The sequence below is a fragment of the Passer domesticus genome, chromosome 4, assembly GCF_036417665.1.
Source record: "Passer domesticus isolate bPasDom1 chromosome 4, bPasDom1.hap1, whole genome shotgun sequence".
NCBI lineage: Eukaryota > Metazoa > Chordata > Aves > Passeriformes > Passeridae > Passer > Passer domesticus.
In genome coordinates, this window is record NC_087477.1 from 78,352,208 (window position 1) to 78,487,909 (window position 135,702).

Sequence of the window (135,702 nt, forward strand, 5' to 3'; positions counted from 1 at the left end):
TTATTGGAGCAGCAGAGGGGCTTTGGCAGGGCCAGGGAAGCTTTGCCAACAGCCTGGTGAGTCAGGGCCCCCCTCCACTGCTGCCACCTGATCTGCCCTCACTGTGCCACGGCCTTGCCTCAGCCAGGCTCTCCTGTGACCATTCAGAGCTGGAACAGACTGAAAACTTCTCTTTAAGGATGCACTGAAGGCCCTAAACCTGCTAAAGAAAGGTGTTACAAAATTAAAGGGACGTGTTAAGAGGGGGGTATTGTTTGTGAAAGAGACCAAAGTGATGGAAACTAAACTGCTGCCATGGCAGTGACTGTTAGAAGCAGCTTTAATAAATTTTGTATTGATTCAGGAAAACACAGATCTGACAGTGCTGGAGGTTTTTGGTAGCAGATTAAACCAAAGTGCCTGTTAGAGATAAATGCTGCTTGAAGATGAGAATATATTTCTGGACTTTATCTCTAAAAATACATAACATTACACCACCCTTGCCATGTCACCACAGGAAACATGGGCTGAACAGAAAACTGGAAGAGACTGCACTCCCCAAGAAGTATATTACAGTAGTGTCTTGGAGGAAAAAATCCTCAGGAAGAAAAAAAAAATATATATATATTACATAAGTGAGAATACATTAAGTTTTGCATTTTGAAGGTAGGACAGAATAAAATAAAGCCAACTGTACACATCCATCCTGGCCCTAGCTCCTCAGGGTGGCCAACCGTGACTGCATGGCCTCGATGTCCTCCTCCTCATCCACGGCAGCAGCAGCTGCTCCCATGGGCTCGGGCTCTGGCAGGGCATCTGTGACTTTACTGGGTGCTTTACCCAAGGCCCCTGCAACAACAAACAGGCTCATTAGTGACTGGCAAGTCTTCATTTAATAATTAGTGGCTTTTGGGGACATCTGAAATAACCCAACCAGTCATTTCCCATGGAGGTCACACCCCTGAGCTGGGACAGGGCCAGCCCGGGGGTGACAGTGCTGCCCAGCAGCACTGCCCTGCCAGCTCTGAGCCTCTGTTCCTTCCCTTCTGAGAGGAGGCTCCCAGCTCCCCACAAGCCCTGCTGCTTGCCTGGGAGCTCCCCCTGCCTGCTCGGGAGGAGGGGAGCTGCTCCAGCCCGGAAAACAGGATGGAAAAAGCAAATTGGGATGTGAGAAAGAACAGGGCACTGTGCCAGGCTCTGAGCACAAGGTGCCAGCAGGGTGGGCCCTGCACTTGCAGCGTGGTACAGCTGAATGCAGCCCTGGTGCTTGTTTTTGTCACACCACATCACAGGCAATCCAGGTGAAAGGAGCATTCTAAGCATTCTCCAAGTCAAACAACTGAACCAGTAAATCATTACTTCATCAGAAGTTGTGGTTTTGGCTTTAAGTGGGTTTTTGTGTTTGTTTGGGGTTTTTCCCCCAAACAAGACACAGCATGTTACTGCCAGGACTCACAACACAGCCTGTGACTCCAGGCAGTGCAGCAGAATTTATTTCTTGGTTTAATTAACAACAATACCCAGTCAATCATGTAAGTTTCACCTTGCTAGGAGGATTCACTGCACAGCCAAACACAGATCTGTTAGAGCCTCAATTACATAACTGCACAGACAGCAGCTGATGGATATTAGTTCTGCCCTGCTGAGCCCCACTGGCCTTCTCAGCCCTGAGAAACCAGCTTGTCAGAGCTCTCTGCCCTCCACCAAAGGAAGAGATGCCACTGGGAGAGCACAGAATAAATGAAGATTCCAGTTGCTGCATCTTACTGAACAGAGCAGGGACCTGGCCCTCAGCAGCACCCACAAACTCACCAGCTGTAATTTCAAAAAGGATTTTGTCAATTTCTGCCTCAGCTTCCTCCTCCATCTCCTCCTGATCCTCCAGGCCTTCAAAGGTGTCCTCCAGCATTTCCTCTATAATTCCAGCCTAGCAGAAAAAAACAAGGCAGAGTGTGATGCCCTTGGAAACAGCAGACTAAGAAAACACATTTCTACTTGGGAGATGAGGTTATGCCTACCCAGGCATGTAACATGAGCACACATCTCTACAGCTGCAGAGGAAAAGCAGGAAGAAAACTGAGGATTAAAGGCACATGTTCTCACTTTGAAAACCTCAAGTTATTTAAACTAAAAGAGGAGAGATTTAAATTAGGTATTAGGAAGAAATTCTTCCCTGTGAGCTGGAGCAGGTTCCCCAGAGAAGCTGTGGATGCCCAATCCCTGGAAGTGTTCCCAGCCAGGTTAGATGGGGCTCTGAGCAATCTGGTCTAGTGGCAGATGTCCCTGTCCATGGCAGGGGGGCTGGAATTACATGATCTTTAAGACCCTTTCCAACCCAGACCATTCAATGATTCCGTGGTTATTTATTGCTGTTGCACGTCTAAACCAAGAACCCAGCCTGCTCCAAGCAGGTGAAATACAAGTGTAAGTTTCAGTCATGCAGCACGAATTTAGTGTAGCACACTGTAAAACTGCTCTTTGACACAGCTTGGTTTTTTTTATCTGCATTTGGAAACATTCCTTTGCAGGCCCTGCAACCTAGATATGGTCAAACCATGCTGGTGCACAATGTTAAAATTATTTAGAAATAAACTTATTTGAACTAAACAGTCTAGAGTGGTAAGAAGGGAAAAAGCAAAACAACTTTGGTAGCTGAAAATTAAGTTATAACAGAGGCTTAGTATGCTTTCAAATCAGAGCACTCCTGTCACATGGAGACACTGAGCTAGATGCTTTAAACCAGTGACAGTGAGTTTTATCTGTGAGTCTTGTGTTTCTTTAAAAAATTGTAATAATTAGTTAAGGACTGTTTGACTGTGTTATTTTGGTATAGGTTTAGATCTGTATTGGATGTCTGTAGAAAACCCTGAGAAATTACCTCACTGCACCTGCAGAAAGGAACTCTATGGACCCATACCCCTTAGAGAATCTATAGCTGAAGAACAAAATTCAATAAATAACTGTTTAATGGTTATCATATAACTAGAGATTAATTAGATGTCATAGAACAAGAATGGTATCTTGAGAGAGTTAGGAGTGAAAGGCCTATACCTCCCAGAAAACTTGATTAAGGCATTGCAGGTGTAGTAAGGGAGCCACTCCATAGGCTTGTACTCCCCAGAAAATTTAATCAATAGTAATTGTCTAAGCAGGACAGCAAATTTAATAAAGCACTGTTAGCTGGACAAAACTAGGGTTATTCATTAAAAAAAGACAGATGAGATGTTCTGCTAGTAATTAAAAGAAACAAAACACCTCCACCATGATGCAAAAAATTGGGCAGATTTTTAGGAGTGTGTAGTAAAAAAATCTTGGCTGTTAGTGTAAATAAATGCCTGAAAATTGTTGTTTCTTTGAACATGTCTTTGGTGAATAAATTCCTGATATGTTCCAAATTTTGACTCAAAATTGTTATTAGGAATGTTGGTCTAACAACTTTTTGCTGCTAAATTTAAAACTCTTTGTGTCACCAGCATCAGACAGGCCATGGAGTCAGAGTGTCCTGAGCTCACACCAGCCCTGTGACAAAGGGGCCACCCAAGTGACTGCACAGCTCAGTAACAGCCACATCGTGTTCACCCAAGTCTGATTTATGTGCCAGACCTTACCTTCATCATCTCTTTGGACAAGTCCCTCATTGTTGCTTGGATTTCTGGGATTTTTACTAGATTTTGCATAGCTTTCATGACTTCTGTGCTCTTCTGCAATGAACCTGCTACTCTGAGGACAGCTGTGAAGGAGAGGCACAGAACAGTTTGAACATGCACTGCTGAAAGCAGAGAAATTATATACTCCCTATGTGGAAATTTGTTTACATTTAGGCAAATCAATTTTAAAAATAAACAGGCACTGCACTTCTTCACTCTTGATTAAATTCCTGAAAAGCCCAACTTATACCCACATTGGAAAAGTCACATTTATAGCAAAGCTACTGGTCCTGTACAATGAGGAGAGAGATTTCAACCCACCTGCACCCAGCTCACCAAAGACAGGGAGAAAGTTGCTCCTGCCCAGCCCCTCAGCAGCCAGAGGTGTTGCTGAGGGTCTCAGCAGCAGAGCTGCAGTGACTGCTGAACCAGGGATCTCCTGCCTGACACCAGGTACTGCAAAATAACCCTGGCAGAAGCTCTGCTGTAACAGTTCCACAGCAAAGAGTAAGCTACAACATTAATACTGAGGCAGACAAGCCAAAAATAAGCTTGTTTAAACTTTAACAATACTAAGAGGCTATTCTAACTTATAAACTCTCCTCATATGTATTGATATACCAAGATCAAAAAGCAGCAATTAAGGGTACTTTGGAGATGTTTGAATTCTGCCATCTAGCTCTGCAGCTTTCTGGACATGGAGAACTTACCTGTTTGTACATAAAATGGTCACTCCTTAACGAAGCAAAATGAAGGTACAGCATATATTATTTTTCATTTTAGTAATTTCTTTTAAGAGCCCTACACTTGTAACAAACTAACAGTAACCTTGCCTTGAGTGGTTATTTCTCAAGTTACTACGAACCCCAGAGTTTCTAGATTCCTCCCTATTTCCTAAGTGTATCAGAACATTGCCAGGAAGGTGAAGATGCTGGCAGTGGTAATAAGGAGGAGGCTGTTTTGAGTTTTTCCCTTTTAATGGATACCTTAAGGTGAAAGGATGGTCCTGCTTTCCTTTCCTGAGTGAGATGCACGGGGAGCCACATTTGAACCATCATAAAATAACACTTAAGGTTCACAGTGTGACTTCCTGTTTTATCACTCATCCAATGTTAAAATCGACTGGGATGATGCTGGGTGGGGGAAATGCTTTGACATTTCAGCAGCATGCTGATCTCCACCAAGTTTTCTCCTGTCTTTACAGCTTTCTGCTCTGCTTCTTACAGGCTGGACTGTTTCCAGCTATGGAAAACTCTGCAGGGAGTGTATTACAACAGATTTCTGATGTGGATAAGGAACGAGCTAGAGGAACACAAAGGGCCAAGGAGGGTTTACAGAACATGGGTGTTAAGCCAAGGGGCAAAAGGATTGATCCACACTAAGAAATCAAACACTCCTCCATCCCCATGGAGGCATTGGTAAATGCCCCCAGACTCTTGCTAGGGAAGCAACCATCTACAAGATGAAGAGAATTCTACTCCTGTGCCAGGTCCTGTCAAAATCAGTGACACAGGCTCACCAGGACACAGGGCTATTAGGACTGCATTCAAACTGTTTAGAAATGCACACTAAGAATGTGCTCCAAACTGCTGTGAGCTCAGTTTCAGAGCATGTGATTCTCACACCACTGGAACCCTCAGGCTCTGAGGAGAGGTGTTACATCATCTGCTGAGCAGCTCCTCACAGGAAACAGGGAACCAGCAAGGATGTGAGGAACAATGAGGGGCAGGAACCCCAAGAAACAAAACTGGGAGCTCCCTGACTACTTCAGAGTCCAGGGTGGGACACCCATCCAGGCAGGGCACTGCAGAAACAGCCTCAGAACATCCTGCAGACTGAGGGGGATTATTGCCTACAGGGATGCAGGACTCCTTACAGGGATGTAGGGGAAAAGGATGTTTGGACACAGGGAAAACTTACAATAGATCTTTTAAGGGGATTACAGGAACATAACTGAATCTTAGGGGAATGACCAAAGGTAGTCTGGAGAAGGATTGAAGTGGATCAGGGAACACAAAACCCTCAGGGGCCTGCAGGACCAGGCACCAGCAGTTCAGGCAGAGAAGGAGATGTGGGGCAGGTACCAGATATCTGGCCAGCTTGGACAGAGCATCCAAGAGCAGCTCCTGGAACTGATCTGTTGTGTGTGTGTTCTACTGGTGGACCTGAGTCTTCATGAGCTGAAGAGGAAGAGCAGGGTGGAGCTATCCACAGTGGGTGAAAACTGTGTGTGTTTATGAGGTGATGGCAAAGGCTCTGCTCTGACAGCATGGGTGCATGTTCCTGCTGGGATTAGGAGGCAGAACTTTAGCAACTTCACAGCTCTGGGCCTGCTATGGAAGGATCTTCCCAGCCCCTGAAGCCCACTGGAATCAGCTGCTTTTCACAGGAGCACCGCTGCTCCCACATTCAAGCTCTGCCTGCATTTGATTTTGGTTCTGGACAAGGAAACCTCAGAGCTCACTTCTACTGTCAGAGCAGTCATTGTGCTTGGGCCCAGAATTTGCTCTTACCAAGCTGGTTCTTCATGCCCATGAGAACTGAGTTCATGTGAGCTTTGGATGCATAGAGTTTGCTCACGGCCCTCCGAGAGCGGACCAGCTCCTTGGCCAAGATCACACACACATCCCTCTGGTTCTTTTTGGCAGCATCCTTTATTGACCTCTTCACCTTTTCCTCTTCCCTCTGGATATCTGGAGTACAGAAAAACACAGCAAACAGTGACCAACTCTTAAGCACATAGAAGAGAAATCAGTCATTTTTTGAGGTGTGTTTCCAATGCAAAGAATTGTTTCTGCTTGTTTCAGATTCCCTCTGTTACTCAAAGACCTTGTTCTAGGCTGATTTTCATGTCAGCTGATTAATTCAGCTAAATCTTAATAGGAAAATTCTCATTACTGAACATCCAGCTCTGTAATTTCCTTTGCAGTCAAGGACTGTCTGAGAATATTAGTCCATGATGCTGAGCTGACTAAGAGCTTACAAAGCAAAAGAAAAGGTCCTGTAAGAACACAGCACTCTGAGAGGATGACTTGACTCACAACTTCAAAATAACTTCCTGACTATTAAACTGATACAAATATATATACACAAAATATAGATCTAACTTGAAACATCCTGTTCAAACTCTCCTGGCATCCAGCTTTGTTCAACAGCTTTTTTTAAGAGTGTGCTTAAGTGGGAATACTGAACGAAGCATGAGCAAAGAGTTGATTGGACTAGTAAACACTAAAAAGGCCTTCTTAAATATCATTGGTTTCTCCAGCAAATCTGAAGTGACTGTTCACAGTTCTGCCCTGCCAGGTAACACTGGCTGTGAACAGCAGGAGCCAGGCACTCCAAAAAGCCCAGAGTAAAAAATGCAAGAGTAAGCAGGGACAATGTCAACCTCCTTTCTTTTCCAGACTCGGCAATAAATTAGCCACAGATGAAACGTGGATTTCAGGGTCCATAAGAAAAATTATCCTAAAGTAAATAAAGAATTCAGATAGTAAGGGTTCCTCACCTTCCTGCAAAGAGTTGATTGAAATGACCACACAAACAATTTTTTCAAAGAAAGCCTCTGTTCAGATTTAGCTTTGAGTCTTCTTGATTCATGCCAGACAAAAGTTATACATTGGAAGAATCAGAAGCTGCCCTTTTCTCAAAACAAAGGTGTCAACACACACTTTCTGGCACAGGCTAACTTGGAGACTTCAACACAGCTTGAACTCAGGTAGGGGTTAATGAACCCTGTACTCAAGACCAGCAATTCCCTCAGTATCATTCACTGAGGTGTTCACCTTAAAGGACTGGCAGAATGTAGGATTATAATCAGAAAAACACACCTTTGCTGCTTTCCCACTATTATTTTCAGAAATACCACAGACTTGAAGACATTTATATATCAGACATGGGACTGAGCCAAGTCCCAGCATATCAGAGCAGGTAGGAAAGAACTGAAGTGCTCCATCAGCAAACAGAAAGCACCAGAAGAACCCCAGCAGCACTGAGGAATTACAACATCCACTCTGTCAGGCTGAAAACAACCACAAGTATTGTGTTGCTGCACCCAGGCTAGTGCAGAGCAGTCTGCACTCCAGTGAATGCTCTCACTGGCATGAACTGCTGAGTGTGAGATCAGTGGCACAAGTTTGCAGGAACAGTCAACTCCATCTTTAAGGTCAGTGCCAGCTACACTTCCCCAGTGCCTCTGCAGCACTGTCGAGCACGAGGCACAAAGCAGCTCAAAGCACCTGTGAGAGGGACTCACAAGCTCAGCAAAATACAAAGTTACTGTATTACTCCTACTCTATCAACTCAAAAAATTCAATTCAGAAGTAACAAGGATACCTTTAATTTCTCCAAACCTCCCAAGCCCTGAAAAACAACCTACCCCAAAGAGAAATCACAACAACAGCAGGAGTCCAACAACAGATGGTTTCAAAGAGTGTGTTGCTATTTTGGTAACTCTGCTGACTGGGAGAGCCAAGTGCTCAAGTGATCCAAGCCCACTCAGTTCATCCCAGGTGGATCTGGTGCTGGCTTGTTCAAAGACATCCAGCACAGCCTGCCCCAAGGAAACTAAGAGAGATTCCAGCTTAGCATCCCTACTGAAAGATTGTAGTGATTTCCTGTGTAAGGCTCAGGTGAAACAAGACAGAATGGCAGAATCCAGCTACAGTGGGTAACTTCAGTGGCACTTGGCTGCCATCCTTCAGGAGCAGCCTGCTAGCCTGGGAAGTGTCCAGCAGAACCATGTACTTCCATAGGTGACCCCTGCTAAAATGTGAAATCCTGGCACAAAGATATTATGTACTTTATTTTAAGGGCAGTTATCAGTGTAGCAGATGGTTGGTGGTTAGTACTGAACTGTATTTCTTTGAAACACAGACAGGTTTAGAGCTGCTAAAATAATTAATTTGCTTCTACATCAAAATATCACACTACCGTGTAACCTAATATCTATGCAGGCCATTAAAAGCATTATGACATGCAAAAAGTTAAGAGAAACCCAAAATTTCAAGAAATATCAGTAGTGAATACATGGGTACTTTGCTTCTGTGGAAGATGCAGCCTCTAAATGTAATTTGCTAGTAAGAACAGAGCTGCAGTTCCTCTGTGCCTGATACAGCCACACAAAAAGTGCCCTGGAGAAAGTAAAAGAATTCACATCCCTGTACATCAGTCTTCCTGGGAAAGACACAAACTCTGTTCCTCATATTGGAGACAAGGACAAAGACAGACTTTGTATTGTACAAGCAACCTTCTCCAACCAACTCCTCCAAGTCTACAAGACACAAACCCTGCCAGGTCACTCCATAGGCACAGGAAGGGGAATGCAGGATGTATTCCTCAAGGGGTCACTCCAAACAGGCAGCCAGATGCTGACACAAAATATCCTTCACCAGCACCTCCCATGGACAAATCCCAGGGACAGGGCAGAAGACAAAGAAGGAGAAAACAAAACCTAAGCCCAAACCTATTTTCAGGTTCAGGGAAGGCAGGTAGAACAAATTCTGAACTAACAGCAGTGCAATATTAAACAACTCCTCTGCTTTTCAAGACACATTCAGCAGTGTAATGCTCATTATTTAATAGCAAAACACCCACCCACTGAGAAAATACTTTTGTTTTCTTTCCTCTCTTCTGTTTTCAATTTTTCCAAGCTGACAGAAAACAACTTTTGCTTGGCATGTGCACTTTCACACTGGTACATGCCAGTGGAACTGTCTATATGTGCAATTATATACCACACTGATACTACTCATTAAATCAACGTGGGTGAAATTCTGGATAATAAGTCTAATACATGTTATCCAAAGGGATTTAAGAGCATTATGTCTTACTGGGACCATGAAATATTCATGTTTTTTTGAAAATTTTACTAGGATAACTTCACAGCAACATCACTTTGTAACACAGACTAAGTCTGGCCCCAGGATCACATTTATCTTCCTTTACTCCAGACATGATAGACTACCCCCAGTTATTAAATTTCACAGCCTGCCTCAATTAAAGTAAAAAAAACCCCTTGAAGACATACAAGGAGTGTAAAAACAAAAAATGAGACACAAGTACAAACCTCTGATCTGTCTATCAATCACTCTCATTTCTTTCCTTATCTTCAAGGACCATTCATTGACCTTAAAAAGAGAAAGTGAGAGTTACTTGAAATTCCAACTTCAAAACTATGCTTTTATACTTTCATGTAACTTAAACATCCAGTATCAAAAGCAGCACTTCAAATTGCATGAGCTGCAAGTTATGAGTGATGTTAAAATACTTCATTATTCAAATAATAAAACCCCCAAACATTGCAGAGATACCATCAATCACTGCACTGCTCTTAATGTTCAGACAAGAAGTTAAGGAGGACCTTTATAGTTCCTTTCCAACCAAAACTCTTCAGTGATTCCATGATGTGGTTTGTGAGTCAGATGCTCAGTGCCTGGCTGACTTCCCACATCACAGCCCTGTCACTGTACAGAGGGAACTTGCCACAGGGGATTTCAGCAGAAGGGACAGATGACACAGGATGACAGCCCCAAGAGTGCTACTGCCCATTTCAGTCAGGAGGATCTCCAGGAGGTCTCCCAGCCAACCCCTACTCAAAGCAGGATCAAGTTCAGAATTCAGACAGGTTGTTCAGGGTCTCATCCATTGACTTTTGATACTGTTTGAGGGCAGAGACTTCACAGCCACTCTGAGCAAATGCACTTAAATTACTCCTGTGTGGCGAAGACTTTTCCTCATAGAATCCTGGAATGGTTTGGGTTGGAAGGGACCTCAAAGACAATCTATTTCCAGTGCCCTGCAGTTGGTAGGACCACCTTCCACTAGAGCTCCATCCAGCCTGGCCTTTCAGGTTCAATTCAAAACTCTCCTGTGGCCAGCTGTGGCTGCAGCCCCCTCCTGTCACTGGGCACACCTCAGAAGGACCTGTCTGTGTCTTGCCTACAACCCCACCAGAGGCAGTGAGAGGCTTTAGATGCCTTCACCTTCTCTTCCCCAAGCCAAAGCGAGCCCAGCTCCCACAGCCACTCCTCCTGCCTCACAGGCTCCAGCCCTCCTCCATCCTGAGGGCTCTCTGCCACACTTCCCCAGCGTGCTGAGATCCCTCCTGAGCTGGGTGCCCACACTGGCACACTTCTGCAGGTGTGGCCTCTTTACTGCTGAGCAGCACAGTGACTGAACACAGCACTGTGACCACAGCTTCCCAAGACAGCCCTGTTTGCCCTCATTGCTGCAAAGGTGCACTGGGAACTCCTTTGTTATCCATGGGAAACCAGATCCTTTCCTGCAGAGCTGGTGCCCAGCCAGCCCCGGGCTGCACATCCCTGTGTGCAGGGATGGTCGGCCCAGTCTTGCATTGCTCAGCTTTGTGAGGTTCCTGCTGGGTTCCTCCCTCTTGCTCAGGTCTCTCTGCCCTCCAGCTTCCCTCCCCCTGCCTTTGGTGGTGATCAAACACAGCCACTCCTTCAACAGCTCCTGGCACTTGCCAAGATCTCTCTGTTCCAGGTTCTCTGGCTCACCCAGCAGGTGGGGAGCTCCACTTGCCCTGATCATCCTTCCAGGGAAGCAGAGTGAAGAGAACTTGTGCAATGAAAACTTGTAAAACAAGTTCTCTTTGGTGCACAACCCCAGCAGAACAGCAGATTTAGACTTTCACCATTCTAAAAGTATTTTCTCTTGGTCATGGTGACCAAGACTATCTTTTGACTGCAGACAAAAGCCACCACTTGAGGTGCCCAAGCACAAAATCAGCTTAAAAACCCCCACATACAACCCAAAGCCCTGCATAGGCACAGAAGTTTCTATCAGGCTTCAAAAAGCTCCTGTACCTTTGTTAAACTCTGGGTTTACAGGCAAAAAAACCCCAAACCCAGAACTGACTGCAACCTCTCCTCTTGTTCTTCAGAGCAGAGAAAATGTCCTGGAGAGTCATTCCTCACCATGACAGAAAGGCAAGGTCCCTCTTAGAGTATGGACTACATGAGAGGAAAAAAGCAGGGGGAAGAGACTGAGAGAAACATGACAGAGCTCTGGCTGGCCAAGTGTCCTGTCTCAAATGTAACACCTGCCTGAGATTTGCTCTACAACTTGTATTCTAGAACAAACCAGCACACAGCAAGCCTTCATGTACAAGCACAATCAGCAACTATCAAATGAACCACAGCAGGATTTGCAGCTTCTGTCCCCGGGGTGCACAGCCCAGCACAAAGACACCATTAAATCAGGACTGGTTGTGTGTTGTCATCAATCCCTGACAGCAGAAAACTCTTTCACAGCTCACCCCTAGCACTGCCAGGGGTTTAACACGGCTGTCCCACAGGCACAGCTGGGTGCTTACGCCTTCCCTGGTGCTCCCAACACATCTCCTGCTTTGTGTAAGAGGAGGAGGAAATCCCAGACTCTTGTCCAGGCTAGTCCATGCTCCCAGCTACGTGAGACAGAAATTTGTTGAGCTGTAAAGAAGCCACACCTCCCATCTCACACAGGGACAGGGATACAGACCATGGCACGAGGCAGCAATGCTGGAACAGGAGTCTGTGGTCCAGCTGAGCAGAGGTAATTACCCCAAGCACAACCCCAGGCTGATGAAGCAATTCTGCTCCACTCCTGATCTAAACAAAAACCTCACTCTCACAGCACTGCATCAAGCCAGAGTCAGCCAGCAAAGCACTCAAGCTGAAAAGAGCCAACTCAGACCACACTGGAGGAAAACCCACTTTTTAAGTGAAAACAAGCCAGACATGGCATTAAAAGTATAATAAATCCTCAGCTTTAGACAGGCTGAAATGTATCACCAGCTCTTCACAAAGGCTGAAGATATTTGCCTTGTATTGATCACAAATAAATTACCTCACATCAACAGAGTGGGCAGACAAAAGAGGGCACATCACTGCCATCACAAAAATCTCAACCCATCACCATCCACCTCCTTCAGCTCTTGGATGGATCCCTCTAGCCCTGAATCCTGAGCACAGCTGCTGGCAGACCCAGCTGAGCTGTGCTGTTTCCCCCTCAGCTAGGACACAGGAACAGCTACTGCTTTTTTTCCTTCTAAAGCTGCACTTAGGTACAGGAGGAAAGGAATTTTTCACCACTAATGGGTGTCTCAGTATCAGTGTAAGGCCTGTGAGGTCACCATGCCAGCCTGCACCCCAGGGGAGGGCTCATGGCAGCAGGAGGACTCTTGTCACCTGTCCCTGCTGCCTCTGCAGGGTTTTCTGCAAAGAACCACAGAATCATTGGCTCAGGAAGGGATCTCTGGAGACCACCCAGCCCAAAGCCCTGCCAAGGCAGGGGCACCCAGAGCAGGAGACACAGGAACGTGTCCAGGTGTGTTTGGAATGGCTCCAGAGAAGGAGCTCCCTGGGCAGCTGCTCCAGAAGCTTTTCCTCATGTAAAGGTGGGAGTTATTGTGGTTTAGTTTATGGCCACTGCTCCTTGTCCTGGTGCACAAAAGAAGGTTCAAGGTGGCTGTCACCATCCTCCAAGGGCCCCAAGGTGCCCCACAGACTCTGTGCCACTGGAAAACATGGCAAGTTCACCAGTTAGGGAAGGCAAAAGAGAAGAGTGGCCCTCAGGCCTTGAGGTGTGAACTCCTGAGTGCAGCACACGTGTGGGCTCCAGAGCTGTCAGATGTGTCACCCACCCCTGGGAGCAGCAGCCCCCAGCCCCAGCTCTCCCTGTACCACACTCAGACACTCAGCACACTGACCCAGCCCACACAGTGCTGACACAGGCAGAGGAGGAAGGGAAGGACACTCCCCAGGGCACGTTCGTCATCTGATTCTCTCACCCCACAAGCAACAACCACAGCCTGCTCCCCTGGGACTCAGCTGGGAGCACCAGGGAACATCTGTGACACTGCAGCTTGTCTAAACCTCCAGCTTGTGTGCCTGTCACTCTTCTCCCTGCTGCTCTTCCAGTACCTCCAATGCATTTGATCTCCCTCTCAGCAAACAGCAGATTTTTAAACACATTCGTAGCTACTTATGAAAGGCCACAGTGAAATCCACCAGAGTCTCGATTATTTCATTGCACTGTGAGAGCAGAAAGCTGTAGAGACACAGTTTGTCTACAGACTCATCTTCCCCCCACAGGAGCCAACATTTCAGCTACTGTTTCCTAATTTCAAGGCTGTGTCTGCAAGAGGGGCTAGGATCACAGAATGGTAGGGGGTTGGAAGGAGCCTTACAGACCACAATAGTTCCAACCTCCTGCTGTGGACAGGGACACCCTCCACTAAACCAGGTTGCTGAAGGCCGTATCCAGCTTGGCTTTGAACATTTCCAGGGATGGAGCAGCCACAGCTTCCATGGGCAGCCCGCTCCAGTGTCTCACAGGGAAGAATTTCTTAGTATCTAACCTAAATTTCCCCTCTATCAACTTGTACCCATTCCCCCTTGTCCCACCTCTCCGTTTCCCCACAAAGAGCCCCTCTCCGCTCCCTGAGGGCCCCTTCAGGCACCGGAGGGTTCTGAGGGGTCTCACGGGCCCGGTCTCGGTGCACCCCGCGCCAGGCCGAGCCCGGCCCCTCCGAGTGCCCGCCCGACGCCATAGCAACGCCACACGGCCCTGCCGCCGCTCCCCCCTGACGCTGCCGGCCCCGCAGCCCCCAGGGCCCGCCCGGCGGCTCGGGCCCCTCACCAGCTCCTTGGGCGGCTTCTCGGGGGTCTTCCCGAACAGCCCCATGGCGGCACCCCGCCACTTCCGGGTTCCCGCTCCGCGCCGCCCGGGCAGCGCACTGCGCCTGCGCCGCCGCGCGCCCCGCCCTCCCCGCGCGGGGGTGGGGCTAGAACGGTCTCGCGGCGCTGCGCACGGCCCCGCCCCGCGCGGGGGGCGGGAGGCGCTGAGGGGAGCGGCGGGAGCGCTCGGCCCCCTCACACCGAGCCTGTTTGTAACCCCTTCAAGGGCCAGTCAGGGTGGGAAAGACTTCTGAGATTATCGAGTCCATCCACGAACGAACACCGCTACGGCACTGGGTGCAACGTCCAAGTCTTTTCTGAAACACCTCCAGAGACAGTGACTCCACCACCGCCTTGGGCAGCCCATTCCAATGTCCAATCACCCTGGGAAGAAATTCCTCCTAATGCGCAACCTAAACTCCACTGGTTCAGCTTCAGACTGCGCCCCTCGCCCTGTCGCTGGTTTCCTGGGATCACACCCTGATCCCCACCCTGGCAGGGAGCTGTACAGAGCAATAGGTTGTCCCCTGAGCCTCGGCCAGGCTGAGCCCCTCAGCTGCTCACACCTGCGCTGCAGAGCCTTCCCCAGCTCCCCTCCCTTCTCTGGATCTCCAGCATCTCGATAATTTATTGGTGCAAGGGCTGACTCCCACTCCGGCCTTTCCCCTGGTTCCGCAGGGCACACCAGGGCAGAGCTCATTCGAGCCGATGGCCACCCCGCCCTCAGCTGCCTGAGATCTTCCAGAGAAATCCGAAAAGATTTCCGCTCCTGCTAGCCAGGCCTGGCTCATCTTCACCTTGCTCTCCGCAGGGTCACCTGGCTGAAATGAAAGGACAGCTTGGAGCTGCTCTGCTGGAGCTCCAGCGAGTCAGTCCATCTCTTCACACCTCGGTGCACAATCTGAGACTGAGAGCATTAGAAATAAATCAGTGATGCACAGAGTGCAAAAGCTTAGGAAGAAAAAGGTGCTATTAACTTAATCTAACTCTTTAGTACATTATGATTATACTTATACTCATTGTTTAATTACTGGAGACAGACTTTTTAATGAGTTACAAAAATGTAGTTTCACCTTGGCCATCTTTCCCTCCAGAATCTAATGCAGAAAAAAAAAATCTAAACGAGCTTTGGAAAAGAGAGCTCTCATTTTGGACCGAGCACCAGCAGTGGGAAAGCCAGTGCTACTAAAGCAGTAATTGAGGAAATTGAGAGTGACAAAGAGCTTTAGAGATTATTTAAATCCACCCTTTGTAATAGCAGCACCAAACATCCATTGCCTTTATTAAACCTAACAAACAAGTGAATACCCTCACCTCAGTGGTCTGACATTTGATGTTTACAATTGGTCTCCAGCTTCCAGGCACGAGACATCAGAGAATAAAAGAACGCTTTAGGAATGTTTAGCATCTCAGTTAAGGCACTTCACAGGCACTAGCACAACCCAGCGCTGCGAGGCAAAACATGTGAGCAGAGAAAACTGCTGACCTTGTTACAGGCACAGTCTTTGCTCCTCTGCTCCCTTCTCCCGATGTTCAACTGCCAGCACGTCAGGGAAGGGCTGTCTGAGATCCTGCACGGGGTAGAAAACAATGTTACTTGGATGCTTCTGCTGCTACTGACACGAGCATTTCATAAAATAAACACATCCCACTGCTTTTTCTGTCCTGCTGGGACTCTCAATACACTACGCCAGCTGCTCAAGATTCTGTAACAGATGCGTTGCCGTGAACTGCATCACAACAATTTATATAACCCAGACACGAGGGGACTAAACCTCCCTCCACAGCTACCCACTGGTCATAATTACCTGCTCCTGTGGATGTGCCCTCAGTGGCTCTCCTGCTAATTAAACAGCAGCCTGGGTCATCCATCAAAAGAACAGGATGAGTAGAGCAACCGAGGCCATTAAAACAAGGCTTCAGCTGAAACAGGTGTGCACAAAGGTTTGCAAACGAGGCTGAGCCAGTGCACAGGAGCAGAGCTGTGTGTGAGGGTGAGGAGGTCAGCCTTCACTCCACGAGCACTCAGTGCCCCAAGGACACAGCATTGCTCCAGCTTAGCACTCACAGCATTTGGCAAACTGCTGGGGTACCAGCGAAAGGCTGCAGCAGGCTGCGATACAGCACCTCACTTGTGTGTGTCAGCACCTCAGCTACAGCCTTATTTATACTCACAAAACTTCTCCCTTCCCTTGGCAAGGCCTCAGTTCAGTGCAGGTTTCAAAACAGTCCTGAAACAATGTGGATTTCAGCTACTTGTGACAAGCACATACGCCTTGCTGCTGCACAAATTGGAAGCAGAAGTGATCTTTGCCCTCATTATGCCTCTCTGCTGCTCTGCTGAGGCTGTAATGACAGAGACAGGACATGTACTGGCAGGTCTCAACTGGAATAAAAATTACTTTCTGGACCACGGGAGAGTTGCTGATATTGTGCCCCTTGTACCTCTCTGCTTCAGTACTGCCCTGGGAAAAAGGAAATGAGAGAGAAAAAAGGACTCAGTAAATTAAAAACAGCTCTTTTGCTAATTACATGAATGTCCTCTTGGGAACACACCTGGTGACAGAGCCCTGAAACATTTGTTAATAAAAAAGAGCATGCCCAAGTACTCTGGACAGATGAAACAATGCCAGCAGCCCTGTGAGCACCAGCCTCCCAACTCTATAAAACTGGGAGATGGATTGTAACTGCAATGGGGAGCTGTGTTTGAATTTCCTATTATCATCATCTTTATGTCATTATCGTCCTTTCATATCACATAGGCAAGATTTAGGAAAGAAGTAAGACAATTGAAAATATCTTTCTAGTTTAGCCTTTTCCTCTGTTCATATAATCTCCTGCTCTTCCCCCCACCCCCCTTTTTTCTTTCCAACCAACAATTCCTCTCTATTTTCAGCCAAATTATTTCTGAAAGGTACAACCAAAAAATCAGAGTTTCATATGGAAATATAAAGAAAACAACAGACTCATTTTTATGTCTCCAAAGAACTATCAAAGAAACCAGAAATCACTTCAGAATACCAGCACAGTTGGAAGCTGGCAATTTGTACCTTTAGAAGCCACTTTTGTCACTGCATGACAATATTCTGCTCCTTCTCAACAGTTTACTTTGAGGCTGTAGAGGGAGCTACCCTAAAGCCTTCCTAGATGTCTGCAGATGAGGATACTGGAGAGACAGCTGCTAGAAGAGGGTGTCCATCTGGAAAAGCAGCTTGTAATCAACTGGAAAACCACATCCAGCAGAGAAGCACCTCAACACAGCAGACTTATGAAGGAAACAGCTCCCAGTGAAACACCACTGCCTTCTCCTATGCCAGTGGCTCAGAGCACTGAATTGCTGCATCCCTAGGAGATGATTTATTAGTCACAAGAGTTGTGTTATATTTTTATTGTCTTCACAGATAAATCAGGCCAGCAAGACATCCGTAGCCATACACACAAAATATTTATCAAAACAATTAACATTACAAATCTCCTTTTAAAATAATTTATTTCACCGATTTCTTTTTAAATGGTACTGTCTTACAACATACATTATTCAACAAAGATGTGCAGAACAGACTCTAAAATAAGAAACACTTAAATTAAGCAATTGTCTCCGATTAGAATTTCAATTTCACCCACATCCCAACTTGTAAATGTTTGCTGGAATACGCTTCTCTTGTAGGCTTGATTTTTGTGCTTACAAAAACAGCATCAAGTTTCCAGATGTTGAAGAGAACAAATTATTTGTAAGGTAAGTTTGCATTCAGTTCAACATACAAGGCAACCAAATGATTCTGTCATTAACGTTAGCATCATGTATATTTTAGTTCACTGCACTAACATTTAAACTAAAACTTCAAACCACGTAATCTTTTAAGTGACTAACATTTAAAAGGCAAGCAGTAATATCCTGAAAGCTTACAAAAGACAGGGGCACACAGCTAAGACGGGGGCTCACTCGGCAAAGGCTGCGGGTGTGTGTATGGCTGCTTTTTTTTGTAGGACGCCCACCTGCAGACGGGACAGCAGTGCCGCCCGCCCGCCAGCCACTTCATGATGCAATTCTGGTGGAACACGTGGCCGCAGGGCAAGCCCATCAGCAGGCAGCCCTTCGCAAAATTTTCTAGACACACCACACATTCCGTACAGTGCAACATGTCGGGGGGCCAGGCTGACCAGTCTGGCTCCAGGTCACCCGCGGAGCCGTACGAGCTGCAGGACCTGGCTCTGCGTTCACATGGCTCGTGGTGACAATAGTGACTGGCACACGGACAGGCATCGACACCTCCTTCACTGCACCTGTGACACGTGCCCAGCTCATCGTCCTCCGAGGCGTCTCTGTTCTCACTCTCAGAGTCACTTTCGCTGTCTGGAAAGGTTTCCAGCGTTTCCTCGTCAGAATGGGCGCTGAGGCATTGAAACCTCCACATGGGTAAGTTTTTAATATAATCAGTTGGTATCAGAGGGTGAAGCCAGAGATCGGGGAAGGCCAACCGCTCCAAGAACAAATCTGGATCTTCATCCCAATCTGAGTCAAAAGGGAAGTGTTGAAAAGAAGCAATGGGATGAAACAGGTAGCTGGTGTACCAGTCCCACAGGCTCGACAGCCACTCCAGGTTATTGGCATTTACTTCATCCGTGTTGTTATTGCGCCTTCGCTTCTTCTCAAAGTAATCAATTAGTAAACCATGGCCAAGGTATGTGCTGAGGAACAGGGCTGGATGAGAAGAGTAGAACATCCAGTCTGCCCTCACCCAAGAAGCCAAAGTGGTTGTGTTTGAGTACCTGAAGAGTTTTAAACTGTACTCATAAAAGCTGTCTAAGTAGGGTAGTTGCAAAAAACCTAACACTGGTAGCCAGGAAATAATTAATAGTGAATTATACGTCCCTAAAGTGCTTATAAGAACCACAAAACGCTTTATAGTGGCGCCTTGTGTAATAAACAGGTCCATCCAAGCCATCAGATTAACCAAAACTAAACTTAAGACAAATAAATCGTTAACTTCTGGTTGCAACGAGCGCAAAAAGGAATCCATGGCACGTAGTGATATAAATTCACCAGTGTTATTTCCATACCTGTAAATCCCCTCAGGAGTCCTCAGTATGTACGATGGTGTCTTGTAGATACCAATTTCTGCCATGTAACTTTTATTGTCCCAGTTTTCCACGTTGACAAAAATAAACTCTACTCTTCCAGTAAACTTTACACTTAGTGCAGAGAAGAACGCCGGGGGCTGGTCGAGGTTGGCAAACAGGTATATTTTCACCCGGTACTGGTCACTTTTGTTCCATTCTTCTTTCAAATGCTCAGAGTTGTAGATGGTTTTGATCCGAGAGGCAGCGTGGGCTGTGATCCATTTGAAGATGTGCTCCACTTCAATCCTGCGCCCGCTGTATTCCTTAAGCATGACTTTTCCCTTGGAGGTGCTGGTTTGTGGAACCGACATAATGAGGGTGGATTTCAGCCAACCCCTCCTCTTGCAGTATCTACAAAGAAAACAGTAGGTTAAATTCCAGTTTCATAACCCCAGGTCTGAGTCCTTACATTTCTATTCTAAGCCCAAAAATGAGACATGCTGAGCACCTGGGAACCCTTATACTATAATAGCAGGAAGTAAGGGTACCCAATATTCTCTGCCAAAGCATATTTATTCTTACAATATCTTTATACCTTACAGGAATATTGCAAAGAGATATGCATTCATAAAACAGGAAGAGGAATAGTGTTAATTTTCACAGGTCATTAAAGTAAACAAGGCCATGCAGTCATTGATGCTTTGTAATTGGATTTGAATAATACACAAGCTGACTCTTTGCTTTAAAGCTTTAGTATTAAAAGCTACTTTTCCTTGGCCTTCCAGGCAAGAAGAAAACCACTCCAGTGCAACTCAATATCCCACAGCTTCCATCCTGGTTTTGCCAGACAGCTGTGGGGTGAAGTTGAGCAGACACTGGTCTGTTTGCAGTTGCTTTGATGAAGCTGACAAGTGTCCACTTCCTACTGGGACCATTTTGTCACGATGCAGACAGGCTAAGGGGTGAGGTGAGAGAGCTGGCCACAAAACCAGTGGAGCAGGAAGCACACACATGGTGCTGGATGATTTGGGCTAAAAAAATACCCACGCTGTCTGGCAGGCAGATAGGATGAACCCCAAATCCATAACTAAAAGAAGAGGCTCTTCATGGCTGAACCCTGAGTCATGGTCCAGAGCACAGTAACTCTCACAAGATCCCTTCTTTCTGCATCCTTCCTACCAATATCACTCCACCCAATTATCTAGTCCTCCGTTAAGGAAATATCTGGCAAGCTTCAACAATCAAACTATGACAGAGCCAACAGGCCTGCAGTGTCTGAGAACCCTGCACACTGGGACCACCAGCCTCATTCCCAGCCATCTTACCTAGCTCCTCTCTGTGGTTTTGCACTGTCAATGTATTCAGACAATTACAACTCCCCTTCCCAGGAATCTGAATGCAGCATTTTTAGAAAGAGCCATAAGATATTACCCTACTAATACAGGTATCCTGATTACTGCAAGTAGTATTCTTCTGAATTTCAGCTGCAACTTGATGAAAACTATTCACAAGAGTTTACTCGTTAAAACATTTCTTGTATTAAAAAAAAAGAATTAATTTAAAACATGGTATTTGATCAGAACATTAAGGCTACTTAGGAGACATGCAAAGAGAAACACTGCCAAATTTTTAAGATGTTCAAACACAAGATTATTTTGCATAAGCACTACAAAGCCTAAGTATTTCCTCTTATGATTAACACTGAGATTTCTGCAAACATCTAGGACTTAAGCTGCATAAGATGTGCGTATCCATACGTGCCACTGGAATTCTAGACAAAGTCTCCTGTCATGTAAAGCAAACGCCTCCAACAAAATGCTTAAAAAAACCCTCTTTTTACAGCAGCAGAGAATTATTAATAGCTTCTTTGGCTCTGCTCTTCTTCCTGGTTAGAAATCATATGCAAACACAGTGACTCTAGCACAGCACACTGTGTGTTGTCCAAGGGTGTGTGCCAGTTTATATATAAACATACATTTGTCAGGGAACAGGATTTGTCAGTAATTCTGAGAGGCAGCCTCTCTATGCAAGGTTCATGCTAACCTGTGCTCTCCCCTTCCAGATGGTGATATAACGACTCTAAAACTGATCTATTCAGCTTTGTCCTAAGCAAGCACAGTTCCTTTCCCTGAATGCCTAAACTGGAAGGCCAAACTCTTCTGTTCATTCCTCTCCACTGCTGTATTATGCTCTCCACAGTCTAATCATGCATTTCCCACACGACACTTTAGGAAGCTGCAGAGCTGATAAATAATGTAATGGAGCATTCTGAGCAGACTTTAGGAGAGATAAAAACATGAATAAAGCCACCTTCTGTCACAGTTACTTTTACAACACAGCAAGCCCTGCTGCTAGAACACAGCTGAGCCTTAAGATACTCTTGGGATTTAGATAATCCTTTAAGGATATACCTGGGGTCACTGGAGCAGTTGAAAGTGCCAGTACGTATGCCAAATCTTGAGACTTTCTTCACCATTTTCTCCCAGTGGACTTTACCCACCAGTGGGCTTCTGTCGTTTGCTATGACCTATTGCCAAGAGGAAATACTAGTTTAGTATCACAGGCAGTTTGGTTCCTGAAATAAAGAGCAAGTTTCAAGAAAACAGAGTGCCAGTCACGCTTGACAGTCCTTCCCCTTCTTTTAGGACATGAAGTATGAATGTACAACTGGGAGTTGTGGTAAATGTCTTTGGAGAGTGAAGCACTGAGACAGAAATGTGGTTCTGCAGAGAGAAAGAAGTGCATCATCATGATACGTACATGTTAACTACCACTGATTTTAGTATCTTAACAAAAATGTTGGTAAAATAACAAAACTAACATTAACCAGTTCATAGTGGGGGAGAAAGGAGAGGGGTGCAGCAGGTTCCTCTTCTTTGCAATTAAAAAAACCACCATAGTTTTATTACAATTCTCCTTCAGAACTTACAACATAGCAGAGACGCCTTGTCTCAGAGCAAGCAGAATGAGTGGGAATGCATGTACCTGGTACCAGATTAAACTGCCAACAGCCACTCCTGAGCAGTGGAAAATATGATTGAACTCCCAGATAATGCCTAAGGATCTTTGCCTTTGACTCACTCTGCAACTTGATGTGACTGTTCCACCAACTCCAGTGTCCCATCTGCCATTTCAGGACCATCACTTGCTGTGATATATCCCAAGGTTTAATTTCTTCTAACCCAGTACATTAAAGCTGTACTTCAGATTACCTCACTGTAAGCTTCTACTGACACAGATTACAAAGAAGCAGCATTCATCCTCTAACTTATAACTGTACAGGAAGGGGTAAAAAAAAACCACAAGGAGAAGAAAACTCTGCCTGCCACCAGCTGACAGGTAATTTTGAATGACATGACTGATCATGCACTATTCCACGAGCCATTGCATTTTCTATTTTAGAAACAACTCACATGCTTCTGCAGGCTTACTGGCAGCCACTTAAAATATATTTTTTAATTAAATGTTGAAACTTCCATTTGTTAGATATTTGTTTACCCACCATTAAACTTATCCCAATCGTTTTCTGACTTAATAACCTCAAATGTCAGCTTGCCCCTGGAAGTTGGGCTGTCACCATGATTAACAGTTCTCTGAGGACATGCTGAGATTCAACCTAGAAAGCGTGTCCAGCCTTTGAGACTCATAAATGTTATCTGCTTTGTGGTAAGCAGCAGCTTCTCAGAATCTTAAAATAGAAGAATTTACCAAGCACAATGTTCTACATAGGGAAACAAACTGAAGTCACAGATTACATTCCTATTCCACTAAACCCAAAATGTTTAAATAACACTGGAGGTGAAAATCTAGGTAAGAAACCTTCAAGTTATTCTTAAAACACACACATCATATAGAAAAGCCTTTTTGATTAGATAAATGTAACCATCATGAACTGAGACAACCAGCTGGGAAATCTACTGTATTACATCACCCAATGACTGAAGCTTTGGCTATCTTAAATTTCTTCATTTCATGCACTTCAATCAAGGGAGACCAAATTCCTAAAGCCATATAATATCCTTAAAATATCCTCAGAGCTACTATGGCATGATAAGTGCATCCAACGTGGCAAGGAACCACTATGTTTTATTAGTAAGCACAGAAGTAAAACTTTGCTGACTGGATTACTCTTTGGCACAACTACTCAGAGACTGGCTTCTTCTAAAACTCTGTGTGCATGTCGTGAAACAGCGATGAGAGAATGTTAATGTGTGCAGGAGGACAGATCCTGCTCACTGTTTCTTCTGCCTGGCACCACAACATTTACTTTAAGTGTCAAGACAAAAATTTGTTGCAAATACAGTCACCATTTTATTTTACTGTCACCTGCCTATACTGGTGGGATTTTCAACATCAGCTTAATTCATTTCCTATGAAAAAGTCTTTCCTCCTGGAGAAAGTTATTTATACAGAAGAACAATGACCTAAGTAGCAGTCTGTATTTTGCAACTACATAGAGGAACTGCTATGGTTTTGCACACTGAAGCTTCATAAAATATTTTGGGCTCGTGCTTTTTTATGTCATTATGGAAAAAAAGTCCAAATAAACATGTCCATTGCAGCTGCTCCTTGCAGACAACACCCACTTAGAGCACTGGGAGTTCACCATGCCAAGGCAAGGCTTTGTATTTTGGAAAGCAGTCACCACCTCTGTGCATGAGGGAGTCCAAGAAAATACTGCAGGTTAAGCAATCAAAATGTACTTCAGTTTAAATTAAAAATAACCTGCAAACACTTGTAACAGATTTTATTTTAAAAGTGTGAATTTTGATAAGTTAAGAAATTTAGCTTAAAAACCTGTGACTGAGGAGACTGGGAATTTGAATGTGGAAGAGGCCTGGAAGTTCTTCAAGCCCATGGTGTTAAAGCTATCAGGATTTTATATTTCAAGTAAGAAAAAAAAAGGTTGCCAAGTCCTGCACTTCTTCCTAGCAATCACTTCCAAAGAGAGGTTAGAAATAGTTTGACAATCTACAAGGATTCAAATAAAGGTCAAAAGGAAGAGCTATCAAAGAAAGATATGCATGGGGAAAAAAAAAAAGTAAGGAAAAATGAGCTATTCAAGTTAGGCCATACAAAGACTATTACAAGTTGTACCAAAAGGTTTTTCAGTCATATGAATAAGAATAGAAGAGGGGGAGAAGCAGCAGGATCACCAAACAATGAGGATAGGAGAGAAATGTAAGATAATTTTCTTTTTATAGTTAAATTAATACCATGACTCAGTTTTCAGTGAAGGGGAGAGGTGGCTGGCCATGGACCAGTTAGCAAATTTGTGGGCAGAAACTACATCACCTGAAGGTGAAAGCAGAACTCAAATAACTTAATGCACTTAAATCAGAGTCAGCAGGATATCTCCATCCCAGAATTGTAGCACAAGCACACAGGATCACAGGTGAACCTGTGAAAATTTCTTGCAAACCCCAGTCAGACCAATTCACATTTTGACAGGACAGAAACAAGTTTGTAGCTATATTTAAGAGCAAATGAAAAAAAAAATCCCACCAGTTTGATTTCAATAGGATGCAAAACGGTAGAAGTTGTTTTAGAGTTGCAGAGACAGTTGCATCTTCCACCTCTTTCCAGCACGCAACTACTAAAGATGTACCATTCCTGATTGAGAGAAACTTTCCCTGAAGGAAAAGAACTGAGTTTCAAAAGAAAAAGGGAGTGTAGTACCCTGTTTGGCAGTGTATCATGTATTATGCCACATGTAAAAATTACATGAGAGCTACAGACAGGCTTTTATAGTGAGTGAAAAAGAAAGTTAGTTTTAAAATGAGCAAGAAATTGGCTACAGCAAAAAGACATCAAAATGCCAGAAAGGTGCTAACAGACTTCTTAATAGATTTACCTTAGAGCTCAGTTCAGCATATATTCTCATTAATGCCGTTCCTGTGGGAACTTAAAGTCTCCCAAAGCCATTTGTAGAAGACATAAAACTGGGAAGCACATCTATGTGGGAAAGAGGATTACAAGGCCACGCAGGAAGAGCTGCACAAATCTTGTAATGCAGAGTGTCACACATGAAATTGAATTCAGTAATGAACAGGACACTTGGGGAGTTCATCAGTTAGAAACTGCAATGGAGGAAACGCTTGGGGCTATCAGCTGCTCCACAAGAAAACACCAGCCATCAATATGAACTGGCTGCAAAACAAGCAAAGCCCAGGGTATATCAAACCTGACAAAACAAACTGGTTGATTGACCTCACTTACTGGGAGGAGTGTGGTTGACATCAGGACTCTGTGAAACTAAAGGGCAATGCCAATTTATGCCCAATAGGAACAAATTAGCCCTGAGCACACCCAAGCCAGAAGTCAGGCACACATTTCCAAGAAGAAAACAGTCAACAGGAGTATTTGAACAACTTACAGTGCAAGAGACAGCAAAATATTTTCTAAACACATATTCTACAGTCTAGCAGAAAGCTGAACTAGCTCATCAGAAAGGTCCCTTTCAATCATACACTCTATTTAATGGTACAGAAATAAAGCCCAAGCTCATGGGAGAAGGTATCTTTTAGGAGATCAGCTAATACAGATGGGAAACAAACACCACGTCTGGAGAAGCACAAACCCTCTCAGCTTTGCTTACTATTAGCTATGTTCACAATCTGTGACATATCACATGTCAGAGTGACAAGTAAGACAATGAGGGTAACTCAATTAATCCATTAATCATCTTAATGGGCTAAGGGAATCCTATAGGACCACAGCAACCCTGCTATTTAACAAGTTCACACCACAGAATGGATCTGCTCCCTAACCCACACCCAACCCAGGCTGACTGCAGGGGCTGAATTACCATCTCTGTAAATGCTGAGATTCTGATTATTTCAAAAGACAGTTGAATAGGGAGCTTTTGCATTGGAAGAGTTCTCATGACACTGAATTACACAGAATTACCCCCAAAGAGTTCAATCAAGAAGGTAATTAGAAAAGTAGAGTTGTTTTGATCTATATATTAAAGTAGTTATAGTTATGACATTAAAGAACTGACTTTAAGAGCAAATATCCAAGAGCAAGAAAGATACAAACACTTGGAAAAAGAGAACTAAGTCAGCAAGGCACTTTGCCTCTCTTGCCTAATCCAAGCCCAAAATGTATTGGGCAGGTGCATCAATATTGCAATAGCTACTTTAAAACCATCATGGATCCAGCTGCTCCTTAATTTCCAAGTACCGTTATGCATTTTAAAAGATTATTTTATGAAACATAGATTCTTAAAATACAAGTAAAAATACGACTGAAACTGAAGAAGCTTGAGAAAGCACAGCTGATGTTAGAGTTTGCTGTAGCAATGCAATATGCAAAGACAGACTCCTTTTCTGCTACCCCTGAAGTACTTGAGCATGACATGGTAACGACCTCACTTGAGCATTATCCTGTTTTCCGTGCATTTAAATCAGATTTTGTTCAATTTCTACCAGACAGGTACACAGAGATCTCAAAGCAGGTCACAGGAACAAGATTTGTTCTCAGGAAGTTTTGAAGCTCGCTCACAACCAAAAGTGTTCGAATATCACAAGGCATGACAATGAGTCAGAGAGGGGCAAAAGCAGAACAAACACCTCATGTGCTCCAGCTCTCATTATTTGAACCAATTCTAGCTGGGACAGCAAGTGTCAGGCACCTGCTCACACCAACAGCACACAATTTCAAATACACAGTAATAGTCACGACTTGGTTTTACAGCTCAGCCACAAAGACAATGACTCCAAGTGCTCCTCAGCTCTGGGCACAAGGGCACTGTGACACACTTCGCATCATCAGGAAGAACAAAACCCATTAAGTAATGTGGGAACTCAGCACATCACTCCGGATGTCCAGAGCTACCAAGACAACCCTTGGGGGGCTCGGAAGTCCTGGAATGTTGCCAAAAGTGTCTGGTGGCTTGACTTTGACCCTTCTAAAGAAGTGTCACCTGAGTGTGAGGAGATGAGAGAATTTCAAGTTTGAATGGTGAGGGGATGATATTCACTGGGTGAAACATAGATTTTAATGCACTGTACAGGGGGGTTTTGAGTGTTGTACAGGGGGGTTGGAATCCTGTACATGGGAGTCAGGAGTCCCAAGATGGAGGGATTTGGGCGTGCCCTGTCCTTCTTCTTTCTTCTCCCTGGCATCCATGTTCAGGATGATGTTGGCACGTGTGGATTGGTTCATGGTGAAGGTACACTTGTTAACAAGGGTGAAAAGTATTGAAAATAGAAGGTAAATATCTAATACATAGTTTTCACTATAAAAGACACAGCCGCCCCGTGGGTGGGAGAGAGTGCTTTTGGCTGCCTTGCTGATCAGACCTCGGCTGGGCAGACAGAAAAACTTTGTAGATAAGAAATAATAAACACAACCAAAGACCGAAAACTCCAGAGTCCAGACTCCTTCTTCAAAGCGCGGCCTGCCCAGAACCACCTTTTCCTGTGCTGGGGCAGAGACAAGCGACAGCCGACCCCGACAAAGTAAGAGACACCATTCCCTGCTGCACACTCACACATCCAGCTGGTTCTCTCATGAGCAGTCAGTCTCACCCAGCCTCAGAAAGTCACTCTCCACATAAAGAATACAGGCATTTGAATTGGAAAAAGCCTGTGTAGTTTTGCCAAAGACAAAACTGATTTCTAACTCATTTAATGAACTGGTAAGGTTGTATGAACATGAGAAATGTCTGTCTGGTTCAGTGGTACCACTCTGAGGCACCCATGAACTCCTGCACAGTGCCTGCAGAGAGTAAATGAGCAGAGGAAACTCAATATTACTGTAAAGATTCCATGCATGACCTGGAAGATTTTTAGGGGTCCACAAAGACAAAAAGGTTGAAAAACTCTAGTCATAGAAGCCTTTTTCATCAACAGCTATTCTGCAAACTCTGCTTCTATATTTAAAACACAGTAAAAATACAATTAATTATAAATTGACTGGTAATTTACTTATTAGAAGCTTGGAAAAAAGCTCACTCATTCCAGATAATGTCAGTAAGTTTCTACATGAATGTCTACACTTCTATTAATTCTGAGACATCTCACTTTCTGTTTATTATTTGACAATGTGTTAATGGAACTGAATTTCCACTTAGACTCTTTCCTAAGAATTCACAACTCATTCAGAATCCACCCATACGGACTGCAGATATCTGGAGACTTTTTGCCTTTCTTTTCTGAGAAAGAGATTGTGAGAAATCACATCCAAACAGGCAAGGACTACATCCATCACAGCAGGCAAAAATTAACCACCTCAAAATTACATGCAGTTTCTCCAGGGAGGTGAGGTGACCTATGCACTGATCTGGACAGTCAGTTATGCTGTCAGTTAAGTCAGAGATTGAGAATAAATGAGCTTCTGCAATGAGTTAACACAGACACACAGGCACTACAAGGACTATTGCATTCCAGCTGATGGTATTCTGCACCCTTGACTGGATATGAAGCCTCTCAAGGAGAAAACTGAAACTTAAAATCAGGTATCCTGTGGTAAATGATCCTGAAGGGCTATTGGAAAAGACACAAATACTGAATGATGTATTTTGAAAGAACTGAGTGTTTCTGTCTTGTTTCTTTTTAGCAAGAAGAGCTGATCACCTGGCAAAATTCAGAATGCAAATAAATATGAAAATCACTCATCCTACATGCAAGCAAAAAGAAGAACAAACAAACCATCACCACCAAAATGCTACAGGCACATCCCTTGTCCTGTGACTACACCACTTGAACTAGAAACTGAGATGCAGAATAGACTGCAGAATTTTATAACCATAATAATGGCCTTTGCAGCTCTACCAGACACAACCAAAATGTCTGTCCTTGTACTTCAATGCCAAGAAGAAAGTTTCCTTTATTTCTCTCTGCCACTATGTTGTAGTAGAGACTTTTAAAATAAAGATATAAATTCATTTAGATTTTAACTTCAATCAGAGAGGATTTTTTCTGTAAGTAATTTTCAAAAGCCATAACGACTACAATACTGTTGGATGTGACAGGCTTCTAGAGACTAACCAGAGCCTGGAAAAGTAAGAACATTACATATAATTCCCCTAACCAACAAGAGAAGCAGCTCCAGAAACTAAAAGTCACCCTCCTTGCCAGCCGAAGAAGTGCACAACAGCAGCTGGCAAGCAAGAAGAACAGCATAAAAGGAAAGGTGATGAGCTCATGAGCTAATAGGAGAAAGAACATGCTGCTGTCTGTGGCTCTCTGGAAGTGCCACACAGGAGCTGTGAACAGCTACACTGGTAAACAAATTACCACTGGACCAGGATGCTTTGCATGTGGATTTCCAGAAAATAAAGAAACAAAGCCACAAAACACTGATTTCTTGTGTACTGACTTTGACTGTCTTGAAGGAACTCATCTTCCTGACTCTAAATTATAAACTCACACCTAAATTTTTTGTCAAACATATCAAGAAATAGTAATTGTTTCCTCTTTTTTCCTCTGATTCTCTGCAGACAGTGATGGCTATCACACTCCCAGCCTGTGCCAGATCAGAAATTTAATCTACATGCACTGGAAAATAAAAATAATCTTCAAGTCTCAGTCCTCTCATACACCATCACAAAGTGTTCAAACCAACTCAAGCAACAGCCACTGTGCCAGCTGAGGCAGAACTGCTCCTCTCCCTCTGCTCCTTTCCAGCAGCCCCCAGAGAACAGGGATTCAGGGCTCAGGATCTCCAGATCCTTTTCAGTATCCTTTCTGCTTCCCAGGCAGCAGCAACAGAGCAGGGGAACCTCTGACCCTGCCCACTGTCACCAAACCCACCCACGAGGCATCCTCGCTCCCCTGCACGAGCATCGAGCTGATTAATTAGCTGGAAAGTTTCCACAGGATTTCTAACAGCAAAGGAGGATGAGCAAGGGAGGGGATCAAGAGTTAGAACTAGGAAATGATGCTAAAAACCAGCTCTGCAGGGAGGAGGTCTAAGAAAAGTGTGGGAAAACCTGTGAAAGGACATGAAAAATCCAGCACAGGAGTTACCCGGACAGGAGTTGTGGTGGAGAATGGAGCAAATGAAAACTCTAAGTGGTGAAAACTCAAAAAGCAAGAATGAAAAATAGAAATTCAACATCTCTTGTGGTTTTTATTGTAGAGAAACAGACAAATAGTGCTCAGCAAGTAAATTATTCTGTAAATTCCACTAATTTTCTTTTTCCACAGCTATTGTGACCAACTGAATAGCTGTGCAAGTATTCCCAGAATGATGACAACATTCATCACACTGGAGATACCAAAACACAGCCTATCTGACCCGCCATTAGGATGCTAGTGGAAAATACATTACAAGTGAAATTCTGCAAGCAAGAGACAACAGAGAACTATCATATTTCACCCTTTTGAGCTGCACAGGGAGGAGGGAAGGTTTTTCACAGCATATTCGTGCTTGCATTTGTCAGCTAGCTTGGGGGCATGTAAACTGCCTTTCAACACTCTCTCTCTGCTCGAAGAATACCCTCCTGTATGATTTAAACCTCAAACTTGCATTCAATGAACTCCAAATATATCTTTCCACATAAATGCAACTCTGAGTCTGAAGGTAATCTGTCCTCTTGTCTATTTTGGAATGAGATCTGATGTGATGATAGTGCAGGTCTAATAAATAGATTATGAAGATTTAATGACTTCCTATTAAATAGAAAACATGAAGTGAGACCAGACAAACCAAGTAGGAGCTGTCAACAGAACCATTAATTGTCTGGTGGAGAATTCACCTGATGTGGTTGTTGGGAGGAAACTTATGCCTTAAAAAAAACCCTCTTATCTACAGAGAAGTTGACACAGAAAAAAAAAAATTTCTACATTTTGGTCTAGGTTACTTATGTTCTCAGGAATGATGATTAATTGTTTCAGAAGCCAATTGGAAAAAGTCTGTCTTTATTTTCCTAAATGATCTCTTGTTCTCATGCAGCCCTTGGAAAACAGACTGTAAAACTGCTGGGCACAAAAGGCTTGGGAGAAAGTTAACTTCAAGCCACTGGAATATGTTGCAGAAGCAGCCTGCTAGCCTGGGAAGTTGGCAGACTGAGATCCTTCCTGCCTTTGTGGAGAGCCAGCAGAGATTGTACAAGTGCTCTAAGCCCCTTAGACAAGCAGAAACTCAAACTGGGTGGGTCTGAGCATGTAATGCAACCAAAAGGAAGAGCAGCACCAGGAGCCTGTGCCAGCTGGGAGGATCTGTACTAATGCACCTACTTCACACATTACAAACATCACAAACCCAGGGCCAAGGGCTTGCATACTCTGTGTACTTCAGTGTGTGCTGCTCTGCTTGTTTTCTGGTTCTAAAATGCAAACCAAAGAATAACAAGCTTTTTTTTTTTTTTCTTGCTGTCTGTATAGGAACTCTGGCACTTCCAGCCTTTCTTTTTATTTCTCTATTCCTCATCTCCTGGATGAAGTTTATCTTTGTCACCATTTCCCTGTTACACGTTTTTACAACTAGTTAACTACCCTCATAAACTCCTCCTTTGAAACACATTTCGGGTGTGATCAATATATATTAAAACAAAAGGTCAAATTTATATACCTGTACCAGCCAGATCCCATCTTTTGTGTCTTCTACAAGCTCATAGAAGTGCATTTCACCACTGAAGTTTGTACTGGAAACCGATTCAGAGGCCTCTTCCTCCTTGAGAGCTGAATAAAGCTCTCCTTCCATGAGGTCTCCTGAAAAAGAGACAATTGGAGAAATTAAATTAAAACATCACTGGGGAAAGATTACTTCATGAATTCTAGTAACAGTTTAACTGACTATATTTGCATGGTTGCTCAGAGAACCTTTTCAGTACAAAGGTAGCTAAACCTTAAGTTGTTACTAGAATTTTATCTCTGGTGACGTGACTGTGACCAGTCTGACTTCAGTCAGGCCACAGAGGATACGAATGCTCTGCTTCTGATTACACAGATGCACCACACATGCACGAGCACACAAAGGAATAAAAGAACATCTTCTAAGGCTCAGTCTCTGCAAATAACAACATTCAATGGCTCAGAGCAGTTTTAGTCAATACATCTTTGCTTTCTTTTCACAGGATTGCGATTTTGCAGTAAGCAATTTCTTAACACTGATAATTCAAACAGACTTCCAGAATTTCAATCATTAATTCTGGACCAAAATGCAGTGTTTGTGGTCCTGCTGCTAGTAAAAATCTCAGACAAAATAATTTAGCTGCTGGCTTTTGTTTGTACAGTTGGGAAAAGTTCCCATGAACTCCAAATGCAGCAACATAAAGAGCTCACGGTAAAATCATCTGATTATGTTCCTTCGTAATCTCATTTCCTTCTCGTGTTTTGTTTCACAATCATTACAAACACTGTTAATGACAACCTGCATTCTAGTAACTAATCTACTAAGCTTTAAGAAATGAAGTCTTGTCCAAAGCCAGTTTCCTTAAATATATAAAAATAAGTGCAACAGCTGAAACCCTTTAGGGGTTTGTAAAAATATTCATAAAATTTAGAGGGGAAAAAAAAAACAAAATGCAACCACAGAAAAATGCTGCAAAGCCTGTTGGTATGAGAAGTGTTTCCATGACATTTGAAGAAGTTGGTTAATACAGTTTGTTTTGAGTTAAACACTTCCCTGCAACACATGCAACCCAAACATCATGACATCATGAAAGTACCTGACAGCCAAGGAGTGAAAGTGATTGGAAACAAAAGTGAAAGTGCCTAATGCTTTTTGCCGTTGGAGCAGCAAAGCCAATAAACAACATAAAAACATAAATAAACAATGAACAGTAACAGCAAGTTAGATTTAAATGCCCAGGATTAATATCAATTATTTAAAGCAGCATTTTTAAGGTTATATGGCAGGCACTACATCCATACCAATCCTTCTCCCTCTCTGTCCAGACATTAGAGACCCTCACTGCCTGTCCAGACTGCTGGGATTTCTCTCTCTCCTGGGTCACCAGCCCTTCCATCATTGATTTAAAAGCAACTACTCACATTTTCCTGCTTGGCTGGCACTACAGCTATTACATCAGCCCCATCTCCCAGTCCTTGGGGCCAGCTCCCTCCGACTGCTCCAGGCAGCATCCTTACTGTCAGGATACTTCTGCCATTCTTGCAGCTCCACTGCTCTTCATCAGCCTCGAGAAGTCCATCTCCTGGTTCTCCTTACTTCTGAAATGCTCTCTGCCTTTTTCTGAGCTGATTTTTTGTATGCTAGTTCTGCTCCCCTTGTATAAAACCATCTCAACCCTGGGTACCCATCCCTTGTGCTCCTCAGCTATGAAATCATCGCTTTCCTTGGGGCCCATCTTGATAACCGTACCTGTAACAAACCCAGCGAACGGCTGGGAACGCACGGGAACGAGCTGGCCCCGGCTGTAAAGAGCAGCCGACTGCAGCTATCTGGAATCTCTCCTCGTTTTTCACGGCAGACGACATTGGGTCGCATCTGTGCCACCCGCACTGACCCGACCGCCCGCAGCGGAACTCCCGGGAAGGGGAGGGAAAGGCCGGGAATGGCCGGGAAGGGAAGGGAATGGCCGGGAAGGGAAGGGAAGGGAATGGCCGGGAAGGGAAGGGCCGCTGCTGGTGCCCCGTCCAGCGCAGGCCTTTCACTCGGCGCAGCCCCTCGGGCTCACAACGCCGCCGGGCTCTGACCGTCACCCCCCGAGCTCCCCGGGCTCCCTCCACGGACCCCCTTGCTGGGGGGAGCCAGCTCGCTCCCCGAACCCGCCCTGCCAGGGCAAGCAGCGCCCGCGTCTCCATCCAAGGGCGGCCGGAGCCCAGGCGGGGGTGGCCGGGCACCGACCTCCGTCCGTCCCCCGGGGTCACGGGGGGAGCTCGGCGTACCTGACTTCTCCACCAGCTCCCGCACATCCTTCTTCTCGGGCAGCCCCGAGTGCCCCAGCCCGCGGCACTCCAGGATGGTCCGCAGCTTCCTGAAGCTCAGCGCCACCGGGTCCACCAGCTGCGTGGCGAGGAAGCCGCTCTCGTACCACGCCACGGCCTCGAACACCCGGGCCAGCACGAAGAGCGCCAGGAAGTAGAGCAGCAAACAGCACAGCTTCACCCACATCTTCCCGGGAGCGCCGAGCCGGAGGCCGGCCTGGGGAGGGAGGGAGGGGAGCGGGGGCTGTCAGGGGAGCGGGGCCGCGGCCCCCCCGCCTCCCGCCCGCCGCTGCCGCTGTCCCCGCCCCGGCGGAGCCGCGGAGACATAACAGTGACGTGAGCAGCCGGCACCGCCCCCTGCCCCTTTTTCCCCTTTTCCCCCTTCCCCTTTTCCCCCTTCTCCTTCCCCTTCCCCCCCGCCGTGATTCAGCACTGCGGCCCGACCCCGCACCACCGGGCTCCGGGGGCGGCCGCGTCCCTGTCCCCGGCTGCAACTTTGGACCCTGCGGCTGCGCTGGCTGCGAGAAAAATAATATATAAATACCTCGGCTGTCGGGGAGGGAGAGGGCAGGATCCGACTCGGCCGACGCTTTTCATTAAAAGAAAAATATTTACAGAGCCAGAAGTGGGGGCCGATATTTGCAGGGCCGATCTGTTCGGGCAGTTTTAGGGCAGCTGAGCGGACAGAGTTTATTTGGATTCGGGCTGCCGGGTGTAGGGATGATCCCTCCGCGCCTCATGCCCGCACGCCAGCCCCGCTCCCGGCCCTTGGCTGGCGCGAAAGCAAATTCCACAGCGGGATTCATCTGCGCGGCTCGGAGCTCGGGCTCTGCGGCTTTGCCTCAAGCTGCGAGCCTGTGCCAAAGCGACAGCCAAAGGAGAGCGTGGGCTGCACCCCGACTTCGGACAAGGCTTTGAGGTGGGTCTGTGCTCACGTTGGAAGCATTTTGGAGCGCAGCATGGATCCCCGCTGAACTGGGTCCTTGAAGAACCGTGCCAGGCTGTACAAGAAGTGTTGGCCTGCTACAAAAACCTACTAAAATCAAGCTACTGCGTTGAGATGAAGGCTCTCCTCTGAAAGAAACTCAACAGTGCTTCTGTATATTCAGTTATTTTAAGAAGCCATAATTTGCATGAAAATTGGCAGCTCGTACAGATGAGCACAAAAATAGCACAGCTTAAATTTAAAAACACTGAGAACCCCCAGAGCGTACATGCTGTAATTCTGTACTATCCATTTTCAAAAAGGCACACTAATATTGATCTGGAAAAAAGCATTTAAATCACTGTACTCCTCAGAGCCTTTAAAACACATTTAAAGGTTTCTCAGTGTGTTGATATGATTTTAAAAGGAAAAAACTCAACAATCCAGGTTCAGCTCATTCTGTGACATGGCCAACATAGCTTCTTCCAGAAGAAAATTCATGACAGTGTTCTTCAGTAATGGGCTCCTTTTGGCTCTTGAAAGTGGAAGAGTGGAGGGATTGCAGATGTAGACACTCATAAAGCTCTTAGGGGTAAATGTTGTGCCCTTCCAATGGGAGTCATATACAACTTTATTCTTCAACATTTTTATCTGGAAAAGATAAAAGTGGACTGCGGACCTTGTATCTGCTGGTGCTACTCTGTTGAACACACAGGGATTTCGGCAGCTCCAGGTGGGACAGAAGGTCCCAGAGGCACAGCCCGGTGGAGGGGCCAGAGCCAGGTGCTGCTCTGTCCTTCCCAGCCACCGCAGCCTGGCCAGGGCCCATCTCCCTAATGAGCAGGTGGCAAAGCATCAGGAAGATGAATCCTTTGCCCTTGGCAAAAGCCAAGGGAGTGGCTTTGTCCCTGCAGGTGGTGGAGCCAGGGGACCGTCAATAAAACATTTCCCATCACCTGTCAGAGGCCTCAGGCAGGCTCTGCAGTGCCCCAGGAACAGGGTTCTTTTCCAGAAGCTTTGGGAAGACCCCGTTTCTTTTGTCACACATACAAGAAGTTTTCTTGTATTTCTCCACCTTTTGTTTCAAGTGAGTGTGAAGTAACTCCCACCCTTGTGAAGTGACGGGTGGGAGTTTGAAGAAGGATTTTGTATATTTAACTTTAGCTAGAAAACATTGTTCGGTTGTGGTGGGTTTTTTTATTTGGTTTGTTGTGGGCTCTGTTTGATTTGGTTTCTTTGTTTTACATGAGCACCTCAGACCCTACTCCAGTAGTTTCCTTTGCTTCTCCCCTGTAATTTCTTCGGGGTGCCCTGGCTTCCCCGGCAGGAAGGCACCTCACAACAATTACTGTCTACGCTCACAGCTGAACTATTTGCAACACCAACTGCTGGGGAGGCTGTCACCAGCGTGTCATTTCCGAGTGCTCATGGGCTGAGCTAAATGAGGCCCCTGCAGAGACAAAGCCAATCATCTGCCAGAACTCAAAGCCCTGGAGTCGTTTCAGGAAAGTACGAATGCTATTTCGAGCCAATACTCAAAACCCCCTAAAACAACCCAAAACAAAGCAGCTGCCAACACTGAAGCACCCGGATGAGGTGCAAGAACTGCAGTGAGGAGTTAACCAAGGTCTGGCAGAGCAAACCTAAATGGATCCAGTGCCTCCCCAGGCTCTCTGGTCCTTTCTTCCCTCCCCACCTCTGCATCCCTGATGCACTAAGCTGACCCCAGCAGAAAATGTTCCATTTCCTAGATGTAGCTGTCATTTGGTTTCCAGTTGCAGCTCAGAATGTCTTTGACGTGTCACCTGCAAAGAATCTTTCAGGGAGTTTTAATTATCTGGAAAATCTAAATATCTTAAGAGTGAATTGAAATTCATTGGGGCTGAACACAAAGATGACACACGCTGGCATTTTTAAAGACCCCAGGGTTAACACTACTTAATTAACATCATTAAACAGTCATCAGTCAGTCAGTCCTATGCTCACAGAGCAAATATTACAAATGTGAAGAGAATGGAGAATATAAATTCCACCTTTAAACAAAAGCTCAAAGCAAGGATCTGCTTTTAAATAATTTTGGCAGCAAAAAAAAAAAATTTGCTATAATTTAGGAGCTAATGAGCTGAAATCCTGAGAACTGGGACAGCCACCTTTCCTTGTCAGACATCCAAACCTGCAGTCTTTTTATCTGCTGCCCCTTGGTAAATGGCAAGGATTCCCTCTCCTCCCCCATCCTCTCCTACGGGCAGTTGCTGACTGTGCAGCCTGGGAATACAGACAATAATCCACTTTCCAGACTTCTGGGGGGAACATAGGAAAAGTATTGTCATTTTGAAATCAGTAAAACAAAGGATTAACCATAAAACAGAGGATTATAAGTCTTAATTAAATCCTGTACCATGTTAACATCACACCATTTTTTAATGAGTTTATCAAGATAACAGTTCAGCAAACTAACTAACAACCTGAAAGACAGCTTTCCCGAGAGCCAACTCTGCAAATACCATTTACTTTGATGACAGGAACTGGACCTTGATGATCTTGTGGGTCTCTTGCAACTCAGGATATTCTACAATTCTCTGAATTTCTGGGGACTCACTAACACAGAAATTCTTGATGTGCTTCTTTATCAACATGGGTGCATCTCAACATGTTTTAGGTGTGATAGGAAACTCTGCCTCCTTGAAATTGATATTAAATAAATAACAGAAGCTTCTATGAGGGTCTCAAAGCAAGACTGCAGCAGCCCAGACATTATTGTGCTGCGGGCAGAGGAATTTTGAATCAGATGTTTCCTGCTTTGTAGGAGTGGCCAAGGGGAAGCAGATTTTGCAGAGGTGTGACCACTCCTGACAGCTCGGCTGAACCCCGGCTGTTTAACCTGGAACCCTGGCGTGGCTCGGCTTGGGAGGGACCTTAAAGAGCATCCCTGCCACTGGGGTGAGGCAGTCCCGGCGGTGATTCACGCAGGAATTCGGGTGGAGCGAGGCTCTGGAGCCCGGCCCCCTGCTCAGGGACAGCTGTGACACCCGGGCAGGTGATCAGGGCTTTCTGCAGCCACAGCAGGAGCCGATGGTCACCCCCTGCTTCAAATAAAGCCACTTTTTTCCTAGGCAGTTTGCATTTTCTCTTTTTGTACCAGTGAAAAAACTATTTGTTGCACCCTTGGAGAAGACCAGCTCTGTTTAATTTCCAAAATAAATAAATAACTAATGAGTCCTTGCTTGAGTGTGCTGAGATGGTCAAGTTCACAGCAGTGAACTTCAAATTAAACCCCTGTGCTGATGACCTAAGAAACCAGTGCTTGTGTTTAAGCATAATTTGTGACTAAATGAAGAGCAAAAACATAGAAAAGCATGAGTTTGGGCCAAAATGTGACCAGTTACTGACACTGCACATCACACAAGTCCTGTGATCTTGTGACAACACTGAACTCTTGATTTTCCTGTCCTGCCCAGCACTGTGGACTCAGATGAAGCAACACTACTCCAGGCTCAGACCAAACACTGCTTTTCCAGTTAACTTTGTCCAAATTTATCAGGAGCTTTGTTTGTACTGTGCTACACAAAACAGAGTCCTGTGTGTCCTGGGCTACAGCCTCCAAACTCAAAAGCTCACAGAGCCATCATCACAAAATCCCTCAATGGTTTGGGTTGGAAGAGACCTTGAAGACCATTCAGTCCCAAGTCCCTGCCGTGTGCAGGGACACTTTTCACTAGCCCAGAGCCCCATCCAGCCTGGCCTGGAACACTTCCAGGGATGGGGCATCCACAGCTTCCCTGGGCAGCCTGTGCCACGGCCTCCCCACCGCCACAGTTAAGAATTTTTTCCCAATATTCAATCTAAACCTTCTTTCTCTTTGTAGCCATTCCCCTTTATCCTTGTCACTACATGCCCTTGTCAAGTCTTGCCCCATCTTTTCTGTAGGTTCCCTTCAGCTACTGGAAGGCCACAGTTGGGCCGGCTGGGGGAGAACCCCCTGGGCCGCGGGTACCACCGGGGGTCACCCAGCGGTGACACCACACCCACCCCACGGCCCCAAACCGCTCCCGGGACCGAGGGACCAAGACCCGGAGGGACCAGGATCCCGAGAGGCCAGGATCCCCAGGGGCCAGGATCCCGAGGGGCCAGGATCCCGAGGGGACAGGATCCGGAGAGACGAGGATTCCCAGGGGCCGGGATCCAGAGGGGCTGGGATCCCGAGGGGCCAGGATCCGGTGGGGCGAGGACCCCTAGGGGACAGGATCCCGAGGGACCTGGATCCCCAGGAGCCGGGATCCCAAGAGACCAAGATCCGGTGGGACCAGGATCCTGAGAGACCGGGATCCCGAGAGGCCAAGATCCCGAGGGACCAGGACCCGGAGGAGCCGTCCCGACCCCCGAGGCCTCCCGGGCCCGGCGCCCCTCAGGCCTCGGCGTCGCCATGGCAACAGCGCCCCTCAGGCCCCCGCGCTGAGCTGCCCATCTCCCTGCCTGACCCGCAGCACCCCCGCGATACCCGTTCCCCAACTTGACCCCTACGCGCCACCTGACCGGGAATCTCTTCCCGATCCCACCGGGAACACCGGAATAAACGACCCGCCCCCCCCCCGCCGGCGGCGCGCCGGAGCTGCCCGCCGCGCCGCCTGACCGAAAAATCCCCGCTCCGCCCCGCATTGCGCCAAGGCCCCTCTGTGAGGCGTCCGCGGCGCTGCCTGCGCGGAAGTGCGGCGGCCCGGGGCGACGGTGCCGCGCGGGAGCGGGGCCGGGGCCGGCCGGGGGCCGGGGCTGGCGGCGGGCCCGGGCGGCCCGGCCGCGGGGCAGCAGGACGGGCAGGACGACGACGAGGAGGAGCAGCAGCAGCAGCGGGAGCAGCGCGGCCCGGGCGCGATGGACCAGTGCGTGACGGTGGAGCGGGAGCTGGAGAAGGTGCTGCAGAAGTTCTCGGGATACGGGCAGCTCTGCGAGCGCAGCCTGGAGGAGCTGATCCAGTACGCGGGAGGGCTGCGCAGGGAGATCCTGCAGACCGAGAGTACGTGGAGACCCCCCCTGTGCCCCCTTCTGCCGAGGGGACGCGGCCCCGCTCCGCCCTCCGGGGAGGGGAAACCCGAAATTTGGGGCGTTGTGGGCTGGACACCCCGGAAAACTTCGGGAACCCCCCTAAGGAGAGCCCGTGCTCCAGGGACCCCCCATCCCGAGGGTTCTGTGCTGGGAGACTTCCCCCGCGGCCCCCGGAGCTTCGGGGCGTTGTTGACAGGGAGTATTTAAAAGGTGGGAGCAGGGAGGTTGGATATCAGGAAAAGGTTCTTCCCCCAGAGGGTGGCTGGGCACTGAGCAGGCTCCCCAGGGCAGTGCTCACAGCACAGCCTGGCAGAGCTCAGGAGTGCTTGGACAATGCTCTGGGGATTGTTGGGGCTGTGCTGTGCCGGGCCAGGAGCTGGACTCATGATCCTTGGGGGTCCCTCCCAGCTCAGCATATTCCGTGATTCTGGGATCAGTCTCGGCCCTCCCTGGGTGCTGCTGGAGAGGTTTGTTTGTTCCTGGTCAGCGCCTTCACGGCCCTTTGTGCTGAGTTACAAACGATATCCCGGGGGAAACACAGAGGAAACACGGCAGGGCTGACCTGTGTGCTTTCCCCCCTCCACTCCCCGCCCCGTTTTTTTTTCCTTTTTTTGTCTTTTCTTTTTTCTGTCTCTCTTTCCCCGCGTCCCCGAGCTGTGCTGCTCTGCTGCGGCCGGGTTTGGCGGTGCAGCCGCGTTCGCAGGAGGTAAACAAGCCCTGGCTGTGTCACGGCTGGTGCTGGGCACTTGCGAGAGCTGTAAACACGGGGCGTTTGGGGCTTGCGAAATCCCGGAGATGGAGGTAGTGCCCTGTTTGTGGGAGTGGGAGGGAGTGGAGAGGCAGCTGAAGTGATTTACCCAAGGCCGTGCAGGAAGCGAGTGATGGCTCAGGGATTAAAAATAGGAACTTGCAGGCTCCAGAGACCAAACTTGGGAGCAACTGTGCTGCTGCTCTGCTTTTGTTTTTTTGTTTGGTTGGGGGAGAACGTGTTTGCCGTGGTCCTGTGTGAATGCAGGTGCAGAGCTCACTCAGGAGTGTGGATAATTCCAGGAACACGAGTGTGCTGGAGCTGCTCTGTGTGTACCCAGAAGTTTCTGTAGAGACAGAGCGTGGAATTCTGATTGTGAGGTGTTTATTTGGGATGAAATAAACCTTGCCCTTTTTGGCATTGTTTTGAACTGTTTCAGTAACTGTTATTTGTGCTGTTTGGAACAGCCTGGGCTTGGACATTGAGGACAGTCACTAAAATATGTGTCTTCACAAACTGAGCTGCTGACACTGCTGGAGAGCTGTGTGTGACCCTCACTTTTATGGTTTTCTTTATTGTAAAGGTTCGGCTGTGACATTCCTGTTGCAGCCCCAGAGCTTTTTCACTCTTTGTAATGAATTTAGAAGGTTCCAGTGTGTGATTCCTTCAGGGTCCTCATTGAGTTTTCCATCCAAGTTTGGATTAGCAGTTTTTGACACTGTCCAGTGAAGGCCTTGGACACAACTTCAGCACTTACCAAGTGATGCTGTCCCAGAGACCACATCCCAAATTGAGCTTTCTTTTATTAAGGGCTCTAGAATAAAGCCAGTATGTTGGTAGTGCACCCTCAGACATCTAGGGACTACAATTTTGGCATCTGAGGATGAGCTGGATTCATAGGGGCAAAAATTCATACTATTTTCTTTTTTTCTTTAACATGTTATTTGTAACTAAGAACAGGTATTTTCAGCTTTTACACACTGTCTTGAGGATTTTTTAAAATGTATGGAATTGAAAGCAGCCAGACACCTTAATGTGGAAGTCTAATTCAGGGCTATGAACTGCAGAAATAGGCTCCTGGATGTAATTTCAAAGGAAAAAAGAGAAATGAAAGCTCTCACTGCTGAAGAAGAGGTTAGGACAAGATCTGAGAGCAAAGATATATGAAAAGGCCTTAAATAGGCACTGGATGAAAAAGGAAGTGGGTGGAGAAAAAGAAACTCTTAGAAATTGCCTTAACCTCTAAACTGGTTTCCTTCTCTCCCCCTCACACAGTGTATTAAAAATGTCTTGAGCTGATTTCATGTTAAAGCCTAAGGCAGACCAGCCCTATGCTCAGGCCTGTGAATGGGAAGGCAAATTTGTTTTTCTTCTCTGTTCTCTTAATAAATCTGTCTTCCTGGGGTAGCCAAGGATTGCATATTCTTGGATGGTATAAGTGTGGCTGGCTGAGTGAACTTGGCATTGCACTCAGTATTTGTGGGCCAATATATTTAATTTTTTTTAAATTGTGACTGTGCACACACATCACAGAGAGAAGCTGTCTCTCTGTCCTGTGAGCCCTGAATTACCAGGAGGGATGGCTGCAGATTTCTCCTGCTGGTGTAGTGCAAGTAGCTCATACTTGGATTGGAGCTGATAGAGGGGGGTGCAGAGGGGAAACCTTCTGCAGCTCTGGTGACTTTTCCTCTGTAGACATTTTCTTTGCTTTGCTGGAGTTGGATTTCTGCTACAATGTCAGGGGCCAATAATTCACTTCTTTTCTTGGGGTAAAAGCAGGCACTCATGTGGGTTGTTTGAGTTTTAGCTTAATGGCTTTCAGAAAGTGCATTTTAGTCTTTCTGTTTGTTGGGGAATGAGTGTTTCCATTTTGCTTGTTGCATAATCTCTGGCTGGTCATTTTGCCATGGCAAAATTCATGAGACAGTTGAAGATCCTTCACGTTATTTTAAGTGTTTGTCATAAAAATTAAATAGCAACTAAGAAATAATGATTATTCTTGAAATAATTTTGGGAGATGAACTTTTTGGAATAATTGAGTGGAATTTTCAGTTTTAATTTGGGATGCACAGAAATGACTGTTTCAGTCCTATTTCTCCTTACTTATCTGCTAGAAAGAAAAAAAAAAAACACTAAAAAAGAGCCCCATTAGCCTTTTGCCCAGGAGATGATCCTTGGCTTCATGGGAGTGGAGGGAGAAAAAAGCATGGTAAAGGTTAATTTTGTTCTTAGAAGCCATGGCTGTTGGAAAAATGCTGTGGAAACTTGCCCAGTGGGGCTTGGGCTGGGCAGGAGCTGCTGCTGGTCAGAGTAGGGTGGCTCAGGGTGTGACAGGAGCTTTCAGAGGGTGCAAGAAGGAAAGTCCCTAGAAAAATGGCTGTGAAATTATCTATTTCTTATGAGTGCAGTTTTTTTTCTGGATTCTCTTTGCTCTCTTCAGAAACTGGGCTCTTAACAGGCTGCTGAAAGCAAAGATGTGTTAAAATATGAAATCAGAAAGGAACAAACTCAAAAAGCGAACGCCTTTTCCATAAAATCCTTTTTCTAAAGAGATATTTGGGTGATTTTGTTTTTTCACATGAAGGCTTTGGGTCTGGAATATTGGGGAGACATTTCTGAGCTCCTCTCCCACTTAAATTAGCCTTCCCATGCAGTGGAAGGCTGCTAAGTCTGTGTCCCTAAAGAAAAAATACTTCATGTACAATGAACTTTGAGAAAGGAGAAACCTTCAGAGGTAAGACTGGAAGGGAGATTTTTCTTGTATTTTTAAATCAAAAGCAGGAAGAAAGAACTGAAGTAAAGCACCAAAAAAATGTAATTTCTTTTCTGACTCAGGCGTCTGAGTGATGTTTGAATCAAGGCACAAAGGGTGTGAGCTGTGATGTGGTCAGGGGCCTGTAAGCCTGTCCAGTTTATTATTTTCTTCACAGAGTGGGTCATACAGCAGTGAACCTGTTGGACATTAGCTAAGAAATGTCACAGTTTCTAGAGAATGAATCTCCTAACAAGGTCCACGGGTCCTCTGTGGACTGCTCCTCATCCACTGAGGGGAGTTGGAGACTGTTCAGAGCTACTGCCACGAGTCAGGGAGCAGAAGTTTCACACAGCTCAAGCACAAGAGTCCAATAGCAGTGGGTGGCTTGTGGGGCAAGAATTAATTGGGCCATCATTAATCCACATTTGCTTGCACCCTCATTTTGCTTACACCCTGTGGAAGTTAAACATGATGTTCTGATGTACCTTTAGGGGCTGTCTAAAAGAAAACTCATCCTGCAGTGGCTTCAGTGTCCTGTTATGTCCTTAGAGATTTGTGAACTGTTACTTTGAGATGTTTATTCATCTGCTGTGACTGAGACACATGAGACCTTTACATTAAATTTTTAAACTGTTGCACTTGTTCAGTGTTACTGTGCACCCAACTGGATTCCTAATTCTTTCATCCAGGTGAATTCCTGTACATCTGCCTTCAGTTAAGCTGATCTTGCTTTGCAAATACTCTCTAGATGGCATTTCTTTAATACCACTTTTTGTCTGTTGATGTTGTTGCATGTTAAGAGATTTAATATTAAAATTTGTCTGTAACAAAGTTGGTGATTTTCCTCTCTTTTGCCTAGATCAAGATGGGGACTTGTCGGGGACGATTTCACTTGTTATGACACAGTGTTGTAAGAGGATAAAAGACACAGTCCAAAAACTGGCCTCGGACCACAAAGACATTCACAGCAGTGTATCCCGAGTTGGAAAAGCCATTGATAAGGTATTTGTTTTGTGCTTTGACTGCATGATCACATTACAGCACAAAATTTAGATTTTTGCTACAATTAATCTGAGCTAAATATTCTGTCAGCTGCAGAAGCAAAGGCAAGCCAGTGGGCAGCACAGTACTTGCTTTCAGAACTCACTGCAGACAGCCTATTCCTTCTGGGACAGCTCAGATCTCCTGATTTCTTACAGAACATACCCTATAGATACTACAGGATGTAGAAATACATGGTGTTTTATCAGTTTAGCAAAATGTTTTCTTCACTGTCTGTGTCAGTAAGAAATACTATTAGTTTTTATATATGTATGTATATATATTTCTAGCAAATTGTCATCAGCAGGTAACTCTAAAGTGCCATTTTGCTTGTAAGTGACTGCCCCATCCCTGGAAGTGTTCAGAGCAACTCTGAGCAATCTGATCCAGTGAGAAAACCCTGCCCATGGCAGGAGGTTGAACAAGATATCTTTAAGGTCCAACCTAAAACCTTATTTATATCAAATTCTGTGATCCTGTAAGACTAGAGGATTTTTTAAGAAAAGCATTTTGTACCTCTTTCAGGGATGTTACTGGCTTTGGGAGCTTAATTTTCTGGCAGTGCTCTTAATGAGCAATAGAAGAGATTCAGCATCTCACATTGTCTAAATAATAAGATAGGGCAGCTTATCTTTGGTGCTTTACATGTGAGACATCTGAATTCCAGGTTCAACAATAACTGGGATAGGAATATTACTATACTTGTTTTTGTAGGTAAATATTAACAATTCTTTGAAATTATACTGAAATGGTGCTACAGGTATACTTTCAGGCCGTGCTTTTTTCCCCTCTGTTTTCTTATATAAAAGTAATATATAAATATATAAAAGTAGTTCTGTGTGCAGGGAGTCTGATGCTTGGTGTTATGGACATTTTGTGATAGCTTCACATCAAGACATGGCTCTGACAAGGTCTAGACATTTGTTCAGTACACAGCACTGATTTATCCTTTGGGAATCTCATTTCAACTTTGGTAGTAATGATAATCTGCTAAAGCATGATGTAACAATTATGAGATGAAGAAACAAAGTATATAATGCTGCATTATTAGGCAGAATGTCCATGAAACTTATGTTTTTTGTTTATATCTGACTGACCATCGTGGAGAGTTCAAACTTTGTATTAAAAGCTTTAATCCACACGTCACTGTTATCCAAAGCTTAAGGATGCATCTGTCTCAAATCCTTGCTGCTGTATCTAAACCAATTAAGTAGAGTAAAATTCCATCCTTATTACCAGCTTGAAGCCTGAAATAAATCTATGTAATCTTGTCCTAAGTTTTTAAACTTTCCAATTCTGCTTTAGCAAGTGATCTGTGTACAAATAAACTTCCAGGTTTAGCCATGCTTTCTTCATTTGAATCCTCTGAGGTAGAACAGCCCCAGGTTGTATGGAGAGGGTGTAAGTGTTCAGTGGAAATTAGTGATGGTATTTCTTACAGGCCAAAAAAGATGCTTACAACCATAATGAAGCTTAGGCTTGAGTCTCATCTCCAAATTGCTGTTTCAGTTGTCATGGGAGTAGTTTTTCCAGTGTTCTGTCCTGCTGTTTTAAGTTTATGTAGTGTTTCTATTTAAAAAATAATAGATGTAAATAAAAGCATTTTTTAAAATTTTCAAATATGTTGCTTGGTAAAATAGTAGAAAGGATCCCATTAATCTGCTCTGTTCCTGTTGAGTGTCAGAAAGGCTTTTTCAGTGAGGTCTTCAAAAATGAGCTCAGCTGGCTGTGTGCAGTGTGCTTGTTCCTCTGGATTTTCAATCTCACTTATTGTCTGTGGTGTTTGCATTAAAAAATTAAAAGCAGTGGGAGCTGCACAAGCCCCCAGTTCTGCTTGTAACAAAGGATGTCATTCTGTGAAGTTCAGAGCACAGTGTAGGATTGTCTCCTTTAATTTGTCCTTGGTGGAATTTTTTTTTATTAGTTTTCCCCAACTGTAGTATCTTAAAGGGCTTACGTTTAAAATATGCCCTATAGTCTAGGTCTTTTTGTCAGGTGAATATGTGTAATGTTTAAATCCAGCTGAAATTCAGCATTTCCCAGAACTGTAACATTTGAAGCAAATCTTCCATATGTACCTGATGCAATTTCTCTGTGCTGCTGGAAAATACACTTGGAACCTGCCAGCAAAGTCTTTGGTGGCACCAGAGTCCCAAACTGGAATTGCCTTCCCCCACCCCTTCACCATAATATATTTAAGCTTAAACTAGTAAAAATAATTAAGTGTAATTGACGTAGTGAATTGTTTCAGAACATGTTCTGGTCAAAACCCTGCTGCTTCCAAACTAGAACAGTCATTAGAATTTAAGGAAACACAGCCCTTGCCTTGATTCATGAGACTGGAGTTCTGTTTCTGTCACATGTAAGTCCTCACTTATTTTACAGACAGATTAACATCTCCAAAGCACTGCTCATGGTCTTGCTAACCGTGCATGCTCAGGCACAGATAAATGGCCTGGTTTGAGATTGGGAAATGTGCTAATACTGGTACCCATTTCATGTGACACAGCCAAGTGGTAGCTGCTGTTGCATGTAGGATCAATAGACTTCCTATTTAGCAAGCCTGGACTGTGAAAGAACTTGCTGTCATTGGCACTATTATCTGCCAGTGGCAATTTCAGTTTAAATTTCTTTTTTCCCTGTATTGGGGCAGGGTTATACCTACATAAAAAGTTTCATCTGGTCAGTTTTTAAATTATTGTAGTTGTTGCTTGTGAACTTGGATGGGCCCTAGACTTGTCTGCCTGCAGAGTTCACTCTGAGAACAGAAGCCCTTAGAGCAAGGTGAAGTTCAAATTTGGCATAAAATACATTAAAATCTGAAATGCCAGAGATTTGTGGGTTGTTTGGAAAGTTTATCTAACAAGCTGAACCTCTCTTCATGGCAGTCCTATGTGGATTGCATGCTTCTGATCCACAAAAGGCTACCCTGTCTTCCAAAGAGCATTTTTTCCTTTGAAAGGAAACGTTTGCATCCAGTTTTTTCTGTATTGTACTGGCAATTGCTCTGCTTCCAGAACTCATCATGTCACGGTTGTTCAGCAAGTTGTTATCAGGTAGCTCATTCATCAGTGTCCTTGTAAATCAGTCACTCTTTGGAATGATTTGAATTGGTTTCAAAGCATGTTTGATAGGCTGGTAAACGTTTTCTCTCTAGGAGTAAGCTGAGTAGTGGTTAAATGCCTTCCTTTAGCAAAGTAAGTGGAGTAAAGGGTAGTTCCTTCCATTTTGCCACTGAATTTTTTATCTCTTGTAAGGCAAACATTTTAATCCAGTCTTTGTTTTGGGACAGCAATCTTTGGCCTAAGGTAGTGTTCATTTCATGTACAAATGAGTATATGAACACACTAAAAACCTTTACTGAACATCATTTAATTGTGTTGCTGTGAAGAATAGGGCTACATAAACAGAGTCTTTGCAAGTTGAGCTTTCTATTATGTGTAAACAGATTGAAAAGAGAAGATAAAAATGTTTTATTTGTATTTTGGGTAAGAATTCAAAAGGGAGGAACTCAGAAAGTAATCTCAACTGAGTAACTGAAGAGTAAAACTATCCTTAATCATCATCCTTCTTCATATCCTGTTATGAGTAACATGGAGGGTTGATTGTTGGTTGAAAAGGTCCATCTTGTGTTTGTGAGATGACGTTCTTCCAGTTACTGGTAATGTGCTGTACATTGTATCGTCGGTGTATTTAGCACATAATACTGTACATTTTGGCCCCAGCCTTGCAAATTAAGCTTTTATAAAAGATGTGTTCCTCAGGAATACTAACTGACACATAGCTTAAAACCCAAAAAACACAAAATAACCTTTCTGGAGTTTTTAACTTGCAGAAATGCTTTTAACTGTTGAAATCTTATTAAACCCCACGTGCTGTCAGTTAGCATACTGTTAGCATTTACAAAACAAAACTGAGGGTTGTAGTCACCAGCAGAGCCTTCATGCCTGACAGTTGTGAAATATATAAGCCAAAGGCAAGTGATAATTTTTTCTGACATGTGGCAGTCACTCACAGTAATCTGTACAGTCAGTTCCTGAAGCTCCTTGGGACCCAGAGGAGGCAGAGCTGTAGAAGCCCACATTTAATACAGACCTCGGAATTGTTTAAAACAAACTAAAAAAAGATGGTTGGAATGAGATCCTGATCAAGACTGGGTTAGTCAGAGTGACTGAGGTCCTCAGGTTGAATGGTGGGACTTGATAACTTCTTTTATGTGACTTGAAAAGATGGAATGGTGGGGTTTTGTAAGGGCTGGTAGATTTGCTGTTTCTAAAGAAAATGAGCATTTTGTGAGAGCATTGAGATAATTAGTTTCACCATCTCTGCCCAGAGCAGTGAGAATAATGTGATGATGTTTGAGGAATAGGTGCAGCTTCACTGGTTGGTAACTGTCCAGAAGGATACAGTTTCTGCTTAGGGGGTTCTGTCATTGCTAGGACTTGGAATTGCATGAAGAATAACTTACAGTCAATTATTTTTAGATTAATGATGATCTCCACCCTGGAAGCTGGGTAACAAATGCAAGCTTGTGCATTCTGTCTTATATCCTTTAGTGCTTTGTTAATGGATTTTTTAATGGATTTGTGTTGCCTGCTGGTGGTGGTTGGACACTGAGAGCAGAGTCAGCAATGCTGGTGAACCTTTAAGGATTCAAATGGTTGGCACAAATAAAAACAGTATTACTCAGTCTTCAAGATGCTTAAGTTTTTCAAGATACAGCTTAGAGGTGAACAACATGACAAGGAGCTTACAGGTTAAGACACCCAAGTGAAAATGTTATTAAATGTGTGACATGAATCAATAGCAATAATTTAAATGCTCACCTCACTCCACCATCTCAGAAAGGTGGAAAAGTCAGTTTGCCAGACTAAGGTTAATGTTTTACTGAAAGTTTGCTGAGAGCCCTGAAGGAAGCAGTGGCTTTGGAGCTGTGTGGGCAGGGATGAAAAGGCTGTCCCTTTTTCATGATGACACACAGCAGCATCCAAGGGGACGTAGAGGCGCTGATGAAGGAAATTAGTAAGTGGTGAGTAACAGGAAGGTGCAGTGTGAAGTTGAGCTGTGCATGGGAAGATAGCTGGTGCCAGCTGGGTGTTATCTGCCCTGCCTGCTGTGACAGAAGCCTGTGTTTGTGTGAGGCTGGTGTTCCCATGTTGTGCAGGGCTGTGGATCCTCACAGAGCCACAGCTCTTCTGAAGTTCCTTCTTGGGAGAGAGCTGTAGTCATCAGATCAAGCAGCAAGCAATGCACTGGCTTCCAGACTCTTTATTTTGCAAGAGATTTGTTTTAAGCACTGTCTGAGGATTTTTATTAAAATTAACCTGCTTGCCCTGATCATAAAACATGTTAGCAGTTAAAAATCCTGGTTTGTATCTTGGATTAGAATAAATGTTGCTCTCCTGCTGCCGAGAGGCAAAGTGCCAAGCAGTGCCAAGTGTTACTGAGGAGTCAGCGTGACAGTCTCTTTAGTTATTCCTGGAATATGTCCGTAGGCCACTGGCCTAAAAATACGTGGCATTGGGATCATCTGGATAGTTCTAAAAAATATCTCTTGGATCTTCAAAGCTCATCCTGTTGTTGGGATGTTGGGGTCATCAGAGATTTGAATTTCCTTGTTTGAGTGTGGGGAGAAGTGACTTTTTCAGCATTGGTTAGTCCCCAGATGGGTAAAAAATCCTTAAGTTAAAGCATTACTTGCAGTTTGGTGTGCTGTACTGACAGAGATACATTGATGACTCTCTCTTGATTCTAATGTAGGTGATTTTGTGTCTGTTCTCTAAATGTTTTCAGTTTTCACTTATGGAAAGAGCCATTTCTGCAGATACTTCCTTCAGAAATCCATCATGGACTGGAAACCCCTTTATTAGCTAACTAGATTTCTAACTTTCTAGTTAAACTTGAAATTTATTGGTGTAATTCTTTGTAGTGAATAATACTCAGACTTGAAAGGAGCAAGCTAAAAGATTTCTTCTTCTTCCTACACAGGAGGTAATGAAGGAAGCTGACATGTATTTATTTCACTTAGGAGATAATTGAGGGCCAACTGAGTAATAGGCAGAAGGCATCAGGGTGGAGACACAGGTGTCCTGCATGATTAAAGAGAAATGATGTGGGGTGCTTTGTTCCAGCCTATTAACTGTTAATTTGTGTGTTTCAGAATTTTGACTCGGACATCAGCAGCGTGGGGATAGATGGGTGCTGGCAGGCTGACAGCCAGAGGATCCTCAATGAGGTGATGGTGGAGCACTTCTTCAGGCAGGGAATGCTGGATGTAGCTGAGGAGCTTTGTCAGGTAACAACAAGTGTGGATTTTGAAGGTTATCCACTGAGGAAAATGAAGCTTTGTCTTAGCTTTCTCATTTGAGTGTTTCAGATGAATATTTAAACTGTCACATAACCCATTGTTTTTCATGCTTTAACTAAGAAGTGCCCTTTTTTATTTTTCTTTTCAGGAATCTGGTCTATCAATAGATCAAAGTCAAAAAGAACCATTTGTGGAGTTAAATCGAATATTGGAAGCATTAAAAGTTAGAGTTTTGAGACCTGCACTAGAGTGAGTCTACTTATTTGTTTTCCTCACTTTTTAAAAAAATGGTTTTAACAACCCTTTAGTTTTTCACTTTCAATATTCTCTTGAGTATATTCTGATGTGTCCCTGCTTGTCCTTTGAGAGGGGTGGTTACGGAATGGATCTTTCCTTTTCCATCCACTCTGTGTCACTTCCCATGGGAAGTGATTAATTAAGGGTCTCTTTCTTAGATTAAGGGTTCACTTTAATCACTTGTGGTACTGCTTTAAGGAAGAAACATCACTTGGAGGAAAAGTTGTTGGCCAGTGATGGTGCTTGACCTTCTGTTGGATCATTAGTGAGCCTTATTTTAAGAGGTCCTGTTGTGAAGGATACCAGGACTAATTATTAAAGATGTTGGTACCATGAAGCCTTTGGAGTGAGCAGAGCTTGACTTGGGATCAAAGTTCTCACTTGTCCTTTTCCAGAGGGTGGGAAGAGCCTGGGGCTGCCAGTGGCACTTGTTAATGATATTCCTTCTGAAAAAAGCAGTAAGAAACCCCCTGAAACCCCCTCATCCTGTTTTGTTTGTTTTTTTTTAACTATTCTAAGCTTAGGTTGGTCTCAAAAGTAAGAAAAAAAATCAAAACACACAAAAACCCCAACAAAACAACCTGACTGTATTTAAAGTGTCCTTTTAAAAATAAAAATGGTGAAACCAAAACAAATTCAAAATTTTCTTTCATTCCAGAGGATAAATCATATACTTGACATAGAATTTTTTGCATTATTCAGTTAAATACATTTTCATATGAACAACATTTTCCCTTTTATATGAACCAACATAGGTGTGTCAGTTGAGCATTTACTGGCATCTAAACGAAGTGCAGGGACACTCTGATATTCAAACCCTGGTGTTCATTGACTAAATCCTGGGTAATGCCTCTGGGTCATGCAAAGTTTGGCCTAAATAGTTGGTCTTTGAATCTAGTTACACAGGTGAACAGCTGGGGTGGTTTATTGCTGTTGAATTGGCTACTTGAAAGGAAGCAATGCTGATATTACAACTGAAACAAGATTTACTGTCAGCTACACCACATACATCTTGTAGTTCAAATAATAGCAGAGTTGTGAAGGATAATCCCTGAGGAGCAGTAACTTGCTGTTATGACTGTTCCCTTGAAATCTCTAAATTCATTTCAGCTCCAGTTTGCAGTGCTTTAGGCCTTACTCATTGCTGCAGAGTTGTGTCGTGTAGTTTCTGCAATGTGTTAAATATTTTTCAAACAAAGGAGAAGGCATGGTCGTCCCTCAAAGGAATTTTTATTTTCCAGCTAAATGGGCAGACAATGGGGTGTATTGTCAGCACAGTTTGTGTGTTGGTCTACCCCTCCCCATCTTCTTTCTGTGTATAATGTTTATTCTGTTTAAACTGGCCAGTGCAGAAGCTGTCTGCCTCTCTTGGCTGCTGCTGGGCACAGAGGGGCCTTATTTATAGTGGTGCTGCTGATGTAAAACCATGGCTCCTGGGGAGGATGACCAACATGTGACAAAATGTTGGGGTTTGAGCTCTCTGGCTGAGGAGGTAACCAGTGCATTAACTGCCCACAGAGCTGCTGATGCTTGTGAAGGTATTTCCCTTTTATTTCCTGGCAGACACAAGTGTTCAGGAGGAGGGATAGAAACCAGTGCTGTGTGAATGGCCTCCATATGAGAGAGAAAGTGGCACTGTGCTCCTTGGGCTAAAATTGGCAGCAGTGAATAAAGCTTCAGCATGAAACAGCCCCAGACTGGCCCATTGCAGGGTCAGGCTGCTGACAGTGGTGTTGAAGCAAAGTGTCACACAAGGATGATTAATTACAGTCTCCTGAACCAGGAAGTGGAGTATAGCAGGTTTTATCCATGCAAAATTGTGAAAAGCTGGGATTAAAAGGCAACCAGTTTCTCTGGCTCTGCCAGCACTCTGTGCTTGTGCTCAACTTTACTCAGAGCTGGAAACAAAACAAACACAGGTGGCTCCTGGTCACTGCCGTGGGAGGGGAGTTGTCAGATTAATGACTTTTCAAAAAGACTTGCAAAGCCCTGCTGAGGTGATGGAAATTAGTATTTGTGTCTCAAAAAAAAAACCAACCCAACTGTATTTGTTGTCCAGGTTTTCTTTCTAATACACATTTCAACACTTAAAAATATGACATTTCAGATTCAAGTAGAATGTGACTGGCCAGAACTTTTTTGTTTTCTCTTGTGGGGTGTAGAAGTTGACTTCTGTGGAGGCCTAGTCTGGCCTTGCACCCTGAGCTGTGTAATCTCTGTATGCCTGCAAGATCCCATTAACTTCAGTGACTTTTCTCACAGTAGTTTGGTGATGGGAAAAGAAATCCAGTTATTTTTCAGGGTGTATTCAGAGCCCAGGTTGGACCTCTGTGTGAGGTCCTGGTGGAAATGACTTGCAGATTCAAAGATTTGGCTGTAATTTGGAAAGAGATGCTCTCTTCTCTTCTGCCTGTAAACAGCAAGTTGCACAGGTCCTGGTATTTTCTGGGTCCTTGGGGTGTGATTTAAACTTAATTTAATCTTTAGTAGGCTTTGTTAAATTCCTTTAAACATCTAAATCCCATGTGGGAGCTGAAGGGAGTTCTGTGTACCTGTGGTTTGCAAAGTACAGTATAAACTTAAAAAAAATTCAGATGGATTTGAGTCTTAGAGGTGAAAACACTGAGTGTCATTTTGAGAAGAGGTAGGAATACAGGTGATGTGATTACTAATAAATTTGGGCAGTTGTAGAGAATATGTAGATTGAGTGTTTTAAACCTCCCTTGAAGGTTTTTTGTTTTTCTGTTGGAAATAGGAACAGCATGTCCCAGACCCAGCACCTGAGGCCTTGCCTCTGTGGTTGCTTTCTTCTGATACAAATTTGTGCTGCCACTCAAAGACCTAAAAATGGAAAGCCTGCCTAAAAGCTAATTTGGAAAAATAGACTCGACCTCAGCAAGATGAAGTTCTCTGTCATGTAGGTGCAAATATTGGCAGGGAGAGGATGGAGGCTCTTTTGATGCAATAGAGATTAATATCTCATTGGTAGCACTGTGGGCTAGTCTTAGTGTTTATTTATAATAGTTTTTTGTCCTTCATCTGCTTATTAGTCTATGGTTGTTAACCTCAGGCTCTTGTTTTTGTAGCTGGGATTGTACTTCATTGCCATAGTATCCTGTTTAAACTGTGCACACTGATCATACAAATACAATTATACCCCCCCCAAATTATGAAACCACCCAAAACCCACTCACCACCCGTAGTTAGTGAGTGTGCCCTTCCTGGTGGAGATTCAGGAAAATCTGAAACTGCCTGAACCTGGGGACAGTAGGGCTTGTTTTTAGTTCAAAGGCTCCATTTTTCACTGTTCCTACTGAAAGGTTACTGTGTCTTTACAAAGCCTTGCCAGTGAAGTCAGACTCCTGATACTTCCACCACAACAAATAGAAAGTGGATACTTGCTCATTAATGCTACATCCTAATGCAGAAGGCTGACTTGCTTTGAAAGCCTTCCCAATACAGTAAGAATGCTTAATTTTCTCATTTTAGTATTGATTGAAAAGAAGCCTCACATACTCTGTTTTTTTTAAGGAACACAGACTTCCTCACTTCCTTGCTAAAAAGTGAAAAGCTTTTTGCTTAATAGGGCCCCCACAGTGAAAATAGTAGAACTAATTAGCACTAATGAGAAACAGATGTACTGGAGAACATTGAAACTTGAGGTTCTTAAGAGAAAGATTGGATTGATTTAGGCCTGACTAAAGGGAATCAAGGAAAAAAAAACCCAGCACCAAAAAAAAACCTTCCAAAAAACCCAAGAAAGGGATGGATAAATTCTAAATAATAAAGAAAAACTTGTATAAAATGCTTTGAAAATTTCAGTTCATTTTACTCTCTGTATGTTTAAGAATTCTTTCATGCTATTTAGGAGCCAAACATTAGTGTTGTCATGGTGAAAGAGGCACAGAAAATGAGAAATATTTTTATTATCCAAGTTGAAAATAACAGAGAAAGCAAAGTTTAAGCTGGGTGTAAAGTATGATATTTAAGCTGATGTCCCTTCTTCCGCTGAGATCTTGATAATATCTGTCTTTGAGGTCCCATAGATGCAGTTCCCCTCTCCAGGGCAACAGATGCACACACACAAACACAGTGGCTTGGACAACATGTTTGGTGTATGAGGATGTTGGAAAATGTTCTTGGTCAAACTTCTTGACATACAGCTGAAGAACTGTCAGTAATTGTTAAGATTCAGAGTGCTATTAATTGAAATACAATAGACTTGAGCTATTTCTGCCTTATATTGTGCCTAATTTAGTCCTGTCTTTCAGCCAGTGAATGTTGAATTTTGCAGTGCTTAACCTCTACAGCAGCACCAGAATTAACATCGTCCACATTTTGTGCACCCTGTGTAGCTCCATTACAAGTAAAGGGCCTTGCCATTTTCTGTGCTCTGTAGAGGCTCTCAGAAGTTCAGGGAACAGCCACACTTTCCTTGAAATGGATGGCAGATAATAGATAATTGCAATGATTTCATGTGGTGTGGGCTGACACTTAATTACTCTCGTGTCACGTCCCATTGTACCTCCTCGTTTTTCCAGGTGGGCGGTATCCAACAGAGAGATGCTCATGGCACAGAACAGCTCGCTGGAATTTAAACTGCACAGATTGTATTTCATTAGTTTATTGATGGGTGGAACAGCAAATCAAAGAGAAGCACTTCAGTATGCGAAAAACTTCCAGCCCTTCGCCCTAAATCATCAGAAAGGTACATTTTTGGTCACATTAAGGGGATTTAAAGCACTGGGGTATGGCACCTTGGGGTAAAACATGTATCACGTTCCAAATATGTATTACTCCATTATTTTCAGTTTGCTAAAGGCTGCTTCTTTTTGGATTTATCATGTATAACCCAAATCCTTACAATTAGAATTATCTTCTTTTTTAAGAGGGGTCAAAAATAATACCTGAATGACTGCACATTTGCTTAAATGTAGGGTTTTTGACTCTTTAAATAAAATGTAGATTGCATCTAGAATAGGCCTGCTGCCAGAGTAAAGTGCTAAAAATGCAGAGGAATGTTCTTGGAATAGTCATCTGCTATTTTCTGCTGAGTGGGGTAATACAAAGAGAAATTAAACTCTTGAAAAATGGAGAGCATGTGAGTTAAATGAGCCATCTCAAGCTGAATCCAACAAAGCCTGTTTTTTTAGGGTACTGTGTGTGTCAGAAAGATTACAAAAAAAAGTAAACCTGCTAGAAGCAAATTCCCAGGCAGCACACCCTGGCAACTTCTCAGCCAAAAAAGTAGCAGGAGTGGAGCTCTCGTGGCTGTCATGGCTGTAATTGCTTGTGTGTATCTGCCTGTTTTCCACGTGAAAGCTCCAGCTGGAGACACAATCTCTTGTTTGTTGTACAAACTCTGCTGTTCCTGGTCCCTCCCAGATATCCAGGTTCTGATGGGCAGCCTGGTGTACCTGCGGCAAGGCATCGAGAACTCGCCCTACGTTCACCTCCTGGATGCCAACCAGTGGGCTGACATCTGTGACATCTTCACAAGGGACGCCTGTGCTCTCCTGGGCCTCTCAGTTGAATCCCCTCTCAGTGTTAGGTATGCTGCTTTTCTCTTGCTTTTGATATCAGGTACTTTGTGGTTTGGTTCCTGTTTCTTGTTGAAGATAAAAGAAATTACTTTTGACTAGCTTGCTTTAAATGCAGGGTATAGTTACAATTAACAAAGGTTAAAATCCAGAGGTTCCTGTGTGCTGGGCTTTACCCTGCACCACTGCAGCTCAAGAGGAAGCATTCCTGGATGGAATTTATCTTCCATAGTTTAGACATATCTGCTAAAATGAGGATGGCAAGCAGCCACTTATTCCCACAGCAAATGTGTGACAGCTGTCCCTGCTGTTCAACTGAAAAATAACCCTGAAAATGCAGCCGTGATTCCATCAGCATTTGATCATTTTGTTTGGTTTGTTTTTTTCCCCACACATTACTAGTCATCTTCTTAAAAGAATACTTAACAGTTATGTTGTGGTTTCAGCTGCTAAAATTTTCAAATTGTCTGCTGGGCCTTTTTTGCAAAGAAGAAAGAGTGACTTTTAAGATCAGTAGTAATCTGACAAAATGCAAATCTGTAGGAGGCTGTTGGAAATATGAAGAAAACCCAACCTAATCTCCTTCTAGCTTCTTTGAAGATAAAACAGATTAGCTGCTATTTAGCCTTTGCATGTCAATTACCCCAGTACACTCCCCTGATGGTCTCATTTTCATTTAAAATGTTAAACAGAAAATAAATTGCATGTATCTTTCTAGACTGGATTTGGTACTTTGCAGAAGCTTCACTGCTTGTCTTTTTTTGTTTGTTTTGGCTTTATTTTTTCTTTTTACTGTTTCCATTCACTATTGTTAGACTTCTGTGCTTGGTTCAGAGCTCTGACATTGTTAAGCCTTTTTGCTTTTCCTGTTTGTATCTCAGTCACAAAATACAACAGAAACAACAAAGGGAGCACTTCAGACTAATTGTTTTTCTACAATAAACTTTCAAGTTTCAGTTTGAGTGTTTTATAGGTATTTAGAGCTTAAATTTTTTTTTCATTTTCCTCTTGTTTCATGCAAATAACCAGCAGTCCTGTAGATTTTCATTGCTCATGCACTGATGCTGCAATGCAGTTTTCAGAGCAAATGGCCAAGAGATTTTTAGTGATGTGGAAAATCCCTGTCCCTGATGTTTGGAGTGGTGGGACATTTGCTCTACTCCTGGTGTGGAATTGATTATGCTGAAATGTATTTAGTGTCTAGGTGCTATTGATGCTCTTGTCATAAACAAGACTGTTCTCAGCTGGTGTGACCTTGGAGTGCTGCAGATCCTTTAGGAATTAAACAAGCTTTAAGTGAAATCCCTGCTGTAAAATATTTTACTTTATTGCACATGAGTAGTGGGCACTTTGTTAATGCTGATTGGCTTCTCCAATATTTATCTAATCCTGTACAGACCTCATGGTCTGAGTTATTATGTGGAGACAGCAGAAAAACTCCTGTGTTATGGAGGTTGTAGTTCAGGGTCTTGAAGGACTACAGGAATTTGAATTTACTATTGACCTGAGTTTTTATGTTCTGAAAGGGCTCTTCAGAGATGTTTTCACACAAATACCATTTGTTAGACTTCTCAGAGGGTTAACACAAGTTACACTCAGGGCTGAATTAACAGAAAAGCAAAGTGTAAGGGCTAAAATGGCCAGTTGGAGGTGAGAGGTATAATTTATTTTTATATATATTTTTTAGGTTAGGCAAGAGATCCACAGGTTTCATGTAGAGGAAAGGCATGACTTATGCAGACCATAAAATTTGCACAAATACTTAAATAATCTGTCAAACAAACAGAGCAGGTTGATAGCAAGGTCAAATCCTGTTTCTGTTGCTGGTGATTTCCAGTACTGCCATTAGACTTAAATCCATCAACTCATTTGTTAATTTGTGGAAAACTCTGTCATACTTTCTTTTGTAAAATACGGAAATATTTCCAAATAATGTGCTAAGTTCTGATAGTGGGTAAATCCCAGAGGAGGCTGAAGTGTTTGTTGGGACACAGACTTTGGGCAGTTTTGTACTGCTGTTCTTGTCACAGGCCCTGCTTTCCTCCCTTTCCTTACCTACCTGCTTTTCCTACATTTCTTCTCTTGGTTTAAGGTGAAGGTGGAAAGACACGTTTCTTAACATGATAATTATATATAATTAAAGGATTATGGGGTGTGTGTGTGTGTGGGTTACATGGAAACTCTTAGGCTGCACATACTCCACCATAGCTGAGAGCAACCTCCTGTATAAACTAACGTGATGTCTTCCTCCTGTACAGCTCCAAATCAAAGTAGGTGGTAGAAGAAATCAATTCATTATGAATCTCAGAGGAGGGATTAACTGTTGTTTTCTGTCCAGAATGTAGTAGCTGAGGGCCCCAGCCTAAAATACATGGATAATGGTAACCTGCCCCAAAACTCTTGCTTGTCTGTACTTCTAAGCTCCCTCCAGGTATAATAACAAGATGTAAATGAAAAAAAATACAAAAACCTTGTCTCCCAGTTAACCTTTAAAATAGAAATGTGAAGTGTTGCTTTCCTAACATGCACCTCATATTAACATGTCCTTTTTCTGCAGTTTTTCAGCAGGTTGTGTAGCATTACCAGCTCTAATCAACATCAAGGCAGTAATTGAGCAAAGGCAGTGCACAGGGGTTTGGAACCAGAAGGATGAACTCCCGGTGAGTGGGGGCTGAGCTACCCTGGGGCAGATTTCTAATGGCAAATGCTGTTCTCAGGTTTCTTTTGTGCTGCATGTTACAGGATGTTTTACATGGCCAGCACCTCCAGCAGCTCTGGGGCTTGGGGCTCTCTGCTGCACAGGGCCTGGGGCTCACAGACAGCCCCAGACACTGACCCAGCCAGCCACACAGGCTGCCCCAGACACAGCACTGCCCCCAGCAGCTCCCACACAGGACTCACCTGAAACAAAAGTACAGACAGCCAAGAGTACAGACACTTCCTTCTCAGTGGCTGGAAATGATTGCCATTCACCAGTGAAAGCACAAACTCCAGATTCACAGACAAACACGTGCTCATGGATCCTCAGTTACAGCATGGCCCTTCTAGCCCCTTTGACACCCTTTTCCAGCTGTTCCTCCTCAGTTTTCTTCCCCTGCACTTTCCTCCAACAGTTTATGTAGTTCTGCTGACCCCCTCTCCTCAGAGACCCTGAGGTTTAGATTTGTGCCTGTTGCAAAGTCCAGATTTGGTTGCAGTTTCTTGATGACCTGTCAAGGTTGTTTCTTGTTATCGCCATTATTTTTGTTTGTCAGGTTTGTACCTCTCAGTTTTGTTTGTTGCCCCCCACTTTCACTTGTTATCCCCTTTCACATTGGAAAGGTCTTTGATAAATGACCTTAAAGAAACTGGTGCTCTCACCTCCACTTACCCAGAGATGTTTCTGTATAACAAAATAAAATGGATCCTACAGAGACACATTCACTTCCCCTAGCTAGGCTTGAGCTCAGGGCTTGCTTTGCACTGGCTCTTTATCAGGCAGACAGGAGATGAAAGAATCAGTGCTGCATCTGGGGACACAGGAGTTGGGATCCAGTGCATTATGCTTTCAGTACATCTCATTTAGATCAGTTGAAATGAAGTTCAGTTGTTATGAAACCCCAGTTTCCCTTTATAGCTCTTGCCAAGCGTGTGCAGCTCTCCAGTGACCTGCTCCTGATTTGGAAAGGAAACTTATTTAGTGGAAACTGGGCATGAACTGAGTTAGCCCCTTCCACTGTAGCTGGAAGAGAATCATTTATAGAGTAAGAAGGAGTGCTGAGTTTTCTCCCAGCTGTGTTCTGTAATGCTGAGAGTGTAACCTCTGAGTGTGACAGATTCCTGCCTTGCTGTCCAGCCAGGAATGAATAGCTAGGGAGCATTTAGAAAAAGACTCCTGTCTGATGCAAATCAGTTAATAATACATGTGTGTCTCCTTGCATTTTGTAAACTGAAGGGTCTGTAGTCTCTTCTGCTGAGGCAGTTTGGGGATGGAAAACCTTATTTTCCTTGTGCAAAGACAGATTAAGTAGCATGAAAAGGTCACATTTTCAGGTTTTGTTGAAGGTTAAACCTTTGAACAGAGGACTGCTCAGAGCCAGGTGAGCTCTGGTGTGATTTTTGCAGTTCTCAGTTAATTACTGAAGTCACAGACCTGTTCTTCTCTGTTATATGTCCCTTTTTGAAATAATTTTGTACTCATGGCAAGAGTTGTGCTGCACGAGTATCTTCTGTGTTGGTACTGAAAATTAGTGATTGTGATATACTTCATTATTCACGTGGCAGGAAGGTGTTGGCAGAGCCTTTCAAGAAGCTGTAGAACATGAATATAGTCAATCCAAGGGTTTTTCTCTTTTTTAATTTCTCCCTAAAATGAAATCTATAAACTGCTTTTTATTTCCTAGCCGGTGATTTCCATAAAGTCTTGATGGGTGACCAGCTCAGTTTTCCTGCCAGAGCATAGATCTGCAACAGAATTTGTACTTGTCCCTTGGCAGAATATGCTGTTTTGTTGTTACTCTGCATCCCCAACATAAATCACCATTTAAAGATCACAATTAAGTATTTTTGGCTGGGAAATTGTCAGGCATCCACACAATGGATTTTGTTGCTTTCACAGCTGAATTGTGAAATCTGTTAAGTAACTGCTGTGACCTAAAGGGATTTTATATGGAAATGTAATTTCCCAAGGTAATGTTTTATGTTAATTTCTTTCACAGATTGAAGTGGACCTGGGTAAAAAGTGCTGGTATCATTCAATATTTGCCTGTCCCATTCTTCGTCAGCAAACAACAGATAACAATCCGCCTATGAAATTAGTCTGTGGTCATATTATATCCAGAGATGCTTTGAATAAAATGTTTAATGGCAGCAAGTAAGTACCATTCTTGTATTTCAAACAAAATACAGACAAGGACACATCTTAAGATTAGAATACTGTGTTTTGGGAAAACTGAGTCCATGGTTATGTGAGTGGTGGAAGCTTGTTAATCTTGGAGAATGGTTTGAAAGCTGCATAAGCTGGGTTGATGCACTGGAGAAAAGCATAATAAACCCTCTGATGTTGTTGAAAGTGAGCTTGCGTGAAGGAATGCAGGGAGCAGAGTAATTTTTCACATTGTTGCCACCATTGTGTTGTCTTAAATTCAAACTGGAAGGCTTTACACACACAATTTTTCCTTGGGAGCAAGGGTAGTAATGCATGAAAAATCTTTTGAAAAATAAAATTAAACCTCTGGGGGAAATATGGCTTAGTAATTGAGCAAAGAGGGGAATGATAACTGTGGAAATACTCCTCCTTAGATACACATGGGGTGCTTCAGTCTTTTGAAGAGCAGGAAATGGGAGAGAGAAATATCTACAGATTTTCTTGAGGAACAGGGGTTACTTAGATTGAATATATACAGCTTCTGTGAAGGCTGTCAGCTTAATTTAGAGCTCTTTTTAAGTCATTCTGGGAAATCCAGTGTGAAAATAAGTGAGGCTGTGAATGAAAATGTCAAGTGATGTTTGCATTCTGTGCCCTGTTAGAAAAACCTTAAGGGATGCCTTTGTGGGTGACTTTGGGTGACTTTAGCCATTTTAAGCTGTAAACTTGCTGCTACATCATTCCTGTCCCTGATCATTCCTTCATGATCAGTTTTACTGACAGCATTGATCAGTTTTACTGACAGCACAGCTCTGACAATATTAACTCTGGAGGGGTGGGTGGAGGGAGAAGGTAAAATGCCCAAATGTAGGAGATGGGGGACAAAATGGATCAATGCTTCAAAATAGAATCAATTTCTTGAAAAAGAAGAAATATTGTAAATAGGTGGGAATATTGTAAGTTGTGGTTGAAAGGTGGGAGACTGTAACTAGAAGGAAAAGCATGGTAAGTTCTCTCTCAGCTAAAGGTGATTATTCATGGAGCCAAGTAAAGTGTTGTGGCTTAAGAGTGCATTTGTTTCCTGCTACAGGGGGAGAGCTCATTGCCTTTAATGCTCTGTTGTCACACAATTCTAACACATTGTCTTTGTCCCCAGATTAAAATGCCCCTATTGTCCCATGGAACAGAGCCCTGGAGATGCCAAACAGATATTTTTCTGAAGAAAAGTTACATTATGCAGTTTGTAAGTGACACTCTGGATTTCAGGTGCATTTCAGGAGGAGTAAAACACTCTTGTTCCCTTTTATGCAGCAGACTGAGGACTCCTATGTTTGTATAAGCTAATGCTACAGAAACTTTGCCAACATTTAGTATATACATACCAAGTGGAAATGCTACAGAAATATTATTACCATAGGGCTCTATTATACTCTTGGTCTCCATACCTGATCAAGTTACTACACCAGCAGTTGTCATTCAATGCAGGTTTTTGTACTTAATTATATGGTGACTTTTTACTTTTTAAAAGCAGAAACTGATCCACCCCCATTTGTTTAATATTCTTCCTGCTATTATTCTATCATTTTATTGATAACTGTCATCTTAGAGAATGTTTGTGGACAAAGTTTTATTTCCTGTAATGTGTACATAATTAAAGGTAAATACTTCAGAAAAAAAGTTTGATAAATCGAATAGTCGTTATAAAACTAATTTGTATTTTTTTCGCTGAAAATGCTGTGATATATTCTGAGTTTTTCTTTCAAACATTTTTTCAACTTTTACATAGAATACAAAGTAAATGTGCATATATATAAAGTATATAAAATATATAGCCCCAAGGGGCTACCTGTTGAAATCCATCACTAATTTATAAGGGTGATGTGTGGCTAACTACTACTGGGGCAGAGAGGGAATAGGAAATCCTGTTCCTCTGGTTTCACAATGGAGAAGCGTTTGTGTAAGAGAACATTCAATAAATTCTGAAGTGGAAATGCTTTTAGTTGATGCCATTTGCTCTCTGGCCTTTGTAGTCATGTTCTTTGAACTTTGTATTCAGGATTAGGCTATAAATGTCATGTTGCTGTATAGTTTAATAGTCATTATAGTGTGCTATTTATAAACAGTTATCAAAACCAAATAAATTGTAGAAGTATTCATTGTTAAATGGGGGGGAAAGCATGTTCTGATGCAATCTACTGATCACGACTCTGCACTTGGCAGAACTGGGCCCTACATCATATATTAGGAGTTAGCAAGTTTTCTGTAGCTTGAGAACACTTTGCTTCTAGCCTTGTTTTTGTAGTATAGAATATTACTGCCATTGCCACTTTCTCTGCTAAATTTGTCATATTGTTGACTAGGTAAATTTGTACTCATAAAGGAGACGTAGATCACGGCAGTTAAATCTTTTTTAGTGTGCATATATTTGTATTTATTGCACTGTCCTATAGTAGGGCAAGCAGCCATAAGGCATGCAAAGCTACATGTAAAATTATATTTCTGTATTGTGTAGTTAAAAAAACAGCAACCAACCAACCCCAAGCTTGTCTGGTTGAACACTGACACACTGGTTGAATGCACTAGCACAATGCACTACAGAGAAGACCGTCTTTGGGAAATCTACACCTTTTGAATTTGTCTGTCACCTGACTGGAGAGACTGAGTCGGACATCTGTGGGATCAGTGACAATGGACACACCTACAGAGACATTATAAAGTGAGGAGCGAGTCAAGGCACACAAATTTTAAACTTCAGATGTGTTTGATACATGTGAAAAAATACAGGTGTGTGATTTTCTGCAAAACTTACATTGTATTCACACTGAGTTCCAAACAGCCGCGTTACCAAGTGGTAAAATCAACAATAAATGGGTGAGGATATTATTTTCCATGTAGGTTTCCTAGTCTTGCTGCAATTGCTTTTAATATTTTCTTTTGACTGGAATTGCTTAATGCTTTGGATCCATATGAAATGGCATATGAAGTAATTAAAAACCCAACAAACCCAACAATAACAAACCCCCACACAACCAGCCTGAGGTATGAGTGCTGAATCTTTCTGTTACACTGATGGTATTTTAGCACTGGTGTGAACACCAGTAAATGTTGATAGCTTAGAGCCAAGTATGGAACAGTTATTAAATGGAAGTAGGGTACAGATTCACCTTGGTTATTGAATATCACCTTAACTATTGCGTGTTATGGATCCGTAGCTAATTCAAAAACTGTTTTCACCAGATCATTGCCATTCTTTCCCTGTCTGACTTAAAAATGCTTGCCTGCAGTTGTGCTGCTCCACCAACAGATGATGCTCACGGTTCAGTGCTGAGAGCGTGCGTGCTCACCCTAACAGGAGGCTGTGCTGGGCGTTTGGGAAGCAGTTCTGCAGTTTGGTTGGCACAAATAATCCACTTTGCCCTGTGAAGTCATGTGGGTTCTCTCCTGCTGTGCTTCTGGTAACTGGAGAGCAGGCTTGCAGGGGAAAAGTGAATAAAACTCTGTGGTTTCCATACTTAAAAGTTGGCATCTGGTAGGTGTGCATTGTCCCTAGTGGGATGGGACTATCCACAGTAAAAAAAGTATTTGATTTTAAGGCTACGGTGGTACCTGTGATGTGTCTCCATTTCATTTTTGGACCAGATTGTGAAGCCTAGGACTAGTCCCTGAAGTAGCCCTGTGTGTCCCAGGTGCCTTTCAGTGCTGCAGGATGGGAGTGAAGACACTCAGAGTGTTTGGATCTGTATCCAGATCAGCCTGGCACCCCTTGGGCTGTGCTGGGCTGGCAGCTGGTGCTCCTCCCCTTTGCAAGCTGTCAGAGCAGCAGCCCTGAGCGAGTGCACCCGTTAGCATGTGGATGGGCATCAAGTCAAGAATTTTTTGACCATGCTTATATAAAGTTTAGCTTATGGGTGCTTTGAAAGTAATGGATGTTTATAAACTTGATTTTTATAGCAGCAGCTTGTTTGTAGTGTCAGTTCAGTGTCTGTTAATAGACTTGGATTTTAATTTTTGCAAATGCCTTAAATAGGAAATGTATTGTGATGTGTTCTTGTGGTGTTTCAGGCCTGACTTGTGTTATAAAGAATTATCAAAACTTCAAAAGAGTAGGAAAGGAAAGTGGCACATAGCCTTTTTCAACTTCACAGGTATTGTTCATTTTTGGTTGTCATTTACACAAAGTTCATGTTCTCACCTCCTGTTAGTACTCTGGATGTTCGTCTGCTCTCTGAAGTATTTTTTAATTAAGTCTTTTCCTGCTGTGACCTCAGCACTGCACATTGCAACTAGGCATGGATGAACTAACAATCCTCCCTCCTAAAAGCAGTGTTCCTCTATGGAAACATTGATTTCAGTCTCCTCCTGTGGGGAAGCTGAAGTGGAAGCTGTGTGTTCCCAGTAATGAGTCAGAGCTTCTGATCTCTGTTAGCTTAGACCTGTCTCCATCCTGTTGCTTTGAATCTTTGTTCTTGACACTTTACAGGATGGCTACTGCTAAAATTCAAGGTTGAAGTTACCTATCACTCAGAGCCAGCTTGCCAAGGTAAAGGCAGTAAGTTTGGGTTAGATTTTCCTTGCAAGGTTTGTTTGCCTGCTGCAAGGTACAGTTTTTCTTTCTGTGCTTATCACTTCAGAGGTTGATGTGTCTCTTGGGCAGGGAGGGATAACGTGGTCCTTAATCCATTCCAACCCTTGCTCCTTTCCTTTTGTGAGTAAGAGACTGAAGTGTAGGGAAAAAAGCTTTTGAAATGAAGTCTAAAAAAAAAGAGTCTGGCAGCAATGATTTGCAGTGAGTAAAGCTGTAATGTGGTGTTACATCCCTACTCTGAATTTAATTCAAGCCTTAATATGTAAAAAGGAGGAGTGGTTTACAAAAATGTACATAGATGAGAGTGACTTAATCTCTCTTCATGACTTCAAGTTTGCATTAGCAGTCCTGTAGAGGAATACAGGACTGGAGCTGTTCACAGCCTCCTGTAAGCTCTTACTGAGTCCTGCTGGGTCTGTTTGCAGGAACAGGGGTTTCAGATCACACTAACCTGTACTAATTTTTATAGGACAGCTGTATCTGTGTATTCAAATGCAAAAGCCCTGAAGTGTTGTCCAGTTCCTGTTCCACCTCAGAACTTTTCACTTTCTGGAGGGTGTTTTAAAAGAGCAGTGCAGACTGGAACAAAGACTGGTGGGTGCTGTCACCTGGGCTGCAGTGAGCAAACCTTCCCTGAGTTTGACCTTTGAAAGGAGATCCCCTTTTCTCCTGCATTTCCTCTGCCTGGTGTTTATTTTCTGACCTGGTCACACTGCTGTTGGTTTCTTTCTTCTTACTAAGTGTCAGGTTATGGCTAGGACTTTTCCTTTGGCTGGAGAAAAAGGGATGGGGAAAGTGCAAATAATGTTTCAGTTCAAGTCTTGAGCATCATCCATGAGACATTTGCCTGTGGGGAGAGGAAAGAAATACATGCATGTAGCTATTTTGAATGACCATTCTTTCCCCTCAGAACTGACAGCAAATCCACTATTTTCCAAGGTTTCTAAGTTATGTGGGAGGTTTCCAGGAATGTGGAACACAAACAGATGTGGTTGATCTCCCATGACAAAAATCTACATGTATTCAATTTATTCAGCACAGCTCAGGATGGGAATCTGATGATGGATAGATTGTGCTGACCCTGCATGTTTTGATGTCAGATGAATCAGAAGGAAGAAACCTACTTACAGGAAGGTTGTGTTTCACTGCCTATTTACTGTTCCAGAGATTTCTGTACTTTTTCCCCTGCCTTAATTTGCTTTTCTGTGTTGAATGCTGCAGAAGCAGCAGCAAGGGCATGGTTTTGGTGGTGGCTTCCAAGCACTTGCACAAAAAGCACCACAAAATTAGTCTGAGGAGTCTGGGAGGAGCTTAGGTTACTTCCCTGTGACAGGTTATCTGTAAATACTTGCACAGACAAAGCTTTTGGACTTCAACTGACCAGTCCAGTTACTGGCTCTGGTGGGGTAATCTTGGCTGTATTATATATCTGGAATTTATTTATCAGAATCCTTTCTCACTCAGAAAAGTTCACTGAATAAGTGAAGCTCTGTATGCTGTAAAAGCAGGGGTCTGTCAACAAATTCTGGATGCTCTGTGTTTTGGGGGCATCTGATGCCTTCCTCATCTTCGCAGGCTTTTTCAGCAACCATTTTGTACTCTTTTTTTTCCTTTATTAGTTGGTTATGCTTAAATTGTGTAACAGCTCTTGCTCTCCCCACCATGAAGTGTTAACTCCTGGCTTGTTTGTCTTTAGCCCATCAGATCCTGAGTTATGAGCTACTCCCTTATTAGTTTGGAGCAAGTGTGCAATTAGGTAGCCTTGACCTCTGAACAAATGCATTCCTTCTGCTCCTCTTTGAATGTCATTCTCCATGCCAGACTCCAGTTTGCCTTGTGTCAGCCTTTGACAGCTTCCAGCCTGCACCCTGCTCAGCCAGCTTACTGGAACTGGAGCCTCTTCCATGTGCTGGATCAGTCAGATCTGCAGGGCCTGTCCAACAGCAGCTCCCTGCATGTACAAACAAGCAGCACCCTTGAGCTGCACCTCTGCACTCCAGCTCAGCCTGTCCTCCTCTTTGTATTAGTGCAAGCAGCAGTCCAGGCTGCTTGCCAGACACTGCCACTCAACCACAAACCTGCCACTTTGCCCTGAACTTGCATGATTTGCTAGAGGTGTGTGCATGCAGGGCTGGAGTTGCTCTTGGAACTTTCCCTTCTCACTGCTGCACTGATATTTGCAATTGCTTCTTAGCGTTCTAGTGCAAAAGATGTTTTGGTTTTGCCTTCTACTGAGATACCTTTTTAGTAGGGGTGCAAAGTCTTCTAAAGAAAATCCAGATTGTAAGTGGATTATAGTGAATATTGCTCCTCAGCTCTACCTGTTGGTGGAAAACTTTACAGGCTCTTTTAAATGCAGGCTGCAGTGCTGGGTGCAGCTGAGCTGGAACTGATCAAGGGACTGTGTGGGAGGAAGAGCTGGCAAAGGAAAGTCAGTGTTGCTTTGGAGAGCTGTGCTGGGTCACTGCCTCTGCTGGAGGCTTCTGTGGTAAAGTCGGTCATTTTTGGGGGATTCAGTGAGAATTTGGGGCAGTGACTACAAAAGGGTTTGTTTTGGTGCTCACCCCAAGCTGTTCTGCTCCTCTCAGCTGCAGAGAGGATTGTGCTGCTTTTGCAGCCAAGGTGGAGTCAGAGCAGTTCAGTGCAGTGTATTGGGTGTATTTGTAAAACATACTAAAATTTAAGGGTCTCAGTGATAGAAAATCTTGTGTAAGAGACAGAAGGACAAGTTTTACCCCCTGGGTATTTTGGGATGGACAACAGTCCACAAACATGTAGGACCTCACTGAAAATCCACAGGTGGAGAGCTGGATTTGCTTTTCAACTCCCTTCCCTGACAGGCTTATGCTAACTCATGATATCTGTTACAGTGCTACTGGAGGTCAAAAATGAGAAGATTTCACTGTGCAGTGGATTTGGAGCTGTGTTCAGGGGGTAATTACCACTGTCAGCATTGTAATTTTTTATTAGAGGTTGATTTCCTGTGCAAATGCAAGACTGCAGAAAAAGCACCAACAAGCAAACCTGACGAAATGACAAAAAAACCCAAACCCAAAGATTTCCTACTCCCAGTTCTTCACTGCATCAATCTTGCCTGGATCAATATTGCTTCAGGACTGGGGTCTTGGTGCAGCACTGCATGGTGGAGCATTGCTATTAGTAATGTCAGGTATTAATGCCCAAATATATATTTTTTATTGCTTGGGGTTTTATTTTTCTCTGTTTATCCTATGTTAGCATTCCGTGCAGTAGCAAGGACATTGTTGTACATGTGTTTGTCTTACTGAAATGCTTTTTTGAATTTAAATACTCATGTCCTGTTTCTCCCTGCAGGACTGTCCCCTGTAGGCTCCCAAGCAGTAGAACAGACAATAAATAATTAATCTCTGGGTCAGGACGTAGCAATTTAATTTGGAAGACTAACAAAGTTTACAGGGATTGCAATGCAGAAGAATGCTTTTGCTCAGTTTTCTGAACAGCTTTCTGTTCAATGTTCATACATTTAATTTTGGTGTGTGTCACATGTCACATTCGATTACATTGAATAGAGAAAAATATTTTCAAGGCAATGCTTCCCATGCAAAACACATGGCCTTTTGTTGGGAAAGAACCCCTGATGCTGCAATCAGATCATTGCACCTCCTCTGTACAAAATCATCGGAAAGACTTGGAGTGGGATGGGACAGGCACTCAGGAAGTGTCAGGATGATTTGTTGGAAGATGTCCAGGCAGTGACTGAAACAGGGATCCTTCTCCTGCCCTGTGTCCTGGTTTTCCCATGCCTCCCAAAGCAGCCAGCACATTCTCAGGGGCAGGGCTGTGGTTTCAGGCCAGGGGTGCACCTAGAGGGGGCGAGATGCAACCTTAAGTTGACGCAGCACGATGGTGGTGGCCAGGAGCTGGAGGAGCAGGAGACAGAGGCCTGCCAAGGGGAGCCAGAGGAAGACAAGACAGAAGGAATCCAGGTCTTTGTGCACTCTGCTGTCTGCAGGAATAGAGAAGAGGGAAGGTCCACAGGTGCTCACTGCTGGTGTTACAGCCAGCTCTGGTGGAGCCAAGGGGGCTGCCCAGGGCCCTGCTGGGTGTGCCTGAGGCACAGAGCTTCCCCTGGCACTGCTGGGTATCCCTGTGGCACAGAGCTTCCCCTGGCACTGCTGGGTGTGCCTGAGGCACAGAGCTTCCCCTGGCACTGCCCAGTGTGCCTGAGGCACAGAGCTTCCCCTGGCAGTGCTGGGTGTCCCTGAGGCACAGAGCTTCCCCTGGCAGTGCTGGGTGTCCCTGAGGCACAGAGCTTCCCCTGGCACTGCCCAGTGTGCCTGAGGCACAGAGCTTCCCCTGGCACTGCTGGGTGTGCCTGTGGCACAGAGCTTCCCCTGGCAGTGCTGGGTGTGCCTGAGGCACAGAGCTTCCCCTGGTCTGCCTCAGGCACAGAGCTTCCCCTGGCACTGCTGGGTGTGCCTGAGGCACAGAGCTTCCCCTGGCACTGCTGGGTGTGCCTGAGGCACAGAGCTTCCCCTGGCCCTGCTGGGTGTGCCTGAGGCACAGAGCTTCCCCTGGCACTGCTGGGTGTGCCTGTGGCACAGAGCTTCCCCTGGCAGTGCTGGGTGTGCCTGAGGCACAGAGCTTCCCCTGGTCTGCCTCAGGCACAGAGCTTCCCCTGGCACTGCTGGGTATCCCTGAGGCACAGAGCTTCCCCTGGTGTGCCCTATGCACAGAGCTTCCCCAGGCCTGCAGTGATGTTCTACTGCTGTCAGCATTTCCCTGGGGATACATGGCTAAAAGTTTTCATGTGTTCTTTGATGAGATTAAAAGCAGACCTGGGCCCTGAGGCCCAGTCTTTTCCCTCCCCCAGTTCCTGGTGTCCCCAGGCATGGGATATGCTCATGCTTTTTACATCTTATTTAGCCTTTCCTATGAGGGATGAAATGATGGAATTTAATCCTTCCAACTCTGCTAAAGCTGTATGGATTTTCACTCTCCCCCCATCCTAAAATATCTGTAGGATCCCTCTTGGTATCAGTGGACAAGGGTCTCCTCCCCTCTCCCTCCCTGCATCCAGGCTACCTGGATCTGGTGTCTTCAGGTCGGAGTCCATTTCAGTGGTGTCACACTGGATGGTGGGTCCTGGTGTGCTGGGTGCCACTATGGTGGTGGCTATAAGTGAAAAGGATGAATTGAGCACGTAGGGAAATACAATAAAAGACATCTCTCCTGCCTTTCTGCTCTCCTGCCTGGGCACGGCTGATCCTGGGCACAGCAAAGGCCTCAGCTCTGGGGGAGCTTCATAGACCCCATTTTGGATGGAGTCTCCCCAAGGAGGGTGTCCCAAGAGCCAAGAGGGAGCTGCAGCCTGCTTGTTTCTCACTTTCTGACACCATCCTCACAAAGCCTGAGCCCCCTGAGCTTGGGGGTATTTTGGAAGCTGTGTGTGCTGAGGAAGGAGGAGGTGGTGGTGGACTTTGCTTGAATCCTCTCGCTTCAGAGGCATTGGTGGGGAAATGGGGATGGGAGATGATGCCCAAGCATGTTTGCCTTTGGGCAGGAGCAGTGCCAGGAGGAGAGGTGGGAAGCAGGGAGGCTGTGGCAGGAGGAACAGTGGGTTGGTTGCAGGATGCCTTGGTCAAGCAAGCAGGGAAATGGGGTTTGTGGGAGGGATGGCTGGTTCCAAAGGGCACAAGGGCAGGAGGTGCTGGGCATTTTGGCAGGGCTGGGTGAGGCTGGGTGAAGGTATTGCTGACCTGGAAGGAAGGCACGCAGGCCAGAGCTGAAGTGCAGCATTTGGTTGAAATTCATCACGCAGAAATAGCTCCCCTCGTCCTGTGGTGTGAAAGATTTCACTGCCAACCGATAGATTGTGCTGCCTTTGCTCGCCTCAAAGCGTGGTGATGTTCTCCGATTCTCCCCAAATGTGGCCCGGGACAAGGCATTGATGAAGACAATGAAGTGAAGGGTCCCACTCCTGTCCTGGTGGATCCAGGATGCCCCATGGCTCTTGTCAGTGTGACACTCCAGCTCCAGCTTCTGTCCCACGCGGAGCTGGGTGATGTCCTTGGGATACCTGAGCTTTATCTGCAGTGACTGGCCATAAATCCCAGGGCAGCCTGCAGGAGAGAAATCCTTGCTGGGACCACTTGGGTGGAGTCAAAGGGTTCTCTGAGGAAACCTCCCTCCCTCCCTTTCTATGGTGTGGTAGTAGAAATGGAAAGGGAAGTCCTCACTGTCTGGATGCTGTGAAGGTTTTGTTGGAGTCCTTGCTGGGATGGTGCATGGAGGGTGCTCAGCAATCAGCCAGCTGAGCTTGAATGATGGGTGCTGCCCTTCCAGCACCTTCTCCGGGATGTTACACCTTCCCAGCTTCTCTGAAGTAATAACCAGTATAAGCTCCCTGTAAACACTAACTTTTAAACATCTTTTTTTCCACCCTTCCGCCCCTCTGAAACCACTCATTGGATCAATCTCCCTTCCCAGCTCAGGTGGTGCTGCAGCCACCTCTCCAGCTGCCCTTTGCTGGCTGAGGTGGTTCTGCCTCTCCCCCCACAATTACTGAGCACACCTCAAGGTCAACAGTTTTGGTCTGATTTTTTCCTTCCTTTAACTAGTTAATCCTATGTCTTGGATTCAGTGGAAGGGTTTTCCTTGCCCCTCCCAGTGAAGGGGCTGCACAGCCCCGTGTCCATACTCACAGAATCCCAGAGTGAGCAGCAGGAGCAGGGCAGGAGCCGTGTCCATCTTCTCCTGGCGTGTCTGTGCTCAGGGCTGGTGCAGGGCAACTGAGATGGTTTTTCTCACTTGGCTTGGGAGGCTGTGTCACTCTTTTGGGAGGATGTGATGTCATCAGGACCCTAACACCAGGATGAATTCAGTTCAAGTTCCGAATCTGGGTCCCTTTATCCTCATCGTTTCTTAGAAGATTTTTTCTGGATGACTTTGCTAGAGATCCAGAGTGATGCTCATGGCTGAGGTGGGATCAGCCACCACAGCCTGCTGTTCCCTTCCCACAGCTTCTGTGCAGGAGACAGAACAGCCCCATGCTTTGGTGCAGACCCTAGAATGCTTTTCCTGGGGATCCTGCCTCCTCTTGAGCACATTCATGCAGCCCCGTGTGCATGGCAGAGCCCACAGTGACACAGGTGTTCCTGGTGTAGATCCATGTGTGTTGTCTATCTCCAAGCACAGATTTCTGGCACACAGATGGGTACTGCTCTATTGTTGTCATTGCACGTTGTTCAGTTCTTCTTTGCTATTGCTCAGCAAAAGCCTTTTCATGAAAGGTAGTTGGTTTAGGAACTGGAACCTGTTGAGACTGCCCCTCGCACTAGGGAGTGTTTTTCCTTTTCTTTGTTTTTAAAACTCGTGGTTCTCTTCTTTAACCACAGGGTCTTATGCTCTTCAAAACCCTTTTATGGTTCACCAGAGAGGGCTCTTGCTGCTGCCACCAGGTGACCACTTGCACATGGGGATGGGTGATGCTTCCTGGCCCTTTGCATGCATAGAAAGAATCATTTCAGCCAAGTGCAAGGGGGTGGGCTGGTGTTTGATTGAGTTCTTTCTTCTGGACTTTCTTGTTAATTGCTTTTCTGTGTGAGTTTGGTTTTTTTTTTAATTACACCTCTGCAAAGAAGCTCTGTTTTTCCTTGTCTGTCAGAAGCCAGGTGCTGCTGAGTTTGATGCAGTTGCTGTTGGGGCTGCTACTCAGAGCATGAGATGACCCAGCCATCTTCTCTTGGAGTGTCTGTCCTTGGGGACAGTGCAGCACAGCTGAGATGATCTTTGTCACTTGGCTTGGGAGGCTGTGCCACTCTTTGGGGGGGATGTGATGTCATCAGGACCCTCTTGGGTAAAGTGACAATGCTTGGCCTCTGTGACAAAACGTTGAGGAAAAAAGGATTTCTGAAGAAATTAGTTTATAGTCCAGAATTTGTGATGTGCTTCTTCTTTTGTTTTATCTGCTTGTGGTTCTTTTGTCTCACCATGGCTTCCTTCCGTCCTGCCCCAAGCCCACTGTGTGCTCAAGTGGCTCTTGCTGCTGCCTCTGGGTCACCACTGGTACTGGCTGATATTTCCTGGAGCTTTGCACACACAGGCTTTCCTGTTGATTATCTTTCTCTGTTGGATTTTTTTGTTTAATTTCTTCCCTTTTTTACTAACCCTTTGCCAAGAAGCCTCTTGATTCCTGGCTCTGTCAGAACACAGGTTCTGCTGTTTGTGCTGCTACCGACAGCTGAGTTATGGAAAGTGGTTTAGGAACTGTGTTTATATCACTGGGCATCAAAATGTGTTGGTGTGGGGAAAGCTGCTGCTGGGGTGTGTGAGGGTCACTGGTGCTGTGTGAGCTGTGCCCTGCAGAGTGTGGGATGCAGGATCAGTGTGCAGATGTGTTGAGGGAGGCAGGAGCCATCCCAGAGCCTCCCGTGTTTGGCACTGGGCTTAGAAGTGATCAGGTGTGTTCTGAAATAACAAACAACCCCTCTGAAACAAATAAAAATTCCCAGAGCAAACAGATCCTGCTTGTATTTCTTCATCTGTTGGAAGAGGCTGTGGGTGTGGGGTCAGTACCAGAGCAGGAGCTCAGTGCCCTTCTGCCTGGGCTGCAGGAGCACGGTGTGATGTGTAATGTGAAAAAGTGGATATGAGAAAATGAGCCAAGACCTAGAGCTTTTTGGCAGAAACACTTTGAGTTATAGCTTTTTAAGTGAAAATTTTTAGCTCACACTAATTCAATAAGAAATTAAGTTGATCTCACAGCCTCAATGTTGGGGCTTTTCTGTTGTTTTTATCTTCATAGTGTGTGTAGTTCTGTGGAGTTGCCATTCAGTATTTGCTTGCTATTGTTTAGATACGCTTATCTAGTCCTGAATTTTTTCTTTTTATTTTTTTTTTAATTCTTACAAACATGTCAGTTTGGAAGAACTTTGTTTTTCTTTTATTTTCTCTCCTTCCCATCTTGTTTACAGAGCAGGAGACTATCAAAGGGCTTCTTCCACTCTTTTTTTGGCCAGGTTTTTATCAGCCCTGTGACAAGATTGCAGAGTACCCGCAGACTCTTTATCTCAGGCACCTTCTCGGCAGTTTCTGGGATGTGGGAGTGTTACTGGGCCCATCAGCAAATCCCTGGGAAGATACCTTTAGATGATTTTAGGCTGCGGTAAGCTGGAAGCTGAAGTCTGCACCCTAATGCTCAGGATTATGTATTAATCACAGGCTTTTCCCTTTCCCAAGACTTTTTCAACCCCTTGTTTATTATCTTCCTGAAGGATTTTAGCTTTTCTGAGACTAGGAACCAAAGAAAAAAAGAAATAATGATCATGAATATGATTAGAATAATTTTATTTTATATCTCAGTTCTTAAATTGCAAGTATACTAAGGAAATATTTACATGAAATACAGATCTGAAAAAACAGAACTTACAGTAGTCCATAACATGTCCCCAGAATATCAACATGTTAAACATCCCGCTTAACAAAAACAATTTTTTTTTTAATTACTCAGGCATTTCCCTCAGAAAAAAAGCAAATCCCACTTTCTTTACTTAGGCCAAACTCCTGCAGAAATAGGTAGATCAGGGGTAGCAGCAGAACAAGGATAGTGTGAGTGGAGCAGTGAACCTTAGCCCCCAGGACTGTAAAAACCTCAAAAGTAAGACAATTAATCCATATTCAGCTTCTCAATGCAGTCTTGTATTCCATTACAAGAAACAATAAAAGCCCTAGGAGAGAGGCACCACAAGAAGATGTGTTGAGTGAGGATAATTATTTCTAAGGCTTTGTGTAGCAAATTCCACCTCTGGCTGCATTTTGGGAGGAAATCACTCAGAGCCTTGAGCAAAGGTCCAGCTCATGTCCTCATTTCTCACCAGCATCTCACGGAGGTGTGTCAGCATCAGCACTGGCCTGGCTCTAGTGCCTGAGCCCTGTCCCTGGGAGCAGAGGTGGCCTTTGAGAGGAGCTCAGGGTTTGGAAGGAGCTGTGCTTTACCCTGCAGCTCCCAGGGAACTGCTGCTCCCTGTCCGTGTGTCTGTGCTCCCTCTCGTCTCCTCAAACCCGTCAGGGCAGAGTGGCTGAGGTGCACTGGCCTTGTGGATAATGCAGGAGATGGATTTCTGTGCTGACAGCTCCCAGGAGAAGATCCAGAAGCCAGGAGGAGCAGATGCTGATCTGTGTTAGTTTGGTGTCCTGGGTTTCGTGGGGGGCTTCCCGTTTGCAGGTCTGCAGAGAGAAGAGGGTTTGGTTTACTCACATGGGAGAGGAGCAAGAAGGCAATTAAGGCTCTTTGAGCCTTGAGCTGCAGCCAGGGACCTCCAAGAGGAGGCTGCAAATTGTTCCTAAATCCTCTTTGTGCAAGTGAAAGTTCTGTCTCCATTTCAAGCAGTGAGAGATAACAGAAGGATATTCTCAAGATACACAATTCTTATAATAATTTAAAAATAAAGTGTTTTTTTTTTTACTTCTGCACACTCACATCCTCTCGTTTAGCCTTTCTCTACATTCAGAAAAGAATGAAGAAGGAAGACCTAAGGGTTTGTAGGGGTTTTTTTGAGTTAAACAGGGTGTTATAATTTCAGAGATATTTTTTTCTTTTTGGAACATGTTGCCTGCAGAGACATTTGAAAGGAGGCTTTCCAAATAGCCAATGTGCACCTAACATTACAGAAATGACTGCTCTCCATCAACTGAGAGTTTTATGCTGATCTAATGAGTTGGGGATTTGGCACCCCTTTTCAGGGAAGATTAATTGGTGGTGGAAAATGAATCCTTCTGCTGCCAGCAAGGATGGCAGGCCAGATCCTGGGGTGCTTTGTAAGGGAGTGAATTGCACTGTTAACTTCCACAGAGCTTCCTTTCACTGAACAGGAGCTGCTCAGAGCAGCAGGAATTTCCTCTCTAAATCAAAACTGAAATATGGTACAATAGCTAAAACCAGAGCTCTGTCAAGTTTAGGGCTGCTGAATGAGAGCCATCCTTGAGGAGATGATTTCCCGAGTCTCCACTGCATCAGGGCAAAGTGGGAGAGCTCTGCAGGGTGTTTTTCTCCCCACAGAGACAGAACATCCTTGCACAGAGCTGGCAACAGGGTTGAGATACGGGAAAAATGCAAACATTCTCCTAAACAAGGCTGCATGAAGAGCTCTTCCTTATCATTTCTCCCCTGGAAAGGCAGACGAGGATCAGGAAAGCACTGGGTGTGCTTTCCTGTGAATATCCCCTAAATATCCCCTGTGAAAATGACAGTCTGTTCCCTTTTACAGACAGTTTAAAAAAATACAGCCTGCCTTCAAAAGAAAAATAAAATTGTAGGGATCCATTTCCTACTAATGTTGGGGAGGGACTGTATGAATTTGGAGAACAAAATGGTAATTACGTCTTGTACTAAAAAACCCATGGATGTATAACAAGGAACAGGAATTTATCTGATTTAGAAGATGCTTTGATTGGCAAAGAATGAGGCTCCAGAGGTGTGAACATGCTGTTCCAAAGTTTTTTGGCAACCCAGCTGTTCCAAGCACTAGCCCAGCCCTGGCTGCCCTTGGGCAGTAGTGGGGATTTCTTGATGTCTTTCTTGCCACAAGCCCCAGGGTGCACAAAACTTGCAGAAGTGGTTCCCTTCAGAGCAGGAGGAGTGAGCAAACCAGCTGCAGGGAGATCCATTTGCAGAAGCAAAATGTGTGTGGGCAAAAAGCATTTCCTCTCCCAAACCAGGAAATTCCAGTTCTCATTCTGATCGTGTTTTCCTGGTCACCCGGGATGAGTTGGGGAGGCAGGAGGGCAAGCATAAAGAAAAGGTTCCTGTATGCCCTAGAAACTGGGTTAGCCCTCAATCTATTCCTGTCTGCACTGGTGTTTCTCAGGAGAGCCCTGTGAGGTTCCAGCAGCCTCTCTGCTGCTGTTCCTCAGTGCCTGGTGGGATAACAGAGGCAGGAAGCCTGGTGCTGCTGGTCCTGCATGGTGCAGAGGGGAATTTGGGGTGCAGGAACTTACATGTAAACCATGGGGACAACTAAACAGGCAGTAAAGAAATCAAATTAATGGTTTGGGGAGGGAAGGGATGAAACATGGTCACTCCCAGGCTCATGTTGGGAATGGTGCATTGGAAGCACAGAAATGTGGTTGGTTATGAGCACTGGGTGATGCACAAAGTTTTTGGGCTGCCACAAACACCTCCTGTCCTCCTGTTTTGTGTCTGCTGCTGGGTCAGAGCTCAATGATTTGAATGACTTAATAGCTGTAAAACCAAACAAAAAGCCCAAACAGATAAAAACCCCCAGACAAAACCAAAAATAGAGCACAGGAGAACCTTCTGTTCCGTTTTTGGCCTTAAGTCATTGCTCAGGCTCCTCCCAACCATCTTCTATCAGATGAAGAATTTTTAGGTTGCTTTTTGGCACCTGCCTCCTTTATGTCTTGAGGGTGAGATGTTGCCAAGTTGAAGAGGAAAGTGCCAGTCCCTGTCACTCACCTCTTACACCTGCATCTTCGTCTTCTGGTTTCTAAGAAAAGAGAGAAAATGTTTTAGTTCAAAGATGCCAAGTGACAGCTCAGGAAAGAAACACTCCAGTGAGATAGGGCTGATGCTCCCCTGCAGCTGATATCTTTAATAACAGATAAACCCAACCTATTTTTGAGGAAATCCATGCCAGGGAGTGGTGCTGCATCTCATGTTACCCCAATAATCCACTTAAATATTTCACTCAATCTTTGAGGTGTGTAGCAGCAGCAGGGAGAGCCTGGGAATACTGAGGGTAAATGATTTCTCTTTGCTGTCTTCAGTGCCTTTGGCACGTTGCTGAACATCCCTCAGCAGCAATAATTTCTGCAGCAGGTGAGTGGCAGTGACGCCACATCACAGGCACCCAAAGTAACAACGCTCTTCCCCATTTTAGCCTCTGTGTTGGTACTTTGGGGTAGATTCAGCCAAATAAAATGCCCAGCCATTAACTTTAGACTAAGGTAAAAATGTATCTTGAAGGATTTGGAAATTGGTGCATTAATTAACTGCAGCTAAGGGGTTTTCACTGACCATAATGAAGTTTCTCATCTGGTTTGAGCTTGAGATGCTACTCCCAGCATTTCCTGGACCATATTTACTCTGTTAGGTCAGAATGTTTCAGGCCCTGGCACTTTAACCTCCGACACACCCATTTATGAGCCAAGACAGTTGGTAGAGTAAGTACTGTCTCTTTCTAATCTATTTTACTTCCTTGAAAGTTTTTTTCAACATAAATAATTTTGCTGTGTGACTCTAAGTTGATAATTCTTTTTCATCCTAATCCTGCTGATGAGGATTAAAATACAGACACTGATATTAACAGTGGTCCTTGTCTTGCATTGCCTGTGTTCTGGTTATCAGCTGATTATCCCAAAACTGCCAGAAGGTCCATCTCCCTGAGGGCAGGGCTGTGGGCTCAGGCCAGAGATGGATCTAGAGAGGGTTGTGGGGAGCCTTACGTTGACACAGCACGATGGTGATCACCAGGGCGATGAGGAGCAGGAGGAGGGCACCTGCCAAGGGGACCCAGATGAAGATGTGACAGAAGAAATTCCGATTTTCCTGCATTCTTTCCTCTTCTGGAAAAGAGAAAATGGAATGTCCACCAAATGCTCAAGACAGTTCTGATGTCAGCATTTTTCTAGGGACTCGAGGGAGGATAGGTGGGCAAAAGTTTTCTCATGTTTTCTGCTGAGGCTAAAAGCAGCCCCACCCCAAAGGCTCTCCTCTCCCTCCCCTATTCCTGGCGTGCCCAGGCATGCTCAAAATTTTTATATCATATTTAGCCTTTCTTAGGTTGAACGAAATATTGGAATTTAATCCTTAAAAATGCTCTGTGGATCTTCTCTCTCCCTCCCACTCCCAAAACGCCTGCAGGATCTCCCCTAGTATCAGTGGACCAGAGTCCAGCCCTTCTCCCTCCCTCTCTCCATTCAGGTTACCTGGATCTGGAGTCGTGAGGTCGGGGTCCTCAGTGGTGCCACGCTGGGTGGTGGGTCCTGGTGTGCTGGGTGCCACTGTGGTGGTGACTACAGGTGAAATGGATGAATTGAGCATGTAGGGAAATACAATAAAAGACATCTCTCCTGCCTTTCTGCTCTCTTACCCCTGCCAGGGCACAGGTGCTCTTTGGTTCAGCTCCCGGAGAATTTCCAGGAGCCAAATTTGGAGGGGGACTCCCCAAGGAGGGTCTCCCAAGAGGGAGCTGCAGCCTGCTTGTTCCTCACTTTCTGACACCATCCTCACAGAGCCTGAGCCCCCTGAGCTTGGGGGTATTTTGGGAGCTGTGTGTGCTCAGGAAGGAGGGGGTGGTGGTGGATTTTGCTTGAATCCTCTCCCTTCAGAGCCATGGGTGGGGCTGGGGAAGTGGGGATGGGAGATGATGCCCAACCATGTTTGCCTTTGGGCAGGAGCAGTGCCAGGAGGAGAGGTGGGAAGCAGGGAGGCTGTGGCAGGAGGAGCAGTGGGTTGGTTGCAGGATGCCTTGGTCAAGCAAGCAGGGAAATGGGGGTTGTGGGAGGGATGGCTGGTTCCAAAGGGCACAAGGGCAGGAGGTGCTGGGCATTTTGGCAGGGCTGGGTGAGGCTGGGTGAAGGTGTTGCTGACCTGGAAGGAAGGCACGCAGGCCAGGGCTGAAGTGCAGCATTTGGTTGAAATTCATCACGCAGAAATAGCTCCCCTCGTCCTGTGGTGTGAAAGATTTCACTGCCAACCGATAGATTGTGCTGTCTTTGCTCGCCTCAAAGCGATGTGATGTTCTCGGATTCTCCCCAAATGTGGCCCGGGACAAGGGATTGATGAAGACAATGAAGTGAAGGCTCCCACTCCTGTCCTGGTGGATCCAGGATGCCCCATGGCTCTTGTCAGTATGACACTCCAGCTCCAGCTTCTGTCCCACCTGGAGCTGGGTGATGTCCCTGGGAGACTTGAGCTTTATCTGCAGTGACTGGCCATAAATCCCAGGGCAGCCTGCAGGAGAGAAATCCTTGCTGGAACCACTTGGGTGGAGTCAAAGGCTTCCCTGAGGAAACCTCCCTCTCTATCTGTGGGCTGGAAGTAGAAATGGAAAGGGAAGTCCTCACTGTCTGGATTCTGTGAAGGTTTTCTTGGAGTCCTTGCTGGGATGGTGCATGGAGGGTGCTCAGCAATCAGCCAGCTGAGCTTGAATGATGGGTGCTGCCCTTCCAGCACCTTCTCAGGGACATTACACCTTCCCAGTTTTTCTGAAGTGACTCCATTTGCACTTCTTCCACCCTTCTCCCTCCCCTCTGGAACCACTCATTGGATTAATCTCCCTTCCCAGCTTAGGTGCTTCTGCAGCCACCCCTCCAGCTGCCCTTTGCTGGCTGAGGTGATACCACCATTCCTTCCAAACTTACTGAGCACACCTCAAATTCAGCCTTTTTGGTTCACTTTTTACCCCCTTAGTTATTTATCCCAATGTCTTGGATTCAGTGGAAGGGTTTTCCTTGCCCCTCCCAGTGAAGGGGCTGCACAGCCCCGTGTCCATACTCACAGAATCCCAGAGTGAGCAGCAGGAGCAGGGCAGGAGCCGTGTCCATCTTCTCCTGGCGTGTCTGTGCTTGGGGCTGGTGCAGAGCAGCTGAGATGGTTTTTCTCACTTGGCTTAAGAGGCTGTGTCACTCTTTTGGGAGGATGTGATGTCATCAGGACCCTCTTGGGTAAGGAGGTGATGCTCGGCATCTGCGGCGTAAGGAGGAAAAAAAGATTCCTGAAGAAATTAGTCTGTTTTCCAGAGTTTATATATCCTTATCAGCTCTTAATGGTGCCTCAATGCTTTTTCCTGGATGACTTCCCTGGAGATCCAGTGATGCTGCTCATGGCTGAGGTAGGATCAGCCACCATAGCCTGCTGTCCCCAGCCCTCTGGGGACCCACAGCAGCTCCAGCTCTGCAGAAGTTATGGATGAGTCCCATGCTTTCAATGCAGGCTGTACTTTGCTTTTCTTGGCAGGGATTCTACCTCCTCCTTAGCACACTCAAGGGGTCTCATGTGGATGGTACAGCCCACAGTTTTGTTCCCCAGCAAGTGAGACACAGGTGTTTCCTGGCATAGACACACAGATCATTTATCTCCAAGCACACGTGCTGCTGGCACACAGCTGGGTCCTTCAGGTGCTTGATTGTTCTCTTTGCAATTCTTCTTTGTTTAATTCTTCTTTGTTTAATTCTTTGCAATTGCAAATTCTCTTCGTGCAGGGCAGGTGGTCTGTGAGCAGAAACTTCATGTGAGTTCCCAATGTCCAGCATGTGCTTTGCTTTTTGTTTGTTTTACCAACTTGTGGCTCTCTTCTCTCACCACAAGTGTTTCCTCTCTGCCAAAAAAACCCCCTTGTGTGCCTCAATGGCCCTTGCTGCTGCCTCTAGATGACCACTGGCAGGTGGGGATGGGTGATGCTTCCTTGAGCTTTAAAAACACACAGTAACAACAATTTCACCAGCCTGTGAGGGGCTGGGCTGGTGTCTGATTTCTGTCTTTCTTCCTGGCTTTCCTGTTGAATTTTTTTTCTATATGTTGGGTTTTTTTCTCTTCCATTACCCCTCTGCAAAGAAGGCCCCATTTCCCTGGATCTGTCAGAAAGTAGGTGCTGCTGGGTTTGATGCCATTTCTGTTGGGGCTCAGAGCTGAATCACTGAAAACAGTTTAGGAACTGGGTTTATTTCTCTGGGCTTCAATGCATGTTGGTGAATGAAAAAATCTCATGTTAGGCCTGCTGAGATAAAATTCATGCTTTTGTTAGGCTGGGAGGCTTGTGATGTCTACCTTAAATAAAGTAAATAAAAGTAAAATGGAAATGAATGTGCTGGCCAATGAGGATGGGAGAAAAAATTCATCAATTCTAGGTGCTCACTCTGCTGTAGAGTGAGCACACAGTGCATGTCCTCAGAGGTGTGGTGGTGGATGTTCTGGGAGAACCTGTACAATTAAAGGATCATCCAGGAAGGGCTTCTGCCTTTCTTAATAGGGATATCTAATTTCCTTCTTGTCTGTGACAAATATTAAATTTTATATGAATCAGCCCAGGGTACCAAACTGGTGCCCAGATATTCCTCTCCTCTGTGTGGAGGTGTCCTTGATCTCAGTCCTCTTTGCTCACAGACTGAGCTGATTTCCAGGCAAGCTGATTTCCACCTTTTCCCCTGCTAATGAATATATCCTATAAAAGCAAGGCAAAAGCTTATTGTCATTGGGAGATATGGCTTCAGGAGGGCTGGTACACATTCCTTTTATACTGATTTCTGTGATAAGCTGTTGTGTAGTAAAAAGCTATTTCTATTTTGCATGGCGACAAAGAAGAAAAAATAAAGTTGCAGCGACAATCATTTCATTAGGAAAAGCTCCAGAATACAAGCAGGACCTCTAGGAAAAAGCTCTGATTTAAAATTGACACTTGTATAAATAATTTTGATTGGTTAATGTAAGTTTAATACTGATGACCAGCTCTAAAACCAGGGAAAGAAGGTGGGGAATCAGATTAATTAAGGCATCTCCTTGATTTTTCTATGTTCCGGTTTGCCTGTTTGTCCTCTGTACAGTATTTTAGGATAGGCTGTAATTTGACTGAGGACCTAAGCCGAATCCATGAACACTAGCATTGTGTTATTAGTAATTTAGTTAGTAATTGCTGTTGTAGGGTCACTGGTATGATATGACTGAGGAAGAAGAAAAAATACTCAGACAACCAATTACTTCTGTAGGGCATCATATAGGAGAAGTCAGGAGACCAGACTGGTTGATGAAAAAGTAGAAGTAATTTCTTTTTTCTCCCAAACCTACATATAAGTTTTATTTTACTCACACTAAGCTTACAGGACTCTGATTGCTGTTGAGCTCCAACCTAAGTTGCTTATGACTGAGGTTTATATTTATATACTAGGGCCAGCCTAGACCTCTATTTAATTGATGTCAAATAATTAGTGGAAGATAGGAGCAAGGAGACAAGAGATGAAATCATGCAGGGATGAGAAAAGTAACAAGGATTCACTTGTTTTTGATCAGGGCTTAGCAGGAGGTGAATTTAGGATTCATTTTCTCTGCTTTCTTACATCCATTTGACAGAGAAGGAATGGGAAACGAGAGGGAGCTGAGGCACCAGAACATTCTGAGTCTTGGGTGTGTTTGATTTCTCAGTCATTTTGTGGAAAGCTCTCAGGAGCTTTTTCATGGGGTAAGAAGCTCTTCAGTTTCTCAGTGTCAGCCACAGCAGACATTGCCTGGATGTGTCACAGTACTGGGTGGCTGGAGCTCCTCTGGGGACATGGGAGTTGTGCTGCCATGGTCAGTGAACACTAAAGGAGCACCAGAATGACTGTGCCCTGACAGGTCCACTGTTCTGCTGCCCATGGTGTCTCCTGGTGCTGCAGAAGGACATCCCATTGCCAGGCAGAGATGCCACATTCCTGAGGATGAGCAGGTGCTGTTGGATCCCTGTGAGGGGTCAGTGATGCCAGCTGGGGGGTGACACCAGACTGTCTTTGCCACAGCACCGCTGACTATTCCTGTCCCTAAACCTTGCATTAAAATTTTCCATTCCATTTTCATAACCAAGAATGGAAAGTTTCAATTAAGACCTCAAAATTTAGTTGCAAATTACAAGCATTGTTTTTCGAACAGAGGGAAAAAATACCATGTTGAGGCTGTAGCATGCAGCTTTTCCGGTGTGAAGCTGTGGTTTGTGAGCCCCTTGCTGCCCCCCTTTTCTTTGCAAAGCTGCAGCACTCAAAGGGGTTTGCAGAATGTCAAGGGCAACAGCCAGCAACCAGGCACTCACACTATTTTTCCACTGTAGCCACATGTTTCCAACTTGGTGGCCAATGCTGCCCACTCCTCTGGGTACTCTGTGTGCACGTCACTTACCTTAAAATCCAGAACGCAAACCACAAACCCTCCTGTGCTCTCACCTCTCCTTGGTGTAGCCCTTTAACTGACCATAGGGTGGAAAATCTCCATAATCTCCAGGCTTGTTGGTAACTCAGATGAAAGTTTGATAGGAGACCTGGATGTGTTGTGAGTTTTCCTTGTGGGAAGCTTCCTCTCTTGATGCTGCAGAGCTCGTTTGTGCTGGCATTCAGTAATCAGCAATGTGTGGTGGTATCTCCTGGGGACTGGTGACAATGTACTCTGCCAGTGCCCCAGCTGCAGGTAACAGAGGACAGGCTGGTTTTCTGCCTCTTTAATCTAAATACCACAGATTTGAACTAGAATTAAAAAAGAACCTCATGTTTTTCTAACTCTACATAGACTTAAGAAAAGGTAAATTTTCTGCTTGGCTCCAGCATATTTTTTGTCTGAGCTGTTCAAGTAGGTGAACTGGTCTCATCATCTCATTTCCAATTCTCACAATCAGGTTTCTGTTGGGTTGAAGGCACTGTTTGATTGTTGTCCTCTGAGTTCATCTCCCTTCCAGGGCCTCATAGCCTTGGTGCAATCCCCACAGCTGATGTCTCCTGTCGCCACCAATCCAGAGTCCTGCCATGTTCACCTTCTTCCCCAAAGACCCTGGGCAGGAAATCCTGGTGGAGATCCCTCAGGGAGTTTCTGGATCCATCTGTGTGGTGCATGAGGATTTCCCCACAGCAGGGTATTGCTGTGCATCTTTACTGTTAAAATCTTTGAGAGGGAATTAATTTCCACAGCAGGTCACACCTAATGGAATGGAGGAAGGGTTCCCATTTCTGTTCTCCACCTCTCCTGCTGGCAGAGCTGGCAGGAGGGAAACCCATGGCTTGCTGGAGATAAATTTCTTCAACCATTTTGTGGTCCTATTAATAGTGCTTGCTGGCTTACACAGCTTATTTCTTCTCAATTTTGCATTTATTTGAAAAAAACCCAACCCCCTCTGTTGATTTAGTCCTGTAAGATGCAACCCTAAGCCACAATACTCTGTTCAAAAGGGGCAGGATGGGAGGGATAGTGGCATCAAAAAGCAGCAGCTGGTTTAATGCTGTCCTGCCATCAACAAAACAAACTAGATTTGGTGTTGTTTCACTTTTAACAGCCTGGTTCCCACCAGCACTGCAAGAGAAGTGTGTGATTATTCTTCCCATGCCTGTTCTCCTGTAGGCACCACTGCACTTCCTGTCAAATCATGCCTAAAACAAATCCTGCAAACTTTATTTTTATGCACATTAATTTCTTTGCATTTATGTGTTGCAAATACAGAACTGCAGAAGGATTTTATAGAGAGTGGGCAATAGAGGGGAGGGTGAAATTTGGAGTAGGTGATTGTGAAGTGTTGCATGAAAGGAAAACCAGTCTTGACTTGCCTATAAAGTTTGGGTTAAGACAGGTACTACCATGGGAATATCAACTCTTTTCCCAGCAGGAAAAGCAAATTGTATGTCAGCAGGCAGGAAGGAAATTAGATATAAACCAGAGAACACAGCTTTGCCATTGTAGGGTCCAGTGGTCCGGTCCACAGCCAAGGCATGGTCCAATGCACTGCATAAATCCTGAATGCTGTGTTCTTCTCACCCCTTAGCACACAGAGGGGACTCAAATAAGAAGTAGTAGAGCAAGCAAAGGTTCAGAGCAGGACAAAATGTAGGATCACAGGTCTGGGATGGATTTTGTGTGTCAAGTTAGGACTCTTTACCCTGAAAACCTGATTTTAAAGGATTTACACTGAAGGTCTCCAGGGTCAGGAGTGGCTGGAAAGGAGTGGAGAGGGGTTGATTGTTCCCTGCCTTTTCCAGTACAGAAAATAAGGGGCAGCAGGTGAAGCTGAAAGCAAAAGAAATGTCCCTGGATGTCCTTGACAAAGGACACTGTGGGTGCAGAGCCTGGAAAAATGCTTGGGAGAGAGGCTCATTGTGGGTTACTCAATAGACAGCAACAGGCTCAGGAAATCTATTTAGTTAAAAATAGACTGAACATTAAGGGACAGTGTCATATATGATTTTCTTGTCATTATTACTTAGCCACGTGCTCACAGCCAGTGTTGGAGACAGGATGGTTTTCTGTATGAACCTTTGCTTTGAACCAAACCAGTCATTTTTATATTCTTAAATGTGAGATCTCATTACAATGTGTCATTTTAAGGAAGCCATTTGTTAAAAAACTCCACATCCATTTCCTCTGAAAAGCTATTAATTTTCCAATTATCTCATTCTTTAATGCTGGACACTTTAATCTTCCTTAGCTGTTCACCCTGCACAAGGACATTCATCCCAACAACAGATCCTGTGGTTTTCCACAGGAGAACATTTATCCCTCTTGGAAAAGGGATAATGGCCAGGAAAGATGTTTGACCCTGGGCAACTACCTCAGTTTGTGTTCCAGCTTTAGAAAAGTAAGGAGCGACCCAGGTTTGGGGACCAGGAGAATTTGCACAGAGGCAGCTTCCTTCCCCTGGCATTTCCTTGGGGATGTCACCTTGGGCTCTGCACAGCGGGATGTGACCCACGCTTTTAATTGTATCAAAATTATCATGGCTATGGCAGTGATGGACATCAGATTAAAATGAAAAGACCTGAGGAAAGGCATCAATTTCATTAATGGCTGTTCCACCACTGCTCTGACTCATTTCCTCCTGCATCCAGGTGACTTGAGACATGTATTTTAATAACAGGAATGTCATTTGCAGCTCATTGTTCAGGGCAGGAATATACAACCCCAGCCCCCAGGAATATTTTGTGTCAATATATATTTTTTAAGTGACTGTTACGAAACACCCTACCTTAAATTTTGCATTCAGTGTTGATATTAAGGCATAATGCTTTGAAGCCCCATAGCTGGGCATCAGTGCAGCCCAGCACCTCTCCCTAAGACATCAGTCAGTGAATTTACCTCGTGCTTGTGCTGGGTGATTGCACTTGGGCTTTGCTGAAGAATGGCAGCAGTTCTCCTGTGACTCTGCCTGTAAGAGCCTGCAGAGCTCAGCATCTCACCCCTGGTGTGCCTGAGTATTGATAGGACAAGGGGAGCTGGCCTCAGGTTGAGCCAAGGAAGGTTCAGTTGGATATTTGGAAAAATTTCTTCACTGAAGGAGTGGCTAAGAATTGGAACAGGCTGTTCAGGGCAGTGGTGGAGTCACCATCAGTGGCAGTGCTCAAAAAACCACCAGACATTGCACTTTGGCATGGAGGTGTTGGGTCCAAGGTTGGACTAGATGATCTTGGAGCTAATTTCCAGCTGAAAGGATTCTCTGGTTCTATGCTGTGGTGGTGCTCAGCTGTGGTGCTGCCACGTGCAAGAGCAGCATGCACCCAGCTCCTCTGAGAATGCTGTGCCTGTCCCCAGAGGCAGCTGCCCAGCTGGAAGGTTTTGTGCTGCATGTCATGCTGCCTGCACAGCCCACAGCCCCGGCAGGATGTGTGGTGGGTGAGATCACAGGCGCAGCTCTGGGCACAGAGATGTCTCCTAAGCCACAGCCCTCCTCCCTGCTGGGCCCTGTGGGGATGGAGGGTGGTTGCACATCACATTTGGTGCCTGACCTCCTGGCTGGATGCTTTAACCAGCAGCAGAGAAGAGGAGCAGCAAACCCAGAGTGGCTGCAGCTGGGGCAGGGTGCCCCTGGTGCTTGGCACCAGCTTGTGGGCTCAGCACAGAATCTCAGAATTGCTTAGGTTGAAGAAGAATTTTAAGGTCATTGAGTCCAACCCTCGACCCAGCACTGCCAAGGCCACTACTAAAGCATGTCCCCGAGTATTGTATTTGCGGGGTTCCCAGACGAAGGAAGGAATGATGAATCTGACTCCATGTTCTCAGAAGGCTAATTTATTATTTTATGATACTATATTATATTAAATAATACTATACTAAAACTATACTAAACTATACTAAAGAACACAGAAAAAAGGATACTTACAGAAAGCTAAAAAGATAATAATTAAAAACTTGTGACTCCTTCCACAGTTCCGACACAGCTTGGCACTGATTGGTCATTAAGTCAAAACAATTCACATGAAACCAATGAAACAATCTCCAACCACATTCCAAAGCAGCAAAACACAGGAGAAGCAAATGAGATAATATTGTTTTCCTTTTTCTCTGAGGCTTCTCAGCTTCCCAGGAGAGAAATCCTGAGCAAAGGGATTTTTCCAGAAAATATGACTGTGACACCTGAGTGGCACATCTACATGTCTTTTAAACCACCCCCCCCCCCCACCAGGGATGGGGACTCCACTACTTCTACTTTCTTCATTTCTTTCAGTAAAGAAATTTTTCCTAATATCTGATCTGAAACTCCCCTGGCACAATTTCAGACCATTTGCTCTTGCCCTGACTTTTCTTTGGAGGTGTCCATTGCTCCCAATTCTCTGTAGAGGGAATTCCAGAGTTTTTTGGTGTTTCTCAGCAAGGCTCAAGCCCTTGGAAAAAAAATCAGTAATGCAAAACTTCTCCAAATTTCTCCAGGATCAAGTTTTCTGCCTGATGGAGAGGGTCAGTCCAGGGCAAGACAAAATTTAACTCTGACTCATTGCTGGGGCCAAAAAAAGCCAAGGAGAAAAACTCTGAGGTGTCTTTGTCAACCTGGCTGCCTGAGAGCTCCCTCCAATCCAAGGAGTTTTCGGGATAGGATGGAGAGGGCTTTGCCATCTGAACAAGTTTCTTTTGCTTATTGACTTCCAGCTGAGCCATTCATCTTAGGGCTTTGGGGTTTTTACATTAAATGAATTAAGTAATTTTTCTGTGCGAGATCCCCATTGCAACAGCACTTGGATATGTTATACCTGGCAGAGAAAAGATCCCGAGCTGATGTCACCACTGGGTTTTTCTTTTTTGTAGTGTTTCAAATCTGGTTTTCATTTATTAACGAGATCAGAAAGTGTAAATAATTATAATCTCTCTCTTAAAAGTGTGATGCAGCCCCCTTTCACTCACACGTGTATCTTAAAGGCTAAATGAGAAGTTGAACTTTAGTAGAAAAACACAAATGCCTAAGGGAGGAATGTTAAGGCTTCTGTCATCTTGCAAACATTTAAAGCATGGGTGAGTTTTGCTCCATGTGAAAGAACCACTGGTGTATGAACTCAAATTAACCTTTCTCATAGCCAGGTAGTAGAGGAGCAAAATGAAAACCTTACAGAAATTTATTTTTGACTTGGTCCAATATGCATTCCACTTAAATGAATGCTGGAATAACAAATATTTGTTTATAATCCCACAGCAGCTGCAGATCTCATCCTGAGTGCACTCATTATAGGTATATTGATACATACAATACTTGTTATTTCAGCAAATAATATATACTTTAATATCCAGAAATTATATTAAACAATAATTAGAATAATATATTTAAAAACACAATTTCTTGTTTATATAAGCCAGAAATTTAACACATTACTATTTTTGGATTATTGAAGTCCAGAGAAATAGCGGCAAAAAGCACTAATGCTACCAAGAGGTAATTTTTTTTATTTGTAGAAGGTTTTTTTGGGGGATTTCCTTGTAGTTTCTGGGACACATCTGATTTTATACAGTGACAGAAAAAGACATTTAGAAATTCCCACTTAACAGATCTGACCTGAATTCTTAGAAGTCCTGCTGTGAATCCATTTCTCCTGCCAGGACAACATATTTAATAAATAAACAGCTACAGTGCATGGAGCTGTTCTGGGCGAGGATAAATCTGAAGGAATTTAAACAGCACCCATGGATAATGCATCTTCTTTTTTTTGCACAGATTTCAAGTTGAATAATTTAATAGAGATGTTATTCAGCCTTTCTCCATCATTGTGCCTTACTCAACAATTTATAACTGAAAAATTGTTTTTTACATATTAGGAGCTTTAAACTCAGAGATAATTTTACTCTTCTGTCAATAATTTTCTTTCAGTTGAATGTTTTCAACTGCACCTGATGTGATTTACTTTTCTGTACCATAAAAACACAGACCATCCACATAAAAATGATTGAGCAGTTTAGAAGAAAAAAGAAAAATTGAGCACTTTCAATATTAGATTAATAACTGAGCTATTCTGTAAAGACTGGCAACTTTTTAAAAATGCATTTACAGAACTGTAACAAAACCATGAAGATTATTTACTGCAATGCCTGAAGTACCTGCATTTCTGCTCTGTATCTATGTCCTTTGAATATTTTAATACTTTCAAGATTTGCACTGTTCATTGAAAGAGTAACTGGATTATATTTTTATAATATAGAATATGAATTATATATATTCTTTATATATAGTCTATATATTCTATACTCTATATATAATATCTGTTCTATATAAAATATATAATATATACTGTAAAATATAAAATAATTAATAGTAATAATAAAATCACACTATTGCAACATGTCATTTTTGATCTCTTTTACAATTGCCTTGCCCAATGATTTGTGGGGATGAGCACAACATAGGTGAAGTTTTGCTCTTGAAGCCGTACATCTGCAAAACACTCCTTGTCCTTTTGTCTTTGTCCAAATTTTGTGGTGTCTCCTTTTGTCATTTAAGAGGAAATAGTTTATTTACATTTGAAGCAAGATATTTGGGTTATATCTATAAAATCCTGTTATTTTTCCTTCTAGGTATGGCTGCTCCTTGCTGCAGGCAGGATGGTGACAGTGGGAGACTGGAGAAGGCTGATCCATCACTGGAAGGAATCAAGGAATGAATTAGGAACCCTCATGTGCCAGGACATGGTGGCAGAAGTGACACTGTGATGGGCAGTGCTGTCACCTGTACCTCCCTCTCTCCATGGATCCAGGGATGAGGCTATTACAGAGATGCACAGAAACACTTTCCCATTAATTTTCAAGTTGGAGATGCCATGCCACATGGCATGTGAGCAGAACATGGCATCCCTGACCCTTGGCTGGCACTCACTGTGCTCTCAGCAAAGAAGCTGCAAATATCAGGGAACTGGGATAATTTTCTCAGCATCTTTCCATTGGTGTTTCTGTTTTGTGCTTATTTATGCTCTGGGGGGAAAAAAGCCTACAAAATGGGAATCTATTTTTATCTATCAGCTCTTAAAATTGTGAAACCTGCTGCTAAAATCTCTCCCAGTTTTACTGTCTAAAGCACTCTATTGATGACTGTAGAAATTACAATTATTTTTTCATAATTTCTACTGGTAAACTGCCCAAACCTGTGTTTCAATAGGCCAGACAATATCTTTGGCTGTTACTGTCCTCTCCTGTTTTCACTGCACATAGCTGATGGAGAGTCTGGGTGGGTTTTGGTTTTGCTTATTTTTTTTTTACCCCCAAATACAAAGAAAAAGTGAAGACTTAATGGGTAATCCAGACATTGAGCAAATTCTTTCTTGTGGGTGAGCAGAGAGCCAAGGAGTAAATCCCTCTCCTTTGTGCTTGTGTTATTGGAGTTGGGAAAAGTGACTGAAATCTATCAAGACAAGAGGGTGCCGTCCTGGGGAGGGGTTTCAGCCAAGGTCAGGCACTGTGAGGATGTCCTGAGTGTGGAGAAGAAGGAGCAGGAGTGGACTGGGCAGGGTTTTATCTGAGGCTGCTCACCTTCCTGTGGGAGAGGAGGGTTGGGCTGTATTTGCTGCTTGGCCATGGGAGGTGCTCTCCTGTGCTAGCTGGGGGTGGGAGAGCTGAGCAAGGTGTGGGCATTGAGGTCAGGACACCTCGAATGTGAGAAAGGCAGCTGGGATTTCAAAGCAGCTGCAGGCAGAGGGAAAGCCCCTGCTTTGTAAAGAAAAATGCTCATGGGAAGTTTCAAAGGAGGTTTCTTACAGCTGTCATGAAAAATGTACAGGCCATAAAAACTGTCTGCTTCAGGGGCAAAGCTCTACTTGCTACTTGCAGGGCAGGAAAAGGATGGTTTTAGTTAATCTAAGCTGTCACAGAGGATAAATTGTGATGTCTGGGGGTCAGAGATGCTCAGAGTCCCCTCCCTGCTGCACCTGGGGTGGGGTCTCGTGCTGGTGTCCCCACAGCTGGATGGCCTGAGAGCTTGGGTGAGTGTCACAGCCTGGGAAAGCTGGCTCAGCTTGCTCCACTGCCAGCTTTATTTACTCACTGAGAGACCAAGCTCTACAGGAAATTCAGTGTTAGAGTGGAAAGCAGCAGCACCCTGCGGCTGGGAGGGGAGGGAGGGGATGGTCAGAGTGATGCTGCTGTGCCAGTTTCACCCAAGCTCATCCCAAGACTGTGTTAGCCCCGACCCTGGGGACCCTCTGTCACCTTCCCCTTGCCCTCACAGTAGCTGGCACAGTGCTGGTGCCTGTGTGTGAGCAGATGTGGGGCTGGGGGGCACCTGAGAGCGAGCGCTCCCTGCCTGTGCTCAGCAGGATGCCAAATTTCCAGCCCCAGCTCTGCCTGGCACCCTGGGCAGCAACTGAGCCTTGTTGCCATCCATGGGGAGACCTTCCCTGCTTCTGGCATCCCTCAAGGCTCAGCACACCCAGGCATCCCTCAGGGCAGTTCTCACTGGCCATGCTGTGCTGCTGGGCTCTGGGCCAGCCCCTGGGGGCCTCTGTTTGCTCTCAGAGGTGGTGTTGACCTTCAGGCTGTGCCAAGTGTTTGGCCTTGTGTGCATGGCTTTGTCTGGTTTTCCTCTCCCACTCCTGGCTGTTTGCAGTCTCCCATGGGAGAAGACACCCTCCCAGACCTGCTCCCCCCTGCAGCTTTTGCTCTGCTTTAACTCTTTCTTGGTTGGAGGCCGTGGTTCCTTGCTTGCCACACAACCATGTGGACAAAGATACCAGCCTGCAGAAGAAAATAACTGAGTGATCTATTTGGTATTGAATAAAGCTGCACAGAGACAATTTACAAATTGTCTCTGCCCCATCCCTGCTGGTTGCGCTCAAAGTGTTACAGATTTTTATCAATCAGTATTAACAGGAGCAAAAAAAGCACCTTTGTGCTGTCCTACAGACGAACACAGAGGAGAGCCAAGGAGCTCACAGCTTTCCAGCCCACCTGAGTCCCTTTGGCACCAGCCCCTTTCCCCCTGTGCAGAGCCAGCCATGGCATTTGCCCTGCTCAGTGTCCTTTGGAAAGTGCTCAGGATGCTGCAGATTCCAGCTTGGTCCTTTTGCCAGCTGCTGTGTCCAGGAGGATATTGAAGCCATGCAGGAAAGAAATGTCTGTACTGTGGGATGAGCCCACGTCTGTCCCCTGCCAGGTCCTTCCTGGGTCACGTCCAGCAGTGCTCAGCCTTGTGCAGGGGAGGGTCCATGGCTTCTCCCTGCCTGTCTGAGGCAGGGAGGGCAGTGGGATTTACTGGGATTTACTGGGAATTACTGGGAATTACTGCCTGTGGATGCGAAGCCACAGCCTCCGCCGCAGACCTGGGAAGAGACAAGAGACATTGTCCATCAGTCCTGGACTCCCTCCTGCCCCTCCATCCCCTCCTGGGCTGCCCCAGGCCTGGCACCCCTCAGGATGCTGGCAGGGAACTCACGGTACAGGCGGTAGGCAGTGGGGACCAGGCTCAGCAGGAGCAGCAGGACACCAGCAGCCAGTGGGATCCAGACCAGGGGACTGCAGGGACCTGGGGAGAGGAGAGGACTCAGCACCTGGCACCACCCTGCCCCAGCAGCTTTGGGGATGGGGAAGGGAGGAAAGCAAGGCAGGCACTCAGAGGAGCAGAGGACGTGACCATCACCCTGAGGTAACCTTTGAAAGATGCACTACAGAACCACAGAATGACAAAATGGGTAAAGCTGGAAGAGACCACACCTGGTCCAACCTCCCTGCTCAAGCAGGGTCATGGCACAGGGTTGTGTCCAGGTGGATTTTGCATATTTTTGATAAGGGAGACTCCACAACCTGTCTGGGCAACCTCTTCTGGGGCTCAGTCTCCCTCACAGTAAGAAAGGCATTGCAGGGAACTTGGAGGTCATGAGAACGTAAACTGAAATCCATCCTGTCCCTAAACCTCTGGCTATCCCTGGGGATCCCTCCTACAGGCAGAAGTCAGCTCTATCCTGAGCAGTGTGTCCATCTGGACCAGACACCCACTCCTGCAGGGTGACACTGTGGTGGCCCCACCCCAGGACAAACTCCAGCTGAGCCCTGGGGACCCCAAGAGCTCAGCAAACCCCTTTCCCAGGCAGCCTGAGCTGAGACACAGCCGTACCTTCCCTGCTGGCAGCTTTGCTTCTGGTTGTCCGTGGCACAGGCTTTTTGGACACTGGTGCCTGTGTGGTCTTTGGAGGCAAAGCATCAACTGGGGGTAAGGACAAAAAGAGGGTGGTGAGTGTGGCACTGAGTGCAGGGACATCTCCAACAGCAGCCAAGAGGGGAGAGTTTGTGCCTTGGAATGAGCCCCAGCCACTGACCCCTGCAAAGGGCTCTGTCACTCAGAGGGGTGAGCTTGACCTGAGCCTCTGGGGGCTCACAGAAGTTACCAAGAGCTTTTAGAAGTGATAATAAAATAATGTACCAGGTAAAGAAGGCTAATGCAGGGAAAATCCCCCAAACCAACTTCAGTGATATTTGGTGCCAAATATTATCTCACCAGAATTGCACAAAATCATGGGTAGCAGGAGATTTCAGCAGCACTGGAATGTTTTAAGGGATCCCTGGATCTTTTCCGTATTCATATGGCTCTAATTGCTCAACATTTGATTTTTTTTTTCTGATAAAATGAGGGTAGGATTTATTATGGTGTATCTAAATTACAGTGGAACACTTTCATTTCTGAATATAGTTGGCCAGGAAAATAAGCCAGCGATGTCATTAAATAGCTGCATGTCTGACTGCTCAAACCATATTTATTCCACATTTTAGGTGATTGAAAACTAATTTTTTTCTTTTTTTATCCAGGATGTAAATTCTTACAGAAACTACTATTCTTTTACAAGAAAAGATGAGACATCAGGGCTCTGGGATTTATCTGGACAACGTCTCTCTCAAATTATAATAGACTTAGGGAAAAGAAACTTAAAAGCAATTTGTTTAATCATGAGAACTAAAAGGAAAAAAAGAAAATATTCAGCCAAGCCCATCTTCCCAGAGCACCTGCTGCTGTTTACTTTTTAATTGGTGTCCTTGATCAAGCTGCATTTCAAGCTTATTTTTCATGCTTTGCACAGAGATATGTGCCCAGCTGTTAAAAAACAATTCTCCTTTATCTTAAACCAGCTTTTCTCTGAGCCTGCAAGAATCCAAAAGGGATTTCTCATCCAGTTCAAGGTACAAAGTATATTTGCAAAAAAACCCCAGAAAAACTGGGACACTGGGTCTGCTTTAGAGTCAGAAGCTATAGTGGCATTTCAGTTAAATAAGTTATTTGTATCTTAGTTAAATAAGTTATTTGTCTCCCTAAAAGTCTGCAAAAATAGAGGCTGAATCCCACTTCAAATACATTAGTTTTTCTGCATCAACTGCTGCTCTGTGGTCAAAAGGAAAATGGGCTGAAAAGAGCTTCTCTATGACCCAGATGTCTGTAAAGCCTCTCTCCTGCCAGGACACCTGCAGAAAACTGCTATTCCTGTTTGGATCTCCCCAGGGATAGTGGGCTGTGACCTTTAAGGAATAAATCCCATCTCAGTTTTTTGGGGTTTTTTTGAAGGGTGTTCTTGAAAGCTCTCATCAGATTCCCCCCAGAGATGTGAGGGGTGATGCTCTGGCCTCGATGCTGATCTTTCCACTTGGAGTGAGGGTAAGGAAGAATTATGGGATGGAAGGACCTGTGAGCTGAGCAGGGCACACATCCAGCCTCTCATCCAGAGTACAGTAGGGAATGAGAAAAACACAGGGCATGGCAATACCAGGTCTTCCCATGGGAATCCTGGAGCACTAGGATCAATGCTGTGCTCAAGGCATGCCCACAGCAGAGCAACTGCTGATGGCAAAAGGACTATCACATGAAGCTGACCTAAATTTTAGTGATTTTCTGTATTTTCTGCTTTATCCGCTCTCATGGAAAAAACCCAGAGCCTCAGCTTTCCAACCCAAAATTGGGAAGAATCAAATCACCCCTTTCCCAGGCTCATCACAGCCTACTGGTGGCACATTTTGGAAGCCCGAGGGTGCTGCTTACCCACTGTGAGCTGTGTCCCACTGCCCAGGAGCAGCTGGGAGGACTGGGAGACAGAGCAGTAGTAGGTGCCGCTGTCCAAGGGTTGCAGGTTGCTGATGTGCAGGCTGTAGGAGCTCTGGGACCTGGCCTCATGGACACTGAACTTGTCCTGCCTCACGTTTGGGCCATATGTGGCTTTGCCCAGTGTGTTGGAAAACAACAGGAACTCGAAATGTTGTTTCTGCTGGCTCCAGCGGTACCAGTACACCCCGGTGTTCTCCTTCTTCAGCTCACAGAGGATTTCAGTTTTATTGTTAGTTAGGGTTAGAATATGCTCTGGAGTTTGGGTTAAAAGTAGAGTTGTATAAAAACCTAAGGAAAAAGAGAAATGTACAGGTATTATTTTAATTTCATTGCTTTCCTTTCGTGCAAAATACAGATTTTCTTTATGGGCTTAATAAAATCACAGTAGACAGACCAGGGGGGTCACACGAGTGAGCATTTTTATCAGGATGCTCCCATATTCCCTCAGAGGCATTTTTGGGTTCCCCAGCTATTGTTTTGGGCAAGCCAAATTATACAGGCAGATTTTTCTCTGTAAACACTGATCTAAGGAGTCTCACTGACAGGGAGAGAGATGGAGGGATGGTTTTGAGGGTGTCCTTGGGGCTGTATGTGTAGGGAAGAGCATCCTTGCCTGCTCCTGTGAATGCCCCTTCTCCTGCCCTTCTTACCTTTCTCATTTTTCAGACATTTTACTCCTTTTCCAACAAATTTTAGTGCCTCTTAACTGATTCGCCAAGTTTTTCTTCTAAAAGATACAACACTGATAAACATTTCAGGGGCAGAAAAAGAGACCAAAAAACATCTTGAAATGAGCCAATTTGATATTAGCTTCCAGACAATAATATTTTTCAAAGGAATTGTGAGACATGGGGAAGGAGAGGGAGTGAGGGGCAGCGGTGGGGTTCAAAGCTTTGGCTTGGCGTCGCATCGCCCTGTTTGGGCTTTGCAGCTTTGTGGGAATTATCTGAGTCTTGTTTGGCCCAGGCAGATGTGAGGGGTGCCCGTGAGAGCGAGGATGTGTCCTTGTGGAAAGGATAACAGGTAACGTGTGTTCCTTGCTGCTCAGCAAACAGTCCTGCAAAGCTGCAGATACTCTGAGCCCGAGTGAAAACAGCCCTCTGGAGATAAGGACACTCCTGCTTCCCCCGTCTCTTTCCCAGGCGTGTTTTAAAGCTGTGAAAAAAGCTCAATAATACTTGTTTCTTGTCCTTTTTTTTTTTTTACTTTTAAATGTTCCTTTTTCTTCAAAATCCTGAAGCTGCTTACAGCTTTTTCAGCCTCGTGCAGCCCTGTTAACCCAGTGGTGTGGGGAGGGGTTGGCACGACCCAAGAACATCTAAAGCCATTAAATGTGGCACAAGGTCCTGATGTCTCCCATGTTCCCAATGGGACAGGCAGAGGAGAGGGCTTTGGTGACTGACAGGGGTGCAGAGCCTTCCTCTGTCCCCACACCAATGACCCCATTGCTCCCAGTGCTGCAGAACAGTAACATTGCAATGCCAAAAGTCCAGTGTTGCACAGCAGCTGCAGCATTTCACCACATCCACTGGCTCTGTGACAATGTTAATGTCTCCTTATTATTAGAATATATAATTTTATGGCTTTAGAGAGGCTTAAATTCTCTCAGATTAAGAGAATTAAATTTAAGGTTTAAATTCTCTCAGATTTTGTCCTGGCAAACACCTGTGTGGTGTTTTAGGAGGTGAAATATGTCTGGCCATGGCACATGGGAGCTTCAGGGTCTCCTTGAGTGCCCACAGGTCTGGCTCTGCTGGGCATGGGAAACATAACTCTCAATGAAAAACTTATCCTTGACCTGTTGGAGACACTGTTATATAAGACAGAAAAGATAAGAAGAGATTCTGGAAGATCTCAGCCCAGTGCCAGTGGCCAAGCCAGGAGTGAGCTGGGATGAACACAGAGAACAAAACTCATCCTCAGTCACATCTTCAACCCCAAAACCTCTCTGCTCCCTTTCCTGGTGAATATTCAGGGGGACCATGGGGAATCACTGTGCTTGGCCAGACCAGCCTGCAGCAACTTAAAAATTATCCCTTTTCCTTTTGCATGGGCAAAGCAAAATCCCATTTATTGAAGTTTTCTCAGTGGACTCCCCACCTCACAGATCTATAGGATATCAGAACCTGTAAGGCAGAATGGTTTTATAACACACCAGTTCCAGCTGTGGCCCTGGGGAAGTACTCAGCCTTTGGATGATTTAGAAAATTTGAGACGTTTGCCATATTTGTGTTACACAGGCAGTGGAGAGAGGAGCTATTTTAACTCCTCCATTAGCAGCTCCTTACAGCCCATCTGCACTGAGGAGTAAAAACTCTGTGGTGTCTATACCACTATGTATGGAAATATGAACAGAATATAGAATAGAGTAGAGTAGAGTAGAATAGAATAGAATAGAATAGAATAGAATAGAATAGAATAGAATAGAATAGAATAGAATAGACTATTTCACTTGGAAGGGACCCACAGCAACCAACTGGTCCCACTTTCTGACCAGTTCAGGGCTGACTAAAACCTAAAGCACATTCTTAACAGCATGATCCAAAATTACTGGAAATAGCTAATAATACCCTGTAGATCTCTACTATGATGGTGTATTTAATCTCCCAGCTGCTGGAGTGCGGTGGAGGAGAGGCTCCAGCAGGATTTTAGGTGCCCTCAGCCCTCAGGAGCTGTGTCCCTCTTACCTGGGATCTGGAGGCAGATGCAGAGATGGAGCCATGGCCGGGCCATGGTGGCGGACTCGGTGACAGAGGGGTTTTGTGCCAGCTCCCCCTTTCCACTCGCTGTCACCTCTTGGTGGCAGGGCTGGATTCACCTCAGGAAGTGCTTGCCCTTCTCTGTGCAGATCTGTCACCAGCAGCTGCCCAAGAGCCTCTGCCACAGCAGCAACTGGAGCCTCACCCCTGCAGCTTCTTCTGCGCCGAGCCCCAAACCCAAGAGTCTGTCAGGGCAGCAGCCCTATGCTCTTCTCCAGCACTTCACAGGGTACCCTTATATCCCCTTTAGAAAAATAAAACCAAGAAAACTCACTGGTTTTTAATTTCTTCAGATTTCTTCATATTTCACCACCTTATTCCTCCTTCTTTTAATCGACTTCTATAAAAAAATTACAAATGTAGGGCCATGGCCTTAAAGATAAAAGGAGGAAAGCATGAATTTTGTCTGCTTTTCTCCCTGTTGAAATAAAAAAGCATTCAAAACAAGGAAAAGATGCAGTTTGATCTGTGGAGTTGTTTTCTTCAGCAGAATTTATAGCAGGTGTTTTTCTCTGAAAAATGCTGAACACCAGACCAAGCCAACATAAAGCAGAGATGTGAAGCATCACAGAAAGCTTTGAAATCAAGAGCTAGAAACCTCAAACAAATTTGTGGCTGAAAAACCACAAAAATGAGGAAACTCTGCTGGGGCTTTCCACCTCAGAGCATGTGCTGCTTCGGTAGCTGTGACAGCATGCGGCTCACAGGCAGAAATATTTAAATGATAAAATATCAGAATGGCTTTGAAATGTCTGTGAGGAAGAGGTTTGAAGCATTTGGGGTTTAGGATTCAAAGACAAGTACATGAGGTGAAATTATAGAGATGGACTGGTGTCAGCAGACGTCAATATTTTCATGTTTGGGGAAAAAATATTATTTTAAATTATTTTTATTTTCTGGCCTCTTGGCTGCCAAGTGAGATTCAGCTTTCTTTTTTGTTCCTCTCATGCAGATACTCGTGGTCCTTAGAATGCCCCAGCATCTCCCCAGAAAAGGAAATCTCACATGGGGGCACTGAGAAACCCAGTCCAGGGTTGAGCTGGCAGATGAATAGGAAAAACAATATTGCATCTTGCACACTGTGAGATTTTGTTTTATACCAGATTTTCCATACTGCTGTAACACATCCTCTCCCCATTTCTGTTCAAATTAATTTCCTGCTCGAAGCGGGTTGCTAACTGCAAAACCCTTACCACAAAAGGCTCATCTGCTAAACTTTAGGGTGGGCTGGATTGCACCTTAACTCTTTCCTGGCAGGAGAAGGCAATTTTAGTGTTTTCAAACCCTTTTAGTGCTTAGCCCTGGATATGGGTTGCAGCAACACTTGTCTCTGCTGTCCTCACCTTCTGCTCATTTGTCCCTTTTGTTTCACATCACCCCGAGACTGGGCCCTCCTTAGAATGAGGTGAAACACTCTTTTTTTCCTCGAGGTGGGGTGCAGGGAGTGCTTGTCATGAGAAATGCCACTGCAAGTGAATTTTCCCTTCATCCCTGTGTTGAAGTGTGTGAGCTGAGCCCAAAATCGCCAGCTGCTGCCATGCTCCCTCTTTTCCCACTGCTGCTGTCACCTGGAGCAACTTCTGGCTTCCTGGCCAGGACAGGAATTTTTCCCAGAGGTGGGGAATAATTTTTTGATTTTTGCCATCATTACAACCTTGGATATGGGGGTGTTACACTAGGATGATTCTCCAGGACATTATAGCAGCTTTAGAGAAAACACAAGAAATATATGAAATGTAAAAGCAAAATGTACTGGAACACAGGTGAAATGTAATTTTTAAAAAATTGCTGTTGATACACAGTGGAGCTGTTTACCAGTGGCCAAGCTGTTCTCAGGACTGGCTGTTGCCCCTACAAGAAAACATTTTGGAGGAGGGAAATCTTTGTCTGGCAGCAAAGCTCTGACAAAAATCAAAGCACGGTGTGCACGTGCAGGAGACAGCTGCTGTTTGTCACATCCCCACATTGTTTGGGGCTGCTGTCCTGGGAAGAAGACGGGAGGAAAGAAGGCTGTAAGTTGATCTTATCTGTTCACACAAGCAAGATTAGTTGGTGACCTTGCTGAGGAATAGCAGCTCCTAATCACCAGTGTTTGGCTCACGGCTGGGCCGTGCTGGGGGGAATTGTTGAATTTTGGTGTATTTGTACTATGTAGCTGCACAATTTCCAGGGGAATTTTATTCTTTTTCTGAAATTAAAGACAACCATTCCTGTCCACAGCCCAACTAGGTTCCCTGTGAACTCATCCTAGTGGGAAACAGCCCCTCTTCTTTTTTTCCAGCCTGCATCCTGACCACCTCATAGGCTGAGATTCATTTCTGGTGCTTCACCAGCTTTTCTGCATTTTTTACTCTTTCTTGTCCCCCTCTTATGAATTTTCTACAATAAAGTGTTTGTTTTGGGGTGCTGGAGTAAAGTATTGGTGTAGAAGAACAGGGTTTAGAGCCAAGAAACAGGACCTGGCTGGGGTTTCATATCTGTTAAACTCCCATGCTGCAGAGGAGCTTAATTGCAGCTGGGCTGTAAATGCCAGGCTAGAGAAAACAGCTAACATAAAAATACAGAAAAGTTCATTCTCCCTGTGCTTTTGAGGCTAAAAGGATTGATTTTGGGGGTCAGGGAAGGCTGCTCAGCCTCCAGGCCAGTCCAACACAAGTCAGTACTGCAGCATGTAAAAATAAGGGCTGCTCTGGGGGTACAGTGCAGGACTGAAACTCCCTGGGGCTCCAGCAGCTGTGAACATTTTTTATCCTATTTTAAAATATTTTAAAAAATTTTAAATGGTTTTATTCTAATGGAGGGTTTAGCTTCTGGAGTATTTCATTAGAGGTAAAAGCAGTAATGAAAATTATAGCATTTTCACTGAGTGAAACAATTGGTACCTTTTTCTGAGTGTAATAACAGGAGAAAAAAAAACCCCAAACAAGTGGGTCAAATTTTCTAAACTTCTCCAAGCTAAGATGTGGTTGGAGAGGTGAGGGGTCCATCTGCTTTTGCAGGTGCAGATTTACAGCTGCAATTCAGCTGATGCAATATCACAGTTGAGGCTCCTGACATCTCATGGGGTAACCCCAAGATCCATGTCAGTGTATGATGAGCTGGGCTGTGGCACGGAAAAATGCTGCTTTTAAAGACCAGATACCAAAATGGGTCTAAACGATGATTTATGTGAATTTTCCTGTCATTTCTTCCTTCCCTGGCAAAAAGATCTGTGCCTGGGGGGTGTTTGGTGGGATTGTGTTTGTTACAGGTGTCAGGTGTGAGCTTCCTGTGTGGTCTCCTCACAAACCCCAGGTGCTAATGGGGTGTGCAGCGAACGAGGGGGCCGTGGGGGGATCTGGGAGGATGGACGGTCAGAGGACAGGCTCCAGCTCTCCCTCTTCAGGACATTTGGTGCAAGCAGGAGTTTAGTGTGAGCCGTGCCTAATAGTGGACCTCCCCAAACAGATAAGGGGCAGTGCAGGTGCTGCCATGTGATCTCAGCTTCCCTAATCAGTGTTGAAGAGGATAAGGAAAGACAAGGAAATTGTCCTTGGGAAGGCAGCACACGGAGGAGGAAAAGCCACCAAGGAAGTAAACACAGGTGTCATCAGCCCCAAACAACGACCTGCCATGGCTATAAAAATCTCCAGCCTGAGACTTCGTGACCACCTTTACCTTAAAGGTGCCGGATCTGCTGGACCTCTGCAGAGGCCATCTCCAGACTCCTGGGACTGCTGGAACATTCAGCCGAGGATTGGTGAGATCTTATTACTGGGCTCCTACTCCGTCTCTCCTTTGCTTCACCCGCTCCCACATCCCTTCCCCGTTCCCTCCCGGGAGCCGGCGGCTCGCGGCAGCTGCCGGCCCGGCCGTGGCCTCCTGTTCCCACCTTCCCCTTCCCTTGTGCCCAGGCTCGGTGTCCCCTCGGTGGGCTTTTTTTGGAAGGGTGGGTTGTGGGGTTGCGGCCTTGCTGTGTGGAGGGGTTGAAGTTGGGTTTGTCAGTGCTGGTGTGTTATGGTAGTTTTGCCCTGAGACGGAGCTGTCTCGGATCTTGTCCCCTTTGCTATGATGAGTGACATCGTCAGCAGCTGGAAGCTGGAGCAGTTTGTGCTCCAGAAGTGTCTCCCCCCAATTTGGTCACCAGGGTCTTTCCAGGGCCCAGATGCGTACCAGCAGCTGTGCCAGCAGTGGGAGAGCTGGTCGGAGGAGAACAAAAAGCCCAAACCCACTAACAAGTGTAAGAAGCGGGCGGCTTTGCAGGGTTTGCTGATGGTAGGCAGGGAGTTGTCCAAATTGCTGAAGGAGGCTCTTGAGAATTTGCAGACCTTGGAGCAGGCCAAGGAGGAGCTCAAAGTCCAGGTGGACAACCTGCGGGCGGAGGTGCAGGGTTTGTGTGGGGACTCCCTGCGGAGCGCGGTGGAGATCACCCGGCTGGAGAGCAAGCTGGGCTATGAGAAGCTGAAAACAGAGGAGCTGAAAAAGGAGGTTGGCAAGTGGATCGGGGAGACCCACGATGCGCAGAGCGCGGTGCGGGCGGTCCTGCAGGACGTCCAGCGGGACCGGGGCACCGGCCCCGATCACAAAGTGTGCCATGCCAAGATCCAGGAGCTGGAGGCAGAGCTGGGGGTGTCAAGGGGCATTGTGGCTGCCATTAAAGGCAAGAGGACCCCGATTGGGAACGGTGAGGGGGAAGACTCCCTGGACCTGCACCCACCCCACTACGATTATGAGGATGATGTGTGGGGTGCTAACAGCCCCACCAGGCCGTCCCCTTATGCTCCTCTGAGGGAGGAGGTGTGCCAGCTGCAAGTAGGGGAGGTAGAGGCTTCCAAAGATAAAAAGGTCCCCCATGATGAGCCCGTCACCCATGTCCCACTCCAGCCCATAGACACCAACAGGGCTGTGCTCTGGTTTACCCCCGAGCAGCTTAAGACAGTGGGGAAGATGCTGGGGCCGCTGACAAAGGAGACAGCAATTAATTGGCTGTCCAGGGTCCAGCGTCTGCCCAAGTGCCAGAGCGGCAACTTTGTGAGTGACCTGATAGACATTGTGAGAAAGTGCATGAAACCAGATGATTTTGCATCACTGCCAGGGGATGTGCAGATGGGCAATGTCCAGGACATTGGGGATGTCCAGCTGGCCGTGCTGAAGGTGTTCTTCCCAGAGGTCAACCCCTTAGTGCTCTTCCACCAGGAAAAGCAAAACCCCGAGGAGAGGCCTGATGCCTATGTTAACCGTAAAAAGATGCTCTACCAGATGGCTGGGCTGCCTGGCTCAAAGGACTCCCCCCCTGATTTTGACAGGTCTGAATTCAAGGAGCCGCTGGTGGTGGGGCTGACACCTCCACTGCGGGTGATTGCTGGTGGGGATGCAGCCAAAAAGCCTCTGTCAGAGCTGGAACAGATCCTGAACCAGAATTTTGAGCTGCAAAAGCAGGCGTTCCCAGGGTACATGTTGGGGGGAAAGAAAGGGAAAACCTTGGGCATGTCTTTCCAAAATGCAGGGATGAGAAAAATGCAAGGAGACAACCGAAAAGATCCTGATAGCAAGGGGGGGTTGGGGAAGGAGAACCAGCAAGGGCTGAGGTTTCAGAAGTCTAACCCTTGGCGGGCTGAGCTGAGGAAGCGCTTGATAAAGTACGAGAAACAGGAGGACATTGATGGCTTGCCGGATGCGGAGCTCTTCCAAAAACTGGCCCTGCACGAGGCCAAAAAAACCAGCAGCTCCCACCTGATTGACCCGGGGGCTAAGGCTCAGCAATAGGGCTGCCAGGCACCCGCATCGCCCCTTTTTGTGGCACCGATTAAGACCGATTTGTGGGGGCGCCTGATAGTTGATACAACTATTGGAGGGGGGGTGCTTGGACAAGTGATGTTAATTGATACTGGTGCCTCTTATTCAATTTTGAATATGGCCCCCGGCAGAGCCGGGATCTTCCAAACCTCTGAAATTATTGAAGTGACAGGGCTGAACGGCCAGAAATCCTCAGTGCCGTTCACAGGGCCCATATCCTTTGAAATTGGGGCTGCCAAAGGGTCTGAAAAATTTGGGAAAATAGAAATGAAAAGAAAGCCAGGAATTTTAGCCATCTCCGCACTGACAAAGATGGGGGTGGTGGTGGACCTGGCAAACCAAGCGTTGCTACACTGCCCACAAATTGATTTGCCCATCATCCCGGCAAGCCACAGGGTGATGTCAGTGAAAGCCCCTGAGATCCTGGTCCATCCTGAGTGGGAGCCCCGAGTGAAACGGGTCACAGAGCAGTTCCCCCACGTCTGGGCAAGGAGCAAGCTGGACTGTGGGCAGACTGATGCTGCTGTGTCAGTCAAAGGGCCAGATCCGCCTCCTCAGCTTCAGCCCTGGTACCCGGCTGAGGCTGAGGACAGCTTGTGGGACACAGTCAAAACCTTGCTGGACCAGGGCGTGCTGGTGGAGCAGCAGAGCACCACCAATGCCCCAGTGTGGCCCCTGAGGAAAGCTGATGGGAAAACGTGGAAGCTGACAGTTGATTTCAGCACCCTGAACCAAGTCACCCCAATGCAGACCTCCACGGTGGTCAGGTACCCCAACATCATGGCAGCCATCTCCCGGGGCTCCGAGTGGTTCTCGGTGCTCAACCTGATCAGCCCATCATTTGCCATCCCCTTGCACCCCAAGTCCTGGCACAAGTTTGCCTTCACGATTCGAGGACGGCAATTTGTTTTCACCAGAATCCCTCCTGGTTTCCACAGTGCCCCTGCCATCTGCCATGCCCGCGTGGTGAGGATGTGGGAGCAGGTCAGCCACCGGGAGAGCGTGCTGTCCTGTGCTGGTGATATCCTCATCCACACCCAGACAAAGGAGAAGAACCTGGAGGTGCTGGCAGAGGTGCTGGGGGCTGTCCAGAAGACAGGCTTCAGGATCAACCCCACAAAGGCCCAGCTGTGCTGGAAGGAGGTCTCCTTTGTGGGGGTGACCCTGGGGGAGGAAGGGCGCTCACTGGAAAAGCAGAGGGTTGAGCTAATACAGAAGATGTCAGCCCCATCTGATGTCACCACCCTGAGGTCCTTCCTGTTCCTCCTGAGGTTGTGCCGTGAGTTCATTGAGGGCTATGCAGAGAAAACAGCCCCCCTTTGCCACCTCCTGAAAAAGAACACCCCCTGGGAATGGGGGCCAGAGCAGGACGAGGCAGTGAAGACCTTAAAGGAGAGCATGGCACGAGCCCCCATGCTGGCACACCCTCGGGGGGACAGACCCTATGTTCTGCAGCTGGCCAGCACGGGGATGGGGCTGCAGGCCACCCTGGGCCAGCAGCACAGTGCCAACCTGCTCCCCGTTGCCCACGCCTCGCGTCTCCTGACGCCAGTCGAGCAACAGTTCAGTGACTACGAGAGGGAGGTTTTAGCCTTAACCTGGGCCCTGCAGCACTGGGAGTACCTGCTGGGGTCAGCCCCAGTGCTGCTGAGAACCTCCTGCACCCCGGTGAGGTACCTCGTGTTGGGAAAGGGGGACGAAGGTCCCCTGTGCTGCCCCAGGATGGCCAACTGGGTGTTGGCACTGACCAACAAGGAGGTCCCCAGGGACCCCTCCCCTGGTGCCTACAGGGTGGTAATCAGTGCAGAGAGGGATGGGGAGGAGCTGGGAGTCTCCCTTACTGACCCCAAGCTGCGGCGGGCACCCCTCTTTGAGAGCAGCCTCAGCCTGGAGGAAGCCAAGGAGAGAGGCTACGTTGTGTGGTTCGTAGATGGGTCCAACTACCACGAGGAAGGGGTGCCCTACACGGGCTACGCCGCTGTCAACAGGGGCACGGGGGAGGTGGTGAAGGGGAGGTGCCTGCCACACTCCATCCAGGCCGCCGAGCTGGTGGCCGTGATGGCAGCCCTGGAAAACACGCCACCAGACCAGCCACTGGCCATATTTTCAGACTCGGGCTGGGTGGTGCGTGTGGCACTGGAGTGGCTGCCCCTCTGGAGGGAGAGGGACATGCAGTCTGCTGATGGCAAGCCTGTCACCTATGCCAAAAAGCTGCTGTACCTTGCACGGCTGGCAGAGCAGAGGGCGTGCCCAGCACAGATCATTAAGGTCAAGGCCCACAAGAAGGGAACAGAGGAAGCCAAGTGGAACAAGGAGGCAGATGCCAAAGCCAAGCAAGGTGCCAAGGAAGGGCTGATGTGGAAGGCCAGCAAGATATCAGAGGGTGGCCCAGTGTCGGTGGCTCCCAGCAGGCACTGGGAGAGCGTGGATCTGGTGGGCTTGCAGGCACAGGACCCCAGGCTCTGGGAGTTAGCGCAGGGCAGGGAGTACAAAGGGTGCAAAGTGTGGAAAGACATCTCAGGGCTGATCCTGGCACGGAGGGAGGGGGCAGATTTCCCGGTCTGGGTGGTGCCTGAGCTGGTCCGCACAGAGCTGGTGGCCCTGGCTCACGAGCAGGGGCATCTGGGGACAGACAAGACCATGGTGAGGCTGCAGGGGGCTGGGTGGTGGCCCGAAATGAGAGAGGATGTGGAGAGGTATGTCAGCAACTGCCTGACGTGTGCAGCCAACAATCCCGATGCCAAAACAGCCAAAGCCATCCTGGGCCACCAGAGGGTTTCTGGGCCATGGAGCAAGTTGCAGATGGAGTTTATTGGCCCTCTGTCCCAAACAGCCCAAGGCAATAAGTACTGCCTAGTGGTCAGTGATGTCTTCACCAAATGGGTGGAAGCATTCCCAGCTCGAAACAACTCAGCCAGTGCCACTGCCAAGATCCTGGTAGAGCACATCTTCTCACAGTGGGGCATCCCAAAGGAGATCCACTCAGATCACGGCCAGCGCTTCATTGGGGAAGTCACAAAAGGGGTGTGCCAGGCTCTGGGAATCAAGCAAAAGCTCCACATCACAGGGCATTTCCAGAAGGCAGTCACAGCAGAGGGGCCCAACCAACCACTGAAGACAGCACTGAGGAAGCTCGTGAGCCAGCAAAGGAAAGACTGGGATCATAAGCTCCCACTGACCTTGCTGGCATTGAGGGGGTCTCTGGCATCTCAAACACTTTCTCCCCCAAAATTTCCTCCTGCAAGAGACCCGAAGTTTCTGGAACACTGGTGGCAAGGAGGGGAGCCCCCGGATGAAATGCAGCCCCGCGTGCTGATGGACAGGTGGGTCCAGGACATGCTGAGGACGGTGTCAGCCACCTACCACCAACTCGCCTCAGTGCAGGAGACCAGCATCCCTAAGATGGAAAAGCAGCTGGGAGTGCTCCTGCGCCCCGTGGAGTGGAACACAGGGGATCTGGTCATATACCGAGGGGTTAGGGAGAAGAACCAGGTGCTGGAACCCCAGTGGATGGGGCCTGTTAGGGTGGTGAACAAGGCCAGCTCCTCTGTGTACCAGGTAGAAATCAGAAAAGGGGCAAAAAGGCAGGAGAAGTGGTTCCATTCTTCACAATTAAAAGCATGGAAGGGAAACTAACGGGGCTGGAGAGCCCTCCTTGCTTATGTTTTGCAGATAAAGGAAAATGGAAGGCGATTGTGACCAGCGGGAAGGGCGACCTTCGTGGCATCACCAGCCCTGTTTGTGCTGCGGGGAAAATGCTTTCAAATTTGTGATTGCAGGATTTACTTTGCTTTCTGGTATGTGCATAGTGCTGAGCACCCAGTGTGTCCAACCAGCCCATCAGCATCTTGGTAAAAATGTCACTGATTCTCACTTAGAAAGGCACCTTGACACACAGGCCACAGCCCAGCACAGGTTTAGGAGGCACACAAAAACTGGGACTGATTGGCCCTGGTCCCAAGCTTACATAAAACACACGGGAATCATGGGATTAAATTCCAACAAAGGCTTAAATTTGTCAACAGTGGTTATGCATGGGGCAGAGGTGTACTTGGAAAATGAGTGGGGCTGGGATAGCACAAACAGACTTCCACAGCTGCTGGGAAAGGTGGGACAGCAAATAAAGGTGGGGTGCAGGGTAATTAATGGATCCACTCACCAGCGAGTAACTCAAATCTCTGTCACTGAAATAAAAACTAAGAAGAATCAGAACAAAATCTGTGCTGTGGAGAATTTGGACTGCTGGTACAATTTTACTTTGGTCCAGCCAGTCTTCGTGGTTTGCCTTTGGGCACAAAACAGCGTGGGGCTGTCCTTTAAATTTAAGATCAGCACCTCAACACCCTCCTTTGCTGCCATTAAGATCTCAAAGTGCCATTTTTTGTCCTGGAATGCACCCCGTTATGTTGAAATTGGCAACCAGGTAAAACTGGAAATTAAATACTCCCAAGAAAGTGTAGCTGACCCAATGCAAATTAATGGCACCACCGTGACTGTCACAGCCCCCAATGGCCACAAATGGATCATTCCACTGACCTGCCTCTGTGAGACCAAAACACTTGATAGATCTGAATTAGATACGGAGGCTTCGTGGTATAATCAGGATTATGGACGCTGCCCACACCTGATCATAACCCTCCAGGTGTGGTGTCAAGGAAACCTGAGCGTAGAAATGTCCCCCAAACTTGGAGGAAAGTGGTGGATAGGAGGCCCCGAAGGATTTAAAAAAGAATTCGCCATCACTGCTGTCTTGCCCCCTTTTGTTTCCAAAATAGGTCCTTACGTAGTGAAGAAAAATCACGTGCAGGAGCTGTTGACAGGGCCTGTCCGCTCACTAAAGAAGGTGGTGCTGTCCCTCTCCACTGTTAACATTTCCTCTGTCAGTCCACACTGTGCCCCCTTCCTGTCTACTCTGCACACTGGCTGGCTGGCATGGCTCCACAGCCGCTCCCTCCAGGGCACCCGGGCCAGGAGGGACCTGCTGGCCACCGCCCTGGGAGGAGGAGCTGCTGGCCTGGGAGTCCTCAACAGCATGGATGCTGAAGTCTTGGCAAACAAGCTGGAGGCTGTCACCTCGGGCGTGCAGGGCCTCCTCAAGCCCCTGAATTCGTCCCTGTCCAGCCTTGGGATGGGGCAGTGGCTTGTGTCAGAGGTGCTGCCCACCTGGGAACAAATAAGTGAGAAAGACCATCAGGTGCTGGTGCGAGCCCTGGGCATGGAACAAAGTAACGTCTCTCTTGCTCTTAGCTGCATCCAGGCCCAGATGTGGGTGCAGAGTGTTGTTGCAGGTATCCTGAGAGACGGCGACAACGGCGTCCTGCCCACTGAGATCCGAAAGATCGTGTGGGACGCGGCCACAGAGAAGGAGCGGCAGCTCCAGGCCTGGTGGAGGCTCGTCAACTTCACCCACGACCAGGCCCTCAACGTGGTCGTTGCCCACGTCCTCACTGTGGCCGAGGCTCGCATTGAAAAGGTCTACCCCATCGTGGCCCTGGGGGTGAACACAAACGGGTCCGTGGTCTACCCCCTGGACCACCGCATGTGGGCCAGGGTGTCTGACGGGAGGTGGGAGACGGTAGATTTGGAAGCCTGCATTTTGGAGAGGGGGCTGGGATTCATATGCGAGGATGATGCCCTTAAGGCGAGTGACGTGTGCTTTGACACCAAAGAAGGGGTGTGCCACTTTGAGATCAACCCCCAGAGCAGTAACAAAACCATGTTAGTGTACGTAGGGAAAGGCTGCGTGTGCTTCAGAACGGCGTGTAAATACGTGCAGATTAACGAAGCTTATAACCAGACCGTGTTTAGTGACTCAAATATGTGTGCTTGCAATGTAGCTACTATTAGAGGCTGTGATTTTGTGTATAAACCACCTGTGTTTACTAGCCAGTTGCTAATCAGAAACTATACCTTGTACCGTAGTATAACCCCGACTCCCATTGGTATGGATTTATCGCTTGTAAAAGAAATGTTAGAGCATGCAGATTTGCAGCAGCTGCTAGAAAATGCCAAGGCTGAAGCTAGAAAGATCCTAATAACAGTTCACCACGATGGTAAAGTTATAAAACAGGTAATGGAACGAATTAAGAGGGCGGGAGAGCACCACTGGTGGGAAGTTTTTTTCGGCTGGTCCCCCACGGCCACTGGCATTTTCAACATGCTGCTGCACCCCGTTGTAGTCATCCTGCTCATGCAAATCTGTGTGTGCTTTGCCATGGTGGCCACGTGTTACCGGATGAGGCAGGTGAAGCTCTGCTTTGACAACCAGGTGAAAGAAGCAGGGCTGGCCAAGAGCCTCCTGAAATAGTCAAGGGCAAGACTGGGTTGGCCTCTGTGTTTGCCACCAAGAAGATCTTTTGGCTCCGCTGTTGGCTGCAACCCAGTAGGCGTTGAGCGGTGGGGACACACGCCATGCCAGACCTTGATGAGAGGGATGGCCTTCTCTGCTACCAGAGGGCCATCCAGGAGGGGAGGACAGGCCAAGCAGCCTGCAGATGGCATGAGTCACAGAATGGCTGAGGTTGGAAGGGACCTCTTGAGAGGTTTCATTTAGTCTGAACCCACCTGCTCAAGCAGGGTCACCTAGAGCAGGTTGCCCAGGACTGTGTTCAGCTGGGCTTTGCCCATCTCCATGGATGGAGACTCCACAACTTCTCTGGGCAAATCTGTTTTATTGTTTGATCACCCTCATAGTAAAGAAGCAAAAGTTAGCATAAGTAGTTTGTTTTTGAACTTCCCATCCCCAAATAGTAATGTTAAGAAGCTGCTCTTGTGTGATTTAAGAGTCCTTAAACCAGGGAGATGGGGGTAAGGAAAGCCAAGGACACTGTCTTTGGAAGGAAAGAAAAAGAAATGTAATACCTGAGCTTGAAAAAGCACCCATGGAAGACAGCAGGGGTGTGAACAGCCTCAAAGACTTGTAAAGATGGTAAAAGATGAGCAGAACAGAAGACCCTGTAATCACCATGGACTTTAAGGAGCTGAATCCACATGGACCTTTGCAGCACCACCTCCAGGTTCCCAAGACTCCCAGCATGCCTGGCCAGCAGATTGGTGAGATCTTGTTTTTGGAGTCTGGACATCACTGCTTTGCTTTGCTTTCTTTAGTTGTGCATGTACTCAATAAACCTGTCTGTTAGAGAATGAGCTGTCTGTTCAATCACTGCCTCTCACTCACTAGCCAGGCTTGTACCCTTGGCTACACTGGGAAAGGGAAATCCTGGTTAAAAGAAAAAAATGTGGGTTTTTTTCCTCTTTTATAAGCCCAGATATCTCACTTGCTTTTTTGTCTGCAGAATATTCACTAAAACACAAAGATTTCATCTTTGGGCTGCAGGATGGGGCTCTGAGCTGATGCACAAACTCCCCTCTCTCACCCTGCCCCTCCTCACCTGCATCTCTCCCCTGCCTCTGAATACAGAAAGAGCCTCAAAAGGAGGCTCAGACCACATAGGAGGTCTCAAACAATTTTAAAACATGGGCAATTTCAAGAATTAGATTAACCACCTCATTTCCAGGCCATGCTCAACTTCATCTCAGAGGTGCTGCACTCTCTAAGAATGAGGTGGGGGGTTACACAGACAAGAAACCCTTTGCAATTTAGGTTGAAATAAATAGATAAAGTAATTTAACCCAGAAAAAAACAGGTGAAAATTGAGAAATGAATTTAAAACCCACTTTTCACAATCACCAGGCTGAGAAGTGCAAAGAAATATCATGTTGCCCCAGCACAGGTGTTTTAAAGAAATGCAAAACTTTCATAAAGACAATTCCCCATAAAAATATACATTACAACTGAGCTCATGAAAATATAAATCAATAAATCATGGTCTAAACCCACAGAAATTCATTTTTTTCTCTCCAAAAACCACAAAACACTCCTTTCACCCTTGGGATGGGAGGCTGAACTCTCCCCTCACCCATCCCACCTAGCTGGGAAAGGGCCATTACCTGATCCCCTCTGTGCTTTGCTGCTCCCTTCAGTTTCCCCATCACAAAGCCTCACAGAAAACACATGATTATTTTCGCTAAAACACCTTTTTTACTCGCTAACACCTCACATGTTTCATGAGAGCTAATTTCCCAGTGAATAATTACCCTTTTACACAAAACCTTTACACCTTACACCACGGAAAATTCCCATTTTCCACTCTTCAATCCCACACGTGCACTGTGAGTGTGGCCCAGCAGGGTTTAGCCCTGGGGAAGGGGTTCCTACACCTACACACAGGTTTTGGCTTTTCTCTCTTTGCACAGAGCCCTGCACGTGCATCCTCTGCAGCTGCAGCGAGCTGCTCCCCCTGCACAGCCAGCTCATGTGTGCTTGTGGGTTGGGAAAGTTTAGAAATACATGAAGTTTCCCCCCCTTCAGTGCCATTTGTTTATCACCACAAACCAAGGAGGGCTGTTTCCACAGCAGCAGCACCACTGCTGTGGCTGTGACACGCCTGGGGACAGGACTTCAGGATTTGTCTGCTCTTCCAGCAGTTTCAGTAGGTGCCAGAAAAGATTCAACACAAACCTGCCTGCTCGTCTGAGTCAAATGGATAAAACAACTGGATTTATTCCTGGTCTTTTTGTCCCTATCCTCTCTGCTTTGGAGCAGAGTGGACTCTGCAGTCCATGTGAGCTGTGGAAGCTCCCCATCCATCCACTATGCTCTGTCAGCTTGAGCTAGGCACATCTAAGAGGTGGTTTCCAGCTCTAGCCCAGCCTGGCTGCCTCTGTGTCAGGCTGTGAGCACGTCACTAGCCCCACTGACCTGGCCCCATGGCAATAATTCAGGTTAAATTCTGAAAATTAGGGGTTAAGGGGCTACTGAGAAGCAGTTTTGACTCAACCTGAACAAAGTGATGTAAAAAGAAGCTTTGGTGGAAACTCACATCTACTGGGGGCCTCTTAAGAGTCTAAAAAAATGCCCATAAGGGACAGAATTGTAACAAACACATAATTTATGACAAGGTAAGTGCTGATCTCTGGATACATCTCAGGAGGCTGCAGAGAAACTTCTCTGTTATTTCTCTCATGTACCTGGTGTGATGGCCATTTCCTGCTGCAGCAGAGGATCCTGGTGGCTTTGGAAGGTGGCCTGCAGTCACACAGAGCTGCCACAGCAGGTCCTCACTCCATTTGAGCACATACAGAGTCTCCACCTCCTCCAAAGCACAGGTGAGTGGAGATATCTGATCATGGCTGCATGGGGCCATCTGCAGAGCCAGCCCTGGGGAAGGACCTGACAGCTACCCTGAACCCAAACCTCCCACATGGGCTCCAATCAAATGCAGAAGGGATTTACACCTGGGTCTTTCATTGGCTAGGCTTGTACCTGAGCACATGGCTCAGAAAAAGCTCAGACTTTGATTTCCCATCCCCAAACAGATTACAGCATTGTATTTTCAGAAAAATGTTCAGCAGAGCTTGGAGCTTTTGGCAGGGCTCTGCCTGCAAAGCCCTAAAGACCATCAAGGTTCATTTCATACCTCTTTGGGCAGGGCCAGCTGGGCAGATTTCTCTGTCAGAGCTGCCTATCAAACCCACCACCAACATTTTAACCACAGTCACCCTCTGGTGTTAACTTTGCTTTTCAGACTTGAGGCTTGGCCATGGCTCTTTTTCCAGTCTTTCCTTCTCTCTCTTCCATCCTTCCCACCTCCAGCCTTCACCCCTTCCTGCACTAGCTGCTTTCCACCCTCCTTAACACCATTATTCTTGCTTCTCAAGTGTGACTGTCACTCCAGATCATCCTTCAGGAGTGACAAAGCCCCAGGGGCAGTGATAAAAGGGCAGTGATAGAACCTGGCTGATCACAGCTTGTCACATATGGGCATGATGGAAGAAATGAGCTTTAGGCAGAGGAATAAGGAAGAGCAACAGGACTGAGAGGCACAATAAGGAGAATTGGTTTAAGAGTGAAAATGCTGGGTAGTTTATCTGGGATGTGGGGCAGATTATGGTTTGTGTTGGTTTTTTATTCTTTCATAGAATCTCAGAGAAATTCTGTGATGTGCCAGCACTCAGCAAGAAGGGAGATGCTTGATTTATTCCTCACAACAGCCTCAGGAAGTGATCAGATCTATATCAGCCTGGCTGAGAGGGTTCATGAATAACTCAGCAGGGAGTTAGTTTACTCTTAGGATTGGTGAAATGTCTGAAGATGTATCCTGCAGAGGGAATTCTTGTGGGTTCACTCATCTTCTTAAAAATAAAACACAACTGAAACAAATTCCAGTTTTGAGAGATATCTATCATTAATGTGACTGTTGAATTTGGCAAGGCTAACAAAAGACTGTAATTAAGAATTAGGCCTTCTACAGCATGGGACAGTCAAAGTGTCCTTGTTCTTCTAGGTGCTCTCAGCATTTTCACCAGTGGGTAGGAGTCACAGGTATCTGGAAAGAGAATAGAAATTAATGAAGTTACTTGAAATAATGCTGGCTAGAAGATGTAGGGGGAAAATATCTGCCTTAAAAACCCTTAAGTTATCCTTGCTCTCCATGAGCAAGTGTTGTAAGGCTAAAGATGCCTGCTTGCCTATGCTTGTCTAAGCAAATAGCATCAGAAAGTCTATTAAAAATAGCTAAAAAGAAGAGAAAGAAAGAAAGGTTCATTTGTTTTAACAGCACGCCCACCAATGAACAAGAAAGCACCATCACAACAGCAGTGGTATGTGTGTCCCCACTTCCTTCACACCTCATCAGAAACCTCATCTGTAATCTTAACCCAGCGAGCTGCCAGAGCAGTAAAATCACACCGAGAGGCGAGGGAGCAGTGGGATGAGTGTTGGGGAGCAGATGATGCCACACGGTGAGGCAGAGATGGGCACCAGCCTGGGGGCTGCTCAGCCTCCTTTCCTTCACCAGCTGCTGCTTTTCTGCTTGGAGCAGAGTGCAGAGATGAAAGGCAGGCTGTGCCCCCCTGCTCGCAGGGCAGGGCAGGCAGGGGCTGGTGACACAACACCTCCACCACAGACACAGAGCTGGGGTCGACACCCACACCCCCGAATGCCTGCGGTCAGATTTCTGCACTTGTTGAGCTCAGGAAAAAAAAAAAAAAAAGACTAAAAGAGCTGTAAACAGACCTGAAAGAAGGCAGTGAACAGCCAACATCACCTTCTCCATCTGATTTGAGAGGGAATTTTCTGAAAGCAGAGCCACTTCCATAAAATCCCCTCATTATAAGGGCAGCTCTAAGGAAATGAGTCACTCTCCTTGAGGCTGTGATACCCTCAGAGAGTGACATGGAATGACTGAGCATGGAAGAGACATTCATCCCAAGAGTTTCAAAAAATGTCACAGAACTGTAAGTGCTTGAACAGACACAAATGCCAGCAATGCCAGCTGCTGGCCATTCACAGACAGCCCCAAAATGCAGACTTTATTTAAATCTGATGGGACTTGATGCTGTTTTCAGGATAGAACTTTACTACCAGGGTGCTGATTTCACAGCAGCTTCTCAGTTATCCTTCTCCATGCTGAGCATGACACCACGGAGCAGGGATGGAGCTCACGTGTGAAGAAGCAGCTGGTGCACACTCAAAATTGAACAGTGCACACTCAAATTTGAGCAGTACACACAGTACAGGTGAAAAAGATGCCTTCCCCAGGGGCTCTGAGCTCCCTGCACGATGAGCACCACTGGCATGAGCTGTGGGGCCCCTGTCCATGCCCAGATGTTGCTCCCAAAGGTGAGCCCTGGTGCTGCCTGAGAGAAACCCACAAAAGCTGAGCCCACGGTGCCCTGACCTGGACTTGCATGAAATTGCAGCGCCAAAACTTCTATTGGCCTCTCAGAAGTGGGAAAAAGAGCCAAATCTTCAAGCTGCTGAGAAGTCTCACGTTTCAGTGGTGACACACCACTTTGCCCAGCCTGACTCATTCGTCCAGGCAGAAATGCAGTTTCCTGGTGTTGCAGCAGCATGGGGAGTGCAAAGCAAGAGAGGGGGCATTGGTGGGGTGAAGCTGAGCAAGGCAGAGTGATTTGTTGTATTTTTTTAAGCACTGCAGCTGGCTATGCCCTCGGCATAAGAAGAAAGTGGATCTGCTGAGGTGAGTCCAGAGGAGGCCATGAAGATGCTCAGAGGGCTGGAGCTCCTCTGCTGTGGAGACAGGATGGGAAAGATGGGGATATTCAGCTTGGAGAAGGCTCCAGGGAGACCTTCTAGCATCTTCCATCACCTAAAGAAGCTACACATGTAGACTGATATAATACAGTTCCAAAAGAAACATTTTGAGGGAAAAAGCTTACCTAAATGCAAGAGGTATCACAGCCAATGTATTTCTCACACATCATGATATTATTTATAATTGTGGTTCAGTTTGTGGAGCTTGAATTTATAATGCAGATGGTTTGGAAACATCTAGCCCTTAGCTTTGGGGAAAACAACTTCATTTCAACTCTTTGTTATGTTAGGGCTCGGAACACCGCTGGGAACTGTTTCATCCTTAATTCTAAGGAATCCTACTTCACTTTCAGGGTGTCTTTTAAATCTCCCCTCTCCCACACAAACAGATTTTCAGTTTTCTCCACAAGTCTCACAGAGAAAAAAACCCACAATATACTATTTCTTTCACAATCCCTCCACTGAGAATCTAGTTTTCTTTCAAACTTTCATACCTCAAGTACAGAAGCAGCAAGGACCTGAGCCAGCCAATGCAGGAAGAAAAGGTCTCTGACCTGAGAATCTGTGTTTTTGCAAGGTGTTAAGTATCAATTCTGCAATGAAGCCCAACTGTGTGACAAGTGGCACAGCACACTGTGCAAGGTGGGCTCCCACAGGTGTTCAGGACTTGTGGCTATGTCAGTCACCTGTGGAAACTTTGATTTAAGTTTTATGCCCAGTGTCTGACAGCACACTCCTAGGAGCAAATCTGGACAGGCATTTTTCTGCAGTCCTCTGAAATCAAAGCAGGATTTTCCTAAATTCAATAGGAATCAATGCCTAAACCTTTATTTTGCCAAAAAAAAAAAAAACAACAAAAAAAAACCAATGAAAAAGAAAGAAAAAAACAAAAAGCCCCAACCTGGTTGAAATAGCACTTCATTGCTTTCAACTATAAATTGAGCTCTAAAAGGGAGATGAAGAACACTTGGTGCTCCTTTTCCAAAGCTGTTATGGCACTGCACTTATTTATAGTTTCTTATTCACTGGGGGGTTTTTGTGACTATTTTTGTGACACCTGTTTCAGGGTACACTCAAGAACTGTTACAGCTGGTCAAGGTTAGAAAGATACCATGCTTGGCTGCTCAATACCTTGCTCTGAAAACAGAAGCAGGGTGGGAAACAGGTACAGCTGGAGAGACACCAGCAGATCTGGCAGGGCTCTGACCTCCTCCCTCAGTCCACGTCCACCACTGCATGTCCAGAAGAACCAGCAGCTACAACATATTGTGTTATGGTTAAAAAGGGCTGCAACTGTTTTACACTGTGATCTGGTCCCACAGGTAAACGGCACATTTAAAATACACAAGAGGCTGCATTTTGGTGATTCGGAGTGATTTTGGTTGAATGCCTCTCAAGCTTTAAGGAAACATGCTTGGAAAAGTTAAAAGGTTGGCTATGACCAGGATGTGGCTCACAAGCCAACAGTGGGGTTAACTTGGCAGGTGTTGGTGCTCCCTGTGTGCCTCTCTGAAACCACAGCCCGAGTTCAGGGCACACAGGGTGATTCACTGGTTCTCCCTTTCTTTGGTGAGAACCTTCCACTGTGGAAACAACTTTTTGCTCACTTCACTCTGAGATGTTCTGTTTCACTTGTGGACTTCTTCAGGCAGGCTGTGAACCAGGATCTTGCCACAAATTATTGACATACTGCAGCCAGTCATGAAACCAATGTATAAAAAGTCATAAAGGGGAAAACAAACTATGAAATAGTGACACACTATTTTGCACATTCATGGCACTCTTCACAGGGCAGTGAGTGTGACAGCTGTGTTCAGAGATGAGTATCTAGGCTCCATGTGTTCACTGAACAAGCAATTCCACTGCCTGCAGGCATTTCCTGTTATTCCTGCTCCCTCAGAAGGGTCTCTTACCTCCCTCTGGTGCTGGCTGCCCTTCATGGAGAGTTCCAGCAGATCCGTTTGCCTGTGAGGGAGAGCAGCAGACACAGGGACACAAGGATGTCCAAGGAATGGCAACCTTCAGGAGAATGAAGGAAAGTGGCAGCAGCAATCTGCCTCAGGGGCACACCATGGCCAAGATTCTGTCAGATTTCTGACAGAATCCCTTTTTGCACCATTTGTAGCTGAAACAAGAGGCCTTGGAAGAGATACTTAATCCAGGTGAGCTGGTGAACCAGGGACAGAGCCAAAGCTGCAATGCAGGAATCTTCCATTCAAGCTCAGTTTTAAACAGCAGCTTTAACCTTGGTTTTGTGCTCTACATGTACACAGTTTTACCTTGTCCTTTATGTATAGAGCAGTTCTTTCACAAATCCAAGCAGCACACAAGTTTTTCAGATAAGGAACAGTTCTAATTTAGTGCTGCTGGGCCTGCAGAGAGGAATGCTTATACCTGCCTGGGACACTGTGGTCTCCAAGGGGTCTCCAGGAAGATCTGAAAGATTTTCTGCTCAGATGTGACAAAGATCTGTGGCTCCATTTCTTCCTCAAATCAGAATTGTAATGCTTCCTTGGCTTAAATGGGAGGAACAGATGAGCAGAGTTATGTTTCATTGCTGACATTTGTCTCTAAGTAGTGAAAAAAGATGTGTTTTAGTAAAGAGTAAATAACTTCATCAGTCTCTGTGCTTAGTATTTGAAATGTAAAGAGCTACTGGCACAAATGTGAAAGGTCAGGAACAAGGAGATCAGGAAACACATCAACAATAACCATCATTTATAACCTTAAAAAATTGGTTATTACTTACCTAAATTATAGCTGTAAGTCACTTCTGCTAGATGAGAGTCTGCTCATTTGCAATATTTATGTCATAGATGCATCATTTTTTAATGGAAATGTGACAAGGACTCTTCATTTGGGATCTTATCTTTCATATTTGACACCAAGAACCTTAGTTTAGAGCATGGTTTCTGCAACCACTGTCTTGTACTTGCGGGGTTCCCAGACAAAGGAAGGAATGATGACTCTGACTCCATGTTCTTAGAAGGCTAATTTATTATTTTATGATATTAAATTATATTAAAACCACTAAAATTAACTATACTAAACTATAGTAAAGAATACAGAAAGGATACAGACAGAAAGCTAAAATAATATTAAATGCAACTCGTGACTCTCTCCAGAGTCCGACACAGCTTGGCCCCAATTGGCCAAGAATTCAAAAACAATTCAGATGAAACCAATGAAACAATCAGCTGTTGGATAAACAATCTCCAAACCACATTCCAAAGCAACAAAACACAGGAGAAGCAAATGAGATAAGAATTGTTTTCCTTTTTCTCTGAGACTTCTCAGCTTCCCAGGAGAGAAATCCTGGTGAAGGGATTTTTCCAGAAAATATGACAGTGACACCACTGTTCAGTGGGTGGGTGAGCAGAGCTCACATTTTGGAATGATCACTGAACAAACCAAAATAATTTCCTTGTTCTGCCAAATCATTCCTTTCCCATATTTTCAGAGATGTTAATCTCCTCCTCCTGACTTCCAAAAGTGCAACTCCTTTCTCAAGAGCGACTCAATTGGCACTTATTCCTCTCCAATTAGTGTGTTCACAGTGTACAGGTGGAGTACTGCATCATGGCCTTTCCACCTCCTGGGAAGTTTTGTAAGTTTTTTTAGATTGGCCTCCTAAGAAAAGGAGGTCTGTGTGACCACATGGAGCCAGGGTTCCCTAGTAATAAATGTCACTGGCCAAATTTGCACAGCTCTCTGTGGCAGAGTGGCAGAAACTTAGAGGAAAGATCAGATCTGAGTGAGAAAAGAGATACCCTGAAGAAAACAGAGGCATTATCAGTCTCAAATAAAGGCTAAAAGAGTTTAGGAAAGGGGACTGAAACAAGAACCCCATGTACACTTTGAACTTAAAACTGAATCCTCATGGACCTTGGGTTGAGGCTCCTGGGACTTCTGCCCAATGGATTGTTACTGGAACCTACAGGTCCCTGCTCAGCTTAGTTTAGTTCAGTTTGTTAGAGGACGGACTAAACTACTTGACAGCTCAGGTTCTGACTACCCAGATTTATAATTTAGCAGTAGTAGGAAAAATCTAGAGCCAGGACTGCGATCAACCAGAAAATACAAATTAATTAAAAAAAAAAAAATTAAACCAACCCCCCCCCCCAAAAAAAAAAAGAAAAAAATCAATACAAAAAAACCCTAACAACCCCAAAAAACCCAAAAAACCAGAAAGAAAAAACAGACTCCATTATTTTTCAGAACTTTTCAGCCTTCCTCTTATACTCACAAAACTAAAACTAAGAGAAATCAGAGGGTTTTGAGGGCCCTGGTCTCTAGTCCATCCCACAGCACAATAACCCACAACAGAAAGCTTCAGTTGGGCAGATTTTCTGAGCACATCAGCTCAGCACAGGTGGCTCTTCAAACAGACCCACCCTGGGGAAAGCACAGTCGGAGGGTGCACACCAACAGTCTGATGGCTTTCAGGTCCCACATCAAGGCTTCCAGGAGCTTTCCTGTGACCTGAAGACAACGAGAGAGACACTAAACAGCCTCTTATGAAATTGCTTTTAAATGATCAGTTTTCAGAACCTCACAGTTCTTGCTCAGTCCAGCAGGTTTCAGTACGATGTCACTCAGGCTCCAGGGGCTCTGCACAAGCCCTGCTCTGAGCCCTGCAGGCAGACTGGGCAATTCCCCTCTTTCTCTTGCCATTCCCTGCCTAGCCCAGGCCCTGCAGAAGCTGATGTTTGCAATGTCTCTGGCTTATTGAAGGTCTCACTCGTGAGTCGTGGGAGCAGCACGAGAGCTTGAACACTTTATGAAATTATAAAATCACAGAATAGTTTGGGTTGGAAGGGACATTTATAGATCTTGTAATCCAATCCCCTTCCCTAGATCAGGTTGCTCAAAGCCCAAATCCAACCTGGCCTTGAGCACTTCCAGGGATGGGGTATCTATGGCTTCTTTGGATGGCCTTTGCCATGACCTCACCATCCTCACAGGGAATAATTTCTTCCTAATATCCAATCTAAATTTGCATTCTTCTTTAAAGCCACTCCCTCTTGTCCTGTCACTCCATGCCCTTGCCCAAAGTCTCTCTCCAGCTCTCTTGTAACCCCTTTAGGCACTGGAAGGTGCTCCAAGGTCTCCTGGAGCCTTCTCCTCTCCAGGCTGAACACCCCCAGCCTGTCCCCACGTCAGAGGTGCTCCAGCCCTCTGAGCATCCCTGTGGCCTCCTCTGGGCTTTCTCCAGCAGATCCATGTGCTTCCTGTGTTGGGAACCACAGGGCTGGATGCAGTGGGGTCTCACCAGAACAGAGCAGAGGCAGAATCCCCTCCCTGGCCTGCTCACCCTGCTGGTGATGCTGCCCAGGACAGGTTTGACTTTCTGTGCTGCCTGTGCACATGTCCAGCCTCTCATCCACCAGTATCTCCAAGTGTTCTCAGCAGGGCTGCTCTCATTCCTTAAAAGTCAGGAATATAAGAGGAAAATCTTCTAGACAATCACAACATCACAACAACATTTCCATGTTGAATGGACTCCTTTTCCATTTAGAACTGGTAACCAAAAAAGCAAAGCAAACCAAAACCCCAATAGCAAATAACATGAGTAATAATTTTGTTAAACTGCAGACAGGCCTATAGCAGTTTCCTACATTCCTGTTTTGAAGATTGTAATTCTATTCTAAATAAATATTTTAAATCACACCAGTTCTGCATCACTCTTTTGTGGTTTTATTATTATTATACCTTCACTTAGATTTTTTTAATGGCCAGACTTGATGATCTTTGAAGTCTTTTCCAACCTTAACGATTCTATAAAATGCTTTATCAAAATGCTTAATATATAAGCAATTTTGATATTTAGCCCAGTTGCAGAGCACTCTCTAAGAAGTACATCTGAAATCACAACAAAATCCATTTTGCAGTTAACAGTCAGCAGCCCTCTCCTGGGTGAAAGAGAAGGTACAAGAGCTTGATAATTCAATTCAATTCAATTCAATTCAATTCAATTCAATTCAATTCAATTCAATTCAATTCAATTCAATTCAATTCAATTCAATTCAATTCAATTCAATTCTTGTGCCAAACGTAAAATGAATCCTGAAAACAACACAATTGCTGAAGACCTGGCACTTTTCAGGATTAAGCCTTTGCCTTGTCAAAGGGAATCTTTAATTTCAGAGCACTTCCTTCTAGACTGAGCACTGCAGATCCTGTGCCAAAATAGGTTCTGCTACCCCCAGAGAACAAAATCAGTGGGAAAACTGCAAAGGTTGAAGGACCTTCCCTGGGGTTGTCACTGCCATGAGAAGTCTAGGACTGCATCTCAGTTTAAGTAGACAGTGCCTCTTAAAACCATTAAACCAAACAACAACAAAAAAACCAATCCAAATCCAAAACAAGGAATAATCCCCACAAACTTAGTCAAGTCAGTTAACAGCAGACAACAGGGCTCATGAAAAAGTCTGAAAGTGCAAACTACAGAGGAATAGGAACAGAAGAATTACTGACTTACTTAATCTGGTGTTTATTTAATGCCATGTGAGAATACAGTTATGGAATGGATTTACTATGGAAGTAAGGTTGATATTACAGACAGGGCACAGGTAACAACCAGCCCCAACTGCTGGAAAAAAGGAACCTGTAGGTTAGAGACTGCAAAAAAGGCACAAAATTCAAAGCACACCATGATCCCATCCTATGCAAGAGTCCTGACACAATGACATGAACAGCGTTTATAAATAATCCAGCCTCTGCTGCAGTTTTACACTATAATTGATAAATTTTACACTAATATTTATGAAGGGAGCTGGTAAGGTGTCCTGTTGCAGGGTAACCATGGCTTAAACATTAACAAAGAGTATTTCTGATGTCTGAAGTGATACAAGATAATTCCAGCAAACTGTTGTCAAGTGCTGATGAGAATAAACCATTCTGAAAAATTAAACAGTATTATGGATACTCGACCCAAAGCAAGCACCAAGAGATACCAATCTAGCCAGTCCAGATTTAATTAAGATCAGTTTAAACATTATGTGAGACAGTATCACCCCAGGTGTGCAGCCCCAACAAGGAATCCCAAACTGGGTATCAAAATATTGCTGACTGGCATGGAGTGCCATTTGTTTCCAATACAGGAATTAATTTTCCAATAAAAACTTTATTTTTATGACACACAATGGGCCTGGTGGCTCATGTTTTAGAGATTCCGTATGCTGTGGTGTAAGTCACCCAAAAAAGTTCAATATTCTACTTTTGCAGATGTTCATGCAGTTTAACCCCTTCAATACAGGAGTAAAGATGGACACAATAACTTGAGTTGATTCACACAAGAAAATCCAGTGACTAAGTTCTGACCATTAGATGAAAACCTTTCTTGCACACAAAATACATGAATTGCCAGGGTTTGTAGCAGAAAGGGCATTTACAGAGGAAAATGGCAATTTGCTCAAGTGTACTGAACTGTAAAAACAGCTACCTAGAGAAAGATAGAAGGAACAATATTCTCTGTTAAAAACCTCCCACACAGTTAAAAAGGCAGTTAGGTACAAGTCTATGAAATGTTACTGTCATGGGCAGTATTCACTCTATTTCAATTTTCATAACTTCTCACTGGAAAATGTGTATTTGTTTCAAAGACAGGTTTCTTTATATGAATTAAGGACAGTACTTTCTGCATATTTTCCTTGAATTAGCAATGAACTGCACAGCCTTCTTGGCAGACATAACCCAACCAAGTGCACACTATAAAAAAGCCCTAAAACTTTATAATGTAAAATTTAAAATGAGGTTTAGTTCACCTTTTTCTTTCTGACCACTGTACTGAAAAGATTGGATTATAGGGAGTAACAGTCTGGTTGGCCAAGTAACATCTATTGTGCCTCCTGGAGCAATCCTGAACCCTGCTGTGACCTTGTCCTCAATATTTTACAGTAGCTGATGAATTGCATGGAAATATATTCTAGGGACAGCTTCAAATATTACCCTTCTTTGTTATTAAAAGATCCATTTTCATTCCTTGGTGTTGTAAAAAGGCTGACAGGACTTAAGATCCTTTCTTCTTTGTAAATTCATCATATTTTGGTTCTCTTTTCATATTACTGTCTTTTCTCTTGCTCGTTAAGTCAATTTCCCACCTCTTAACAATGCAGTGCCTCTGGCTGTGCTCAATCTTTGCCAATATAAAATTAAGCTGCTACAGCTGAGTCAGCAGTGGTGGATGCAGAGCTACAACAACCTCTTACCTCAGTATAACACTTGTAGTGCTGTTAAACACAATAATTTGTTTGTCCCAAGAGAGAAACAGCCTCAAAAATAAAGACACAGAATTCAAAACATTTGAGTCCACTTTGGAACCCTGAAGATTCCCTCTGCTCAGGCTTTCTGCATGCTCACAGGATGATGATCCACAAACGGGGACAGCAGCGGCTGCTGGGGATGGCTGGAAGCACAGCAGTGTCAGGAGTGCTGGTAACCACTTTTAAAAAGCCTGATCTGGTATAATTTCAGCTTCAAACCACATGAAAAAAATGTACAAACCCACGTAGCATTTTTATTTTTATTTCTGTGTAGTTACTGGATTTTTAGGCAAAAACATGTTTGTGTATATATATATATATGTGTGTGTGTGTGTGTTTGTATATGTATGTGTGTGTATATATATATAAAAAAAAAAATAAATGTATATATATGTACACACACATATATATACACACAGACATATATTATATATATAAAAATAAATGTACATATATATGTACACACATACACACACATGTATATACACAGACATATATTATATATATGTGTATAAATATGTTATATATCTATTAATAAATAAATGTACATATATATGTACACACACACATATATATACACACAGACATATATTATATGTATAAAAATAAATGTACATATATATGTACACACATACACACATGTATATACACACACACATGTATTATATATATGTGTATATATAAAAATAAATAAATGTACATACATGTACACACACATATATATACACACAGACATATTTTATATATATATAAAAATAAATGTACATATATATGTACACACACACACATATGTATATACACACACGTATTATATATATGTGTCTATATATGTTATATAAAAATAAATAAATGTACATATATATGTACACACATACCCACATATATATACACACAGACATATATTATATAAAAATAAATGTACATATATATGCATACACACACACACATGTATTATATATATGTGTATATATGAAAATAAATAAATGTACATATATGTACACACACACATATACACACACAGACATATTATATATATATAAAAATAAATGTACATATATATGTACACACACACAGATACATATATGATATATATATAGATATACAGACATGTGTGTGTATATATATATATATATATATGTAATACCTGGGCAGGGTTTTTCTACATGGCATTCTGACAAACTTCACGAGACAAGCTCAGGAATAAACTGATGTGTCTCTCACTTAATTCCCAAGCAAGCAGTGAGCTGTAAATGGCTTTCACTTTGGTCTGGGACACTGCAGGCTCCTTCCCAAGGGCACCAGGACATCCACAGCTGCTGAATGACGCAGCCCTGCTCTCTCCCAGAGAGGGCTCAAGAACAAGCCTGGCCTTTCTCCTTCTAACTCTGCCTCAAGGCCATTTGTTCACAAAACTGACAGAGCATGGGGAGATCTATGCTCCCACTGCCTGTGTGCAAGCAGTTCTAGAAATATTAAGCCAAATTTTAGGTTTTTTGCTTTCAGATTCACGAGACATCTTCCCTGGCAATGAATAAAAACTTCTTTAAAAGGCTACCTGACAGTTTGTAACCACGTCATCAGAAACTTTTGAGAGAATCAATCAAAAGCTGTGGCCCTGCAGAACTGCCAGACTGACATTGTCATTTATATGCTTCCAAAATATTTAATGCTGCTGGTGGTGTGAATTTGGAGTGGAACAAATTTCTGACATTAGGAAATGGTTCACTGCAGAGCAGACCAACTACTGATTGTCACAAAGGTGCCTCTCTTTAATAGAAAGATATTGATAAAAATGTTTAGGAAATGTAAGGGGTTTTTTAATAAAAAATACAAGCATTCATAACACACGATGAAGTCAACCAATAATTTTCAGTGTTGTTTTCCCTTTCTTTTTAGTCTAAACAATTTTTTTGTCAACAGCCAAACGTCAGAGGGAAAACCAGATTTCTGGACTGGAGACATGGATCCAGCCCACATCTCCTATTTACCAGGATCTAGTGGCAATATCTCCTCATGTGATTCTTACTAAATCCTATGGTCTGTCCTTGCCACGGGTTCCTCAGCTGTGTTTTGGAATTTATGGCACCTGGCAGTGCCACAGACATGCTGTGAGAGTTCATGGCTTGAGAAGTCCACTGACATACCACGGCTACAGCAAATATTAACAGCAGTTTAAGTATCTCAGAGGAATGCATAAGTGAAGCAGCAAACATAAGGAGTTTCTGGAAAACAAATTATGAATCTGATCCTACTGAAATGCTAAGAAGGGCTTGGCAGGTGATTTTAGCACAAGACATTTAGTCTCAGATACTCAGGAGATTCCATGAAGAGAATTGCAAAGATTTAATTTCACATTCATGGGAAGTGTGGAGCTGTAACAATTCCCTCTGGCTTCTGAGGTGATAAATCCACTGAACAGATTGGTCCCTCTGCAGTTATGGCCCTGTTTTCAGTTTCACAGCTCACCATCTGCCTCACCTGTACCATTTGCTTTGCCCCATCATCCTTCCCAAGCACTACAGAAACACTTCACAGGGAACTGGGCTGCCAAAAGCACCTGTCAAAGCTGATTAGACAGAATGGAAATGAGTGTGCAGGCACCATCCAGGCATAAAGGGAAAATCCAACAATAAAACTGGCAGCATCTTCCTGTTCTGTCATACTTCACTCGTGTTCCCAGAAAGTAAATGTGAAATACAGCCTAGACTTCCATGAATGTACTACCTAAAAGCTGTCCTTTAAATAGCAGATATTTGTGCCAAGAGAAAAAAAATATTATTTTGTTTGGATTGTCAAGGCCAAAGAAAGCAGACCTTGAAACTACTGCTACCCATAGTGACATGATTCTTTTCACTACCAACTCTCAGCAGCCATATAGTATTTCCTGTGATTATTTTAGATCTCTGATGATTCAAGAACTTAAAATCTAGGACAGAGAATTGGTGCCAAAAAGATATTATCTATTAAAATGCCTGCAAAATGCTGAAAAAGCAAAACACGTACACACAAAAGTCAATCTGTTTTCCTTCTTGGGCGTGTAACTATTCATTTATAGTAGTCATCTGAGATACTTGGGAATTTTAATAAAGGGCTGCTTTACAATCAGACTTAAATTCCAAATGTGTTCCAGAGGCTATGGAGCCCTAACAGAAAAGAAAGACAGGTGGGAGGAGGTGAGAAAGAAGAAGGGTGGAAAGTTTGTTTACGGCTCTGGACAGAGACAGGGGACAAGGCTTTGTCAACACCCTCAGATATACATTCTCACATGCAGGTACTTTTGTAAGTTTGAAATCTGGTTTCACTTCTGTGCATCTCTGAATCCTGCAAAGCTAGCACAGGAGAAATGAGTTACTGTAAAAGGATGAGTTAAAACTTAATTCTTATGACTGTAACTTTGGTGGACCTTTCATTATTACCCTAACCAGCAGCACTGGCATAAACAGCATCACTTAAAATGGCTATTTTCAGTTGGGGTATGAACAATCTTTGTTTGAATTCACTGGTTTTATCAGAAAACATGTGTTTCAAAACTGTTCAAAGTGCTTGACTCCTTTGAGCAAACACAGTCAGTGTTTTTGCTGCATCACTGCTCCCTCTCAGCCGATGTTAACCTTAAGTCACTCTTGGAGTACTGCCTCATAATTTAACTTTTTACAATACCATTTTAAAAGCTCGAGATAGAGGTTTGTCAGGTAATAATTTGATTCAAAACTAATGCTTTAATGAGTTGGTCTCAGTCTTACAAGTTCTCCAGCATAAGACAAGCTGTGGATCACTGAAAATTTATTAATTACCAAAAACCACTCAAACTTTACAAAAACTGGTGGATGAAGAATTTTCTAAACACATCCACTTTTGCTCTCATAAAAATGTCTTCCCATTCTTATCTCCAATGTGACTTGAAAATGGCATGAGTAAATAGAAAGAAACTGTTATTAAAGCAGAATAATTTGTAACAATAAATGCATGCTTCAAACCACGCATACTATTTATTGGTGTAAATTTTTTACTTGTGCATTCTGAGAGGACACAGCACCTAATACATCAGATGAAGTGAAATTAAAAGCAGTCTGAGATAGTAGTGAATAGCAGTGAAGACAGAGAACAACTTCATTTTTTCAATGTTCAGACACAGAAATTATGGACATTGAGAAGGCAATGAGAAGTTCAGGCTCTCTTAACAAAAAACCTGAAGCCCTTTAAATAAATAAAAAGAATAAATGTAACTGAGGTGGATTTTGAAAACCTGAAACCAAACAAGTTGCCTAATAATAATGATCTTAGAATCACACTCTGCTTTTTTTAGAAGTTTTTATTTCCTCATTGTTACAGCAATTCCATAAAGCCACGAAAACTTTGATGTGAGAACGCTTAAGGACATTTTAACATTATTATATTTGTATATTTTACCACTTGAGAGAAGTTTGAGAATGTCTTTCCAACTTTAAACCTTTGCTGTCTGTTTTCTTACTTTTGCTGCATTAATTGTAGAGGAATCTTTGTAGAATTGCATGTAGGAAAGGCAAGGAAAAAAGTGTTCCCTGGGGGCAATATAAACGTGGTAGGAAAAATAGTAACATTAATTAAAATATCAGAAACCAGGTAATTTTAAAAAGTCTGTTCACCCCAGGATTTTCTACCACTTGATTAAAAAGGAAATGCTCCCAGCTTTAGCCTATTATTAACTTTTCTTTCTCAGTACTTCAGGGCAAAGAAGACAGAAAACAGAATAATGGAGTAAAGAAAATGCCTACGCTAGACAAACCCTTTAAGGCAAAGGCATAAAGTTTAGAGTTCAAGGTATTAAACCCACAAAATGACACGGCCAAATTATACCTTCAGATGCCAACAGCAAACACAGCACTTTAATGAGAAGTAGGTGGATGTGCACGAATCAGATCCAACAACTGCAGTTCCTCAAGAGCAAACACTGACTCACACCTTTCTGTTTATGAGCCCTTCCACACAGCACCTCTGGGGCACAGCCTCACAAGCCATGGGTGTGGGAATCCTTAAAATCAGAGGGTTTTGGGAAAGCTGCAAAAGGCAGAGCTCAGAGAGAGCAGAACTGTGATTTGGGCTGAGCAGAAGGCATAAGATTTGTCAGCAGAAATGTTATATGAGATGTAGAAAGTAAGGACAACTAGAACAATGGTCTGTGTATTAATGCTTGGCTAGAATAACTCCCTAAGCTACAGAAAAGTATATCTAGTGAGATATTAGGAAGTTCTAGGCTCAATAATGGAGCTCTGTGCATTGTGCTTTAAGGCTTGCAAGCAGGTATTGTATTCAAAATAAGCATTGTTTTAACCAAAGGTACGTGTGTCACTGCCATATTTTTTGGGAAAATCCCTTCACCAAGATTTCTCTTCTGGGAAGCTGAGAAGGCTCAGGGAAAAAGGAAAACAATATTATCTCATTTGTTTCTCCTGTGTTTTGCTGCTTTGGAATGCGGTTTGGACAATTTTTACCAACAGGTCATTGTTTCATTGGTTTCATGTGAATTGTTTTTACTTAATGACCAATCACGGTCAGGCTGTGCTGGGACTTTGAGGAGAGTCAAGAGTTTTTCATTAGTATCTTTCTAGCTTTCTGTCTGTATCCTTTCTCTATTCTTTAGTATAGCATAATATAATATAATGTAATATAATATAATATAATGTAATGTAATGTAATGTAATATAATATAATATAATATAATATAATATAATATAATATAATATAATATAATATAATATAATATAATATAATATAATATGCTTTCTAAGAACATGGAGTCAGATTCTCATTTCCTCGCCTTCATCAGGGACCCCAAAAATACCACAGTACATGGGTTGGATAGAACTACTGTCAATGTGCTTTTGCTTTGTGTGATTAGTCAAAAAACTTTTAAAGTGAGTTGCAACATTGAGGTCTTTGTCTGCTGCCTGGATGTGAGCTGCTGGCATCTTCCCATTGTCAAAACCATGGAATGAGGGTGATGCTGGACAACAAGCAGCTTGAGATGTGTCCCACAGCAGCCCCGTCCCATTTGTGACTTGTACACAGACCCCTGGCTGGCAATACTGGGGTGACACACCTCACCAGGACACCTGCCAGCCCCACTGTACCTGTGCATGCTCAAGCCTGTCCCAGCAGCACACAGAGCAGGTTAATTTGCACCACGTGCACTCATTAATCCATATCCATTTGTTTCACTCTGCGAGCAGCAAAGGCAGTGCCTGCAGGCTGTCACTGTCTCAGCTGGCTGCTTGCAGCTCCACATGGTGTTAAAACTCCATTGCTTGTCATCAGGCCATCATATTCCTGCTCCATAAAGGGAGGAGAGATTAACAAAAACTTGGATGCTGAGAGTATCAGGTGTCTCAAGCTGCAGGCAAAGAGCAGCACTGAATTCCCTTTTGGCTGTGGGCAGCAGGAAGCACGGTCAGCGCCCAGGAGGAGTCAGCAAACACAGAAATTCACTCAGATATCCACAGAAATTCAACTTAGGAAGGGCAGGCAAAGGTAACAGACTTTAAATCCCCTGTCAAGTTCACTGGACTGTGGTGTTACAGCTCTGAATTCCAAAAGAGGAAGGGATGCTCTACCCGTGAGATTTCCATTTCTGCAGTTAGGTGAAAGACTTTTCCCCAAGGAAACAATATTGTAGTAACACTAAATTTTCATTTTCTCAGTGAGTTTACTCACTGAATATATTTTCAGTGATTTTTGTTTTGTTTTCAAAGCTCATGGGATGCACAAAAATGAAACAGCAAACTGGTTTCTGCTTGGAAATGAATGCTGTTAGTGCTGGCACTGCACGTTTCCATAAACTAGTTTCATCACTCAAACCCTAAGAATTTTCCCCCACAGAGTACCATAACAAGAGTTAATTTATAAGCTTTTATATGCATCTCTGAACACTACATTAGCATTAATTTGGCTACAACACAGGACTAAGCCTGTCCTCTGCTTCCTCCTTCCTATCACATCCATGAGAACTGGGTCAGATTGTCAGTGCTGCAGCAGACTGAAATCAGCTATTCTGCTTTTATCAGAAAAAAACCCTTTTTTGACACTTTTTTAAAGTGTCAAAAGATTTTTATTGAAACCAGTAGCTCAGGATTTCAGAAAACAAGTATTTGATTTTTTATTTCAGTTTCTGTGAGCATGGTTTGATCCAGCTGTACTTTTCTTCTTGAAATACACCGAAAACTTGACTAGAGTGCAGCAGAAAGCTGAATAAGTCTATGCTGAGTGGTTGATTCCTTCCAAAGAAGAATCCTTAGGATGATGGACTCTTTCCCTTTTCCACACTGGCATGTTTTAGTCCTCCTCCTTGTGCCCTAGGTGTGTTTTAAGAAACACACCTCACTTTGCAGGCTCTCTGGGGCAGGTTAAGACAAGGCACTTGTCCTTCTGCCCAGCTCTGTCCTGACACACAAATGCTCCCATTTGATTGTAGGAGAGCAGTTGGAACAATGTTATTTCCCAGCCTCCTCTCAGTGCCCTTTGAGAGGGGTTTGTGGAATACTGGGTGAGAAACATGATCAGTAAATTGGTACTGATCTCCTTTCTCCTCTCCAGTAAGTGAATAAGATGTGCTGAAGAAAGAAGAGGGGAAAATGAGTAATTTCTAACATCTGAGAGCTATTTATTGAGCCTTGAAAAAGGATGCATGACTTTAACTACAGATTGACTCCATTCCTACAAGGGGTTTTAGCTTGTTAACACTGAGTCAAAAGAAATTCCTTATACTAAAACAAAAATTATAAATTCTTTATAATTTTATCACACAACACACACATGCTCCAAAAGGAGGATGTGTGTGTTGTGTGATAAAATCATTAAGAATTGTGCCATTGAGTCTTTCCAAGCTGAAAGTCACTGCTGATTTTGCATTGAAGGAAAGGATACCCTCTGTTCTCACAGATTCTCAGACCAGAAAGTACCCATAATATTCAGTTCCACACCTCTGTTTGGCAGAGGTATGAACTGACAAACACAACCAACAATCCTTGCTGTGTCTAGCTCATGACAAAACCTGCACCAGCTCTGCACTAAAAATAAAAGTGTGAGCCACCACTAAAGGTTAAAAATCACAACCCTCAGACTCCTAAAACCCCTTGAAATTTCCAGGAGCTCAAAGTGCTTCTGAAGTTGTTAATGTACCAAAGCAGACTTTGGAGTTCAGAAACACGACAATTCAATTTAGGAAATATGTGTGAAAATAGGAATTTAAACCTAAACATAGCAGGACCATATTGCAACTTTCCCCAAGCATATTCCTTTGAAGAGCTCACATTCTTTCCTCCAGAAAGCTGACTGCTTAAAATAGCTGTCAGCTTTCTAAAGGGAGTGCTTAATTCCACTGGAGTTATTTCTGCTTCCAGGAATAGTAATAATTTTAACTGACAATGGGGAAAGCTGCTGCCAATGGATGTCTCTCATATTTTAAATAAAGCCCACATTTATGCATTGCTAAGTGTGTGGTTTTTTAGTTTTTTAACTTGATTTTCATTATACAACCCATCAGTCAGTGCTTATAAACCACTGACCAAAGCCATTCAATGACTGTTAGTGACTGCTAGTAATTAATTAGTAACTGCCTGGTAATTGCCTCAGAGCTAGTAGAACCTGTCTGGTAATTCCCAGTAACTACCAGGGCTAGTAATTCCCTAGGAACTGCTCAGCAACTACAAGAAAAGTCTCTCAGTAACTACTAGGAAGAGTCTAACAACATTGCAATAATTTAATAATAATCATAATATAATATTAATTATGATAATAATTGTGGTAACTGCTGGTAACATCTTAGTGCCTAACAACTGCTAGTAATGACTTTGTAGCTGTCTAATATCTAACATTTACTAATCTAAGTATCTAACAATTACTAATATATACCTAACATATACTAATCTAATATCTAACAATACTAAATTACTAATTACTGCCTTGTAACTGCCTAGCAAATAATAGTTACTGCCTAACAGCTCCTAGTAGCTACTTAATACCTGCCTAATAATTACTAGTAACTGCCTAGTTAATACTATACCTGATACCAGCCCTTCCCTTCATGGCCCCATCCCTTTTCAGGGCTGAATTCCCCTCAGCCCCCATGGTTTCCACCCCAAGCAGAATGAGCAGAGTAATTTGCCCCCACTTTTCCCTGCTGGTGCCCCACAAAGGGGCTTCACTGAGATCTCAGCCTGTGAGGGCTCACAGTGGGTGTTAAAGCTGGATTGCAGTGGCAGGAGGAGTCTCAGCAGCTCCTGCTTAGCACAGGGATTTTTTTTCCTCCTGCTTTTTCCTTTTTTTCCTCTCTAGTTCATGGCTTGTGTGAGCTCTGCTAGTAACAGTCCAGAGCTGCTGCCATTAAATTTGATAAAATCAAATTTGGATAATTTTTAGAGGGCAGCAGAGGGTGCTGTTAGTTCTGCTCTTGGGAGGATGGGGACACTCACCCCTCCAGCCCAGGATCCAGACAGACCCAAAGCCCAGAATGATCTCCTGCTGAGGGCTCAGCCTTGCTCCATG

General features: G+C 44.9%; 8 protein-coding genes and 3 long non-coding RNA genes across 14 annotated transcripts; 6 read left to right on the plus strand and 5 right to left on the minus strand.

Annotated features, from left to right (window-relative positions):
• Positions 1–301: 301 nt before the first annotated feature.
• On the minus strand, positions 302–15,811 carry CHMP3 (charged multivesicular body protein 3). 2 transcript variants are annotated; one of them, XM_064418994.1, is made up of 6 exons: positions 15,789–15,811; positions 9,691–9,751; positions 6,140–6,319; positions 3,588–3,709; positions 1,792–1,906; positions 302–828 (listed from the first exon to the last, which is right to left on the minus strand). In XM_064418994.1, exons 2-6 carry the CDS (start codon positions 9,716–9,718, stop codon positions 692–694), a joined length of 582 nt encoding a protein of 193 aa, XP_064275064.1. In that variant the 5' UTR covers positions 9,719–9,751; positions 15,789–15,811; the 3' UTR covers positions 302–691. The 2 variants fall into 2 exon arrangements, with proteins under 2 accessions (XP_064275064.1, XP_064275063.1); XM_064418993.1 differs by lacking the exon at positions 15,789–15,811 and adding an exon at positions 14,265–14,408.
• A 1,964-nt stretch (positions 15,812–17,775) lies between these two features.
• RNF103 (ring finger protein 103) lies at positions 17,776–35,830 on the minus strand. Of its 2 annotated transcripts, XM_064418989.1 has the most exons (5): positions 34,748–35,830; positions 34,165–34,420; positions 31,886–32,025; positions 21,775–21,890; positions 17,776–19,774 (listed from the first exon to the last, which is right to left on the minus strand). In XM_064418989.1, the coding sequence occupies exons 2-5, from the start codon at positions 34,388–34,390 to the stop codon at positions 18,229–18,231; spliced, it is 2,028 nt and encodes a 675-aa protein (XP_064275059.1). In that variant the 5' UTR covers positions 34,391–34,420; positions 34,748–35,830; the 3' UTR covers positions 17,776–18,228. The 2 variants fall into 2 exon arrangements, with proteins under 2 accessions (XP_064275059.1, XP_064275060.1); XM_064418990.1 differs by lacking the exon at positions 34,748–35,830 and having other exon boundaries at positions 34,165–34,483.
• Positions 19,647–21,968, plus strand: LOC135299659 (uncharacterized). Its single transcript, XR_010361612.1, has 2 exons — positions 19,647–19,788; positions 20,149–21,968. It is a non-coding gene; the product is annotated as an uncharacterized LOC135299659 (long non-coding RNA).
• Positions 23,285–30,881, plus strand: LOC135299660 (uncharacterized). Its single transcript, XR_010361613.1, has 2 exons — positions 23,285–28,826; positions 28,928–30,881. It is a non-coding gene; the product is annotated as an uncharacterized LOC135299660 (long non-coding RNA).
• A 3,995-nt stretch (positions 35,831–39,825) lies between the features above and the next one.
• Positions 39,826–64,585, plus strand: RMND5A (required for meiotic nuclear division 5 homolog A). The gene is made up of 9 exons (XM_064418991.1): positions 39,826–40,139; positions 44,531–44,673; positions 50,873–51,007; positions 51,168–51,268; positions 55,858–56,024; positions 56,702–56,867; positions 59,414–59,516; positions 61,554–61,708; positions 62,859–64,585. The coding sequence occupies exons 1-9, from the start codon at positions 39,998–40,000 to the stop codon at positions 62,920–62,922; spliced, it is 1,176 nt and encodes a 391-aa protein (XP_064275061.1). The 5' UTR covers positions 39,826–39,997; the 3' UTR covers positions 62,923–64,585.
• A 3,680-nt stretch (positions 64,586–68,265) lies between these two features.
• On the minus strand, positions 68,266–74,838 carry LOC135299656 (T-cell surface glycoprotein CD8 alpha chain-like). Its single transcript, XM_064418995.1, has 4 exons — positions 72,971–74,838; positions 72,026–72,388; positions 71,352–71,441; positions 68,266–70,272 (listed from the first exon to the last, which is right to left on the minus strand). The coding sequence occupies exons 1-4, from the start codon at positions 73,014–73,016 to the stop codon at positions 70,130–70,132; spliced, it is 642 nt and encodes a 213-aa protein (XP_064275065.1). The 5' UTR covers positions 73,017–74,838; the 3' UTR covers positions 68,266–70,129.
• A 759-nt stretch (positions 74,839–75,597) lies between these two features.
• Positions 75,598–82,654, minus strand: LOC135299654 (T-cell surface glycoprotein CD8 alpha chain-like). The gene is made up of 6 exons (XM_064418992.1): positions 81,788–82,654; positions 80,878–81,240; positions 80,214–80,300; positions 79,731–79,850; positions 78,742–78,772; positions 75,598–76,493 (listed from the first exon to the last, which is right to left on the minus strand). The coding sequence occupies exons 1-6, from the start codon at positions 81,831–81,833 to the stop codon at positions 76,448–76,450; spliced, it is 693 nt and encodes a 230-aa protein (XP_064275062.1). The 5' UTR covers positions 81,834–82,654; the 3' UTR covers positions 75,598–76,447.
• An 83-nt stretch (positions 82,655–82,737) lies between these two features.
• LOC135299662 (uncharacterized) lies at positions 82,738–92,359 on the plus strand. Its single transcript, XR_010361615.1, has 2 exons — positions 82,738–82,872; positions 91,774–92,359. It is a non-coding gene; the product is annotated as an uncharacterized LOC135299662 (long non-coding RNA).
• A 1,133-nt stretch (positions 92,360–93,492) lies between these two features.
• Positions 93,493–103,449, minus strand: CD8B (CD8 subunit beta). Of its 2 annotated transcripts, XM_064419002.1 has the most exons (5): positions 99,955–103,449; positions 97,205–97,555; positions 95,297–95,386; positions 94,619–94,708; positions 93,493–94,505 (listed from the first exon to the last, which is right to left on the minus strand). In XM_064419002.1, the coding sequence occupies exons 1-5, from the start codon at positions 99,998–100,000 to the stop codon at positions 94,465–94,467; spliced, it is 618 nt and encodes a 205-aa protein (XP_064275072.1). In that variant the 5' UTR covers positions 100,001–103,449; the 3' UTR covers positions 93,493–94,464. The 2 variants fall into 2 exon arrangements, with proteins under 2 accessions (XP_064275072.1, XP_064275071.1); XM_064419001.1 differs by lacking the exon at positions 93,493–94,505 and having other exon boundaries at positions 94,533–94,708.
• A 177-nt stretch (positions 103,450–103,626) lies between these two features.
• Positions 103,627–112,944, plus strand: LOC135299663 (uncharacterized). The gene is made up of 2 exons (XM_064418999.1): positions 103,627–103,765; positions 109,474–112,944. The coding sequence occupies exon 2, from the start codon at positions 109,484–109,486 to the stop codon at positions 112,106–112,108; it is 2,625 nt and encodes an 874-aa protein (XP_064275069.1). The 5' UTR covers positions 103,627–103,765; positions 109,474–109,483; the 3' UTR covers positions 112,109–112,944.
• On the plus strand, positions 103,930–105,910 carry LOC135299664 (uncharacterized). The gene has a single exon (XM_064419000.1). It carries the CDS (start codon positions 104,074–104,076, stop codon positions 105,769–105,771), a length of 1,698 nt encoding a protein of 565 aa, XP_064275070.1. The 5' UTR covers positions 103,930–104,073; the 3' UTR covers positions 105,772–105,910.
• Positions 112,945–135,702: the final 22,758 nt, after the last annotated feature.

Bases quoted from the DNA above. Each gene is read 5' to 3' on its own strand.
- LOC135299654 (XM_064418992.1), bottom strand. From the start codon at position 81,833: ATGGACACGGCTCCTGCCCTGCTCCTGCTGCTCACTCTGGGATTCT. The intron at 81,241-81,787 runs GTGAGTATGGAC...TCTCTCCTGCAG, and splicing joins GCTGCTCACTCTGGGATTCT to GCTGCCCTGGGATTTATGGC. The intron at 80,301-80,877 runs GTCAGCAACACC...TTTCACCTGTAG, and splicing joins CCTGCGTGCCTTCCTTCCAG to TCACCACCACAGTGGCACCC.
- RNF103 (XM_064418989.1), bottom strand. From the start codon at position 34,390: ATGTGGGTGAAGCTGTGCTGTTTGCTGCTCTACTTCCTGGCGCTCTTC. The intron at 32,026-34,164 runs GTACGCCGAGCT...TCTCTTTTTCAG, and splicing joins GGAGCTGGTGGAGAAGTCAG to GAGACCTCATGGAAGGAGAG. The intron at 21,891-31,885 runs GTATATAAATTT...TCTTGGCAATAG, and splicing joins ATGGGATCTGGCTGGTACAG to GTCATAGCAAACGACAGAAG.
- RMND5A (XM_064418991.1), top strand. From the start codon at position 39,998: ATGGACCAGTGCGTGACGGTGGAGCGGGAGCTGGAGAAGGTGCTGCAG. The intron at 40,140-44,530 runs GTACGTGGAGAC...TCTTTTGCCTAG, and splicing joins GGAGATCCTGCAGACCGAGA to ATCAAGATGGGGACTTGTCG. The intron at 51,008-51,167 runs GTAACAACAAGT...TTTTCTTTTCAG, and splicing joins TAGCTGAGGAGCTTTGTCAG to GAATCTGGTCTATCAATAGA.
- LOC135299656 (XM_064418995.1), bottom strand. From the start codon at position 73,016: ATGGACACGGCTCCTGCCCTGCTCCTGCTGCTCACTCTGGGATTCT. The intron at 72,389-72,970 runs GTGAGTATGGAC...TCTCTCCTGCAG, and splicing joins GCTGCTCACTCTGGGATTCT to GCTGCCCTGGGATTTATGGC. The intron at 71,442-72,025 runs GTCAGCAATACC...TTTCACTTATAG, and splicing joins CCTGCGTGCCTTCCTTCCAG to CCACCACCATAGTGGCACCC.
- CHMP3 (XM_064418993.1), bottom strand. From the start codon at position 14,309: ATGGGGCTGTTCGGGAAGACCCCCGAGAAGCCGCCCAAGGAGCTG. The intron at 6,320-9,690 runs GTTTGTACTTGT...TCTGTACTCCAG, and splicing joins GATTGATAGACAGATCAGAG to ATATCCAGAGGGAAGAGGAA. The intron at 1,907-3,587 runs GTAAGGTCTGGC...TTTTTCTGCTAG, and splicing joins TGTCCAAAGAGATGATGAAG to GCTGGAATTATAGAGGAAAT.
- CD8B (XM_064419001.1), bottom strand. From the start codon at position 100,000: ATGGCCCGGCCATGGCTCCATCTCTGCATCTGCCTCCAGATCCCAG. The intron at 97,556-99,954 runs GTAAGAGGGACA...CTTTTTCCTTAG, and splicing joins CATCTGCCTCCAGATCCCAG to GTTTTTATACAACTCTACTT. The intron at 95,387-97,204 runs GTAAGCAGCACC...CCTTACCCCCAG, and splicing joins TGGGACACAGCTCACAGTGG to TTGATGCTTTGCCTCCAAAG.
- LOC135299663 (XM_064418999.1), top strand. From the start codon at position 109,484: ATGGAAGGCGATTGTGACCAGCGGGAAGGGCGACCTTCGTGGCATCAC.
- LOC135299664 (XM_064419000.1), top strand. From the start codon at position 104,074: ATGATGAGTGACATCGTCAGCAGCTGGAAGCTGGAGCAGTTTGTGCTC.